Source organism: Ixodes scapularis, unplaced genomic scaffold (genome assembly GCF_016920785.2).
Source record: "Ixodes scapularis isolate PalLabHiFi unplaced genomic scaffold, ASM1692078v2 PGA_scaffold11__112_contigs__length_91849675, whole genome shotgun sequence".
Taxonomy (NCBI): domain Eukaryota; kingdom Metazoa; phylum Arthropoda; class Arachnida; order Ixodida; family Ixodidae; genus Ixodes; species Ixodes scapularis.
Genome location: NW_024609837.1, coordinates 39595434 through 39739612, shown reverse-complemented (window position 1 = coordinate 39739612; position 144179 = coordinate 39595434). Strand labels below are relative to the sequence as shown.

Here is a 144179-nt window from a genome sequence, read left to right as displayed (position 1 = left end):
ACCATGGTTTACGTCCGGAACACTCTTTTATATATGCATTATTAATCTTACGCACGATAATGGGGCACAGATATTATTCCTATTTATATTCCTGCCAGGAAAGACAAAAATAAAGCACTTTCCTTTTTTTCGTTTTTTTTATATCAATTTATTTCGCCTCGTGATTGGACATTCCCGAGAACGTTTTTCGCTGAATGGGTCCATCTCCCTTAATCCCTAACCCGGCCTTCAACACGCATTATCGAGAAAGGCTGCCGACCATACGTTCGGGCCGGGAGAAAAAAAGAAACAAAAAAGAACAAGGTAAGGAATGCTGAGGATGAAGCCATAGGGAAAAGGGAGAGAGAGAAAGAGGTTCGGGATTTCATCCCTTCGTATCCCACGAATAAGATGAATAGAGGAGGAAGGGCACCACCGGCCAACCATTTCGTTTCCTTGGACGTTCTGACGAAGTAAACGGCTTAGTTCGGTGCACGCCGTATATTTCTGCTCGGGATATATGGCCCCTCTCACCTCGGGTAGAAGCTCCGCTTTATGGTCCTTTTTATGACGGGAGATAGAGAGGAACGGTTTGGACCCTCTTCGGCACTGGGTTAGCGAGGAGTGATTCACGTGAGCGGCATAACACCGGATGCACGGAAGACCTTCGGACCGAGTGGAAAAAGATCCAGCCTAAGGCATCGTTAGTACCAGGTTTTCTCTCGATTAATCTCGAGTGTTTGTGTCTCCGTATGAAGGCGTGACGCGAGCGGGAGTCTTGGTGCGGTGGAGACTCATACCCAGTCAAGCGGGAACCTAACCACCAATGTGCGCACCGAAACTTCCCGAGATATTTTCGCCTCTTTCTTCCCAATATTCTTTACACTGTGTACCGTCTTGTACAAGTCGCTTTGAACAGACACACGGAACCAAGTCCGTGTTCTTGGGAAGAAAGGGGCGCCTTTCAGTTAATTCTGATATCAAGATAAATCTTAAAAAAAACAAACAAAAGATTTATCTCGATCCTGGCGTGTGCGAAATATACAACAGTATTGGTTGAATACATTCTCAGGGTCCGAAGACATTACAGATTAGGAGATAAAATAGACTGAAAGTAGACATTAAATTTGCAACAAATCAACACTACCACTAAGGCAAAGCAAGCTAACAAACAAAGTGATAGTGGATTTCTTAGAGTATTTCGAAAAAGAAATGGGGTCCTAAGATCTGTGCCGCCAACGTAATAAAAGCCAACGAAAAAAAAAAAGTTTTTAAAAAGCACGAGGGCACCTTTTATTTATTAACTTGAGCTTGTGCCGCAAGACCGTCACGATATGACGTCGGCGCCCCGGCAATACGGGGCGTGGCCAATTCTACGATTTTTACACACTTTTTGTCTTACAACGGTGACCGGCGACGCAAAGGTGACGAAAATATCACGGCAAATGCATCGAAATGTGGTGTGCGAAAGTTTATTCGAGGGATTATTTGGATGAGTAAACCTTTACAGTCATTTAAACCGCTAGCTCCGGACACGTTGGCCGAACAGTTTGCTGTAATAGACCTTTTGCCGAATTACCCAACATCAAACAGAATGCCGGGAACGTAGGTATACGCGCTGCGCGTGCTGGCGTCTGCAGTTGAAATTGTTCGAAAGCAAAAATCTAAAACAAAAGACACTTCGCACGCGCGCGCCAAAAAAGTTTTGTTTTGGTTATTTACTTCGAATCATTAGCATACGGAAGGCGAGCGCGTGCGTGTACCTACGTCCCCAGCATTCTTTTTGATGCTGGGGTAATTGAACGAAATGTCTATTACAGGTGGGACGCGATGGCGCCTTAGCAATTTCAAGGGACCGTATAATTCGGTTTCTTAACGTATCGCTTTGCAATTTACTAAAGTAGTGCACGAAGGAGGTTCTTTTGGTATTTGTGAAAAAAATTGAAATATGAAGTCACCCGAGTGAAAACAAATCTGAGAAGCACGTTGCTTCCTTATGGACGCAAATTCAGTTAAACCTTATTTTCCCAAAGGGAAAATGTAGCCGACGTACACTCGGGGACATGGTTAGCGCGAACACGCAATCGGCGTTTTTTCTTCTTCTGAGTACTGAAGGACTGTCGTGAAAACTACTATAGCGGTGTGAAATGCTCAGTCGTGGTACTAACCTAAGTGACCAAATTTTGGTGGCTTTCAGAACCTTTTCGAAGTAAAATACACCAAAGCCTTGCCCGCGATAACAATGTCGCGCAATGGACGTCCACAGAAAACCAACGCGTTCCCATAGACGCCCATTTGCTAAAACTTTTCTCCGCAAAACTTGCTCACCTAGTCTCGACGACCCCACTGTAGGCGCAGTCACGTGGATTACCGTTTCCGCATGGTGACAATAGTCAAATGACGGCTCACAGGTTTGACAGGAGCACCGAGAGAGCACTCGGTTTCAGCTCGTGACGATCAATACTTCGACGAGCATTCGAGTACGACTCGTGTCAAATCGTTGCAATGGTGGGAATAGCCCAAGAGCCGAACTCTAAATATACCCGTAAGTCACCACGTTCCCTCGCTATGCTTTGCCAACCCCAGCGCGCGGTTATGATGAGCATTAGCTCCGTTACATGAATACGACCGGAACGCATGGAATCGAGATTTAAATATTTTGATCGGTAGTAGATCGGTAGAGGAGGAAGTATTTGGAAGACAGGGTGCTTGCGATTGGTCCTTGTTCGATTCGATGCGCTATGATTAGACCGTGATTGCATTCATGTAAACCCGGCCATCGACGGCATATATTTTGAAGCAGTTCAGGGCCTGGAATCTGGACACTTGGCGAAAAAGACGGCGAGAAATTCGACCGCCGTGACCGGCCGGCCCAAAGGTGAAGCGAGGCGCCAGCCAATCACGAATGTCGGATTCCTCGCCGGCTTTTGCACTAAGTGTCGAGATTAGAGCCGCATGTCAACACTGGCCACAAGTTGGTTAGATTAACGCTAGTCGCATTTTCAATTTTGTTTTCTGCTGCTTTTACTAGATGAACGAAAAAGAAAAAAAATAAAAAAGAAAAAACTAACGCGTTTTTTTTAGGTTACGAGTGTCAAGGACTGCTTGTCACCCGTTTTCACTGAAAGTTCAAAGCTCGTCGCGGCGCCCCCTTAAATCAGTGCGCCACAATTTAGGTCTCCCAGATTTAGACGCCTAGGTTTGAGGATGAGCAGTTAACAGTATAAGTTGCAAATTTCAGGGGGGGGGGGGGGGGGGGGGATATGTGGCCGAGTGGGCTAAAGCGCACACCTAGCTCGACGCGCGTGGAGCGAACGCTCGCGCTGCAGAACCCAGGGATCCTGGGCTCGAGCCCCACCCCTGCCCGTTTCAATCTGGATGAGCATCGTACCGGCGTGCGGTCGTGTATCACTGCTGCGTGCTGCACGTAAAAGACCCCAGGCTAGCGGTTGTACTGCACTGGCTAAATTGCTCACCTACAGCGTGTGACTCGTCGCAACTTTAATGGCTGACCAACTACACGCTGTATAAATATCCCCACAACACCAAAATTGCAAATTCCATCGACGAGCGGGTGCATTCAGTCGCGTGTGCTCCAACCAATTCCCCCTCTCTCCAAACCTCGAGTCACTACTGCCCCCTACCATCGGGGGACCGAAAGAATAAGATGGCGAGGCGGCGTCCAGTGGTGCCAGTGGGCGTTTTCAGCCGGGCGCCGCTAGCAGGCGGACGGGTCGTCAAACAATCTGCGCCTGATTAAACACGCTCCCTCCGCCCGACTTCGGCGGCTGGTCGGCCGACGTCGTAAACAATGCGCCGCGCCCGCCCGGGTCCTCCCCCACGTCGCGCTGAGGTCGGCGATTTCGGTCTGCTGCCCGCTGGAAGGAACCCCTGCACAATGGCGCATTCTTCATCGCCCACTCTCCCCTGCTCCCTAGTCTGATGGGTAGTGAACTCACGCGCTGATCGGAGCCGTCCAGCGGCCTTTTGGCTTTTAAGTAGGTGTTCAATTAAGATTATAGTTGAGCACGTTGAAATCGGATCTTTTAAGGTTTCCAAAACACGACGCGTAAAAGCTAAAATAATATAAAATAATTAGGACGATTTCCGTGGCTGCGCTAACCGGGACTTCGAAACTGACCCGTAAACTCGATGAGGGATGTTGTGAGTCTCGCGCACCGATGCTACTACAATTAGTTTGTTTAACTCAGAATGGGCTTACATATTTAACGACATATCCCAGTTCTCTAGGAAGCGTTGTCATATACCCGTCAACCCTATTAAAAACGATCGGTTTATGATATGGTAAATGAAGATGTCAGGAGTTAAATAAATTACTATGTATTATTCGTTGTAAATAAGAACATACAGAATGTGTGACATGAGGTCGAAGAGATAAAAAAAAAAGTATCGAAAGTTAGACAAGCGCCGCCTTCATCCTGTGCTTATCATGCTTGGCACATATTAGATGAGAAATAATCGTCACGGTAAGTGCGCTAATTAATTAAAATATATTAATTAATTTCCTTAATAATTGGTCTTAAGTTTTATGTCGCAAGAGCAGTATTGACGGTAATTACGGTAAGAGGCCGTACCAGTTAAAATAATTTGTGAAAGTGCAATAGTTTTATTAAATGCAATAATTCATACATTTTTACGTATTTTAAACCCGATTTCATAATCGCGCTCAAAAGGAGAGACGCAAAACCTGCCCCCACTGTGACGCTTGGAAGAGTGACATAGTCGTTTTAATCGTCTCGTCACTCTCTTGGCAGCGCGTCCTTGGTAAGAGCGCCGACTACACGAGTGTCGGCGTGACTGGGACGACTACTTCACTTTTGTAACTTTGACTCAGCAATTGGACCGGAGGCCGACGGGGAGCGCCCCTCGACGCGCTGATTGGACACGACGCCCGGCCGAGTATCGACGCAGCGCTCGTATCCAATCGCTGTCTATGCTTTGATCTCACTCTGCTGACGTCAAATTCGTGCACCTTATTTGATTATACTAAGTGGTGTGTTCAGGGCTTGCGGCGCTTTTGTTGCGTGCAATTTTTAAATCGGGCTGTAAAATGCGAAAGGTGCGCAGTTAATATATTAAAAAGTTACTATAATTTCAAAAGATATTTTAACTGATCTGGCGCCTAATAATAATTGCCGTAAACATTTCAATTGCAATATTAAACCTGAAACCAATAATCGAAAAGTTACTTAACAAACTTTAGGGTTTTAGCCAAAGTTTCATGAGGCTTATCCCCTCTTTAAATGCCCGCAGCGCCTGGTTAATACATGGTGAAAACGGCACTCGTATAACTTTACTCTCTTAAAAGAACAACAACAACAAAAACAACAACCACAACAAAAACGGCGTGTTCTAGTTCAAATTAAGCACCCCCTAAAAGCGTAAATAAGTTCTTATATAATTTTATATGTTCTCATGTGCTTAATGGACACATTCATGTATTTTCGTTGCAAGTGAAGCATCGTGAAGCTTCCGTGCTTTTGATAGATTAGGTTAGGTTCTAGTCTGGTTAGGCTAGATACTAATAAGGTTTCAGTTAAATGTCTTAACTTAGGCACGTTATATTTGATTATCTGGGTCGGGTTCAGCTTGGTTGGGTTTGTTTAGGTTGCAGATTGATTCGGGGTGGCCAAGTTTTGGGAAGACGCGTTTAAATTAAGTTAGACTGGAAAGCGACGTTTCGTTTTGTAAGGGTGGTGATAGATATTGCAAACTTAGGTTAGATAAAGCTGCCATGAAAGTAAACTTCAAAAAAAAAAAATTGTCAAAAGAACAAACATTTTAGCTTCAAAAGCTTTTAGGTTGTTTCTATGTTTATACAGCCAAGAACTTGGACTGCCTCAATGGGCGACGAGTCTCCCAGCTGTAGATAAGAAATTTATCCAGTGCAGTACAACCGCTAGCCTAGGGTCTTTAACGTGCACCACGCAGTAGTGATACACGACCGCACGCCGGTTCGATGTTCATCCAGATCGAAACGGGCAGGGGTGAGTATTAAACCCAGGATCCCTGGGTTCTGGAGCGCGAGCTTTCGCTCCACGTTCTCCGAGCTGGTGTGCACTAGCCCACTCGGCTACCGGTCCCCCCTTTCAGCTTCAACATATAATTTGTGCCGCGACTTTTAAAAAAAATAAAAATAAAAAAGCAATGCATACATCTAAATCTGCATATTTCTGAGCTGATGAGATTTTGACAAGCTCTTACCGAACCGAACCGCACGGAAGACACGCAGATACAGAAACTATGATGCGAAAAATGAAGAGAGAAAAGTGCAGATAGCTTTTCTTCGATCTCTCCGTTCTGCGCGAACCACCCGACTTTGCTCCGTGTTTTCAACCATTTGGTTCCACGGTGCCAGCTGCACTTTCTCCTTCTCCCTTTCTCTCTTCCCTTTTCTCGAGAATGCAATCTGGAAAAATGAGACTGGAAAGCCCGGGGAGAGCTCATGCGCGTTAGAATTACGCGTACTCCGCCCCCCCCCCCCCCCCCCCCCCTCCTCCCTTCCAATCTGACCCGAGTCCCGCGTGCTATATATATATACATAGTCCGTGAAAACTCAAGAAACCAGTTTCTTGGCTTATTATGTTCACGCCGCTACAGGCGCTGACAACTTAAAAAAAGTGCAGGGTGTGGAATATCTTGACCACCTTTTATTATGGGTGCGTAACCAAAGGCGGGATGGGACGTTACGAATGGCAAAATGCAAATCACGAAGCGACGAGCGTCAACACAATAATCCATACCCTGTGGTTCTTCGGCTGTCAGTAACTCTATTCGAAACGTCACCCCCCCCCCCCCCCCTTCCCCCGAACCTCCTTTTTTTTCTTTTTTTTTTTAATGCAAGAATGAATTCCGCATTGCTTAACGCTAGTTCTCCGCCCTATTGCAGCGCTAGTGGTTCGAACAAGATGTCAAAGTTTTAGAACTAACGTTGTCTTGATCAATAGCCTTAAAAGTTTTTTTTTTTTTTTTGAATTCTTCGTTGGAAAATGGCGGTCACCCGAGCTCTCAAATAGATGGAGCTGAATGGCGCCAGTACCTATAAGAACGGACCCCATTTCCCCGTTGATATTTTCAGAAAATCCCGTATAAATTTTGAATTATCAAACGGTTAGTTCTGAAATGTTGGCATCTGGTTGGGAACGCTAGCGCTACATTTCGGCGGAGAAAGAACGTACGGCGATGCGTAGTTTATTTTTCTAACAAAAACAAAACAAAACAAACAAAATTACTGCACTCTTTTTTGATACGCTGTACTGTTTGAGCTGTACGGCGTATATCTTTTCTTTATTTGAGTCTGCAGGGACGAGGCCACACAGTAGCCATATAGCCGATAGTAATCTGAATATTCCATAAAGACACTGCAGCGACGTGGGCCCCCACCGTCTTTAGTTCACATGAAATGTGGGTCGCGTGGGGCGGCTTGACCACCGTAACACGTGACTGCTACCCAACCTTTAACATTTCTCTTCATTTGCCTATTCAGCCGCTGAAGCCACCCGCTGTGGATCGCTGTGACCCGTTTATTCCGTGTAATGCGGGAAAACGGACGTGCAGACATTTTTTAAAGCATACTAAATATTGGTCATGAGGCTGCGGTCAAACTGGTAATACATCGTACAAAAGACAGTGTGCAGACAGTGTCTGATGCTGACATTTACTGTATATGTATGAAGCAAAGATACTTCGAACCTACCTGAGGCATTTCCGCAGACAATCCTGCTATCAAGTCTGCCGAGAAACTCCGCGTCTTTTCGTACAATGTAGACGTAGTGCGACTTCGGCTTCAGACGTTCATTAAAGATGTCTCCCCATTCATCAAGAAATAAAAAAAGAGGGGGCAATGGCAGAGAGGGCTTCATGAGCGAGTAACGAATTGAAAAGGGTTCGGCGCACACATGCTGGGCTTGACTCCATTTGCATTTCGCACGAGGAGCAGCGGCGCACAACGCGGGTGTCGCTACTTATTTGCCAGCTCCCCGCCCTTCGTGCCCGTCGCTTTTGGCGCAGACAATGGCAGCTCGTCTGGGAGTCGGACTCGGCGCGTATTCATGACCTCCCTTCATTCCGAGACTGCGGTGCTGAAAGCAGAGCCGCTCTTGCGCGCTGCCCTAATGAAGGAATGAACGCGTCCGAATTAATGCGGCCGAGCGAGGTCAGCGTTTGTCTCTCAGTTCTTTGTATTTCCATCTTACTGTCTCTTTTCGTTTGTGTAAAGATCGGTACTAGGACGGTTCTTCATTGTAATTCAAATGTTTTTGCTCTTAAACTTTCCTGAGCCCGTTTTTTGATGCCGGTGTTTTAATTTAGCATTATTCTAAGGTTTGGATAATTTAGGGTCAACATTGTCTAGACGAAGGCTATAAATATTTGTTAGAATTGCTCGTTTTTAGTTAGGTTTCAAGTCAGGCTAATTTTAGGTAAAGTTTCGGTTGTTTCACTTACGTTAGGACATGCTCAGATAGGTTTTGTTGGTTTCGGTTGAGGCGAGACTCAAAGCACCCTCGTGGACAATTAGCTGAATTACCCGTTCGGAAATTTTTTAGCGTCCACAGTCCCCACGAGCTCTGTTATATCACTGTCTGTCGAATAATCCGAAGTATGGGATTACAACTTAAACATTCCATTCTTTATATAGACCCCCCGAAGAACTGGCATGTTAACTAATAGCGAGTTCGTTTCACACTCACTGGCACCGTTCGAGTTCTCTCCCAGAATGCATCGCACTCACAGAGTGTTGCACGGAAAACTGGACTCAAACGAACTCGCCAAATGCACCGAGTGCAGAAGACTGATGCTGCCGCCATCTATGTTGTAGAAAAGGTACCGACTTCAAACCGAAACTAGCGCCTTTCTGTTCCGAGTTATGCGTGGGAATGCGAGAATGCAATCGCTTCCAACGTTTATCTACAAACGTTGGCAACTGCAACCTGTAGTTTATAGTTGCGATGTCTTCAAGCAGCTCGGCTGCCATAAAGATAGTTACAGACGGCGTAAATTTCCGCAACCAGCTGTCTACAAAGCAGCTGGTTGCGATCTTTCAATCCTTATAACCGTTTACTCTGATGAAAACTGATGATGCTGTCCGAGCAGAAGCTTGATCCGTTTGAGCATGGTATTATGCGTGAACCACTGAAAGGGCACGGCTTAAAACTAGCTTGTTGGAATATCCAGCAAAACTGGGACTTTCGATTTGGATCGTCATTATAGGTGGATTAGATATTAGCCTGATGAGGGCGTCGAGAACGAGAGCTTTCTCGAACAAAATACGACGGGGCAAGTTAGCTGCGTAGGTAAATGTTAAACATGCCGATGTTGCCCAATCCTCGGGTAAAGTCACCATTTTTAGCTCTCTCTGATGCTTATCGGGCAGTCATGGGTGTCTGCTGGGGGAGTTTTATCGACAAATGTTAAATTTTTCACCCGCACACGGATGGTGATAGACATCTCGGGGGCCGCTGTTGCGTTTGTTCTGAGCATTTCTTTACACACTGGTATATTTCAGCGTTTGTACGGCAACAGAGCAATTTAAAACCTGCAAATAAATCACGGGTTGTCAATTGCTTCCTTCGTGAAATAGCAGACGCTCACAATTCAAGCTCGCGTTTGACTTCGTTGCCCGCGGGACGAGATTTCTCTCAGAAAATCGGCTTTTCTTTCCGTTCGGTTCCGCGACACATCGTAGCAGACGAACCCTCCTCGTCTGCTCCCACTCCTCGCCGGCCCCGCCGGAGCGAAGCATGACGGGATTGCATTTTGGCGCACTCCCGATTTTCTCGGTGCAGCGAGTGCATGCACGCGTGGGGTGTCAGCGGTGAAACGAACTCGGAGAGTGCCACCACTCGTGGAGCGCCGGCCGAAACGAACCCGTCCCACGCTGCGAGTGGGCCCGCGTGGGCACGAGTGCCGTGAAACGAACTCGCTATAAAACAATGAGCATGAAGGGCTGTAGCAGCTGGTATTGCCCGCGATAGTACATTGCTTACCGAATCCTCATGTAAAACGCTCGAACTGTGCGTCATACAATGAGTGCTAACGGCTCCCTGACGTTGCGTTCAATGTAAAGGCTGAAGCAGGGAAGGCCGCTCTCTAGAGGTCAAAATCGCAGCTAGACCGCGGGACAACGCAGCAAGTTTTTCTGTCGGGCGATCTAGGTTCCCTGCCCCTCCCCCCCCCCCCCCCCTCGCATGGCGGTACACAGGTGTCTGTGTCACAAAATTGTTGGCTGTTGGACGGCTCATCCATCGGAAACACGATATTGCCGCGTGTAAGGTCGAGGAGGAACGCTACTCAATACCTCTAGATAATTCGTGTTTACTCTCGAATACTCTAGGCCCGATTTTCGAGATACCGACTGGTAATAAATAAGGAGTGCAGCGTGGCGGTTTTGCCGACTCACTCTCGCACTAGCATGTTGTCACGCCGATACCTCGACGCTCTACTGCTTTCCCGATGCTCGTTCTTTCATTTGTTTCTGACACAAGTTCGTGGATAATATCTTTATTTTCAGTGTTACGTTTATGGATCCTTTTATATCCGCTACATAATGCCCACAGATTGAGCCATCCGATCACTGACAGTTTAAGCAATTACATATGTACCCTGCGTGTGAGGGGGTTACACCAACATTTTCCTCTTACGTAGGAGCCTCAAAAAATTCACGCCGAAGACACTTAAGACTGCTTACGTGTAGGAATTTGAACGCATTATAGTACCGCGGGTGAAATGTTTCTGAGTAATGTTTCTACACGCAGTGAAGTTGTTTCTCCCGGTGGTTGTATTCGGTGCGTGCGCGCCGCGTCTTCCTTTTGCACACGGCACTCCGGCGGTGACATCACACTCCCCGACTGCGCAGGCGCAGTGCCCCCGCCGACTTCACGGCTTCCGTGACAAAGCATCTGCGTTACAGTGTTTTTTTTTTGTGTTTTATTACCAAAACGCGTACGCTTTAACTTTGAGCCGCGCGTGCTTGATGACGTATTTTTATGGTCATCTTTCGGGCACAACGCCGACACCTCCTTTTCACGTAATGGGACACATAAGGCTTTCGCCCTAATAAGCACTCTTCTCCAGACTAGTCGCTGTGAATGGTGTATAAAAATTTAAAGAACAGAAAAAAATACGTATCGCTTGGTGGCGATAAGTGTTTGCCATATTAGACTTTACTGAAGAGGAGTTCCATTTTAACCTTTATTTTGTCAGTACTTTCACTGAAGCAGTACCTCAAATACCTGCACAAGTATCGCAAGAATACTTCCGCTTTGCTTTACTATATTAATATTTTTTTTTACTTTTTTTGCTGTATTCACACTATAGCTATTCGAAACTCCAACGCTCTATAGATGACGTGGCGATAGATCCAAGATGGCGGAAGAGACGGTGCGAGATTCTCCCAAATTTCCCGTGTGCCTGCTCGCTGAGGCTGACCACCGGAAAGATTTGAGCACGTTGGTTACACATACTTAATAGACACCAGCTGAACAACCCAAGCACACAAATGTAAGAAGGACGAGAGAGACGCATTCAACCGCTGGACTACCAACTGAAATTTAATGAAACACTTCATCTTCATCGACAGGCTAGGATCAATCATACCTAGCTAGCTTCACTTCTTCCTCTTTTTCCTCATTATTAAACTAAGGCATCCTCCTCGTCTGTCTGCTTGTGGGCGGTACTTCCCCTCGCAAGAACGTTCTCTCTTCTCTGGTTAAGGTCACGGAGGGTGAACTAACACACATGTCCCCTTTCTCTTGTATGTTTAAAGCTTCTAAAACCTCGCGTGCAAACCGGTTTATTAAGTACGCTGAGGCTGGTCTGTGTGCTAAAAGTAATTCATTTGACTACAAGTAAAACGTGGTAAGGGCAGGAGCGTATCACAGGTGACGGAGCTGCTGACTTGATTTAAGACAATAAGCATGATGGTTTTTAAGAGTTGAAAAGCAAAACACAAAAGTATCTATTTTAACACATTTTGTATTTTTATGTTAAAGGGGCGATGCCCTGATTTTTGACTTTGCGCAAATACCGTTCAGAACGAATCCCTGACGCCAAGGACCTATGCAACAAGCGATCATTTTTCCCCACACGCATAAAAAATCGCAGAAAAAAAATTAAAAAAAAACAGCAGCGTTCACCCTCTCAACTCGCTGACAGAACAAGCGGCCGCAAGATCTGGAGCCAATTATATGCCGCAAATGTTGATCATAGCCACGCTCTGGGGTTTTCCAAGCACTGGTCCATAGCTTTCCCTCTACTGACTAAACCTGGGAGATCGTCACGAGACGTGGCAGCCGAAAGTGAAGCTATAGAGCGGCACACAACGGATGAAAGAAAAGACTTATAACGGTCGCTCAGCTACGGCCGGACGCCGAAACACAGTTGTCCCGGGCGATGGAATGTAAGCTCGTCCTTCTCGCATTCCTCGGGTTACCGTTTTTTTTCTCGTCGGGTTTGAAAACCATGTTTTGGGACCTAGCCCTCAGCAAAATCTGTGCGCCGACTACAGGCTCCCCGAGAAATGCTCTGTGCTACCAAATCCTAGCTTGCGCTCCATTTCAACGACCTGGCACTCTATGGCTCCGTCGTCGAACTGCCAGGTTTCGTGAGTATAGAGAAGGCTATGACAGTACACGCCCTGAATTCTACACATTGTTGTGTTTAGAATATTGTCGTCATTGCACTGACTGGACACGGGTAATCGAACGGGCCACTATCCGAATGCTTGTCGAGCTATTTATTATCCCAAGCCCAAATCGAGGGCTCACGCCATGCTCGGGTCCAATCTATTAGCCGCATTCAAATATTGTCATAGGGAGATACTGCAATCCTCCAACTACGTCGATCGTCAAGTTTTGCGAAAGAGAAATTGAAAGAAAACAATCGCTTTTGCTCTCGAGATTGCACCGCAACAAAGAAGTTTTTGGTCAGTGGCGTTGTTTTCAAGTGTACTCGGGTCCCAGCAGTACCAGTCAGCTTGTGTAAAGTGAAAAACGTTCCAAGCGAATATCGTTGCACCGCTTCTTTAAAAGAGCATGATGCAAGAAAGCGCCGACCAGAGCCATGCTGTAACAGCAGCACCAAGGTTGACAGTCCCTCCCAGCATTTCCGTTGCCGTGCCCGCTCATCTGCTTCTTCGTTCGTCCGCCAGAGGGCGAGCGGAGGGCTACTCGGGTTGCGAATATCAGTCTCACTCAGTGTTGTGGTAACGCGCTACAAGCAATGGCGTTATCGGTAAAGCATTACATTTTTAAGGTAACGTGGTAACGAACTCGTTACCTTCTCAAAAAAATAAAGAATAACACACTTCCTTTACTTATTTCGAATAACCTGGGAGGTCGGTGGCCGAGTGAAGCCCCAGATAAACACTGCAAGTACCCGGTGCAATTTCTGCACATTTACCCGCGAACAGTATAATACTTGTAGAACGTACCACACATTGCTAACAAAAAACAAATTGCAAACTGTGGCCCGTGCAGAAATAGACTGCTCATACCTCTGTCTATTTTCTACTCTTTCGCGAAGCTCCACCGCCTTCCCGCACCAATACGGCTTGCTGTCGCGATAATTTTCTAGAGGCACTCCCAAATATTTTACTAAGTGGTCACCCACTGCATGTTGGCAAACAAACACGGAGTAGAACTCCACTCTCCATGACGAAACCCCAGGCACTTGGCCCAGTTAATAGAGCTGCCACTAACTTCGTAAAAACGTTTAAGCGTGTGAACGACTTGAACAATACTATCGCGGTTGGAACAAAACACTGCAATATCATCAGCATACGCTAACACTAACTTAGGTCACATGAAGCTAAAAACCACCGATGGAACTGTTTTTAAAAATACTAATGCAGAGGAATTATATGCAAATACAAAAAAGAAGTGCAGACAAAGGACACTTTTGACGGACGGATCGATTCACTTTTATGCGTTTTCCAACCGACTTGTTCACCATAAGTCTCGTCGAGCAAACGTTGTGCGCCATGCTGACACCTTCGCGGACAACAGCGCCGACGTTGACATGATCAAGAATGATTAAAAGCAGGTCGTGAGACACGCGGTCAAAAATTTTTTCACAAATCGACCTGGAGCATCGCAACGCAAATACGCATTGCGTCGTAACACTCCAGAACACTGCGCGCTTTATAAATATTGGTAAAAATAGTCCTTCCTTTTATGCCGCAAGTTTGATAGCACCCCACTATTTCTGATATGAAAGTTTGCAATCTCCTTGCTAAGTGGTTTTTTTTTTCGCCACTTTGGTTCCTTGCTAAGATCTTCATTAAAATTGTGTAGTCGACATCAGTCATACTGATCGGCCGATACGCTGTGACTTGCTGCAACGTAACCGCGTCATCTGATTTAGGGTTTAACACTGTGCGACGACTAAAAGATGGAGGCAAAATATTCAAATCATATGCTTCCTTGAATACTTTGTCTAGGACTGCGGAAATCCCTTGTTTCTGAGTCTTATAATAAGCAGCACTTAGGGCGTCTGGGCCAGGGGACTTTCCCGGGTTTAGAGCTTCTATTGCAAAGACCACTTCCTCTACGCTGATGATCGATTCTAGTAATTCTTTCCTTTCGTCATCTATGCTCTGCATGAAACCCCAAAATTCATCTTTAAAAAGCTGGGCATCTACTGAACAGGACGCAAATAATCTACTATAATATTTTAAAAAAAATATGAGTTCGATTTCTTCCTTGTCGATCGTAACTGATCTGTTCCTCTCTACCCCCGTTTTCTCGTTACGCCCAGCATATCTTTTCTCGAGGCTCAGCGCACGCTTATTTGGCGCTTCGCCTGTTGATCATCTTTAGGTTCTGGCCCTGACAATCGCCCGACAGGATGGTTCCCGGTCTAGAATCTCAAGATTATTTTTTTTACAAAAGAAATATCGTCCTGGAATGCCCCAGGCATTTAGAATCTTCTTTTAGCAGTATCCGCAAAGTATTACGTAATAACATTTCGTTGCTTCTTTCAGTGCTTTTAAAGGGTAACTGCAAAGAAAAAAAGTGTTTTTTAAACAGCCTAATTGGGACAAGCATGTCACAAAACAAATCTTCCGCGAAAAAAAAAAATTAACAATATTTACGCCACAGGACGTAATTTAGTCGGAGTCACAACCTCTCCACATTTGAAACTCCCGCTCATTCGACGCGCGAGGAATGGCTGTCATACGTCACTTCGTGACGTATAGCAGTCACTCCGTGGCGTATAATTGTCGCAAACGTGCGTGGGCCAGTATGTAAATTAGTTAAAACAACATTAAAAAGACAAAGGCTGCAGCTCATGTGCACACACACACACAAAAAAAAAAAATGTTCTTAGGTTGACAAGCGCAAGGTCCACGCCTGGTATAAAAGTGAGCAAGGGAGGCGACCACAGGGTAAAGGATAAAATCACAAGATATTTACTAACTTCAAACAGCAACATAAAGCTCTCGCCAAAACCGGAGGCGACGTACGCTCGCGAACAAGCAGAGAAACCCCGAAGAGTCGCTTAATACAAGCCGCAGACTAAAAGCGCCCGGGCGCAACAAAATTCAGGTGATAATAAAAGTCTTATCTGCCGGATCGTCGGTGGTCCAGGAATTGGATGCCCCCTACTTGGTCTTGGTCCAGTCCGTCGGACGGACGGGCGTACTTCCTCGCGCACTTACTCTGAAACACTAGCACCGCGTGGTACTACACAGGAAACCACCAAAACTCGAGGAAGAACAATGACGTTCCAACGGCGGGCTCAAATCCCCGTCGTCTTCACGACCGCTGGACGGGAGAGCAGCGTCTCCGACTTCCCTTGGAATTCCGTGTCTCTTTTCCCGCCAGTTCACTTCTATATATAAGAACTAGCAGCATTCTGAAGACACTTGCGTTGACGAATCAGAACCGAGCTTCTTGGCTCCAATCAGAACTCTCAGTTTCGCAAAATTTTCTCTTCTTCCTTTTCGTTTTTCCAGGAGAAAAACAAAAAAAAAACAAGCAAACAAACAGAAAATTATTTTTACATTCCATCCAACTTCAGCAGCGTCGCTTGGAGGTTTTTGGGGAAGTGGTCACTCGACACCCTCGGTTGGACGCGTAAAAAAAAAAAAAAACGGCCCTTCCGCTAACGAGCCAGACCCCCGACCGTTCCCCTTCGGAATCCCCGCATGACGCGACCGAACACAGGCCCAAGGCAAACAAAACAAACCTCCGGTTCAGGGTGCCACGCCTACGCAAAGTGGCTTTAACGTAAAGAAAACCAGGGCGCGGCAAGCTTCCCTTCCGTACATTCGGCATGGCCCAATAAAAGAATACACACACAGAAAGCCTCCTGTTCTCGGTATGCCGGGTACACAAGGCGGGGTGGAAATAACGAGCCAGCCCCCGGTCGGTTTTTTTCGGGGTAACCGGGGTGCCCCGACATACCACTTTCGGTTCATATATTTTCGAAACAAAAGTGATCCCTTTTTGCGCACCGTTTGTCAAGTGGGAGTTGCAAGCAAGCTGCCTGCGTTGGTTTCTTCTACGTCTTCGATGTCGGGTGGCATTCATGGATATTTAAAGGAAGTGGTTGCCTCATGTAAATTTTTGTCATCTCGTTTTTCAGTTGAGTATTTGAGTGAAGTTCCTCGGAAAAGATTCTAGAAGGCTGTGTGCGATAGAGTCTTCCCTGTTCCTCTAGAGTCTATACAGAGCCTTATACTGTGCAGGCCCAGGGTAAGATGTTTTGAAGCGCGTTAAGAGTATGGTATTGCCCGCAGGCACCAAAACTTTCTTCTTTAAATTACATTCAGGTACACTGCCGGCCAAGACGTGGCTAAACGAGAGGGGACTGTTCGTACCGCGGAGGGATCAGTGTTATTTATAAAAGCCAGAGGCGGCCGGACACGTGTTTCTTGAGTGCTGAGATGGGGTCTTCTTCTGGGACGTCCTCCAACGTACCCTGAAGAAGGACCACCGCCTAGACGCGCATGGAATCCGTTATCTGTCGGTTAAAAACGAGGAAACTTTTCCCTTTGACCTGGTTATACAGTACTGTTGGGTCTGCACAATATTTGGAAGTCCCGAATGGCAGTACGCAACGCCGACGATAATGTGCGGGAGGCGCGGGAATATTTTCATGAAAGTGTATCTTTGTTTGTTGAAGTCAAGAGAGCACAAAAGTGCGAGCCTCAGTGGCTTCCGCACATTAAGGCACTTTTGTCCATGAAAATTTTTCAGTCCCCGACGTTAGTCACCTCGGACTGGTTCGTTCAAGCGTTCAAGAACGTCACTGCGCATGCTCAGAACGGCTTGAGCAGCCCACTAAACAAAGATGGCAGTCCGCAGAGGGCGTTTATTGAAATGGTCCATCACGAGAATCTCAATATGGCCAAATTCCTGTGCTTGGCAGGTCCGGGGTCGGAGCCTCAGATAGCGAGCGGCCTGTGACTGCGGCGCCGTCCTTCGATGTGTTTCCCTCTGTGAGGGCCTCTCCTCTGCCACTTTCCCGGCGACTCTGCGGTTGCGTTAGAACAAACTGGTTCCCGTTCATCGAGGCCTCTCTGTGTGTCGAGAACCTATTAAGGTTGGCAGGGCGACGCTAGTCTCCTTGCGCTCCCCGGTGCCTTTCGTCTGACATCTAAATGGTGCTCCGGCGATCGCCGGGCACTCGGCGAAGGCAGCGCGAGGAACGAAGGGAGTTTCCGGAGGATACCTGTTTACACTCGGGGCTTTTGGCACTCCCTTGTTTCGAATAAAAATAACAAAAAGCCACGCGTTCATCTCCGCGCAGATGTAGACGATTGCAAACGAGGCATCTAACCGTCGCCATGTTCTTGCTCGTGTGAGAAAGCACGTGTAAGTGAAAGCCTGGCAAAGCTACCTTCACGCGCATGCTGCACGTGCTTGCACGCGTGGGGCACCAGTGGGGAACCCATGTTTGCAAACGTAGCAGCTGTACATGGGCGCGGCCATAAAGGGGTATCCACACGAAGGAGAACTCCGTGGACGGATGTCGTGACGTCAACAACCCGGGAAACTCCGTCCCCGGCTCCGCCGCGTGCACTTGCTGAGCTTTCTTGCTGTCAGCACAAAGCCTCCGCGCCTCCGCCACGGAGGAGAACGCGCCGCGAGGCGTCAAAAAGGGATGACGTATGTCTCACGTGATGCGCGATCCGCGGAGGAAAGTGGCGGATTTCTCCTTCGTGTGGATACCCCTTAACCGATCTTCAGTCTGTTTCCACTAATTCCGTTTACTTGCCTTCGTCATCGCAGTAGCAGGCAAGCTTATTGCCAGCTTAGGTACTTTTGTGTCCTTCTCCCCAGCATTGGCCTTTGTGGAGGCTCGTTAACACCTGCTTCAGTGACTGGATATCTCGGTAAGACAAGAGAAGGTCAACAATGACGGCTGCAATCTGAGGCGCGTGTGAAGCGTCTATAGTAGGTGGCAGTTTAAGTATCCAGTAGATGCTTCGCCTCAAGCATGAGGTCGTAGCCTTCTGTCGGACTTTGGAAGCGCGTGCGACGAAGTGCTATAGAAGGCAGGATGCTCTTGCTCGTTGCGGAGCGTCTATTGGGTTCCATCCGCAATAGTAGAGTCACTGAATATTACCAGAATACCGAAGCTCTTAAGCTTCGCTTCAGAACCAAGTCGTGGCGCAGCAGTCACGATCCCTAACATGGCGCTGTCCTGTGCAGTCGAAGCGAAGCGCGTACAGTGTAGCGTTCTCGTGTGAGCTCTTCAATCCACGTTCCTGGCCTTTTGTGACACTGGTTTGTTTTCATTAGAGTTCTTTTTTTCGTTCCGACCGGTGCGTGACTTGTCCCTCACAGTCTCGTCTCGAAACACATTGAAGTCTAGTGTTAGGCTTAGCGTTTGAGGCGTCCAAGTTTGAAACGCAGCACTATCGCAACCGGAGTGAGCAAGCGTGCCGACAGTCTTTTTTGGCTAATTACGGAGTGCTTCAAATAGCGTCCAGGCTTTTTAAATCGACCGCGAATATTGGTTTCTTAACCTATCCCGCTACAATTTTGTGCAGTGTTACCCAGAGGTAATGCATGTTTTTCTGTAAAGTTTTTTTAAGAGCGAACTTACCTGAGGAAAGAGTAGTACTTGAGAAAACAGTCTTAACTCCAATGGGATTGAAGCGAAGCCAGCGGTCTTCAAACATTGGGGCGCCCTTTTGTTCAAAAAAACTTAGGCTTCGCTGCTCTTCCTTAGGAGCTAAGACTTTTTCTTTTTTATAATTTGTCCTCAGGCGAGTTCACCCTTTGCAAATTTTATACAAAAAAATGCGACACCTGTTTGAAACCCCGTACAAAATCGTAGCGCGATAGGTTGAGAAACCGATTTTTGCGGTCGATTTAAAGACGCTAAAGTTGAGGCTTGGGCAAGTTGGTACCCATAGTTCGGAGTAAAAAACAGCGCGAAAAGACGAGGACCAGACAAAGAAGTAACACGGACGCAGCGCTGACTTACAGCTGAGTTCATGATCGTGAAATCGCAATATATACTTTCGTTGTCACACAACGTAAGTATATATTGCGATTTTGCGATCAATAACCTCAGTTGTAAGTCAGCGCTGCGTCCGTGTTACATCGTTGTCTGGTCCTCCTGTTTTAACGCCGGTTTTAAATCTGATTTAAAGAGCCCGGCCGTTATTTGAGACACCCTGTAGATTAGTGTATTTTTTTATTAAAAATGATCTAGAGAAAATTAGCGCACCTTCCATTCGGTCCAAACTCATTAATGCCCAGAGATCTCACGATTGCGTACTTGCCGTAGTCGGTGTAACGCACAAATATTTCATATACGTTTTTTGTTGTTTCAAGCCAATCCACAAAATGGCCGACTCATAACTTCTGCCACGGGCTAAACCAGCCAATCGGAACTAGATTCTGCGGGATTGGCTTCCGGTAAGCGGACTGAATTGAATTCGGTAGTCTGGGAACATTCAGTGACTCTAGGATGCAGAATAGCCGAAGCCCGCACGCCAGAACTTTGACTTCAACACAGTAAGATCTAGCCAACGTTACTAGATTATGTAGGTTGTGGAATTTTCACGGATGAGGGTACCCCCCTCACTCACTTCAGTCTGCCTTCCGTCGTTTGAAGCGCCGTCTAGATTTTCGTTTCATAACTGTCTGTTCCATAGAGTACGGTGGAACGCCCTCTAGACGCTGTGTTTCGAAACCAACTTACTCCATAAAATACACTGCAGTTACCATAGCAGCCGTGTGGCACGTCTAACAACGTGAGGCGAGTCATAGGGTGTAAGGGGGGGGGGGGGGGGGCTACTACTCGTGCAAGCAGCGTCTATGAGAAGTTTCGTAACTGAGCTAATCTAACAACGTTGGATCTAGCGCAGACACGGCAGACACGGTTTGGACACGAACGTTGCGTTGGCGTTCTGCTGTGACTCGTGTACAATCAACGCGTCGAAGGACGCACGGCATCGTGCTTGAGTCCTATCGCAGAGATGGCGCCAACCTGGCGTGATTCAGGGTCTCTGATTATTCTGGCTGGTGTCGGCGGAGCACGGCAGAGTCCGTTATAAAGTCACACCAAATCCCGTAAGTTTTTTTTGTTTTTCTCTTTCGTATTGCCACGAGGCTGGAGCCGCTCATTCAAGGAGAGAGTACGGCAACCGTGTTTATTTTGACACTCACCTTTCGATTGGACGAGAGCGAGTGGATCTGAAAGTTATTTTAATGAAAAATGCGTTATGAGGCTAGTTTGGCTTTTTAGCGCTTTGTTCGTTACGGAAAATGATTAAATAAACAAACAACTAAATTCCGCGGGGAAAATGTTTCGCTAAATTTGGCGGGAAACTATTAGCCCACGTATTGCTTGGTCGGTATCATGCTGCTTGACACTGCGACTTCGTGTGACGCGACATCCCTAAATTCGGTGCAATGGACGGAGTCACGTGACCTTTGGAGTGAGCGGAACGACGCGCGTAGCACGTGAAATTACATGACAGTTTTGTAACCGCTCAATTGTCCGAGAGGTCTGATAGTGTCCGGTCCATCGTGAAACAGAGTGTAGCCAAAGTCAAGCCAAGCACAAAACTCAACTTTTACCGAAGCAAACACAACTAAAAAAGTTTAATAACGAAAGAGAGAGAGAGAGAGATCTGCGTCAAACGAAGACCGACATTACAAAGACAAAAATAATCTACGTGGGGTTCACACAACGCGGTCAGTGCGGGCGCATGCTGAGTAGCGTAACGCTGCTTTGTTTATCTCTTCCACGAGTAAAAGCGGAGGACTTTCTCGAGGAGACCGGAGCGCTGAGATTTGCAACGCGCGCTTCGCTCTGTGAAATATGAATTCGGTCGTGTCGGATTTCGTGCCCGGAGAGCGTCGAGCTGGCGGGGCTGCCGCCGCCACAGTCGCCTCGGCTGACAAATGAGCTTCGGCACCATAAAGTGCGTCCAGAAGAAAAGGCAAGAAGGCAAAGCGAGGTAAAGGAACCTCGTACCGCGCACGCGGTCAGGCTTCTTTCTTGTCCACCTTCGAACCGGCCATGTTCCCTGAACCCGAGATATTGCTCTGTTGGCACCTGCTAGCGTTCATTCTTGGTTTTAAATTTCTCCCTGATAATTCATCGCCTTTTTTCCTGGCGTTCTCCCATTTATGAAGAAGTAAAAATTACCAAACAATAAAATAACCAAACTCCGCTGCACATTCGGAGGTTTAGAAAAGTATTTTGATGACTTAAATAAGTCAAATAAGGTAAGGAAGGAAGAGACAACCGGAAGGAAAGGGCGCTGACTCACAACTGAGATTTTAATGAAGAGGTAGTAAAAAAAAGAAAGATGTCAAGTGCGGTAACATTAATAAAGTAAAGAAGCAAGATGACGTATAGTTAAAAAAATTAATCTCTCTCTGAAAGTCATTTTAAAGGAATGACAATTTGCATTATTAACCAATTCCCAAGTCAATATATATATGTTACTTTTCTATTTTCTTCATTACGTTTTCTCAATGCAGTAAACATCGCCTCGTGAGGTATTGAGTAAAAGAAATCTTCTACATCGAGGGATAGGCCATACCTAACGGATGAGATGTGGTTTCCCAAATAATCCATCACCGTCTCAGAATTGGGGACCAGAAAAGGTCATTCAGTCGTAGGGTTTTCAACTGCCGTTGTAGGAACCTCTACATGGATCCTTGCCACGAGCCTTCTTTCTTAACGACCACACTGAAAGTACACACTTCTTTCTGTGTTTTCCCGTTGAGGAATATGCCTATTTGGTTTTTATCGGCTGATGTCATCTGTTTTTGTAATTGCACTAACTCAAACTTGTGGCACAGTTATAGAGCTCTGGCCTTCACTGTCATAGGCTTGTAACCTTCTAGTTTAAACTTTTTCGCGATGGCAACCCTTGCCTTATTTATGTAAATATCTTGGTGGGCCGCAATAAATCCGCCTTCCTTATCAGAAACAATTAAGTACAAATGTCTGCTAGAAACACCCTACAATATTGTGTAACTTGGTTTTACTGCATGGTGCTGGTGCCGGTACTACTTTCATCAGCACATCCATGGATTCATCAAAGCACCCTGGTCGGTAAGACTCAAGTTTTTGCTCTATATAATGAATGGTGAACGCCATCTGTCCACCGTGAATTTCAGTGTCGTGCAAAATGTTGGGCCTTTTTCCAAGACCTTTCTAATTTCTAAAGGTGCAGTTGCATTGCCTAGAATGGTAGCAGTACGCCTGTCGCACATTTACCTTCATTTTAAAGACTATTGAGATGAGGAACGTATGGCCACCAGATGTACTGACATCCCACTTGCTCTAAACAGGTATTCTTGATACCGTGAACCGCAGGCGCTGTTGGATCTTCCACCCTCGACTCTTTCCTTCCTGTTCTCTTTCACCCTTACCTTATTTGCGCTGTTTAAGTCAACATGTCTAACCAACTTGTCCAGCAACTCATTTTGAAAAAGTAGCCGGCGTTTTCGCTGGTCCAAACACTAAATGACAAAAATTAAAAACCATGCAGTGCCACTTCACGCTTAAATATAAGACAGACGTTAGCGTTAATACCCAGGAAACAAACAAAACAATAATAAAACGAGAAAAGTAAAGAGCTGAAGCTTCGCGGAGAATCGGTGTGCAAAGGGTAAGCGTATAAAATGCCAGAAAATGTACATACGAGTTTATCGTATAGCTGACACAGACACGCTGCAGAAATTAAATCAGAAAAGAAAGCTAAAAAAAAAAGGTTTTCGTCTGGACAGGTTAATTAATAACGTTTTCAATTAAATGAAGTCGAACCTCGGACGTCGCAGATGTGTTCCTTGCGTTTTTCCTGTAGTCACAAATTCGTTTTGAATGTTTTTTTGTAATTAACGGATCCGTTTTGAGGGTTTGTTAGAAAGGTTATTACACTTTGTTAATCATGACATATTTCGAGGGATATTGGAACATTTTGAGGCACAGCTCTGTCCATAAACTTTCTTTAAAAAAAATCAAAATTAGTTTTGATTTTTTTGTTTGCACGGCTGCTTATGTGGAACAGCCTTTAACTTGAAGAAGTAGTACCACAGCATTAAAGGGAGCATGAAACATTTTGTATACATTCGCTAAATACTCCTTAGAATCACGCCCTAATGAACTTGTCCTTGTTTTTTTTTCCTTTCTAATCAATGGCAGTCGCAAAAAGAAAAAAAAAACGAGAAATATTGCCACGTGGACAACGCCTATCCTATGCCGCCAACATTAAACAGTTCCCACGCGCTGGGGTTGGCAAAGTAGAAAATGCGTGCTGAGCTCCAGGCATTGAGTTCGGCTATTCTCATTACCGCAGTGGTTGGACACGAGCCACTACCAAATTGTCCGCCGAGGCATGAATTGTTATGAGCCGAAGTCAAGTATATATTCATAACGAGCGTGTTGGCAAAGTATACTCGATAACAAAAAATAAAGCATAAAGTGGTCGAAACTCAGACGAGTACATTCTTTGAACTCACAACAAAGTTTAATCCATGGAGTGCGATTGCCCCTTCCCCTGCGCCCCGTTCCCCTGTGCTCACGCAGTTCTCATGCCAAATTCAGGAGTCGCTCTCGACTGTCGTCGGACGGGTGGTTTTGATCCCACAATTACGTCAGGAAACTTTGCGAAGGCAAGATTAAAAGCGACAGTTCCCTTTTATCCTCGCAATTTCCCCGCGGCAAAGAAGCTTCTGAATCTCCGGCGGTCTGTGCGAGTATACTTGGGCCAGACCAGTACCTGTACGCCACTGAAAAGTTATGAACATTCCAACCCGATATCGTTTCATGGCCCCTTTAAACAAAAGTGCTACACGTTTGTAGTTGCACTACGGAGGTTACAAATACACTTTTAGTAAAACCACATTTGCGAAGCGATTATTCGAATTGTTTTACGATTGTGACTTTGCAACGGGAGAAAATCCAGTCCCGTGAGGACAAAGAATTTGTCCCTAGCACTTCGCGCATTGCCTCTGTGGCTATGTATTTCCTTTGCGACCACTATCATCTTCAACAAGCGCTCCAACAACTGAGCCGGTCACGTGTTCTACGGCTCCGCGTGCACACTCGCGGAAATGAAACAGACGACATGCCGATCCGTCTTAATGACCGCCCGGTAATCGTGTTACGTCGGCGACGAGGTCCCGGATAATCCGGCAGGACGCAATCGTGCTCGACGCGAAGGAAGGCAGAGTTCTTGGATAGCTCGGGTGTCACATTGGATTTGGTTCGGTTGGGAAGCCCGCCACCATAGCGATACCTAGCTATCGGGCCCGGACGACGGACGGCTCGGAAAATATCCGGAGAATCGGGTGACTTCCGGTTCCGGTTTCCGAAAGGAGTCCCGCTATTGGTACGGTGCCTCGAACGCGTACCCAATGGTGTGTTTTCCCGCGTCCGAGGAACAGTGATGCCTCGATTCTCTAATGATGACATCGTACAAGTGTCATGTTGTCGCTGGACGCAGCTCTGGCGGTGTCCCAGTAGTAGTGCTGAATGTAGCTGTCCCGCTGCAGTTTGCTCTCCAGCTTCGCCGCCCGCGGAAGCTTTGGCAACCGGGAGTTGAAACGCCAAGCACCGTACTTTTACGTAAAAGATCCAGTCGTAGCCCCCTAGAAGCTAAGTTGAAAACCAGTCTTGTGTAAATTAACTTCAAAAAGTCATTCAATCGTTACTGTTAGTTACCTTCATAAAACCAACAAAAAAAAAATCGAAGTACCTTTACAGTTGATGCGGCAAAGGGTAACTCGTTACAGTTACAGCTACTTAAAAAAAACAAAAAAAAACGGCGTTCATATTTGTTATTTTTATATAGCAAAAAACAAATAGTAGAAAACGCCCTACTTCAGTTTTCGGTTGCTGGGCAAGTAAAATACGCGTATCACTTTTTGCCGGAACCAGGGTTGTAAAAGTTTCTTCAAAAATATACGTACGATGCGGTTACAGTTAGTCATACAAAAATATACCTGGGTACGCACATACGTACTCGCTTAAAATGTACCTAGGTACAAGTAAAGTTATTCTAAAGATTTTTTCATTATTTATTTTCCCCAAATTTGTCAGAATATATTGGAAGTAAAGCTTTTTATGCTAAGGATACACACAAAACAAGTTCGATAAATATGCTTCATTGGTGTCAACGCGATATCGAGTGGGATACCAACTTGTTTTTGAGTGGGGGGGGGGGGGGGGGGCGAGCACGGACCCCCTCCCCTCCCCTCCCTCCTTTCCTCCCCCTCACGCCAGCCAGAACCGGGGCCGCGGTGCCCTTGGTATACCTTGGGCGCCGCCGTCCAGTGTTTACGCTGCCCATTGGTGGCTGTTTCAGGGGGGGGGGGGGGGGGGGGGACACATACCTTGCCCCCTCCTCCCCCCCCTGAGAACGGGGGGGGGGGGGGGGTAGAGAAACACCCCCCTTGCCCCTCCCCCCCCCCCCCCCCCCCCCCCCCCCCCCCAGTTGGTACGCCCATGGCGAAGTCCAAATCGGAGTTGAATCCTCACGTGCCTTATCCCCAAGCTCCGATTGGTTCACCGAGGCCACAGCTTCCACTCTTTACCATGTCATGCCGGAACCGCCGGAACTCGCTTCTTGACGTTCTTGCCCTCAGTGCCAGTGCTGACGTCGACGGGCCCAGAAGACGTCGGTCGCTTGAAGAAACGCATGAGTCGAGTGCCTATGCACCTAACCTTCGTGACGACAAACAAAAAACCTTCATGCTTCTTCGTTTTTTTTTTTTTTTTTTTTGTTTTTTTGTTTCTTTTTTTTTTGTTAGTCGGAAGGAAAAAAGTTTTTTTTTTTCGCACTTTTTCAGTTTTGATGACTGAAAAAGATTAGTCCGATTTATATAACGTAAACTGTATTATATACGCGATGTTACATTGCTTTACGATTGTAGTTATAATTTATTTTTAATTGTATGTTATATCGTAATTATGGCAGAAGAGAGCAAGCACCAGGACAAGACGCAGGCAACAGAAACTGCGCATATCTTTCAAGTTATCTCCTACGTTGTTGATAAATACAAGCTTTACTGTCAGCTTTAGAGTGTGGACAGTGCGTCCATCGCGGTTCTCGGTCCAGGAACAAGTGCCCGAGCTCTCACTAGCACGCGATTGTCACGAGGCTCGCGGCGTCGGCTGCTTAGTCCACCTGCCGGTGGCGCCGGTACATAACAGTTGTATTGTTGTCACGGGAGATTCAAACACGCAGTGAAGTCGATTTTGGTTTAAGATAAACGAAGCAGGTCTCTATTTTCGCTTCCGAAGCGATTCGATAAATTTGTGTCTTTAGAACAGTATCGCTAATCCACCGTTCGGTCAAATGAACACCGCCATTCGCTAAAGTGTCGTTCGATGAGACATCATGGGCGCGGCTTCGCTCGCTAAAACGTCGTTCGATGAAATCAGTGCCTCCCAGTGCGTACTTAACTCAACGTTAATCACGGCACATTATAATGTGTTAATACTTCAAGATTTATAGTTTCTGACATTTTGACGAAGTAAATGAAAAAGTACCTGTAGAAAGTAACTTCACTTAGTGATAAGTAAGTGGAAAATGTTCTTAACATACGGATACAGATACCGAGAAATGAAAGTACCTAGGTGTGTACCTCAGGTACAACAAAAGAACCTAGATACCGATTTACAGTTATTTGTACCTAGGTACGTTACAACCCTGGTCGTAACCAAGCGGCAGTTTCTTATCAAACTTTTCTGAACGTTTTTCTCGCTTCATCGCGAACACATGCCTGCCGTTGTTCCCGAACAAGCGTCACTCGCGAGAAACTACCGACCCACAGGTCGGCGCAAGGCGAAGGTGACACCCAGACTGTTTGAACACATCTTTTCGGAAGCGCAAGTAATGAATATACTACTCGTTTACTTACATTTTAATCATCGAGAAACTGTGAAAATAAAGACACAAGTAATGACGTTACTTTTATCGCTACTTCGGAAAGGTGAAATAATTATACATCCTGGAGAGGTGGTCGCCTCTTCTTCGGCGGTCGCTCTGCTAAAGTGGAAAAAGGTGGGAGGAGCTTCTGCTTTACACTTAACCTCTCACCGAACTATAAAGGCGAGTTGCATTTCGAAAAATTAGCGCCTTGCAATTAGTTACAAAAAAGTATCGAATTATACTAACGCGTAACTTGTAACCCGTTAATACTCAAAAATGTTGAGAACTCCAAACACGGGTACAACATAAATTTTTAAATGCGACAGCATTTATTTCAGCTCCAATTCGAGGTTTATTGGTTTTCCTCAATTTTGATAGAACCGGCTCAGTGGATACCTTTCGGGATTTATCAAGGGAAAATGGTGAAAAAAAAAAAAAAAGGAACAGCGACAAACATCGAGTTTTGTCCTCCGACAAAAATAATCGGCCCTTGGTGAAAACCTACCACAGAATTGCGTGTTTACGTACATTCTCTTTCGCCAGCCGCCGTTGACGCTCAACGTACTCCGAGAAGTTCTTTTGAATCGGCACCACAACTAACTGACAATGATAATTGGAGGGTGACCGTAATGCAATACGCGGCTTAGTAGTACGCCTAGAAATGTATTTAAACCACAGCTCACGCCATATAAAAAATTGTGATTTTTTTATCGCTCCCTGATAATACACATAATACACGCGTGAAAGGATGAAGTTAATATCCCAAGTCATCAGCCATCATCGAATAGCGTGTGCTTACAAGACACGCTCACGTTGTCCGGAGCACGCAACATCTATTTCAAATTCAAACTCAAAGCTGGAGAGCGAAGGAAGAAAAAAAGACACCAGAGTGTTGTTCCTCCTCTCCCACAGCAGCAGCCAAAACAACAAAAAATACAAAGTATCCAGCTCAGTATCTCAGCTCTTTCTATCTGGAGGCCCTCAATATATATTTAAAAAAAATACACAATCAGTTTACAGCACAAGTATATAAAAATAAATAAGAAAAACATGAACAAAAACAAAATGCACATTTTCCACACTGTCACATAGAATGTTTATATTAAGATCACTGCAACAATTTAAAAGACGGGGAACGGTATATCTTAACATTCGCTAACCAAATCATGTTCTGGAGTGCGGCAATAATTAAGAATCTATAGAGAGAGTGTTGTAAACCATTCCCTAATCAAAAGCTTGGAAATCAATAGGAGCATATATCATTGAAACTGAAAGATATTTTATATGTAAGAGCTAATTTCAACGACAATAATTAGGAATTGGTACGATAGTGAGTTTATTATATAGTGGTCTAGTTTGACTATCATAGACTGTCATGACTATCATGACATATATTATGACGTTTTTGGGGGGATATAAATTTGTTTGATGTTTGTCGTGGTTGTATTACCCCACAATAACTAACTTGCACGTAAAAAAGTGAGTTGTAAATGAGTTTCACAACCGAACTGTGTCATATGCATCTTCATTTGTGCATAACACCGACTGCACTCGAAATTTTCGTATGCGCATGTTGAACCACTTCATCCCGCCATTTGCTGGTTAAAGATTACCTCTAGAACTTTTACGTTATCGACTATAATCATTGCACACGCACCAAGAGAAAGCATATTGGCAAAAAAGCAAAGTTTATTTCGCGATATAAATAAGATGGCCTTAGTTTCATCCACATTTATCTGCGATGAATTTGGAATCGCCCATGCATCGAGCTTAGCGAGAAAAGTATTTGCGTCGTTCATAATTTAATTCGTTTCAACTACCGAAAAGAATATACTCGCATCATCTGCATCGATAATATAGCTTATACATACTATCCTCAATATTTACAATATCATTGTTATATGAGTTAAAAAGAATTGGCCCACATATACTACACTCTTAGAAAAAAGGGTATGGATAGTCCTCCCTTAGGGGAGGAACGGTCTTGTAACCTATGTTCCCTTAGAAAAGGAGAAACTTTCGTCCCTGAAGCAGGGGAGCAAAGTTCCTCCGTCGCTTGCATCTCAATATGGCGGCCCCGAATCCAGCAAATCGAGCCCAATAAGGCTTAACGAGGACGCTACGTCTCTTGAACGAGACGAGAGCAGCAGCAAATAAAAGCGTCACACGAGCTTTCCGAAAACTATGTTTATTTCCGAAGCCAGATTCCTCCCACAGGTACAGAAACTTGTGTTTCGAAAGCAGTTACTTAGTCTTCTCGTCGCCAGCACTGCGATGTTAAACAGAGACAACCGATACCCAGTTACTTCGCGCACTTTGCGTCTTACCTTTGGTGTTCCTCGAGTCAGAATTCCTTCGTCAACCGCACATCACAGAGAAGGGCAAACTCAATCCGCAAACCAAAAGCCGCTCTCGAAAGAAGAAACTCGAAACCGCTGTTTATCGCGTAGCGTGAAAGGTTAGATCGCTAGCCACCAGATGACGGGGTCAAGCAGAGTAATTGCAAGTAGCTAGGCTAGGTGGCGCTAGGTACCGCCCAATTCATGTTCTGCAAAAAATAATTTGCTCTTCTGAGGCCACTACTGCGCTTCAGAGCCGCTCTCCTGCGCTTGGGGATCCTCTACTATACACACATTATGCTTATTACAAGCATCAGGTGAACATACATTGAGCACATACACGGCACACACAAATATCAATATAACGGAACACCACACTAATCCGAACACTACATCCGTGTTCTGCGTTTCCGTCTTTTATACCGGTCGTTTTGAACGTACGGAACTTTTCGGTGATAAAAACGTTTATTCCTCCTCCTCCCTCCCTAAGCAGTAAAAAATATTCCCAGCATGTTGATTTTTTTCCAGCAATGTCATACCTCTGAGAGTATTTTAAATGGCTCAGGGGATGAATCTCTTATTAAAAAGTAAACGCTCGATCATGCCATAATTATTTGAAAGCCAATGAATCAAGCCGCTCCAATGCGGTTCGAAGCCATGAGCTTATTTCCCCACACGTCGTAGCCTGTATTTCTATTGTTTTTTCTATTTGTGCTGTTCGCGCAAAGCTGCAATTGCCGTCTTAAATTAATCTCTGTAGAGCGGACATTCACTCAGTTGGAAATGATGCTTAACATGCTGAGAAATCGCCTTTCGATCAACTTGAATGCAGCCAAAGCCGCGACTTGCGGCAGGTGTTAGGTGTACGGAGCTACGCCGTGGCGAGCCCGAAAACTTCTAGCGCTCATCCCAGCGCACCACTTGGAGGGCAGTTTCTCCAGGAACCGTAGTATATTTAAACAGCAAAATAAAGGGTAGCTCTTTTCTTTCGATTTTACCTACTATTCTCTTTTAATGCCGAAATTCCATACTGTAAATATACTTACTTTCCGTCACGATTTCGTACTGTTCAGTCCTTGCCCCAGAGCGCAATCGCTCTCGGGGACGAGACAATTCCGACAGTCATATTGGCCACTGTACGATAGCGATAGGAGCTTTTACTGTTCAGACCAGCGTTCCAACATTACTATCCGCACGTTGATCGATTGCACGTAATCCCTCAAGAGTTATTAAACTTTTTAATGTAAAGCGGAATGTCAACCTGTGACACCCCGCCCCCTCATCACGGCCCGACCAACGGCATCAATGCCCGACAGTTTACGATCTCATCTTGTTGTTACACCACTGATACGCGAACACACGGTCACATCGGCGATAATTCCTGTCTTCTGTTCACAACCCACAACACTGCCATCACGATGTTGCAGCTATGTTGCTGACACGCACAAATACAGAACCACGTTGAACGCCGGTTGCACTCGGCATCGGAAAACAGAACCGAACTCAGCACAGAAGGCACCCAGGCAGCCGGCAGCAAAACCTGCCTGTCTTGGACGCAGCTCCTGCGGTTTCCATAACGTCGAATCATCGACACAGTTCCGCATGGTTTCGTCGGTTCGCCGCGCGCGCGAGTCCCGCAATCCGGAGACGGCCATCCCCCAGTGTACGTGGCGCTGCTGGCACTGCTCCGGAATTTCGCTGTTTCTAGCGGCTTCGTTTGCTCGTTTGATAAAATTAGTGATAAAAACGTCAATGCAACCGAAATGTTCTGCACGTTTAGAGTAGAAGACGGAATTACAGGCGGCCTTTGCTGCCGCGGAAGCTCAATCAACTCAACAGCTATTTATTAAACAACGTGCGCGACCTGCTCGAAAAACGAAACCGAAAGAAGATGAATCGGGAGGGCGAAAGCTTTCTCCCGTCTGCCTGGAGAAGGAGAAAAACTTTTCGTTCCACCACTTTTCTCGTGTCCGCTTGGGGGCGCGTCAGTAGAAGGGAGGAAGACGCGCCGTTGCTACTTTTTTCCTCCATTTTTTCTTAGAGTGTACCTTATGGCACACCAGCTGTTATCGGCCTGAGATTGTGTAGTTTTGTGTTTATTTCTACCCACTCATGATGATCATATAAATAACTTTTGGTCTAATTTAAAGCAACACTACGAACACCATAAATATACAGTTTTTTTAATAATGTGTCATGATTTATGCGGTCAAACACTTTTTCGAAATCTATAAAATGTCCAAGGGTTATCAGTTTCAGTTCGATATTGCATAAAATTATTTCCTTTTGTTTTTAGAGTGAAAGTTCCGTTGAGCGACCTTTCGCTCAACGGAACTTGCACTGTTACAGGTAATCACTTAGAAGTATTCACTGTAATAGTTGTGCTAGCAACCTGGAACGATGGCAATGACCCCCCCCCCCCCCCCCCCGTAGCTTTCTTTTAGCTTACAATGCGCGAGCTGCCGTCCAATAGCGTCAATTAATCCGGTAGTTTCTCCGTGTCGTACTTATAGGAGTGTCCGTTCCTGCACACTGGCCTTAATGAATCCTTGCTTGTTGCATGGTATTCCGAGTAAAAGGCGAGAAACGTAATGGATTCTGCGGCAGCTTCAACCATGAAGGGGCTGATGAACCGAAGCCGCTTGAGTTCTCGAGCAACGCTGCTGAAAGCTGCAGGTGTTTTACAAAACGGCTGGAAATGTTCATGACTGCAGCGGAATCACTGCGTAGAAGAAAGTATGAATAGGAGATTGCTTTGCTGCTGCATGCCGCCGTCGAAGTCTATGACAACTTCTGCCTTTAAGTAGAGAAATCCTAGGCGTCCGTGCTAGGAAAGTTTTGAAGTTGTTGCTTTTCCTAAAAGAATGAACCGTGTAGGCATTATGTATTGAGAATTCTAGAACAAGCAACAGCAATTTTATGAATGCCCGTTGTTGAAGGTCATGACCTGCGAATTCGGTAGCTTGACTGACCTCGGTTATTAGAGATGAAATAGTGTACAGAATTGTGAACAAGAAACCACAAAAACGGTTGTTGCAAAAGCAGGATTTATCGCTTTCAAAAACTGTAAAAATGTGCAAGGTGGACCAACTTAGCAGCGAAAGATAACAAAAGGTTAAAACAAGACCGAAGAACTTGTTCGCAGTTTCGACCAAACAACTAAAATACTTCAGGCCAGACACGACCGAAGAGAGACCGCTGTCGAAAGTGCAATGTCATTAGAAAAAAAAGAGCAAGCTATCTTTGGGCGAAAAAAAATGCCGAAGGTGCCGACTTCCAAGTCATTCTTTGGCGCGGTGTCCAAAGCTTAGAGTGAACGCGATAAGCGACTCAACCGATGAACACGACACGGACTACGGGAGTTGCTATGAACTAATTCTCGAAGTGCGCAGTGTTCCGTTGCAAATCAAGGGCTGCGACTGTTATCGGTGAAGGTTGTTGATAGGGACGTCGTTTCAAAGATCGATAGCGGAAACAGAAAGCTTGTTGCCGCTATCATTGTTGCAACACGAATGCAGGGCACTTTTGCCTAGTTAAACTGTTGGTGTAATTGTGTACGCTCGGAAAAGGAATATTTTGAAGTTGTCTGCAAAGAATATATACGAAAACGCTTATGAAGTTCTTCCTTGTAAAGTATTGTGCTCTCACCCTTGGTCTTTAAGCTACAGTGAACTGTTTGGCCTCGGGAATTGCGTTTCTCCGATTTCTGGTGACAACTTGAGTCCAGTGACATCCGATTATCCCAGTGTGTCCCGGGTCTTGGGTTGTGTGGAGCAGGCGTACCGTATGGTGCTCAGAGACGGAACCGGTCCAGCAATGCAAGCAGCCCGCCGAGTTTCTTAAACGTTATGACAGCCACTGGTAAAGAAACTGCATCGATTTACCGCTGCCACGATCACCCAGAAGGTGGACGGTCCATTGGACTAGGTGAGTTCTCTGGTTATTTCGCGGTTAAAAAAGACGGACTGCTATGGGCATGCCACGACCCCTCATCATAAATGAGTAAATGAAGTTGGGGCATTGCCAACTTCCGAAACAAGGAGGCGTGAAGGTAGAGCTAGCGAAGGCTCAGTACTTTTCAACCATTGATGCACATTGCGAGTTTCATCGAGTACTCTTTAATGGTGAGACCATGAAGATATGTACCTTTTTCACGCGATTCGTAAGGTATCAGTATCTCCGGTTACCTGGCTTCTGCGCCGGAAGTGTTTAAAAAGACAGTCTCAGGTGCTTGACGGTTAGCACGGCTTTATGGTGTAGTACAGTGGTTCTCAAATGGATGTCCGCGAAGGCACTTTAGAGGTCCGCGAAGCCTTGAATCGTCACTAAAGCCAGACAATAAAAGTTCTATCTTTTTTTTCAGGTCGAGAACAAATGTTTCAATTTTAAACGAGTTTTCTTGCGCGTATGTCAAAAAGAGAAACCTACTCCACACTAGCCAGTCGTTTTATGCATTCATTAAATCATTTTTATATTTCACCTGTACCTTTTCCCTCCCTTCACTACGAACGGGGTCTTTGATAATCTCCGCCAATGCACAAGGGGTCCGCGAAACGTCGATGATTATAAACCCCTGGTGTAGTACATCGACAACATCCTAATGTGGGAAGAACTCAGACCGAAGACACTAAAATATGCCTATGGGATTGCATTGGCTCAGGCAGAAAAAGTTCATGTCCGACCTGAACAAATTCGATTTGTGGCGCAAGACATTTATTTGGCGACATGGGATGATTTAAGGTGGTATTGATCGAAACCCAGTCAAGATTCAGAACCTAATAGGTATTCCTCTGTAGCGTTCTCTTTCTTGCTTCTTCACAGTTGCTATAGAAGTTATGGTCCCGGCAGATTTGGGAAAGAAAGTTGCCTTCAAGGTGGGAGGGGGGCATTTCGAAAAATAGTGTGCCATCCCTTACATTGATTTCCCTATGTCTAGGGTATGACGAACAACGTTTTAATAAAGACTGTTGAAATTGTCTTTAGAGCTCAGTTGAGGTACCGGGCAATGGTTCTGGGGTTTCGATCCAGCGAGGAGCTCTCCGCTCTTCTGGTAAAAACGAGGTGAAAGTTTGCTTAGCGTAGGTACAATATCGGCAACATAAATAAGGGGCGTCGTTGGGCTTTATTTTGATCCTAGGTGTATGTCTGTTATGCGCGCGGAGACATAATGTGCGTTCAATCCGAGTTATGCTAAAACTCTGAACCTTCGCGTTCTAACCGTGAATAACGTCAGAGAGACGTGATTCGATGAAATACTGCCGACGACACGCTAAATCGACTCACACAGTCTGAAGTACGCCGATTAATGCGTCCACAGGACGACTTTTAATGATAGTGGCACATATTGATGTTTTTTCCCACAGTCTAGACATCATTAAGCCGCGGCACACTGCTCATACATTATAAGAAATACAGTTTGCAGACGCGGTCTGATACATGTCATTTACATGCATGATGTTGCTGTTTCATTAGTTATGTAATTTAGCTGGTGAACTAAATTATCTTAATTAACTTTTTAATTTTTGTTTTTAGGAATTACGTTGAAATTGCGGTATTGACGGCAGTAACTTAGTGGCCATCCAGATTTAATGTATTCGCACAATAAAATAATAATATGATGGTTTGCGTGTGATATTAATTCATAATTTTTTTGCGGTCTTTCACCCGATTTAAAAGCTGCACCCAGAAAGAGCGCTCCGAGCGGTGCTCGCAATGACGTTTGGAAGGGTAATGTATCGTATTTTCCGCACTATGCCTGTTTAAAAGTTGAATTTGAACCAGATGCGGATCATCTACAGGTGCAGACTACACAATGATCCTAGTTCTACATTATTCATTGTGACAAGATGTAAAAGATTTTTTGAATAACGGAGTGTATTAATGTTGATTTACGTACGATATACAAGCTGGTTTGTGGGTAATACAACCGGCAGTTGGTCAATGTGTGCTGTGCATGATAATTTGTACGCTCGAACTAGGCACAAGGTGCGGACTATGCATGGCGTGCGGACTATGCACCGGGTACGGACTATAGTCCGGAAAATACGGTAAGTATTTCACTCATGTCTTCACTGTCTTGGCAGCGTGTTCGCGGTGTGTGCGCCGTCGAAGTAAGCGCAATCTCTGTTAATACAAGCCTAAGAGCCCGCGGGCAAATGATCTCCTTCGCATTGTGAGGACTATGCCAAAGACGGCAACTTCTCTTTACACGAGGACGCGTGCGAAACTTACCATGATGCTCTTGGTGACGAAGACCACCATCTATTCGTCCACTTCCTTTCTTAGGTCACAGTATACGAGAATCTCATTATGCATGTACCCAGGTAGCGCAGTTCTTCAAACCAAAATGTGGTTTTTGTCTGAAAATTTAAGAATTAAAAAAAAAAAAATACAGCAGGGTCAAGGCAGGGCCCAATTTTCCCTTCTCTGGCCAGAGTCCAGCTACCTCGGCACTAATTTGCCAAACACGTGCCAAACTAAGGCATCATCAGCTTGTAGGTTGGCTGTCATCTGGTGTCAGTGTGGCCAAATCGCTGAAGATGGGCCAGAGTTGGGCTTCAATTCTCGTTGATCGGTTTTCACGTGGCAACTTTGAAGCCTGAATTGCCACACAAATGCCATATTTAGACTTCACTGCGGTTTCTTAGAAATATACGAGGCGTCTTTGGCCCAGTTTGTACTGCAGCCCTAACTAACACCTTGGAGCAAAATCGTACTTCGTCCGTGTTCTATACTCCTAGGATTCCCGAGTTTGTGCATCAAGTTAGATGTTTCTTTGGCGTGCTAGCTGTGCATGTATACTTTGGTAGCAAGGTTTCTATTCTCTGATACGTGAACACCTCGCAAGTAACAATAAGCAGTCGTAGAACAAACATGCACACAAACTGTTTCAGTCTCTTTTTTTTCCAGAGAAACGATCAGGTGGTCACTTGACTATGAAATGAAACTTCCATTTAATACGCAGTTATACACCGGTGGGCAGGTGCCGTTGGCAGTCCACAGCTCACAGCTTCTCGGTGGAGATGGCCGTCGTATACATATATATATATATATATATATATATATATATATATATATATATATATATATATATATATATATATATATATATATATATATATATATATATATATATATATATATATTACATTTGCTTTTGATTTGGGCGCGCAGTCTCCGCAACCGAATCCCCTAAACACTTTTGGCATTTGTTTTCGTGTTATTACAAGAAATACGTTACTTAAAGAGAAATGTTTCTGTAATTGGTTTATATTTTTTGGCAATAGCATTCCACTCACCCACTTTAAATGTTCTTTCTTTCGGGGCACTCTTTTATGCATAAGGAGATCTTTTTCTAATCTCGCAATTCAACAAAAATAAAGTACAGTATTGTTAACACCGCAGCTTGGGCCAGTTGGTTTTACTTCACAGCGCATAAACGCCTGAAAAAAGCTGGCACTCACTCAATTACAGACACAAAATATTTACACAGCGGTGAAAACAAAAATAAGTACAGTAGCCACGTTTACTGATAGCGGCAAAAGGTGATAAAAATAACCATAATCGCACTTCAAGAAACTTTGAATGATTTTTTTTTAATTGCACTAAACAGTAAAAGGGCAGAGTTACTTTAATATTGTTCCGTCACTAACATTTTTGTCGCGAAATTGCAGTTTCTAGTACAAAATGTAGGGGTGCATACGAGCCGGTGATGGTTATTAGTATATAATAATGCTAACCATATTTTTGTCATTGTGTGACTATGTTTCTAAGATTTTTGTCTTTGGGCAGTCACGAATATTTAAAAAAAAATATTTGACGAAACAGCCTGTTTTAAAAAAGGGCGGTATAGCATTCACTAAAAAGGCCGAAATTGTATTTAAATCCTATTTAAATACCTTGATATCAGTCACACACTGGAAAGAAAACAACTTTGAAATAAATAAATAAAACGACCATGATATACATCGTCAAGTAAAGCCGTTCATGGCAATGCTACTTTACAGAAGATATTGAAACACTATACCACACCATATGCGTGCTGACAATAAACCAACAAACGTGAGGAGAGTCATTTGTATCATTCACTCGAAATGACTTTTCTTCAATAAAAAAAAAGAGCGTCAGGAAGTGCGGCATGAACAGATGGAACTGCCGTAGTAACTTGACATGCCGTTAAAAATTTTTGTTATAATGACCCAATAAAAGTAAAATGCCTGTTAACAACACAATACTCGTACAGTCCACCGACAGCTTCGGAAACCTAGGGTGTGGGCGAAATTTGAGAATCTTATCCCTCTCCCACTAATATTATCTTGAACATTAGCGAATATTAACGCAAAAGCACAAATCACAAAGAAAGATGTCTGTACATTATAAACCACAACGTATATTTTTTAAAGGTATCAATGACTATAGTTTATCCGACACCACGGTATGTGTTGGCTGTACTTTGTGTATGACGTAAGGTACGTCGCAACAATGACGCGCCGTAAAGGCGCCGATGGCCGAAGAACGCCTGGTCCTAGGCGGTTCCAGTCACCACATTATGTCAAGGCAGACACAAAATCGAACATCCCCAGATAACAACAATCCCAAAAGCAACAACCGGTCGACGAATAATTATGTTAATTAATCGCCTTGGTCGTTATTGAGGTGTTAATACAATGACAACCAATGTCGTACACGTTCCTAAAAAAAACAGGGACCAAATGTTGTGTTTTGTTCCTTCTCCATCTTGAAACGAGTTCCCTTGGCAAGATCCAGTGGTTTGAAAGGAACGCATTCCTATTATAATTCTAAGATCAAAACCTTTCGTTAAATTAACTTTACGTTTGCGTACTTTAATGAAATATTAATCTGGATGACCCGTGGATAAAATAAAGCGAGCGAGTGAAAATATCCACATCGAATTTCGTGGCGAATCTTCACAGTCAAATTTGTTCCAATTTTTTTTTCTTTTTTTATTGCTTCCATTATTTTCTGAACCTTCCCCATTATTTTAAAGTCAGACTGTGAATACAGGTGCCTGAAGTCAAGGTTTGAATATATGGTACTTAGCGTCCTATTCTGTCCATGTATCGATGGTGGTCCCAAAAAGGCAACAAATGACGTCACAAAAACCAGAGTGTCAAGCTGTCAGGTGTCGCGATCCTGGCGGTCGGTCGTAGAAGTACTGGCGAAAAACAGGAGCGAACGTGAGTGTCGCTGTCGTCAAAGCGTCACGACTCCTTGTTGCCGAAGCTTCCGCGGACTGACAAGCTGAAGAACAACCCGCAGAAGAAGGGGCGTTCGCCACAACCACCACCGCTGATGTGACGCCACCAGGATCGCGGACGGCGATAGCATGCCACACCTGTGAGGTCATCAGGCGTAAATCGAGGAACCACTTTTTTGGGGCACGATAAACACACCAGTCGGAGACGCCTTCCATGCACCGTAGCTAAAATAGGTGAAAATAATTTCAAGAAAACCCTAAATGCCTACTAAATGTGGCTAAAATTGCATTTAATAGACAAAAAAAAAAGGAACGCTATTCTTTTTGCTGTTTCCTCGAAAAATGTAACAGATTCCGATTCCAGTTCCGCCAATGCAAGATAGATCGCAGGCGTTTTTTTCTTGTTTTTTTTTTCTGTTCTTACTAGATGGAACGCGTTCAAGGATCACGGTTCCTTGGAACACCATTCCGTACAACATTGGTGGCAACTTAAGGAACAGAGGGAATGGCGAATTTCCGACTTATTTTTAATCGCTCAGCAGCCAATGAGAATGCGGCATTAGCCGATATTAGTGCCGAAGGACCGATTGCGATGAAAGAGGCGTGAACGAGATGAAAGAGGCGTGAACGTCACTGCACCTCTTAAGCCGACAGTGACCATGGTGTCAAGACGCAAGTCTTCAGGCTCAAGTAGCCAAGCCGCGCTTATGCCCGTAGTTTTCCGAATGATCATTCGGAGCCAAATTGTTTGAACGGTAGTCGAATAAATAAGGCTGATATTAATGAAGATGAATAAAAAAAAAAAAAAACCTGACCTAGCTTTAAAAAGTGTGTTTTGACCTCCAGAAAAGATTTTTGAGACCCTCAATTCGTGACATGTAACTCAAAATGATACCTTTTTCATTTTGCGGGCAGCCAATCGGCTAATAGAAAAAAACAGCGACGGACTAACAAACTATGCAGTTCCATTTGTACTTAGGAAGACACCGAAGTACGTTTCGGCATTTTAAAATCGTTTATTTTATAATTTTAATTCACTTAGTTTCGTGAGTTCCTGTTACTGACGGCGAAGATGGGAAACAACACGCTGCCCGCTGGTGGTGCCATCTCGCGAAGCACTTCCTCCCAGTCGCACACTGACCAGCTGTAACGACCTAACGCGAAAACACCCTAGAGTTAACAACGAAGTGCTGGGGGGACGACTGACGCCCCCTGGTGCAAAAACGCTCGGTGTTGGATCGAGTGATGTCACCAGGAAATATGGTTGTGACGCGAGACCGGCAAACAACACTGTGACGCGGACGATATCGGCTAGGCTTTAGAGTCATTCACGCTTCCTGTTGGATACGTCATCGGTGTTAAAAACCTTTTCATCATAAAACAACTAACGCTGGGAACACTTTTTTATACGTTGCCAGGGAATGTGCGTGGTTTAAAAGATGACCCCTTTCAAGTGATGTCACGTAAGACGTCAGGCAAGGCGAGAATCGGGGTTGGTTGTAAGCCCGTAGCCACTCGGCGTTCGCCCCTCTGTTCGATATGCAGCTCTTACTTTCAGACAGCCTTTCTTGCAAGAAATTCAGTGCTGATACTCTCTGCATTATAAAGCCTCTTATTTACTTTGTTAAAAATGTGCAGCGTTAGAGGAGATGGGCACGAGCTCAAGATACATCATTCACTTAAACGACCAGCAGTGAGTGTGGGCCCTATGCGACATCACCGACCAGCCATGCGATCTTGCTCCTCGGTCTCACCATGCACCCAACTTCACTTAACCAAATCCTGCAAACAGCTTATTCTAGCCCCACCTGACGTCATCGCACTAACGATGGCACCCACTCTGCAACTGGGTCCGAGCCCAATACCAAGCCTTCTTCAACGCATTGATCGGACACGAGGTTCAGCCGAACGTTGACGCGGTACTCGTGTCGAATCTGTGCACCCGATCTCCCTGTGATGACGTCAAAATGCTACTGCATGTACTTTCATTACTGTTGGTAGTAATGAACCCCCCCTCCCCAAAGTGTGCGTATGTAGTCAGTGCGTTACCAACTAAGAACTCGAAGACTTTGCTTTTTTCTGTCAATCACGCTCTATATTTGACTGCCATGGTCGCATCATCTGATCCAGCACTGAAACGTTGCGTCACAGGGAGCGCCGGAAAGAGACGCTTCCGATTGGTCCACTTCGTAGCGCCATCTCAGAGCGCGTGTTTCTCGTAATACTACAACGGAGGAGGGGGAGGGGGTGCTAGGTTTGGGAATTGTTCATCACGCAGTCTTTTGTTGCAGTCAGTTGCTCACTAGCACGTATCACCACACAATTTACCACACTGGTGAGAAAAATAAAGAAAAAGAAAAACGTGTGCAGCCATCAACTTTGAATTCCAGTCACCGTTGAAAACGGTGCAGTCTTTGCCTTGGCTTGGCCTTGAGGAGTGGTGCAAAATTGAAGGATGAAACGCAAGAGTACAGGTGGCCGGCTATTTCCACGTTTCACGTAGGTCCGGATAAAGTGACGCATTCTCTCCACGATCACCTGGCACTGCACGAAGACATCGGTGGTTCTTGGCGAAGGATTTACTCCCTTCCCAGCTTGTAGGAGATACTTCAGTGTTCTCACACTGCACCACTGTTTCCAAACGATGTTCGCAATGTAGCACTCGTTGCTGACACTTGAAAAATAAATATGAGCGCAACTATATATAATGAAGCATTTTCTGAAAAAACGACATGTGGGTGGTCGTCCTTTGCATTAAAATAAAGGATCGCACCTGTCTTTAGGGCGAAAATTCTCGATGGTTCAATTTTGTATTAATTATGACGAGTGAAACGATAATACCGTATAAACAATGCTCCAATTCGAACAACTTTCATCAAGAAGTATTTCCCGAGTACACGCGTTAAATTGGCCTGACGCTCTTTTCATTTTGTAAAAAAGAGCATATGAAAAACAATGTAAAGCTGTCGTGTCCTCAGGGTTTATCCTTGTCTGATCAGTTTTTCAGAAAAAAGTCGATGACACTCCCGCAACTTGAAAACCGCTGACGTCTCCCAAGACTGTTCGTCATCTTCACAACGTCATTTTGACCAGATGCACTCGTTGGTTCGTATGGAACTGCCTTGCTACTAGAATCGAAATCCTGCGGCCTTCGTCATGGTGACGCTCAAGTCTTACTGTAGCGGCAATGGCCAAGCCACTGGGCAGTAGTGTCTGTTACTGCGTATTCTTGGTTTGGTACTCTCTTCTAGTCTTCAGTGAGGAAAGTGGCTCATGGCATAGTGGCGTTGCGTTGTCTGATAACAATATCTGATGGTGTCTTTAACGTGGCACGTCTTGTTAGAAAATCAACGTAAAAAGATCCACAGATATACCCTGGCAGTTCACAGAAAGCTCATGCAATAAAGGAAACCTTGAAAATATAGGGATTTGAATTGTTTGAAATGCTCTTGATGCGAAGATGAACCTTGCAGTTGATTTAGGTATCACTCAATAGGCCTTTTTAGCTGAGCTCTAATCTTAGTTCTTATTTTGTAACATGAAAACTGTGCACGCGGAATCAATAGATGATGATAAAAACTGAAGAAAGAGCAAATCCTTGTGATCATATTACTATGGGATGGAGCAGGCTGAAATTTCTGGTTTCGAAGAGTTGATACATAAAATAATAAAGGCTGACAACGTTCGCAAGTATGTAACTAGTGGTCTTCATTGCCAGCTAAGGTACACCCCTCATACCTCGTTACGTTTCTGTGCTCCACTTAGCGCTTACGACCCACAACTTATCTGTCAGTACTCCGCACCAATGTGCTCGTCAATCAGTGAACGACGCACTTATTTATCGTTACCTCTACTGGCTATACCGCAAACGTCGTCTCCAAAATGCAGTAGGAGAAAAAAGAACGAGCGGCAGTTTTCCGATGAACAGTTTACCGCTCCGACCGGTAAGCTGACGCTTCGACGATGTCCTGCACATTGTTTTGACCCTCAAGACACGTCTATTAGGGTTAACATATGCGATGTCACTTGCACTGCGACGAGTGGGTACGCAGGGAGGACGGGGGTCTTGGCGTGGTTGTCCGTATTTGTGGGCACGCATTCGGAGTCCGAAAGCAACGCACTATCTCTGCTCCACGGCATGGGTAAAGAGTCGGTGTAACAACACCACTCCCGTGACGAGAAGCAGCGACGATAGCGACCTCTCAGCGAGGTTTCCCTGGCGACCGTGCTGCATGGCTGCGGGCTTTTCACCTGCAGAAAGTAGAGCAACAAAAAAGTGTGAGGGACAATTACGTTATCATTTATATCTATAAACTGAAAGCTCATGGCTCACTACTGTTCTCTGTAATGCGCTAACTTATTGTACGTAGGGAAGCTGTTTACTTCCAGCAGCCTCGAGAACTGCGCATGGGCAGGAAGTTGCTCTCTCGGTGGGAAGAGCATGTGCCCATCCTTCGTCTGCCAGCCAGCACCGCCGCGTACTCTTGACGTCAGAAAAATAAGTTGTCCTATATTTGTTTTTAATTTAACTGAATTCCAAGCTGGTCAAGGCAGAAGTACACAAGGGTAGCCCAATTTAAAAATATTTTACACAAAATATAAAAACGAAACACTTCCAGTTGTTAAACTCAATCATATTTTCTTGCCAGCCTACAGATGGTTGCAAAGCACTGATCTGATTAGCAGAGTCATAATCATGGTGCCGTCTTGACGACAGAGACAAGAGGCCTGTGAGAAGATGAGTGGCATAATCAAGAGGTCGTAAAACAAGCCATTAGAAGGTGACAATATGAACTTTCAGCGAACCTCACTCTTGTTCCTCGTGCCGCACAACCGGAGCCTTTAAAGCACGCTTTTAAGCGCGCGCCCGGATAATACAGTGACCGCAGGGCCCGCCCCTAAAAGCATGCTTCAAAAGCTCCGGTAGTTCTGTACACAGAACACGGTAACCTTCTACTGAAATTTCCTAATGAAGCGTTCAGCAATGGTGAATAATGAAAGGCAATCGGGCAAGCCTGTTTCCTACTTTAAGCTGACTGCTCTGCACAGGGAGCGCCAACACACGGGAAAAAGGGAAATGACGGGATCAGTATTGGAAGAAATGGTAAATACTGATTGAGTGAATAGAGAAAAACAAAATATTCGTTCATATTAGTCTAGAAACGACACCGACTTAATATCGCTAAATAATTGTATACGGGTTCTTCTGAACCTCAATGTGCAGCGCTCGCCATGCAATCAACACCTTTTCACAGAAGGAAGGTGTGCCGTCTAAAATTCAAAATTGACTAAAGCCTCGAATATATATCCACGACATTAACCCTTTTTATATGTATGAATTGTATGCCCCACATTATACAAAAATAAAATGACCGTGATATGAGGAGGAAGAAAGTTGGTGGAACTTTTATTGGGGTTGAATGCGCATTCAGCACGCTGGTGATTCAATTGACCTTTCCGAAAAATCTCAGGAGATCTTGCGGCGATAGAATTGTGGGGCTATTGCAATGCACGCTCGTGCCAACTCGAACGCTTCATATATCTTGGAAGCGTCACGGTTCATTCTCGCCTATTATTAGGAATTTAGAACGCACAAAAAATAAAGCGAATCCTAAAGGTGGTCATCACATCCTCTGTTTCATAATCCTTATGCTTTGTCTACGTTCTCAAATCACAGAATGCTGAACCGACATATCTTCGTCTTGGATACCTGGATAGTCTTACGTGCCGTACATTAGAGGGTAATAACGCGCCAAGCAGACGGCCGGGACGCCCCGTATTTCCATGAAGGTTTATTATGGTGCCTGGAACGCATATCCGACTGCTGGGTTTCGCATCTTGGGCAGCCCCTTCATCGGTGTGCGTGCACGACGTTTGAAATACGTCAAAGAGGCTGTCCTATAATGCTACAAGCTGTTAGGAACTTGGTAGTTCGTCTTTAGAAGCGCGTAAGATAAAAACAAGCGGACTCTGCCGTCACTGCTTTCATGGCATCCAAGCCTGACATTGAAAGAGTTTTCATCGACTGGCCACCTGGCTACAAAAAGCGCTACAGCAGAAAAAGCATCTGCCTTGTGCAGCAGTGCTGCTTTTCCACCGCCAAGATCGCGACGAGCAGAAGGGTTACACATTTGTGACGTTACTTTGACGGCACGAAGGGGCTAAAATGAATACGTTGTGAACAAACATGTAGCACACCCGTTCCAGATGCCATGCTTTGAGCACCCTCGACCGCTGCGCTTTAATACCATTGTTACACGGGCACACTTAACTGCCGTTACGCTAAGCCACAGTTAGCCCACAATAGTTGCGGACAACATCTTGAAACTATGCAGTCGAAGCAGTGGGCGAACGTGCGTTTGAGCAACTTGAGCACCCATCAAAGCAGTGCACGTACGCTCTTCACTTCTTCCCAAATAGGTGTCCGTGACTATAGTGCGGTAATTGTGATGCCCCGGAACAGCAGTTAAACCTGAGTTAACCGTGGTTAAGGGTCCTCGTGTAACAGAGGTATTGTTCCCTCGCTCCAGTGACGTGCCCCGTATACTGTACCGTTGAGCACGTGCACGGTGATGTTTGCCGGGTCCGCGTACGACGGGATGCACGAGTAGTTGCCCGAGTCGCCCGTGGCGGCGTCCGGCACCTGGAGCCTGGACACAGTGGTCGAGGGCCCCCTCTCCGTGGTAACGCGGATGCCAGCCCTCCTCGCCGAGTCGTAGTTGATCATCCGGTCGTCGTGGTACCAGAACACGTAGACCGGGGGCGCCCGGGTGTCCGTCACCACGCACGTCAGGTTGATGGTGTTGCCACTCTGGATGTATAGATTGGAGCCCTCCGGGATACGCGCCTTGGCCACTGGTAAGATTGCAAGGGTAAAGAACCAATTAGCAACCATACCCGACTGCAGCACCACATACTTGACAAGGGATAAGACATTGCACTCCGCCGAATTGCTTTACACAGCGTGCTTACAGAGCGCTGTCTAATGCAAACCAGAGAGAGAGGGGGGGAGGGGAGGCGTCACGGGTTCAAGAGAACGCATGTGCTTAATACTGTCCAGGCCGAAGGAGGGGATTGCTGTCGGAGCACCGAGACACCGGTTTTGCCGAGACAACCAAGACGTCTGTCTCGGCTGGCGCTCGAAATGTCCACGAGAATGGATGGCAGCTGCTATTCCTCCCAAATAAAAGGGGAAAACCTCGATGCTGGGGCGCAAACAGCCGTTCAAACTACGCGAAACCTACACGCATCTAAGCCATTATATCTCCACGAAGTGAAATGAGTTCCACTAGTAACGTATTCGGCAGAACTGTGATTTCCCTTTTTCTTTCATACCTCATTAACACGCTCAACATAAAAAAAAAAAAAAACTTTATTTCAGGGAGCCGGGTGCGGTGGACGGCTTATGCTGCCACAAGTAACTTGCTGAATTAATTATGATAGCTTCGCGTTTGGGTCGTTTAAAGGTTTAAAATCTGTAAGATCTTCAAGATCTCACGAGAGGTACGCTGTTCATACCCGACCACGACGATAATACACAGCAGCCACCGGCATAAATGAACACACCCTAGAGTGGTCAAAGCCCGTGCACTAGAAGGTTGACGTCATCGCAGTGATGTCAAGGGCAGACACAGATTCGACACCAGAGCTTCCTCAGCGTTTGGCAGGGTCTCTTCTCTAATAAATGCATCGAAGGACTCTTGGCGGGAGGAAATGACTGAGTTTACATCATCCTATTGTGATGATGTTACGTTGAGGAGCACGAGGCTGTTACAAGGCTTTTGGTTAGTCTGGTGGTGTTGCATGAATCCGAATATCTAAAAAAATGGGTTTAAAAAGGCTTCCTTCGATAGTGATTCTCCGGACGAGGACGGCAGGGAGGTAATTCATTTATTCAGCCCGAGTTTCGCGTACAGCCACAAACAAACTAAATAGGTACAATGAGCGAGCGTTTGTTTTCTGAGGAGCGTCATTTTGGCGCTTTTCCTTAGTACTAAGTGCTGAGGTAAAGACTCGTCCATGTGAAAGAGATAGGGAGGAGCCCTTCGACGCAAAAAACTGCTGTTACCATCCGCGTCTCCTCAGCGTGGTCTGATTGAAAGGGGAGAACGCCCGCTCGCTGGGAGTTATTTAGTTTCTGCGTGAGTGTACCTTTGAACGCTCTTCGGCGTCTTGTAAGCCTGGAAGGTGCACGTGCAGTCAAAGCACGGCAGAAAGCAGCGATCGCGTGCTTGAGGCCGGAAAGCCGGAAGAGACACCCTTCCTTTCTCATTCTGCTAGTGACTATAGTCAACTAGAGCACGGACAACGGCTCAGACAGCTCTTCATTTATTTATTTACTTAATCTTACTTTCAGTGATCCACCAACAGCTTAACGCCTCCTTAGCGGTGCACTTATCAATGAGTTAATGAGTAGTAAAATGTTAAACAGGATAAAAGCGAAACGTTAGGAAAATACAATAGCCTCAACACACTTTCGAAATTCACGCTTTTTATCAAAAATATCAAGGTTAGCATTCGCACAAATCTGTTCTAAACTGTTCTAAGTCAGTTGTAGGTGTGTCATGGGTGCAGCATGGTAAAAGTCGGTAGGGTAAAACAAAGTATACAGCGGTAATCCAGATAGAATGTGATGCCGGGGCGGTAAGGTTCAACGTAGCTAACTAAACTAGGTCGACGGCGGCAGAGATAACAGAATCGGATGAAGCGCGTGCAAGAAATTCTGCCGTACGCTACACTGGCCCAAAAGAGAATATCGACGCGAGCGCCACTAATCTTCCAAGTCAGAGCAGATAGGGCCGAGCTCTAATGACTGCTTAAATACCTGCCGCATCGGAGAAGAGATAAGACTGGAGCTCGCCCTATATGAGGCCCTTTCTTTCTTCTTTCGGGCGAAAAGGTAAACGAAAAGAAGGCAAAAAAATCTACGCGGCACGGCTTACATTCAATCCGCTTTTGCGAAGAAGAAAAAAAACGAACAAAAAGAGAGGAGGGAGCGTCATTAGAACTGCATAAAAGATCCGGCGTTATCGACAAAATGGTGTGCCTTCTCACTATGGACGCCATAAATTTGACACTGCCCAAAGTTCCGCCGTTCTAACACCCGCAATGAGCTCTGAGAAAGAGAGCGATGGGAGGGCAGCATACAACAGAAAAAAAAAATACTCCAATAGGAAAACAAAAACGTCTCCAGGGGGAGAAAGGTAAGGTGCGTGCATAAATCTCTTCCCTGTATAACTTTTTGGTGTATTTAGGCGTTGCGTTTCAAACTTGTCTGTTTTTACGTTGCTAGGGGGCTCGCTGATGCGACACGCCCTAAATCAGTCTTAACGAGTCCTCTGCTTTTTGTTTTGTTTTTAATTTGCTATTGCGCCCAGTATAACGGCAGAGAAAGCGGATAGAAGGTCGGTGTCGAAGAGTGTGCGGCACCTCGCGTCTCCTATCTTGGGATCGGGTTCGTGCCGCGGTTAACCTCCCAACGTGATTGGGTGAAGTGGGGTTTTTGGAACGATTTCGGCTTCGATTGTTCTACCGCAACGCAATGAGAAGTACTCGCGCGAAGTAAGTCTACTTCAAAATGGAACTTTCTTGGCGGTGATAAAGTTATGTTGTACGTTGGGAGACGTTAAGTATATTATAAACGTACTAGAATGGAAAGCTGGGCGAGTTGGTATGAATCCATATTGAAAAACAGCGCGAATAACACACGCCTCGTCCTGTGTGTTCTCTCCTTCTTGCCCGTGTATTATTCGCGCTGTTTTTCAGAATGGATATTATAAACGTGCTGCGGAAATGCGTTGCAGGGTACTTGTGGTCACGGCAAAGGACACCTGGTTTTTGTTTGCACCTTCATGCGGCTAGAGTTTCGATGCTTGTTGAAAAAAGTTGTGGCTACGTCTTGTTTAAATAAAGTGGGAGGGGAGGGGGGGGCGCTTGATTTTTACTCATCTTCACATTCTGTATTGCTGCATAAAAATCCAAATTTAAATATCGGTGCGTGATTGATTGGTTGCTTAACAATGTCTCTATTAGGCTTTACTAAGGTGCGTGACTGCACTGAGCTGCAATAAGTTGAAAGTTTATTTTTTTAATCTTGTTCAGATTGAAATCTTTTTAAGCGCAAATTTTTTAAAATTGATTCCCTCCATTTTAAGACCATAAGGCGTGATCTAAAAGTGAAGTGTTTGACCGACAATGATAGTGATATGCAGCGTAGTTTTGACAGCGCTGCACTCTGAGTTTAAAACGGAGGACAGTGACAAACAGCAACCACTGCTTGGAAGAAGCTCCGTCCAGTTGTTGGTAGCAATATAAGCGCTTGAAGCTCATCAACTCTCTAAAAAGAACGTGCTTTGGAACAAACGCTACTGCAATATATTGGTCGGATCGTCGGGACCCCTGGTTCTATTTTGTTGGGCGATAGATATGATATAATATAAATACGAAAAAGTGTGTCCATAAACGTACCCTCCTTGTTTTTAACATGAAGCGTTTTTTTGGCTAGCTTCTCCGGATTTCGTGAAAGCAAATTTTATGAAACCTCGGCAAGTGACGTTACATTACTTCAGTTTCTCCTCTAGATTTAACGGGAAAATCGACATCACGTGACCTCAACGCCTATTCAGTTTCCCCGCCACATTTACCGGGGAAAATAATGTCACGTGACTTTATGTCACGGGACCAATACACAAATTCAGTTTTCCCACTACATTTAGCGAGGAAATTGACGTCACGTGACCTGACATCACCTGATGCAAGAACGCCTCACGCATACAGCACAATTGCCTATCAATATTTCACACAATTTTATTCTTTCTATTTTAACTATGGATATTGCTGCTTTTTGCGCTAGTGCCACTTAAAGATAAGTTTCGTTCACAACGACGTCTTGAGCACTCACACCTTAGAAGCCGAAGCTTTTTTTTTTTTTTTCATTTTGTCGTCTTCAGTGAATCTGGGAGCTACTTCAGGTGGCGAGCACGACGGAACTCGGCGACAGTACGCGGCAAACTCAACAGACGCGCTTCTCTTGCCGGTCGCCGGGACGCTGGCAATGCGCTAATTGCTTCGGCGCGAGCGCGCCTTGAACGCGCTTGCGACTACGCGCTGGGATTAATTTCCGATGAGATTAAAGAAAGGTACACGCCCCCATCATCAAGGCGGTATGCGGCGAGCATGTAGTTCCAAAACGCGATCTTTCGCTCGTGGGAGCGAGAGTTCGACAAAGCTGCGCCCTTGCTGTTTGCTCTCCGAAGGCTGGAATACACAAGACATTGGCCGTAGATTTCTTGTCTGGTAATTCTTAGTCGACAAAAACCACGTACCCTTCGAGGTACTTCCTCTCCATTTTAGAACGCCAAGTTCTTGGTCATAAAAACCGGTGGATTTCCGAAAGGCGTGAAAAAAGGTAAAACAACAATTTCTGGGACCGGCACACGAGCCACGACGCCGGTTTTCGGCGCCCGAACGACGAAAACTGACGCCACTGTTCCCTGTACTCGAGGAGCAGACTGTGATTTCTCTCGCTCTGATTGGAGGGTAGAGTGGGCGGAGACAAAAGCAGCTCGCCCTTGGGTCTGCTAGGTCTGACAACTTTCATTCCAATGAGAGCTCGTCGCAGTGACGTCACTCTACCAGCTGCGTAAGAAGCGGACGAACATGGTTGCCGTATTGCTTTGCCTGGCCGGTAGCCAAGGTCATCGCGACTCAAGGGGGGCAGGGACTCACCGACGACGGCGAGCGAGATGTTGAGGCTCATCTTTGGCTCGGTGGAGACCTGGCACTCGTAGACGCCGGCGTCCCACTTCTGGGTGTAGCGCACCTCCAGGGTCCAGTCCTCGGAGCCCTCCAGGTGGATCGAGTGGAACCGCTGGTCCGACGTGTACGTGTACGTGCCCACCGTCAGGATGTGCAGGTCACGCTGACGCACCCACGACACCTGCACACAGAGGGACGAAGGGAATGGAAAGTCAGGTTATGTCGAACACTACTCAGACGTAGGACAGCGAGAGCAGACAGAAGCGATCCGAGAGGATATCAACACCATTTGTCATCGATATGAACCTGCTGTGCGGTTTTTAAAAGGTTTGTTGGCGGGTTGTGAGGAGGCCCATATCAAATTCTTCGAAGAGGAAGAGGTTCAATTCGTGATCATCGGGGGATAAAGATGAGCGAGACGAATGTGTTAGTACGTCCTAATTTACTGTTTTCGCAATTGTACACCGAGAAGAAAGGGGGAACAGCAAATAACGGAGCTCGAAACAGGCCTTGACTCAGGAATGCCACCTGCGTTGGGAAACAGAGCACGCTCCAAGCGGCAGTCACATCAGACAGAATACACTGTGCTTGCTGCTGACGACAGCATTATCTGGAGACGCGCTTCAAGCACATTCGAAGCTTGTTTGCATCACACATAATGTACGCTTCAATGAGGGAGTCATGTTCTTGATGGACAGTAAAGCGTAACTCTCGGACAACTCTAGCTGAGTTTAGTCATTTAATACACACTGCTGAAGAAATAGCTTTATGCATCAACTAGACCAACTGTTTATATACAAAGCTGTCACTCAAACTGTTTTCGCTACAAGGGAAAAAATAACAATATTGGTCGTCAGAGCACAGCTAAATCTTGCAGCTGCAGAAATTTAGAGATCGCTGTCAGGATGGTGGCTCAGAAAACTATAAAACCAGCGAAATATATTCTCCACCGACTGGGAGAAGTCTGAGTTGCCGGAAATGCGTCGAGCGATGTTCATTGTCTGCGAGGACTGTACGACTGACATCTCTTTCCGAAATTGAAAGCCGAAATCCTTTTCGTCATTATCTTCTCCTCGGAAATAACTTCATTTTAATCCAACAACGTTTCGCTTTTTTTTTATATATCATAATTTTTGTATTGACCTAAGAAAGCCTTGAAGTATTAAGGAGAGATAAAGCGAGTTGAAATATGTATATGTTGTCCGGTAAAATTTTTATCTATATACTTACCCATATAGTAAAAATTTCCTATGCGATCGATGTGCAGAGTGTTTACCACGTTATATGCCAAGTATACAAGAATAAATTGTGTAACTAAAAGTAAGTAACAACCAGGCTTTGATTCTTATTATGAATAATTTAAGTTTGGAATAAACAGACCGTGCTAAAGCCTTTGAAAGCATACAAGAGTCCCATGCGATTTTTGTATGCTTTCACAAACATCAGCCCATCTGTGTGTGTGTGTTTGTGTGTGCGCGCGCACACAAACACATGCACACACGCACGAACATACAGGTACACACGCGCACGCGCGCACCAACACGACAACACATACACACGAATCCACATGCATGCACACGCAAGCACACAAAAAACATAACTGGCGATGTACTACAATGCGAGGTGTCTTCTCGGGTCTACGTACAACCTTCGCTCAATCGCTTTCGGTATTATTTTTAAAGGGCAACTCCGCTTAATTTCAAAAATTTTGAGATAGTGGCCGATTTTGCTTTTTGAAGCACTCAAAAACAATCCCCAATCCTTTGTTTCGCGAAAAATAAAATATTTTTCGTGTAATTTTACTCTAGCCATGATCACAAACCGAAACCGAAACGGTGGCAAAGCCGGACAACATTGTATATTCGGCATCACTAAGCATGTACACCCACGTGATATACAAGGGGAAGAAGGAGCTCCCCTCTTATCAGGACCCTCCTTTGTGCCTCCTGGATTAGCACAGGCGTCGCTATTCTCCTCCCAGGAGATTATAGAAGATTAACCTGTCACTCAAAATTCTTACAAAAGCAGCTTCCCTCTCCTCCTTTTACTTGGTGTTCAAAAGTATGCGATGTAACACAAGCCGCGCTCAACGAGGCGATCGGCTTATCAGTAGTATCAATAGTCGAGCGCCGGGCCGGCCGAGCGCGTCACTCACGTCTTTCACGGCGCTGGCGCCACCCGTGCTCTCCCCAAAAAAAAAAAAAAAAAAATTGAAAAAAAAAAAAAAAAAAAAAAAAAAAGAAGCTGTACATGTTTGATGACGTCGCGGACGTGCCGGGAGAAGGAATTTGGAGGAAGCGGAAATGCAGCCGGGCAGTGTTGCCTGGCCCGCACGTCTCAACCAAAACCAGCGGATTCGTGCTTGTAAAACTTTGACAGCGATTTTAATGAACTTCTAGGCGGAATTCCGTCGTAATATTTGCCATGGGGGTTTTGTAGATGATAACAAAGAGAACTGTATAGTTTTGCACTACTGGAAAAGAAGCGGAGTTGCCCTTTAAGCAGTTTTGATACCCTGTACTCCGCTTCGGCCTCTCGAGTTGTTCCGCGCTGTTCGATTTCATATTTCTTTTTTAGTTCACTGCAATTTTCAAATTGCACGCATATTTTTTTTGTCTCCTCAAAATCGAAGAAAGCTCACCCAGGCACCATTTCATTAATAATAATAATAAATATTTTAAAAAAAATGAAGGAGGCGGAAAAAGGAAGAGTGGAGGGGGGAGGGGGGGGGGGGAAGTTGTTATTGGGAACTTTGATTTGGGTGATTGGACGCGCTCGCTGTTTGCCTTCTACGAAACAATCGTTGTTGTTTTCGGGGTACAATTATAATGTCTGAACAAATCGAATGAGACGATGCGAAGTAGGACAGCAGGAATAAGCGAGATAAGAAAGAAGAAAACAATCGCCGCAACAGCGAGCTTGGAAGCGCGATGCTCTCGACCGAGAAAGAAGGGTGCATCGTGTTTCTCTTCCCACAAAAAACAAAACAAATACAATAAAACTTTTCTTCATTTTAAAGCCAAACATACACAAACAATTATGTACTACCGAACGTTTATCCTCTAACCAGATGTAGTGCTAGCGGGCCAAACCAGACTTCACGGTGATTTTCAGTATTTTAATGGGAAAATGGGATCCTTTATTGACTGCTTTCGGCAGCTGGCGTAATCGACAGCTCCACTGGCTGCTCTTTTCCCATCGGAAATTTCAGAAAAACACTTGTATAACTCTCGTAAAAAGTAACGGTTAGTTTTAAAAACTTGGCATCTGGTTTTGACCGGTAGTGCTACATTTGGGAGGAGAATGAGGACTCGGTTATGCGTAATTTGTTTTTTTCGACAGAACCCTCGTCGCCCCCCCCCCCCTCACCCTCCCCCAAAAAAACTATTTTTAACATTTTGCAGAAAACACGCAAGCATTTGAAAATCGGAAAGGAAAAACAGGCACAGAGGTGGCGAAAAAAAAAAAAAGAGAGCAAGGAGATAAAAAAGAAAAACGATGAAAAAAGATAACAGAAAAAAAAAAGGTATGCAGTCAAGAAAAAAAGCCGCTTACAACTCCCTGTAACACCGAATTAGAGCGCAGCTCTTGAGGAGGAGGAGGGAAGGGCACTGGGGGGGGTTAAACTAACCAGTGGGGGTTCACGTGACCTTGGGGGTCACGTGACCCCCAGTGCCAATGATGTCATCACTGACGTCACTGATGACGTCATCACTGACGATGACGATGCGGGTACCGATGACGTCATTAGTGACGTCACTGATGACTTCACCAGTGATGATGACGATGACGATGCGAATGTCGGTGACGTCATCAGTGACGTCGCTGATGACGTCATCAGTGATGATGACGTCATCAGCGAGTGATGAGTGATGATGACGATGCGGATGCCGGTGACGACATCAGTGACGTCACTGATGATGTCATCAGTGATGATGACGATGACGATGCGGATGTCGGTAACGTCATCAGTGATGATGACGATGACGATGCGGATGCCGGTGACGTCATCAATGATGATGACGATGTGGATGCCGGTGACGTCATCAGTGATGATGACGATGACGATGTGGATGCCGGTGACGTCATCAGTGATGATGACGATGACGATGCGGATGCCGGTGACGTCATCAGTGATGATGACGATGTGGATGCCGGTGACGTCATCAGTGATGATGACGATGACGATGTGGATGCCGGTGACGTCATCAGTGATGATGACGATGATGATGTGGATGCCGGTGACGTCATCAGTGATGATGACGATGACGATGTGGATGCCGGTGACGTCATCAGTGATGATGACGATGACGATGCGGATACCGGTGACGTCATCAGTGATGATGACGATGACGATGTGGATGCCGGTGACGTCATCAGTGATGATGACGATGACGATGTGGATGCCGGTGACGTCATCAGTGATGATGACGATGACGATGTGGATGCCGGTGACGTCATCAGTGATGATGGCGATGACGATGTGGATGCCGGTGACGTCATCAGTGAGGATGACGTCATCGGGGGGTCACGCGACATCGGCAGGGTCACGTGACCTCGGGGGGTCACGTGACCTCGAGGAGGGGGTCACGTGACCTCAGGGGAGTCACGTGACTTCGGGGGTCACGTGACCTCGGGGGGTCACGTGCCCCCCACGAGGTCACGTGACCCCGGTGGGGGGCTCGCGCGGTGCATTATGGGACATTTCCCATGATGCACCGGGGTCACGTGCCCCCCACGAGGTCACGTGACCCCGGTGGGGGGCTCGCGCGGTGCATTATGGGACATTTCCCATGATGCACCGCGCGGTTACGCCGACGCCGACGGCGACGCCGCTCAAGCCGGAAACGGGCCCCTAAGAGCTGCGCTCTAAAAGACGGGCCGGTATAGACCTTTTCCCCGGGGGCGTCGCTTCCAGTACGGGGGAATACGTCGTTCAGTCTATTTATGATTTAATTACTTCTGTCACCCATTCCCCTTTTAGACGGCAGCTATTAGGCGCCAGTTTCCGTGTTTCACGGCGTCGGCGTCGGCGTAACCGCGCTAAATTTAGCGGGAAAATTGACGTTATGTGACAAAAACACCAATTTACTTCCCCGCTAAATTAAGTGAGGAAATTCAGTTTCTCCGCTAGATTTAGCTGGAAAATTGACGTCACGTGACCTCGACACAAATTCAATTCTCCGCTAAAATTAGTGGGGAGTTGAATTTCTGTTGAGGTCACGTGAGGTCAATTTTCCGCTAAATCTAGTGGAGAAACTGAATTTATTTCTAGGTGAGGATACTCAAAGTGAAGTGACGTCATTTTCCCCGCTAACTTTAGTTGGAAAACTGAATTGGAGGAGGAGGCAAGAGGAGGGAATTGAGAAGAATGAGCGGAGGAGGGAAGGAGAGGGGGAGGAGGTGAGGGTATGGAGAAGAAACAGGGCCACACCCTCCCCTCCTCCTCCTCAAGTGCTGCTCTCTAATTTCGCGTTACAAAGATTCGCAAACGTCTGACATTTTTTGCTCTTGTATGTATTTCTTAACCTATTCAAGCTTGTGAGGCCTTACCGTTTTTTGTTATTTTTTTTTTTTTGTCCTCCATGCCGGATATGTAAACGACGCGGTTGCAGATCCGATGGTAAAGGGAAAAAAAGGTCGGCTCTGACGTCACGCCGCTGCGAGGGCGCTGCTGCTGGCACGCACGGCGCATGCGCAATCCCCCAAATCTCACAAATTCGTCGTTCTGAGCACGTGCAATGTCCACGCCTGTTGTGGACGAATGCCGCTCTGTTTATAAAGAGAGCGTTGGACTATGCGGAGCGCAAGTTCGTCTGCTTCTTGCACAGCGGTTGCGATATTGTCAGAACGCCCAGTTCTTATTGGATGATTGAAATAAAAAATAGTGGGTAGATTTTAAGGCATCTAGCACTGAGTTGTACCCACTATCCTTTCAATCAAAGCCAATCAGAGCTCGTCGTTGTTCTGACGTCACCGCAATCAATGCGCAAGATGTAGACGACTTGCTCTCCGCATAGTATGAGAGCGAAATCTATAGAGAGAGAGCAAAAGAAAGAGGGGAAATAGGGAATAGGGAAAGGGATGGACCTAAAACGCAGCAAAGAGAAGATGAAGAAAACGAAAAAGAAGTGAAAGACAGTTATAAGGGGAAAGAGAAGAATCAAGACGGCGAAAGTATGGCTGAAATAGCTAGTGAGAGAGGTATGGAAACAAGAGCGACATTAAATTCGAGATTTCCGAAAACTACGTATGCAAGAAGAAAAAAAATTCAAGAGAGGGAAAAATATGCACAGAGGACAGTTGGAGAAACTGGATGAGAAAGACAGAAATGGGTGCCAAGTTGTAATTGGGAGCGCGTCCAATATTCCCCGCAGAGCGCCTCCACTGGCTGCTTGAAGGCGGGACAATTATTGGAACGGTCGACAAAGCTCCGGAACGCATCGAGCGACCATTTTTGGGCCGGAACGAACGTCAAACGCGTTTTTGATGGGCGCGAGTCGCGGAAGCGGAATGCTAGTGGGCGGAAATGCGACATTTCGGCGCGCCTCGGACGAATATCAATTGAAAAAGAACAAATTAGAGTGCGACAAAATTCGTGCTGACCTTTTTTGCGCGTTGTTGTTGTTGTTTTGCTTCGCATAGTCGTTGGAAGACTTTTGCCAGGTGTCGTGTGTATTTGTGTTTTCTGTGCGTTTGGGGAAATAGAGTCATCGTGAAGGTACTGTTGACTTCTTGTGTCATCATCCATTTTAGTTAAAAACCCGTCGAAAATTCAAATTAATCAATCAGTCATAAATACGACTTTTTGTCGAATCAGGAATCAATTTGGCAAGAGCAACATATATATATATATATATATATATATATATATATATATATATATATATATATAATGACGAAGGCTCTCTCCGAAATAAGAGAAAGATAAAGAGAGACAGAGCGACAGGATGGTGAAAATAAGTAGGAATAATTATATTTATGTGATCACTATCTCCTGTGGCTCTTTCCTCGCTTAGAGGGGCCAGAGAACGATATTAGGTAGAAATGTTTGTGATTTTACACAAGCATACTTGCGGTGGTGGGAGCCAAGTATAGCTCGCATGCAGCATGAATGCCAAATTTGACGTTTGTGTATGATTAGCGTAAGGTCAGTTTGTCTTTGAGGCGCGGCAACACGGGTTCACGCTGTAGATGAGAAATTTAGCCAGTGAAGTACAACTGCTAACCTGGGATCTTTAACGTGCATCCCGCTGTAGTGATATTCTACCTCACGCCGGTACAATGATCATCAAAATCGGAACAGGCAGGGGTGAGGATTGGACCGCACGGAACGCCACTGAACAAAAAGCTTATTTTTCGCCGTGTAATTTCAAGGATAAAAACTAACGTTTTTCTTTGAGTCCCTTCTTTTGAAAAGTTCATAACGAATTTGTAGGGATTGCATCGTTGGCATTGTCAACAATTCAAATCCCATTATTTTGCCATCAGGCTTTGCGATCCCCGAGGTGATGAAACGTCTCATATACGGTGGACACAAGCGTCTTGTGAGCATTCGATTTGGTCTTGTGACAAACAATGACCTTGAAGCTAGTAACGTTGCCTTGTAGAGTCCAAGCGCTAAGGCGGCCTCATGTCTGGCGCCACAAATCACGCAGATGTGACGCAAACACCGCATGCCACGCGCGGCACTCAAACGACAGGGACACGAGCTCGAACCGAACAGATTGAGACTAGGGATAACCAGCGTGGCAGCAGGACGGTCATTTCGTTCAAGCCTTTTCGTTTAATTTTTTTTAATTGTGATGACAAAGTTTGTTTTGTTTTTAAAACAGCAAGCGTCTTAATCTCGACCACAAATTGGTGACCCGGGACACACATCACCTCTGAAGACCATCCTCTCCCTCTGCTTCACCAATCTATTCAACAACCGGTTCCGTTCGCCATGGCGAATTCTGAAGAACCCGCCGCTGCGCAACTGTCAGCTACCCACCTCCGCCTGCCTCGATACTGGCCAGCAGACCCACAATTCTGGTTCGCCAAGGTGGAACGTTTGTTTGCTACTTCGAGGATTACAACACAAGAAAGGTTCCATCATGTCATCGCAGTGCTACCGCCGTATATCGCAGCGGAAATCAAGGACCTGATTCCAACCCCACCTGCAAGCATTCCATACGACATCCTCAAGGTGGTGCTGATACAAAGGACCACGTCGTCGTGCCAGCGCCGTCTCCAGCAGCTCCTCACTTCAGAGGAGTTGGGCGACCGCAAGCCTTCCCAACTGTTGCGGCGCTTACAACAACTTCTGGGAGAGAAAGCGCCTACTTTCGACGTAACGTTGCTTTGGGAACTCTTCTTACAACGGCTCGCCACAAACGTCCCCATGGCCCTTTCGTCTGCGGCTAGAATCAACCTCGACGAACTGGCAAAGCTCGCGGACTCCGTCAGGTAGGTCGCTGTGCCCCCACCTGGACTTCAACTGCTGGCATGACGACTCCCGCAACGAACGTCAGCGGCGTTACGGAGGAATTTCCCCTTGAGATTAGACGCCTCTCGGCTTAGATCGGTGTTCTCAGTGCCTGACTTCCAACAAACCAACGTCGCAGATCAACTTCTCGACAACGTTGACATCGCCCTTCCAAGGTACGTGCTGGTACCATTGCACTTTTGGCGCTGAAGCTAAGACGTTCGTTCCCCCATGCACGGCCTCGGAAAACGTCAAGACCCAACACTAAAGGCGGCGAGTGATGCCCGATCCGAAACCAGCCATCTCTTTTTCATATTGGACAAGAATTCTCGTCCTCGGCTGCTTGTCGCTACCGGCGCCAAGTTGAGCATTCTTCTAGTGACGTTCATTTCCATCAAGCCAGAGCGCTCCAACGTAACCTTGAGACCGGCGAACAAGTCCACCATCGCAACCTACGGTGAATGGGTGCTCACAGTAAACATTGGCTTCAGTCGACCTTCAAGGTGGATGTTCCTGGTAGCCGATGTAACGTACCCAATTTTAGGGGCTTATTTCTTTGACATTTAAACCTTCTGGGGGATATGCAGCGGTTACGCCTTGTGAATCTAAGACTCGCTGGTAGTCTGAGGCATAGCATCAACCTCACTGCTACCGCAGCGTTGTACTCCGACCTCAACAATATTCAAAATTATTCTCGAGCGGTTCTCCACGCTTACACGTTTAGCCAACTTTCTACAATCAGTGAAACACGACGTCACACATCACATCGTGACGTCTGGCCCTCCCACTCATGCTCGCCCTCGCCGACCGCTGGAAGATCGGCTAATTATTGCGAAGGGTGAGGTCGAGCATATGCTTGAGCTAGGTCTTATGAGGTCTTCGTCGAGTCCATGGGCATCACCCCTCCATATGGTGCAAAATAAATACCCAGGTGATTAGCGGCCCTGCGGTGGCTACCGCGCACTCAACAACTGCATCATTCCAGACCGCTATCCTCTATCACACATTACGAAGTTAATTGCATCGCTGGAAGGGATGACCATGTTTTCGAAAGTTGATCTGGTCAGAGCACACCACCAAATGCCCGTGGAGACCTCCAGCATACTGAAGACAGCCATAGTTACACCTTTTGGTCTGTTGGAGGATGTCAGGATGTCATTTGGGCTTCGTAACGCTGCCCAGACATTTCAGAGGTTCGTCGACAGCGTCACCCGTGGGCTGACGTTTTACTTTGCCTACATCGACGAGATCCTGGGGTCTAGCACTGACGCCGAGCAACACCCGCGAGCATCTGGATATCTTTCCCCTGCACCTGGCGCAGTACGGGCTTATCATCAATATGGTCAAATGAGAGTTTGGCGTTTCTGAGCCGAAGTTTCTTGACCACCACGTAAACTCCAAGGGAATCCGCCCACTTCCGTCAAACGTGAATGCGGTCAAGAACTTCTTTACGCTAACATCGGGCAGGAAGCTTCGCGCGTTCCTTGTTTGGACTTGTGAATTTCCATCGACCACTGCGCAACCTTTTAGAGCGCAGCTCTTAGGGGCCCGTTTCCAGCCTGAGCGGCGTCGGCGTCGGCGTCGGCGTAACCGGGGGGGGGGGGGGGTCACGTGACCCCCCCCCCCGAGGTCACGTGACCTCCCCTTCGAGATCCCGTGACCCCCCGAGGTCACGTGACCACCCCCCCCCCCCCGAGGTCACGTGACCCCCCAGGTCACGTGAACCCCCTCCCCCGAGGTCACGTGACCCCCCCGGCGTCACGTGACTACCCGCAGGTGACGTGACCCCCCTCAGTACCCTTCCCTACTCCTCTTCAAGAGCTGCGCTCCAATTCGGCGTTACAGGGATTTGTAAACGGCTTTCATTTTTTTACGGCCACTGACTGATCTCCTGAATCGAAACCAGACCAAATTTTTGACTTCACTAAGGTCCCCAGTGGCTGCGGAGGAGTTCCTCACGATAAAGTAATCGCTCGCAGAAGCTTCTCTGTTAGCACATCTGCTTGATGCTTAACCTTTCTGCGTGATGATGAATACCTCAGATGTCGCTCTCGGTCGAGTTCTATAACAGCTTGTTGGTAGACATGGGCAGCCCCTAGAATACTTTTCAAAGAAACTGGCACCAGCGGAGACCCGCTACAGTGCATTATGTTCAAAACTCCTTGGCATCTACTTCATCATCAAATATTTTAGGCACTGCCTAGAGGTTCAGGTATTCCATTTCCTCACCGGCCACAAGCCGACCACTTTCGCACTTCTTCAAGCCACACAAAGCCGTCTCTTCCCTTGGGAGAGTCGGCACCATTCGTTCATCACTGAGTTCACCAGTTGTTATGTCTGAACAGCCATAGTTGGCTTACTGATGTTTAATATATACAAGAAAAAGGAACAAGACTGGCCCTATGGCCGTTAGAGTCGAGAGCCAGGGATCAAATGCCTCAGTTTGGGGAAGCCACGCTCAGAAAGCGCGCGCCCTTCTTCGTTCTGCTTCTGATGATAGCTGTTCACAGAAGAACTGCGAACACACCACCAGTGATATTTGCCTCATCAAAGGCACTGACAACTCTGCTGCGGATACTTTGCCTCGGATCCCTGGCTGCAACACCATTCCTAACGCTGTGTATTTAACAGTTCTAGTCTCACCTCAGCAAGGCGACCAATAGATCCAGAGACTGAGATACGCATCAAGCAACTTTTATCTGTGTGACGTTTCGCACAGTCAGGTTGCGATGCAACAGTCATCTGTGACATGTCCACTGGATCACTCCGACCGGTGGTACCTCCTATTTTATGGCGACCGATGCCACCAAGCGAACTGCGCAGGCGCGCGCATTCCGGAAGTATTACCGCCGCCATGCTACTTGTAGTCATCGCTCTCCGGCTTCCCGGCTGAAAAGGGCTCATGTGGGCGTACATCATTGTTTGGGAAGCCCCGGTGTTAGCTTGGATTCTCCTGCATATCAGTACTTTATAAGATTGTGTTGTTTGTGAAGCCTTAGTTTGTCATCAAGCGCAAAAAAACAGTTTCGGTCGTCTTATCGCTTTAGAATCGCTTTGTCGTCTGCTTCGTTGTCGTCCGCTTCTTCGCCTTCGTGAGCGCCCGTGAACCCACTGCGTTCACGGGGTGGTCTTACTGCAACAGCGGCAAAAACGACCAGGCCACTACTCCCTCGAGCACTCCGGGTGCTCCTACCTCTCAATAAACTTGGAAGCAAGTGAATATCTACCTCAACGTCAAAGAGCAGAAAATTCGAGGGACCATCGGCTAGGTGTAGCACCGCGGAACAGCGTCAAATGTGTCGGTGAAATACTGAGCTATGTAGTGCGCAGGCATGGGCATAACTTTTATTCGACAATGAAGAAATACGAGCTCAATAGACATTCTTGGAAAGCGATAGTTTTCTAAACTCGTTCTATTCTGGTTGAGAGCCTTTGCGACAGGGTACACATGAACTGCGGGGGGAAGCCTGCACACAAAGAAACCATCTACGAAAAGAACCTGCCTGACGAGCCATAACAACTCGCATTTAAATGAAACGTAACCATGAGAGATGCCTGAGAACTTCGGGTAGAGATGAGCTCTTGTGTACAGCTTCTATTCAATTTTATTTGGTTTGCTCAAGCTCCGAACGGTAAGAGCTGACCGACGGAGAATGCTTTTTTCCGCTGTGTCGATTGGTCTTAATACAGAATGGATCAGTAGCGCCAGCAAAATCAGGTTGTGGCATAATCGCCCACTAAAAAAAATTAAGTCTGATTTTGAAAATGTCGTTTTATTTCAAGTTATATATATATATATATATATATACATACATACATACCGAGAATCGCTGCTCTTTCTTCGGCGATTGTACTGATCTCTTGAAGCACAGTTGTGCTCAAAACATGTATCAATAACAGTTGTAACCACCAAAATGCATCAAGCAAACATTGTATTAAAAACGGTCGCCGCAGGGCAGTGTGGAAGTTCCGATTGAGATAGACCAACGGATATACCGCTACGGAGCGAGTGCTCTGAAAGATTCCAACGTACGGAACACTTTGGTACGCGCTACTACATCTCATGTCCTGTGTAAGCTTATACTTTTTAGTTATCGTGCAATGGGGTAAATATAAATTATAAATCAAATAACGAAACAAATCTAAAAACACTTTTTCCTGCCGCTCTTCTGCCGTTTTCTTTACGTGTTTTAGACACTCTTTACGTGCACTGCTTTCTTCCGGGAAGATATAAAATCTATGCCTTTTTGCCTGGCATAGAGCACCTTGACACAGAACGGGTGAAGACACCCAATAAAAACCGTGAGTAAACGGCCGACTAAAAGTTTCGTGCTAACCTGAAAATTCCCAAACGCCGGACGTACAACGCGCCTTGACGCGGCCAGAAACTGGGGAGAACTACAGGTACCAGAATGCACCGCGGCAGCGGTGGCGTCGTGCAACTCCTTGTGAGATCGGTCTATTTTCAACTCGCTGCTCCGCCTTTCGGATCCCGGCATCCGAGCGACCCAATACCTCATCGTTCAACTCTTTGTTTGCCAAAGGATGAACTGAGATGTGCGCGAGTGGGCTCGTACGTGCCTGCATTGCCAGCGATCTAAGGTTCAACGACATACCTTTGCACTTTTCGCTACAATGTACACCGCCACTGCTCGTTTTGGAAATATCCACGTGGATATTGTCAGACATTTAGCGTCATCTAATGGAGCCACATAGATAGTCACGGTCATAGACTGATTTACTCGTTGGCCGGAGGCCTTCCCCAACGCAGACATATGCGCGACGACCTTTGCGAAGACCTTCATCGACGGCTGGATATCGCGCTTCGGTGTCCCATTGTCCATTTCAACCGGACGAAGTGCACAATTTGAGTCAAAGTTGTTTCAAGAACTGATGGTACTCGTCGGATCATCTTGTATTTGTGTCACAGCATACCATCCCGCTGCCAACGGCCTTGTGGAATGGTTCCATCGAACGTTGAATGCCGCACTAAAAGATCACAGCAACTTTACAACTGGAGCACGCTACTTCCCATCGTGCTACTAGGCCTGCGAACCACTCTTAAGCCAGACTTGAAATGCACTGCCTCAGACCTAGTCTATGGGCAGAGGCTTCGCCTCCGACCTGAAATCTTCGCGACATCGCATGCTCGCTTCGCGTCACATTGTCTCAGCTACGTCCCTCAGCTTTGAGAAGTTTTGAGGAATCTTCGGCCCATACCAACAAGGGCATCACTACCGACACCCAACGTACGTGTGCGACGAGCTAACCTCGGCCATACATGTCTTCGTACATCGAGGCCCGGTCAAGAAACCGCTAGACTAACCCTACGACGTCCCGTTGAAGGTGCTGGAAAAACGATATAAGTTCTTTCTGCTGGATTTGAACCGAAGTCGGGACACAATTTCCACTTCGAAATATTAGCAGTACCCAGACTTCAGCCCTTATGTTGGCCACCTCTAGCCCCACTACCAGCACCGCACAGCCTCTGCCAACCACCAAGCACCAGAACCATCGCTCCGTCTCTTGGGCCCATCTCCCTAGAGGCTTCTATAGGGGGGAGCCTTTCTAGCGTCCAAGCACTAGGCGGCCTCATGTCTTGCGCGACATGTCACGCAAATGTGACGCATCTTTGCGTGCCACGTGAGGCGCTCAAGTGACAGAAACACCTGTTCGACCCAAACGCTCAAGACCAGCTATGACCAGCTTGGCAACAGGAGGGTCATTTTGGACAAGATCCTTCGTTTCGTTTTTTGTTTTTCTTTTTATTTTGTAGTGATAAGTATTGTTTTGTTTTTAAAAGATGAAACGTTTTCCTATCGACCACACCTCGACATGCATTCGGGTAGTGGATCGCGTCAAGTAAATGCGATAGCGGGAATAGCTGAACATTAACAAAGTTTAAAACTCAGCGCATGGCCTGTGCTTTGTGAACTCCAGGGTGTTGTAATGGTAAACATTAGGGCCTCATTATCGGCTCCGCATCACGCATTCGCTTGTTATCAACGCGAGCTAAAGGAACAGTGCAAAAGGGCGAATAAAATCAAATGCCGCTTCGAAGGGCGTGCTTATCAATCTCAAACATTGGCCAAACACGAGAGTTCAGTGACGACATTGGTCTAGAGCAGGGAAGGCCAGAGTGGCATAGGGTTGGAGCAGTGGACAAACCTAAAGACATTTAAAGAGCCGGAAGAAACAAAAGGCGGTCTCTTGCTTTTTTTAGCAGGAAACAGTATGGAGGGAACAGTCCTTTCCGAAGTGGTCTAGTATAAAGGTCGACTACAACAAATAACACCAGACAGCAAAACGCTTCTTCAACTGCAGAGCAAAAATGAATGCATGGTTCGCCAGTCCGCTACTGCCCCTGGCGCTCATTATGCGTACGGTTCGAAATTCTTTCAATAGAAGAAACAAGGTAACTGAACACATATACTCTACCTGTCAAAAACCAGTCCAGTTGTGTGTAAGAAGTGTGGTATAACGCTGGCCAAGTCTGCGAGCTTTATTTTTATTTTTTAATTCTATAACTTTTTTGTTTGTTTTGAGGGAACAGAAGAGGAAGTAAGGCAGGCTTACCAGGGAGCATCGAGCTACACTTGGACCCGCGAAGAGCCGCATGCGACTCGCGAGCCGCAGTTTGGCCACTCCTGGTCTAGAGCGTCCGACAATGACGACATAGTATCATAGTATTCTAGGGGTAGGACTGGCTGAATAGGTGCACGTGAATTCTGTTTTCTTCAAGCGTGTGGCTCTGCTTGGAAAAGCCTTAAATCGGTGGGGCGTCCACATTTTCGTGACTGGATGTTCATTCCAACAATTAGGAAGATTGCGCATGGTTGTTGCACGCTCTTGTCATTTCGGTTTTCTTTTGGTTCAGGCCAAGGACGTTATCATAAAAAAGATATATGCTAAAAATTAGAAACTACTTGCAGCTATAATGTTCAAAATGCAATACATGAGTTCTTTATTTTATATTATATTTTTTACTATAGTCCGACTCACTGGTTCGAGCGAACGCGATGCAAATTAAAATATGGCCAGAATCGCTTTGTTTGCGTTTACCTTTTTAACAAGCGGCGTTAACTTATTAAGAGAGTAAACTCGCCTCCTTTTTCGAATTTTATTTTAAGACTGCCAATATAGGTTTAAAAAACTAACGCGCATTTCGTAGGTTATGAACGTCAAGGAATATTTCTGAGCGGTATTTATTGAAAGTTCACAAATTGTTGCACCGTCCCTTTAAAAGCTTAAGGGCACCTTCCTTCACGATAATTTTCATACCTCGCTCAGGGACAGTCGAACGCTTCAATTGTATATATTTTTAGCACACCAACTCTATTTCAGAAAGGTTATAGTCCCCCTTGATAGTTTTGCGACACAAAAAAGTCGAAAGAGAATTCATGGCTGAGCAGATAAACGCTCCAAAAGCCGCATGCGCGAACGCGTATACACAAGAGGTGCACTTGTAACCATAACGCTTTGAATCGATATGGAGCGAATCAGGAACTGCAGAGATAGCCAACTCTAATTGAATATTATTTCCCTCCGAAATCTTACCGGTAATTTACGGCTAACCCGCGGTGCCCATAGACATTTTCCATTAAATCACGTTGTTTTCGAAAGACCCCACCAACGAGTCGGATGACTTATGCCGCACTTTCCAACAACCTATAGCGTTGGCCGATAGAACGTAGCGAAGCGATCAGCGGTGTCTAGCGTACCTACTACATCTTCCATTACGAAATTGGGGCTTCCAGTCGAAATTATCCGACCACTGCAACCTATCCTCCACATATACTGCGTCGGAATTTTCGGGGACGGGCGGGCTTTAAACACTGAGCACGTGGTCTGAGCACGAAGTTTGCATCCCGAGGTCGGGGTCGATTATCGAACCTTGATGTTGAAACTCCGGTATCCACTCTCTTTTCCAGGATAAGCGGAGGGTTGTAGCGCTTCAAACTTCAGGGCGGCAGCGTCAGTTTGTAATTGTTGGGCGAGTCGGCTGACTTCGAAAATGTGGCGCTCTTCAGCCGGTTAATATTTTGCCATGTGCGCAACGTGTGCCACGCCACGTGTAGAAATGGCACAGATATTATATGTTACTTTTAGAAGCGGATGTCGCGTGTAGACGCACTGCATGAAGTACGCCCTACACTGAGCTATGGGTTCAAGCCACTCTTAATTAGTACAATTTTTTGTTTGTCAATAGCGGTATGGATATACCGCTGAAGATATAACAAAACAGGTCACTGGTTTATAATTTAGACTAAGCGATGTTACTAATATACTTTGGATATTGCCATTTGACACGAGAGAAAGCATTTCTCACGCATTATTGATGAATTTATTACTTTATTGTTTGCTTTAGTTACGTAGCACACGACCTGCGCAAATGTTTTCAAAACAGAGTAGGCTGTTTTATCAGGGCTAAAAATAAATTTTAAAAATAGAAGAATATCAAGACAGGCTTCATTCGAAAACCTTAGCTGATCTCAGTGTACGAAGAACAAGCCATCATTAGCATATTAATTATCTGAATTACAGTAATCAACATTTTAAATATTTGCCTTCTCTGGAATTCTTTAATTAGAGATTTGATTTCTATCATTCAAATATCATAAAACAATATTTCAATCCAGAAAAATAAATATTTTTTGCGCTATTCAGCAGCGAAGTTAGGCTGTTGGAGTCCAACGCACCAAATGCTGAAATTCAAGAGAAAATGCACTTCGTGATTTTTGTTTTTCTGTTGTATTGGTTTCAGACCGCTAGGCGCCTATAAACCAACTAAAACTAACTGACATAACTTTAAAAAAAAGGTTTCCTCCGGCGAAATTGTTTGCTTTTTCAACAAATTGGAGCGCGCTTGAAGGTCACAGATATAAAAGGAAAGCGACAAAGTAACGAAGACAGGACACCATATCGTTTATATTTATTTGATCTGCCTCCTGTTTATTTTTTTACGTGTAAAAAAGTGCGACTAATTAATACTATTGTTTAAGCTATCATTCCAAAGATAGCAATCTTCTAACCACGTCCATTAAAAAAATTACGTAAATTGATAAAGAACAAGACACCAACAATGAGGAGAGAATAACGAAGGCTCTGTGGACAGAAGCTAAACGGAGAAGATGACTTTGTCACAAGTCGAATGGGACGCGGGAAGAAACGCCCGCTCATTGGTTGGGGCGTGTTCGATGTCAACGCGCTCCGTTTGCCTCGACCGTCGACTCGCTCGCTCGGTGGCGGAGACGGACGACGTCGAGGGAAAAGCCGCAAGATGCCGGGGATGGGGGGCAACTTTGTCTGTTGGTCTGTCGGAGAGATCCGCCCGCTCTCGCGTCGGCGTAACGGACAAAACACGATTAAAAAAAAAGTATAAGAATGCAATTCCGCGCAATGTTGTTTCGAGATAACCGTGCGAGAGAGCGAAGGAGAGATTTGTCTTTGTCCCTAAAATACGGAGACACTGCGCTGCAGAGTGTGCGCTAACGTAACATTGGCGCTCTCGCAAATTTTTCTCACACAAGGGATCTGCGACGGACCATTCCAGTAATCACTTTCTGCGCGTTGTCATCTTTCTTATACTGAGCAGTTAAAGGACTTTTGGGCATGCGCAGTATGTTGCTATCTTCAGCGTCACTTCAGACGCTACGCAGGCTGCCACAGCCTAGCGACACGCCGTTGTTTGTCCGGGTGATAAGCGTAGGAAAGTGTATTGGAAGCGTGCGACAAGACGTTGGCGCAACGGTACGGCTGCTAGCAGAAGCATTTCTTATAGGCCATGGCCGTACTGGAATACACATCCTGTGCAGCAGCCAACCTCTCTAATCAATGTCATCGTATACTTGAGCTCAGCGATATTCAAAACGTTCAGGACCACAGTCGGCGCCAACTTATTTTTTTCGTTCTTACTCAAGATGTAAAAATTAAGAACACAGATCTCCTTCATACGCTGGCAAAAAAAGTTCCGCGATCATTTCAGTTCTAGTACGTGGTCTACTCAATCTGGCAGAGACCGAAAATAAATGTGATAATTAGAGGAACAAAAGAAACGCTTATCACGTAGGCTTGATCAATTATTGGAACCGGTGAATGTCGTCTCGTAGTGATTTTCGGATCGTCGAGCACACATACCGGTTTGTAGAGTCATCCTCCAGCGGAGATAAACGAAAAACATGGCGGTACGCTGCCACCGTTACCGCTCACAACTGCGAGACACGCAATTGAACCCGAGATCCGACCAACTCCTGCGGGTCGTATGGCAGTAACACGAACAGAGCAACGCTGGACGTGGGTATATTTCCAAGTCAAAGTGGCAAACCTTTACTGCGGAGCAAGATCGAGAAACACTGCCACAAAAAAGGCGCATACGCGGTCAATTAAGACGCTGCTGGCGTATTAGAACAGTTCGGAGCGGACAGCGCTTCACGGCTTCCCCACGCTACGTAACGCAGACGCTGTCACCGGTGGCGATGCCAACCAGCTGCCAAGGCGGAGCGGCGCGCCCTCTATGCAGTGCGCAAGTTCGTCTGTTTCTTGCGCAGGGGTTCAGTGACGTCAGAACGCGCCAAGCTCTGATTGGAAGGATAGTGGGCATACCTCAAGGCAGCTAGCGTTGAGGTCTACCCACTGGGAGTTCAGACGTCATAGAAAGGCGGGGCGTGTTTTATTATGTTGACGCTTCCTGCTTCGTGATTGGTTGTTCCGCGTCTACGTCGGCCAATGCCGCGATCTCATTGGCTGAGGAGCGTTAATAAAATGCAGGAAACTTGCCACGCTCTCCGTTTCTTCATTACGCAAGGATAAATTGACTTCCATTCTAAGCGGAGAGCAGCTCGCGCCGTTTAGGTGACTGGCTGCCGCTGAAAATTAAATCTGCCTGGCAGTTTGTCTTGGGACGTTTCCAAAACTAACGGGGTGCTTTTCCAACTGAGCTGACCAGGAACTGGCATTCCGTAGAGCAGACGGATGTTAACAGTTGCCGCCAATCTTGATCATATAACAACCCCAAGGATGAGATTAGTCGTCAATGATTCGATATACCGAGTTTGAGGGAAAGTCCCCAAAACTCAGTATATCAAAGAGTTTCTGATGTTATCAGCGACTACGGCTGCATTCGCACTATATTTTCGCATTTCAGTCAACTCCGAGTCGCTTCACTTAGTTCGCCCTTTTTTGGCGTCCCGAGTTCGTACGTGGAAAAAAAAATGACGTGGTTTGCATCTGTGTATTTTCACGAATTGCGTCAAAATAGAGGTATAGGCACATTCGACTCTGGCTACCTATCAAAACCCTAGATCACTACAAGAGCCGGTTGACTAAGGGCCTCGGGGAAAACAAAAAGATGCGCGCTTGTTCCTCTTGGTCCCGTAACGACGCATTCTGCCATTTAGAATGTTGCGTTCACTGTTCAAACCCGCTCCCTTGGCTACGCTACCACTTTGCCATATTTCACGTGCTTCCGTACCCACCCAAGATGTTTTCCCTAGGCTATAGAAGGCAAACAGGCGAAATAAAGGGAATAATTTCGAGTACACCTAAGCACTTCCTTTCTGTTGTGAATGCGAAATAATGAATGTCGTTCTTCCGCTTTAGTTCGGCTGCGGTGCACTGGCGTGGACGACCATGTTTCGCTGCCGCCGAGGCTGCGACCGCTTTCTGGGCGGCACCAGTTTGTTCGACAGCAGCGCCCTCTCTATACATCCGGGAAATTCAGCGGGTTCGGCGGGTAAAACGAGAGAGAGGGCACGCGCCCGACTCCGCTAGCCGACGACAAACCGGGAGGTTGCCATTCTCCATCTTTGGGCTGTACCGGCGGGATGTACCGAACATTGAACTCCCGCTCGTGACTGCCGTTGTGAAGTGGTTCGGGTGCTTTAAATAGTTATGGCTGCTCCAAAATCAGCCTAAAGCTCTCTGTTGTTCTATTTTGGTAAATGATCAACTAGCATATATTTTTTTCCGTTGCTTAAATAGCATTTGAGCCAGCCGGTACTACTACCCTCAAGTACTGCGTGTATTGCGGCAGGAGAGCTGGTTTTTATTTATTATTTCAGACTTCCACTCATGGTCGCTAAAGGCCTACACCAGTACAATCTTTGTACAGTAAAAAAAGGTACAGCAACCGAATTTATTTTTCGCTGGAAAGACCGGCCAATCTGACACACTTTTCTCTATACTTTTTATTTTTTTTTTTTGTTTTCATGCAGGTAACAGCGCAACTGGACCCTTTTAGTCTTTCTATCTAGCTTAGTTTTACACGATAACTGGCATATCAAAATCTGTGCACCTGCGTTTCAAATTTCCAAAATGACGCGATTTTAAACAGAGTTTGCACGCCAGCTGGACGCCAGCCGGATGCCCACTTGGCGGAGCAGACGAAATGAGGGCGAGAGGGGGAGGGCGTTTTTTTTTCTCTGTATTACCCTCTCTGAATAAGGGTGGTGATGTGGGCTTGGTGGTTCATACTGACAAAAAGGCAAACAGCACAGTAAACGGGGACTAAAGGAAGCGCAAACAGGACAAGCGCCTTTTATGCTTCACCGCTTGCTCGGTGAATCATGAAAATAAATATGTCTTTGCAAGGTGGGAGTTGCGTACACGATCCCAGTAACGTGTGTAAAGCCTACGTCGGTCAGACGGGCAGATGTGTTAATCATAGACTGCGGGAGCATGACTTGTCATTGCAATCGGTGGTGGGAGCTGTAGGGGGGCATCTGCCATTGCATTGTCACGGATGTGGGGGCAAACCTATCTTCAGCAAGACTGGTATTATTGACAAAGGAAGGGACAGAGTGAACAGAGAAATTTTAGAGGCGCATGCAATTATCTAAGCAGGCGCCAACTGCGTAAGCCAAACGTCACTGGGCTTAAGTAGTAAAGAGATTGTTTTTTTTTGGACACGTGGTGAATGTATCATGTGACGTGGGCGGGGTTGCTGTTTTCTTTTATTTTGTTTTCGTGTGATTAAAGTTCATTTGAGGTTGAGCGCCCTGTTTGCACTTCCTTTACTCCCCGTTTACTGTGCGCTGTTTGCCTTTTCGTCAGTAACCTCTCTGCTATGACCCTATGGAACGGTCTATAGATGCCTCAGGCGCCGCCATGTTCTTCGGCGCCAAGGGGGGCGCGGAACCACCCCCCCCCCCATCCCCCCCCCCTCCCCCGTCCCTTCCCTTTCGACAACGCCCGCCACGAGAGCGGCGACCGAGGGCGCTTGCGCTTCGGAAGCGGCCTCCAATGGCTATCTAGAAGCCGTTTCGCTAAGCGAATAAGAAAATAAGCAATTCTTTCGCGTTTTTTTTTTTTTTTTTGCGGTGTTAGACGTTGTTGGTTTTACTTCATTAGATAGTTAATGCTTTCGCATTAATACATAAATAAATTTAAAAAAAAACTTCTATAGATGTTTCTTTAGATGTTGTGGCCGATAAAATGACATACGCAGACTATATTAAATCCAAAACACTTTATTCACACATACACACAAAAAAGAGAAAAGTACAAAAAGAACGCTACAGAGTAGGAGCCACATATAAAAGAAACTGCGTCCTCCCTATATCACGTGCCCGCTCCATTAAAGAGGACCGGAAATGGGAACGTTGCCGGAAGATGCGTGGGTGTTTTTCGGGGTTCCGGGAATCGCACGGCCAGATCACCGGCCGGACTCATTTTTTGGTGCCGCCAGGAACGCGAACAAAAACCGGGCTTCTCATCACATCCCTGACTAAGCGACCGTGAATGGCAGTGAATGGCAGTCTGCCGCTGGACGTTCGCCCCTGCTTCCACGTGAACCGGGGACGGCGTATGTATGGTCCGTTGGACACCGACACAGGGGGTCCCCGATTATTAATGTAGAAGGAGAGCGCTCTTCCAGGGAATCGGGATGTTCGAAATGGCCCACCACTACGGGGCTCGGAACGCGTCTCCTACTTGTGTGTGTTTAGAGAGTCCAAAGAAGTGGCCCCTGGGTTTCCGCCTGGTGACGTCATAAAGTGTCAAGGCCGGCCTCAACCCTGCCGGTGTCACAACGGCGGTGGCGGATGTGGCAGACGCCTGTTTTGCCGCAGGTCGCTGCCCAGCTTCACAGTTCTCGGAAGGTTCGGCAGTCGGTAGTTGTCACGCTGCAACGACAGCGACGCTCGCGTTTGCTCGTGCTTTGTGCCGGAACGTCTGCGACCAACCACCAGGGTCGCGATATCCGACAGCGTGACACTCCGGCTTCTGTGACGTCATTTGTTGCCACTTGGGGACCACTTTAAATGTATCGGCGTGCCAGGTACCGGAGTAGCACTGAGGCACGTGCGCTTGTGACCTCATCCTCGTCCTGTAAAGCCGGGGTCTCACTGCTTATACATCGTGCAAAAGACAGTCTGCATACAGATTCGAATGCGGGTCACCGCGAGATCCGTGCTTCGAATGCCGCCCGAAAAGGAGTGCAAAGAGAAAAGCTAAGACGCTTTGCAGCAGCTGTGCATGGGCGCCGCCATAACCGACCTTTAGTTTTTGTTTCCGCTTATTCCGTTTACTTCCCTTTGTCATTAACATAGTAGGCCAGGTCATTGTCATTTTAGGTTCTACTGTGTCCTTCTCTCGAGCGTTAGCCTTTCTGGAGACCCGTCAACGCCTGTCTTTGGCGGCTCGGTATCCAGGTAAAACAAGAGAAGGTCAGCAATGGCGGATGTAGTCTGGCGCGTGTGTAAAGCGTCTATAAGAGCGAGCTCCAAGTTTTCAGTGCCCATGCCAATCACGCGCGCTCGTGCAGTGTGAGCATTGTTCAGGGGTACATGCTTTTGAAATAGCTTCAGCTTCGCTACGCAGTAAAGTGAAACGTACTATCGTGGACACTGTTAGCTATGACACGGCAGCGGCGGCCGCCCCGTACCCCCAGCGCCCCATAGCAGGCGCCGTCCGAAACTCCGCGCATGCGCCGTGTGGCGTACTCGCTCTTCCCGCCTGCGAGAGCACACCCTCGCTTTGTCGTCTGCTAGGCACAGAGCAGACGACGCCAGAGCGCTCGCCAATTTTCGCTGAACATGGTTCAGCGAACCACCGCGTATGAGGTGCCCACGGTTGATTCCCTGACTCCGCTGGCTAAGGATAATCATCGTATACTAAATGTAACATCACGGTAGATTAAATTTTTTTATGAGACAAACTTGCAGTTATCATCCGTTTCACTTTAGGTAATAATAAAGTGCTGCGGACGCTACGAGACGATATGACCCACCAAGCAGCGACAAAAGCACTTTTTGCACTTGATTGGGTCCCCCGGGGATGCACTCCGTGACGTTGCACCTTTGCCGCTATTTGATTGGCTCTGTCGTTTTGAAGCGTACGCTGCGGTCGGACTTAAGGTGAAATGGAGTATAACAGTCTATTTCTGTATCACACCTGCTGGGGTCATACTGGTTTGCGAACGCATATCGGTAAAAATGCTGTTTCTGACAAAGCAAAAAAAAAAAAAAAAAAATCTTAAACAGGGGTTATGCCCTAATGACTCTGCAATCTGCCCCAATACAAATCGCCGGTTGAAAATGAGTTTGAGACCAGTTCGCTATAGCGAGGGTACCAGACGAGCAGCACTGTAGCATCGCCTGCTCTGCGCCTAGCAGACGGTAAAGCGAGGGTGTGCTCGCAAAAGGGAAGAGCGAGTCCGCCGCACGGCGCATACGCGGAGTTTCGGACGGCGCCTGCTATGGGGCGCTGGGGGTACGGGACGGCCGCCGCTGCCGTGTTATAGCTAACAGTGTCCACGATAGTACGTGCTCACGGAGGCTACGAAAGAAAACAATGCAAATAATAAAGCCGAAAGGAATGCTTGATGGCAGGCTTCAGCCGCGAGCTGCGTAATTCTTATTTTATTTTTTTGATGCGTTATGTTATCGCGCACCCACAGATGATGACAGATATTTGTAGTCGAAACTCTCACGTGCACAATCGGACGTTACAGCGCCGCTTACATAGTCGAGTCGCGTGGATGGTGTAGCCAGCGTGACATGGTCGCGCCTTGCGGCCGGGCTCCCGCCCCCAGCCCGAGAGCAAAAAGTACAGGGTGTCACAAAAAAAAATTTACACGGCCTTCTTTAACGCAAAAATAAACTAGGCATCGCCGAACGCTCATTCTCCGCCCAAAGGTAGAGCTAAAGGTCACAACCAGATGCCAAAGTTTCAGCCCGATCCCATAACCTATTCAAAAGTTATAAGTGATTTTCTGAAAATTTCAATGGGAAAATGGAGCCCATTTTCGCCCGTTTTCGGTTTCTGGTGCCATAGAGGCCTATGTGTTTGAAAACTCCGTCGGCCACCATTTTCCCATTGAAATTTTCAGAAAATCACTTATAACTTTTGATTAAGTTATCGGATCGGGCTGAAACTTTGGCATCTGGGCCCGTTTGCTCGAAGAGCTAACCGCGGCTAAAGTTAGCCGCAGTACCTAGGAGAGGGATTGTTTTAAATCACGTGACTGGCTCGGTAGGGATGCGGGGAAACATGGCGGTGCCCCCGTGAGTGAGCGCCGCTCGCTTTGGAAATATGTCGTTGTAGCTGTAATATCGGGCGCGTTAGTCGACAGTGAATGGTGCAGGAGGCGTTCGCTTTGCTTTACCTCACTTAAACATCAAAGCATGGGCAATGACATGGCCGCATTTTTTCGATAGTCTTTCGATTCTGGCCGTTCCTAAGCCTAAATAAACGCGATAATTGTCGGCATGGCAACGTCTTTGGAAAGCGGATTGTTGATAGCACACAAAAGCAGACAGCGTCCCAACAGACCTTTCTTCTAAATTATCCAAGCACCGAGGTGCATGCTATGACTGTAGTTGCACGCGTCGCACGTGCTGGCGTCTGCAGTAGTAACCGTTCTAAAGCAAAAATTATAAAACAAATTTTGCCTTGCACGCGCGTTCGTTAAAGCCTTATTATGATTTTTTACTTCGAATCTTTTATAAGAGGAAGGCCAGCGCGCGTGGACGGTAGAATTAAACTTCCAGCGTTCTCCTCGCGATGCTTGGATAATTTAGAAGAAAGTCTGTTGGGACGCTGTCTGCTTTTGTGTGCTATCAATATTCGGCCGATTGAGTCAAGGCAATCTGCTTTCTAAAGACGTTGCCATGCCGACAATTATCGCGTTCATTTAGGCTTAGGAATGCCCAGAATCGAAACACTATCTAAAAAATGCGCCGATGTCACTGCCCATGCTTTTCGGTTTAATTGGTGTAAGGCAAAGCGAAAGCCTCCTGCACCATTGGTTGCTGACTAACGCGCCCGATATTGCAGCTACAACGACATATTATTTCCAAAGCGAGCGGCGTTCACTCGCTGGAGCGCCGCCATGTTTCCCCGCATCCCTACCGAACCAGTCACGTGATTTCAAAATCCCTCTCTTAGGTACTGCGGCTAACCTTAGCCGCGGTTAGCGCTTCGAGCAAACGGGCCCAGGTTGTGACCTCTAGCTCTACCTTTGGGCGGAGAATGAGCGTTCGGTGATGCCTAGTTTATTTATGCGGTAAAAAAGACCGTGTCAATTTTTGTTTGTGACACCCTGTATATTCAATATTGAGGCTATTGAGGAGACTCGTGTGTGCAGCCTTTCTTTTGAATGATGTATGAGCAGTATGGGAGGTGGGGGGGGGGGGGGGGGGGGGTGGGGGGGGACCCCGGCTTTAGAAACTGGGAGTCTCGCGACAAATGCAAAAGTTCAGAAACGAGTTTCTTTTAACTGTTTCGTGGCGCCGTGTTCTGAAAAGACGACATCCTCTAAAAAGACCGATCTCACCAGCCAGTTTAGTTACGTCGACTCTTCCGGCAATCATCGTGGGAGCTGCAGTCTTTCGACACGCGCGACGACCCCGCTGAAAGTCGCACAAGCCGTCTCGTGCACTCCAGCCTGCTTCCTGACGACTACAGTTATGGTGGTGTGACGCATGCCTGGAACACTTAGTGAGATCGATTTATTTGTCTGAAAGTATACGAACTGAGGAGATACGCCTAAAGTATCGGCACTCCGATCCCGATATTGTTATGGGCACCGCCATCTTGGTGCTCGCGTGCAGAGCAGACGCAACTACCGATCGTCTTGATTCAAAAGTTCGATTTCCTCAGCATTGGATTCGATCCTAGAAAGCTCATGCAATGTTGCTTTGCTTTGTTGCGAACGCTTTAAACATTTAGGAAGTACAGAAAAGCAGTTCATGTGTTTTTAGATACAGCTTCAAATGACTGACAACAATCATTTTAAGTCACGAGATGTGTAAGTGGCCTTGCTCTGAAGCGTAGTTTATTTAATGGCACAAAAAACTCCATTCCCCTGTTTTCTTCGAGGGACGGGCATTTTGGAGCTTAACGCATAGAATGGGTGAAATTGGAGGCAATCACGATTCAGGAATGTGCTCTCCTGGGCGCTAGATTCGGTGTCACGAAGCTGAAGGAATATCGTTTTGCTCTGTAGCGAAGTGTTTTAACATTTCCGGAGAACTGAAAATGTTTCCCGGGATTTCAGACAACGCTTTAGATACATGGAAACAAGTCAACTTCAAAGCTTTATTTTTCCGTGGGTACACTGGAAAAATATCCGAGACCAAAACCCCGCTGAAGGCAGCTTGACAGGGGAGTGGGAGCCCGTTAGAGCGAGAAAGAGGACATTTTGTTAAAACAAACAAGATTGAATGCCGTAACTCAGAAACGTACATTCCTCATCCAATGGCTCTGAAGAGCTATCGTCTTCCTTCGCGAATACTCTAGACACAAACAAAGATACACACAAAAGCTGGCAAAAACAAAATTCGCAGCAATTTTTTTTTTTTTGACACTCGAGTACGCCGAAAACGTAAAATATTTTCATTAAAGACGTCACATTCATGCGGAGCAAGGACGCGCATGTTCTCGGCCCTGCGGGCATTGTAAATACAGCGAGAGGACTGTGTAAACGGGACACGGCAGTGCAGACTCGATAAGACGACACGACGCAGCTGGACCGAGATACGAAATCAACTTGGCGTCAATCCGGTATTTTTGAGCTAGAAGGCACGTTTTCTCGCAGCACCCGTGGGCCCTCCACGCACGCAGAAACATGCGGTGAGAGACCGCACATACGCCTTTTCACGGACAGCGCCACCGCACCACCATGACGTCAGAACCGCAACCTCTCGCCCGTGCGCGTACCGCTTAAGCCGTAGTCGCTCTGCATAGTACCTCGTACAAAAAGACACAGAGTTTCTCCGCAGACACGATGAAAGTAATATCTGCGGACACGCTTCAAGCAGGTTCAAATTAAGCGGGTTTGCTACATTCATAAGTATGCTTGAAACAGGCCTGCAGACTGTCTTTGGTACGATGTAACCGCAGTGTTACCACGGCTGTTATTACACGTTTTGTACCGTTACTACCCGCTACACCGGCGCATTGTGCAGACTGACACGGGCAAGCCATAGGATTAAATCGGTTGGTGCACACGCATCGAGTCTGAAGAATCGGACGTCGTGGACACACATCTACAGACTCAGGCTCGCAGTCGTTCGAATAGACAGCGGCGTTCAGCTACAGCCGAGCTCGGCCGGAGCGCGGAAGCAATCAGCAGGGGGTTGCTCCCGCGCCATCACGGCCGTAGTTTTGTAGCTCCCTTCGTCCATCCTTTGGGAGACAGGGTTTTTTGCAAGCTGCTCGCATCAGGTCCCTCGCTAGGACGCGTTAACACGCCGCCGCCTTTCGTACTTATGCCGTTAAACACGATTATATTCGCTCGTTAATCCAAAGAACACGTTGACATTTTCTATCCCCCACACCTACCTCTCGCTTTTTAACATAGAGTGCACGAGTTTGATTGAGAAAGTATTCACCCTCCTGTTGTCTTAATACTTCTGTTGGCACACACCCTAATCTCAAAATTTGGCGGGAAAATTTCCGCTTAATTTAGCGCGAAATTTAGCAAAACTTTCCGGCTAAATGGGAGAAGAGCAGGAGAAAAAGAGGGGAGGGTACAGAAGGGGAGCAGGCCGGTACCCTCCCATCCGTACCCTCTCCTCCTCCTCCTCAAAAGCTGCGCTCTAATTCGGCATCACAGAGAATTGTAAAGGACTTTTATATTTTTCCTGCTTTGTGTATATTAAAGCGTCTAAGAATGTGTGTGCATCAAATTTTGTTTTACCACTGCCGTTGCCTCGGAAATCGGGGAAAGGGGTTCGTGTTTTAGAGCGCAGCTCTTAGGTGCCCGTTTCCAGCTTGAGCGGCGTCGGCGTCGCCGTCGGCGTAACCAAGGTCACCCCAAGGTCACGCGACCCCCAGGACACGTGACCCCCCAAGGTCACGTGACCCCTCCCAAAGGTCACTCCAAGATCACGTGACCTCCCAGGTCACGTGACTCCCCCGGTCACGTGATTTCTCAGGTCACGTGACCCCCAAGGTCTCGTGACCCCCAAGGTCTCGTGATCCTCCCAAGGTCACGTGACCCCCAAGGTCTCGTGACCCCCCGAGGTCACGTGACCCCCCGAGATCACGTGGCCCCCAGGTCACGTGGCCCCCCTCCGCGAGGTCACGTGACCCCCCGAGGTCACGTGACCTCCCCCCCCCCCCGAGGTCAGGTGACCCCCCGGAGCATATTAAAGAATGAGGGGAGGAGGAGGAGAAGGAGGAGGAGGAGGAGGGGTCTACCCTCCCCTCAGTACCCTTCCCTCCTCCTCGTCAAGAGCTGCGCTCCAATTCGGCATTACAGGGAGTTGTAGACGGCTTTCACTTTCTTTCATTGCCTCCCATGCCTTCCTCTGTTTTATATACCTGCACGAAAGTGCTCACGTACTAGCTGGAAGTACAAACTGGAAGGAGTCACGTTCTTAACGCAAGTTGCGCGTCGTCATGCGTGTTCGTAACCATCACTTGTAAAAAAAAAGTTTAAAGTGTTAGTGAGCATTAGGTTAGAATGCCATAGCTTTTGTTTGTTCCACTTTCATATTAATATTTAAAGAGCAGAATATGTGTATATATATTAATGCCCGTCTTAACCTTGCATTTAAAGAGCCGCTGTTTTTTGTGTTTTTTTTTGGCTTGACTGAATAACCCGTTCCCGTATAACCCATCGAGGAGGTTGATTGTACTTTGAAAGGAATAAAGGAACATGTTTATAAATATGGGATGTATACCACATCCGGCAAACGGAAAGAAAAAAAAAAACGTTTGTATTCAATATAGAGTACTACTCAGTTTGTTAAACGAAAGAATGACCACTCTCACCAACTCGCAACTGCGACATGACAAACTGCGAGTCCTTAACAAGCCTGACAGCAAACAGCGGTGTGAGAATATTAAGAATCGTTCGCTGCCGGCAGCCATATTGATCACGCCGCCATGTCAAACCCCACGCTCTCCGCCCACAAGACGTCCCCAATCTGAGCGTCGTGATTGCCGCGAACACGAGCAAGACAGAACACCCGCGCAGGAAGCAAACCTCGCAAAACAAGCCGGTGCTGCCCAAGACGCTGAGATTAATGCGCCCCGGTACGCGGAAGGGGTACCGCCGAGGAAAGCGAAAGGGCCGCGATGAATGTTTAGGGACCCGAGAGAAGGATAAGGACGCCTTGGCCAGGACGATGGAAAGCTCCGACGTGTCCCCAGCGGCTAAGAAAACCACGGCACGGACGCCGTCGAGAGATAAATGGCCGAATAAGTATTTCGCAACAGCAGGAGGACAAGAAAAAAGAGGGTCACGTGGTTTGTATAAATGCACAACGGGAAAAGTGTCTACAACCGGGTGCGCTGCTGCGGAACTGGTCCTAAGACGTCGCAAGAGGCTTAAAAACCGGTCTGGTCTCTCTCGGTCGTACTCGGTTGCAAGAGTGTGAACGGATTTTTAAGCAAAGCAGCGACTGAGTTAGATAAAAAAAAACACAAAAAAAACACGGGAGCACAGTGGCGACAGTTTTTATTCCAGCCGGGTAGCGACCATTGGACTTTGTATCGCATTACTAATCGATGCGGGGGCCTCGCACTGCGCATGCGCATAACGACTACGCGTGCACCCCAAACTGCTCGGAGGAGACCCAAAGCTCTGAGGCCCCCTACGCGGGGAGCAACTTGGTCCGCTTCTTGCGCAGGGAGTTTCGGTGACGTCACAACACCGAGCTCTGATTGGTTCCCGTTAGAAGAATAGTGGGTAGACCTCCAAGCTAGCTACCTCGAGGTCTGCCCACTATCATTACAACCTCCTGCGCAAGAAGCGGACGAACTTGCGCTCCGCGTTCTGAAAAACTCTTTAGTACCTCAAATTTAATTAATTAATTAATTAATTTATTTATTTGATGTACTATCGGTCTCACACAGGACCAAGATAGGAGTGGATTTGCAGAACACAGAAACCCGCGCTCAAAACGCACTGATGAATAACACGTATAAAACACCGAAATGAAATGACAACTCTAGGTACTCCTGGTAGAAATGTCTGAAACAAGGGAACGAAACTCTTTTCGAGTTCCAGCGGTCACGACATGTGCTGGGAGCTGGTTCCATTCTCGCGATGTTTTCAGAGAACAGAGCCTGTACCTAAGACAGTCCTTGGAAAACTTCCGCTCTTCCACACACCGAGTATGCTTGTTGCGAGTTACACGCGACATGCCTTCCTTGATATACTGTTGTTTATTTACAAGAACCAGGTTATGTATTATGTTATAAATGAGACTAAGCCGCTTCTGCGTCTTCCGCAATGAAACCGTTCGGGGAAGGTGAGCTCTACTTCTTTCGAATGTATTCTTATCTGGTTCGCGAAATGTTGAAGCGTAACTTTTGTTTTCAGTTGACGATTTCGATACTTAAATATTGCGCTTTTTTCAGTTTCTTTTTTCTTTTGGGGGGGGGGGGGGGGGGAAGTAAATTTTGTAGCATACGTGTTTTATTCAAGTTCGTAAAAAAATAAAAATAATTTATTTGAAAAGTTTATTAAAAATTTGCGATCAATGTTTTTTTTGTTTTCTTTTCGGCTTTCCACCTTCTTTGAAAGAAGGAAAGACGTCTATGCGCTATTCCGTATTTTGCGCATATGAAAGAAAAAAAAAATCCTACCTGCGTTGTAAACTGACACCCACCCCCAGATATGAAAAAAAAAAGTATTAACTCCCGTCTCACGTCTCCATTTCATTTCAATAGGGACGAGTGCTTCGCTGGATGGTACGACGTCTTAATAACTCGAGAGACGCTGTTATGGCCGTAGTATGTGCCTGAAGTAATAGTTTTTCTTGCTTTATATAAAAACGTTTCACGGGCTCGAAGTATCGCCCTTCGATAAGAATGAATGATCTCCGTAACAATGCACATGCCTAATATTCGTAACTGCACAGGTCAGATTTTAATTCTAGAATGACGTCGCACGATGCGATTTAAAATGAAGACTTAGGAACCGACTGTACAAACACGCAGGTAGAAAATTTGGTTGTAAAGCAACTTTACGGTGCCTGGAGCGCGTCTTCGACTGGCGTGTTTAGCATCCTATCCCGCCCATACATCAAAAGTGGTCCCCAAGTGGCAACAAATTACCTCACAAAAGCTGGAGTGTCACGCTGTTGCCTGTCGCGATTCTGGAGGTTGGCCGTAGAAATGCTGGCAAAAAGCACGCGCGAACGCGAGTGTCGCTGTAGTCATGGCGTCCCAGGCGTCCCAACTTCCGGCTGCTTTAACTTCCGTGGACTGTCACAGTGGAGAGCGACCTACAGCAAAACAGGCGTCTGCCAAATACACCGCGACTGTTGAGACGCCACCAGGATCGCGATCAGCGACAGCATGACACTTCTATGACGTCACCAGGCGGAAATCGACGGACCACTTTTTTGGAGGCGGTGAACACACCAGTCGGAGACGCGTTCCAGGTACCGTAAAGCAACATAACCGACGCCACTAATACTCCATGAAAAGCAATCATCTGAGGTTTGATGCCTCGCAGGTTGTGATCTAATATCCAAAGTAATATATTTTGTTTGTTTGTCTTGTTTCTCGGACGCCATTTATTGTTTGTTCGAGAAACCTGCGTACAAGATTTAGGAGTCGTTTTTCTGCGCGCAATTTAAGCAAAACCAGAATTAATTTATGTCGCACTTCTTTCACACTAGATTTAAAAAAAATAATAACTGAACATGTTTTACTAAATTCTTACTCAGAGAAAAGCGTCAATATTGATTGCACTATGAAGCGCGAGTACGAGCTACCGAAGCTGAGAAACTTCAGTACGCAAACGTGGACGCAGCGAAAACTCTCTGCTTTCCAAGATATCTATAATTTAAATAATAGATCAGGTAAGGTTTCCGGTGAGAACATAAACGCGGCCCAAAGCGGTCACGGCGTAAAAAAAGTCCGACGCTTTTAAACTGCAACACAAAACGCAGTACGGAGAATTTCACAGAAACGTAATACCGAATTGAATATCACATGGCAAATTCAGAAAAAAAAAAAACGTTTCGCCATACAAAAACAATGCAACGAGAACCAACCTTCTGGATCCTGAAATATTCGACCCTTCCAGGAAAAAACAATTGTAGCGTATTCTGTTCCAACATCTGATAGACGGCAACGGACACTACGAGCCATTCCAGCCAATTCAGCACAGCAAATGTATCATGTGATCTCTCGCGCCCGCGCGTCGCCGACTCCTCTTGTGGAGGTCACGTGACCGAAACACTGCATTGGATTGGTTTCGATGGCTCGCAGTGTCGTCTGTAGTCCATCTTAAGGTGAAACAAATAAGATATGCAGCCCGTACAGAAAACAAACAAATGGCGGAATGCTCCGTCGTTGTCAAGGAGAATTCATGACTGCGGTCTGCGCGGCACAGGGCCACCTTCCAGGAGCTGTGCGTTCGGGCGGAACCGAAAAAGGTCGATGCGGGAAGGCCGACGTATTGGCTACGTTCCGCTGTGTCGTTATACCCTCTCTGGCGCTACGATAACCTTGTTATAAATGAAGCTGCTGCGCCCCGGCGGTCGCCCCTAAGGCTCCCGCGTAGCGGGGCAGAAAAACAGAAGTAAAGCCCCGTTCGCTACTGGAGCAACCTCCCTCTATGTTTTTGTTTAACACATCTTTTTTTTTTTTCGGTTTGAGGTTTTTCTCGCTCTTCCGTACGTGTCTCGTGGATGTGGGAACCGTCGAAAGGTGTGACTTGCCATTTGACAGAGCAACATGACTCATTATTTTAGTGACTTGACTCTGGGGCACAGTATACTGTGGTTGTCTTCTTCTTGATTCTCATGGCACACATCCTTGTCTAGACAATGAGCCTACACCCTAAGAAATGCCTGCACGTCTAATTACCCGAAAAACACTCAGCGAGCCAATCTCTGCGATCTATGAAATCAGCTCAGAGAATAATGAGGTGGAACATCCGTTTAGACCTAAAATGAAGTCTCCACTGTGGCATTGCGCAGTTCAAAGCGTCATGCTCGCATTGCGTAATGCCACAGCGGAGATTTAATTTTGAGGTCTGAATAGATGTTCCGCCTTATAATTTTGTGAGCTGATATCCTAACTCGCAGAGATTGCCTCTTCGAGTGTTTTGGAGATAAGTAGACGCGAAGGCATTTTTAAGAGAATATATTCGTTTAACAAAAAACATCAGGTGAACTAGCTTCTACTCTTCAAGTTCACAACGCAGGACCATAAAGGTTACTGTTCGATCGAGTATTTTCTAACTTAAATTTTTGTGACTCTACCAAGACATGTTTTTTTTTTTTTTTTTTTTGTGCTCGGAGCGTGAAGTTGAACACAATGCCGCACTAAGCCTGAAGCCGGGTCACACTGCTTATACATCATACAAAAAGGGAGTCTGCAAACAGATTCGAACGCAAATGAACACGGGATCCGTTGCTTCAAATGCCGCATGGCAACGGGCTTAGGGAGAAACTTCACATGCGGCATTCAAACCACGGATGTTTGCAGACTGATGGCTGATGTTTACAGACCGTCGTTTTTATGACGTAAAAGCAGTGTAAAAGCAAAGGATGACATCATTTATTCTATCTAGGCGGTGCCGTAAAACGAAACAATTTTTTTATTTGAAAGCATTATATGCCCCGTTACGCCAAAAACCCGGCGTCGTCGACGGCGTGACAGAGTAATGGTACCAAAAATGGCCGGCGGCACAAATGGTAAAAACAGGTCAAAAATCCTCTGATTGACGTCAAATTTCTCAAGAAGGTTTCTGTAAACAAAGTAAATTAATGGCTTTGAAAAGAGAGTTGGGTACATTTCAGTCTGGGTGGGAATTGAACCCGGGCTTCCGGGGTGCGAGACCAGCACGCATCCTCGAAGCAACGGAGGCTCCACTGTCCTGGCCGACTATAGGTGTGCCTAGTGCATGCGTCACCGACCATAAGGCAACGGTCTTTTCAGTCAACCCCATCCCACCAGCGCCGACACCACCGCAACCGTTACGACGCAAAGATTACACGGCAAATGCTTTCGCATACCGACACGTAAGCAGTCTTAAAGAGATACTTCAACAAAATTTGAAATATACCCGTCGTGTTTCGAAATAGGTTGAATGTGATCTATAATATCCGTAAATGACAATCGCACGTTTGTATTTTGAGCCTGACGGCTGTATTTTTCGTTATAAACGGCCCACTCTGGCAAGCGCTCGGAGAGGAACCAGCGGAGAGCACGTCACATCCGGCGCCATCGTGACGTAGTTTGTCTCGGCATGAGCAAAGCTGCGGCGAGACTGGCGTCGTCAGGATGCCCTAGCCGTTCCAGCCACCGAAGTGGTTGAAGCACGCCAGCGATCTTACCACTGCGACTAACCGCAAAGCTGCTTTTGTGGGAATTCGGAGGAATGGATTAATCTTCTATAATCTTGTAGAGGGAGGATAGCGATATCTGGGACACACAAAAGAGGGTGCCGTTGAGTGGGGAATTCCTCTCTCCCCTCGTCTCTTGTGCTGGCCGTAGATCTGTAGGGATGACGTCAGGTTCGAAGCATGCATAGTTTTAAGTGAGGCAGTTATCGTCACTGCCTGTCACACGGGCATTAAAAACGAGGCTCTAGCGATATCCGCTTGGTGCTCTTTGCTAATCGTTTATTTTTTTTTAAATAATTTTTTGTCTTTTTTTTACAAGATATTGGTGTGTCCGATGTGATACGGCTTCTTTGAACACGTAACGACCAAAAAATAAGCGCCGAAATTTCGTTGTACTGTCAATTTAAATGTCTCTCCCGAACTTTTTATTTTTTGAAAAACCAGGAATGCGGCGCTTTGCTCTCATATTTTTTCACAAATACAGACGGATGAACCAGCCTCCAATTTAATTTTTTTTTTGTTTTATTTCTTTTGTAGTTACGAGAGAAAAAAAAAGACAGCAAGGAGTGATGTTGATATCCAACAAGGGGCCAGTCGTTATTGTCTTGGAGATATAGAGAAATTACTCTTTACTATAAAGTGGAAATAAAATCGGTGTCGCTTTTATTATTAAGAAAGAAGATCTAGGACCGGGAAACATGGAGAGGGTTCGCTCGGTTGGGTTCTTTGTTTGGTGAATCTCTTCACGGACGGTCAGCCAGATCCGTCTGCTGCATGAGAAAGTTTAGGAGCTGCTTGGATAGCTCCTTCCGCTGTTTCTTCTTGTGCAAATAAGTTTTTCAACCCCTCCTCCCACAACCTTCAAAAGGAGATTAGCAATGTGTGCAAATAAAGAAAATGCGGCTCTCCTGCCCTCCAACAATTTTACACAATCTCTGACACGTACGTGTTGAATAACAAAGGCGTTACTACCGATAAAGACACCACCACGAACGTTAAGCATCAAGCCGTAACCAAAGGACTACAACAAAATTACCTGTACTATTTTAGGTTCTTGCTGTTCAGCCGCAGAAGTCTGCGAAGCATCCAGTGTTTTTTATTGATACTTCTCCAGTGTGCTGTACTGTCTTGCGTCGAGCACGGAATCCGTACCCTGAGTCACTCCTGTCCCTTTCTTTTCACTTTCCTACATGATTGTCCAACAAAGTAATGCATTAGCTGTTCAGCGTCAGTTGGCATTTTTCTTTTGCAGCAAATAAACCCTCTACTACAATCTATAGACTGCGAACACAGATGATCAAAGAAGGATTCATTAAAGACGTCACAGAAGTATTCTAGACACTGCGAATGACCCAGCTAGAGCGACAGAAGTGACATTCATAAGACGGCAAGACCCAGCTGGATTGAGAGACGAAACCAACTTGGCAGATGGCCAACTTTGCGATAGCTGCTCCTGTTCCGGACACGCTCTTCCGAACGCTTTTCTCACTTCGAAGAATGAGGCGATTACGGACAGAAACTTAGTGAACCCTCTATAGGTGTAATGGGGCTGGTTGAAAAGTAGAACTCGTTTTCTTTCTTTCCGACAACTTTTTTAAACTAACATAATGCGTACAAGCGCCCAGAATAAAAGAATTTCGTTGGATAAATATTAGGCTTAAATGTGCGTCGGCTCATAGCGAATTTGTTTTCTTCTCTATTTATTTCTTTTGATTCAAGTAACGTCACGTGGTCAAACTTGCGCATTTTACCACCGGAGCAGCTGCCGTCACGTTCTCACGGAGTTTCAGCATTCTACGATGCGTAGTTTATTTACGCAGGCCGATAAATTAGCTTTCATTTTCTCGATCTAACCGGGTACTATACTAGTTTCAAAGAGAAGCGATCAAGTATCATTCTGTTGTTTCCCGCTGGTCTGTAGTGTCAAAAACTGCAAACTATATGCGCGTAGTCCGCCCGGGCACACGCCGCGGGCTGGAATACTTCCTAGGCATGCACTCCTCTCCCCAAAACGGCCGTCACGTTTCTAGACGCCGAGTTAACGTCGGTATCCCCAAACAAAGACGCCGAGACGATCGGTGTTCCGGGATCAAGACAAAAAAGCAAGTTCCGACCCGGGAGTCGCGGGAAGCGTGTGGCCGTGCCGGCGGAAGCAGTTTCGTTCGGCAACCGGGGAATCGTTTAGGCGACGCCCGGAGGCGCCACCGAGACAGCGTTTCCGAGGCAACGGACCGCTATACAGCGCACGGTTCGGGATCCTAGGACGCCGGGCGGATCGCGGCAGCGGCTCTAATTAACCCGCTGTGTCCGGAAACGCGACCTCCCTCCCTCTCGTCACCCTATAGCCCCGCGCTCGCTTGCTCTTTGATGTCCGGGTAGAGTTTGCGTCACTGAGCTCAACCAAAAAAGAAAAAAAAAAAAGGAATAAACGAACAAGGTTTGTGTCCTATCGATTGAGTGGCATCGGCGCGGTGTTTAAGGCATGCAAGTGATGCCTCGTGCATTCCCTGAAGCCTTGGTCACGTTGGCAATACGTCGAACAGAAAACAGTCTGTAAACACTAAACAGTGTATGAGTCGCGTCCCCCAATGGTCAACCCGATTTCCCGAAGGCCATCCTGCTGACGTCCCACAACGCCTGGTCATAGTTAGGGGGAGAATAATTGGCTTAAAAGGGCGGCAGGAAACATATGTATTTAGTTTTAGACTTAGGCTAGGTGGCGCGAGCTACCATCCGTTACAAAGGGAATAGCCGTTAACATCCATCCATCCATCCTCTCTTGTACGACGGTCCTGTAACATTGATAATTCAAAACCTCTCTGCAGGTGTGCCCTCACATAACACTCTCATCTTGCCTGCGGCATACACCGTCTTTCTTGTTTGATGTATGAACAATAACGCTGAGAGGCTTAACACTTCAGTCATATTGCTGGAGATGCTTCCAACGGCTATCTTTTTTTTTTAAACACGCTTACACTGTTCGTGTGGTGTGCCTGCGTTGTTGTTCCAATTCATTACGAAATGATGAAGTGTTGACAAATTTAAGTTTGTCGCAAATGTTTTCGACGTAAAAAGGCAATTCGTGTTCAAAGTACTTTTCCTCTTTTGTTGGCGACGCGGTAGACACTTTTTTTTAAACCTTATCAAGTAACACTGACGGCCGCCATTTTTTTTTTTTTTGGTACACGAAGCGCCCAATTGGGTTCAAGTTTTCGTTGAATGCACTCTTTCTGGATAAGAACTCAGCCAAGTTCACGCGAACGCTGGCACAGCCCTCCAGTCCAATAGATGCTTAAAGTGTGCGCATGAACAACGCCGCATTCGGACAATTAACGGAGCAGCCACTAGATGGCGCGGACGTTTGAAAATGATTTATTGTCTGCCTGATTCCCTCACCACACCAAGAGCGGTAAAGAATAGAAAAAGGCGCAACCTTATCCGAGCATCGAACACTGAGAAGGTTTTTGGAGCAAAGGAAACGTACGTCGACCCGATTGAGGTAAATATGAGCCTCTTACGCGCTCACTCTAAAAAAATTCGAAGCACAGATTTTATATACACGATGCACAACCAGTTAGAGGTTAGGAAACTCTCGTCTTTCTACCAATCATCTCAAGATACAGTTGGCGTTCCTTGGTGGCTATTTCGACGCAAATACAGAATACCAAAATCTTGACTAACAACTAAAGTCGGTAAATGCAGACACAGCTGCTTCAGTCGCACTGAAACAAAAAAAAATATTTCAATGAACACAAAAACATTATAAAAACCGGCATGATTTTATACACGGTAATAGATACGCAAAAACGCACACTCGTAGAGTCTTCGGCGCTCTGGTGTAGTAGACGCGGGCTATGTACTACTGCGCCGTCTGCGGAGAAAGCCCCACCGCCGAGGATTCGGAAAGCAGCAGAGTCTTCCTAAATCCAGGTCTGCTTGCCCTGGGGAAATGCAGCAGCGGGGTCAGGGAGGAGTTCTAGCCCCAGTATTCCCAAGACGCGGAGGAAGGGAAAGGGCCCGCCACTCAAAGATACGTTCCAAAGCATCGTAATAAAGTTATAGAAGTACGCTCTCCAGCGAAGAGCTGCGGAGTGCGCTAGGCGAACGTCTCTCGTTGCAGCAAGCACTCGGGAGTATAGGAAAAGAAGACTCCTTGCAGAGGTGCGCTCCCTCTTCGCTCTTTAGTGCCGCTGCTGCGAAGATGGAGGCGTGGCGGTTTATACACCAGGTCATCTTTCGATGGACCGAAGAAGATACCGCGAGCCATCGAAGCCAATTCAATGCCGCGTGAGCAGTGTTGTGTACGTTCCTCGGAAACAGAAACTAAAACTCGTTCCTCGTTCCTTCCGCAATCTTGAAACTTTCTCCCGTTACAAATTCCGGTGGTTTTGAAAAGGACGCGTTCCCACTACGTTTAAAAAGACTGGAAAGCGTCGTTACACTAATGTTCTGCTTTCGTATTTTTATATCATGCTCCCCTAAATAATTTGTGTATAAAATAAAGCGACCGAGCAAGAATTTCCGCATCGAAATTTGTTTCAAGTCGTCACGATCGCATTTCTTCTAGTTCTTTGTTTTCGACTATTTATCGAACACATTCCCATCCTTCGAACTCTGAGGTTGAAATAGTCGATAATAAAAAGCCTAAATGACCACTAAATTTCGGTACAATTGCATATATATATATATATATATATATATATATATATATATATATATATATATATATATATATATATATATATATATATATATGCAGGGTGTTTCAGAGAACTCAGGCCAAATCACTCCCGCGAATACCACTTATTGCAACGAAAAAAGGCTTGTGTCGTTTTGGTCCTGGGCCAGGGGCCCATTTAGGAAAATGATTAAAGTCCGGGATAATTAAGATGTTAATTATTTTTGCGTAATTAACTTTTTTTATATTGTGTTTAAGGGCATGGTTTCAATTAGAAAATTGCCCAGTATCATCACACACACTATATCAACGAATTGCAGAACGATAGAAGGCAAGCGAAGCATTTTACGGCTTTCTGAAAAACCGCACAAATTCGCCGGGTTTTTGAGTTTCGGTTTGCTATCGGAGCGCACCTCGGCCCGGGCGGCACCGCGCCCCGTGGAGAGATAGTGCAACCAACCTCTGCTGCGTCGTCATCGCGCGACGCAGCAGAGGCTGGTTGTACTATCTCTCCACGGGGAGCGGTGCCGCCCGGGCCGAGGTGCGCTCCGATAGCAAACCGAAACTTATAAGTCCGGCGAATTTGTGCGGTTTATCGGAAAGCCGTAATATGATGCGCGTGCCTTCTATCGTTCTGCAATTTGTTGATTTACTGTTTTTCGACGATGCTGAGCAATTTTCTAATTGAAACCATACTCTTAAACACAATAGTAACCAATTTAATTAGGCGAAAATAATTAAGAACTTAATTATCCCGGACTTAATTATCCTGAACTTAATTATCCTGGCTCCGCCGCTTTTGCCTTTCGGCGGGTTCCTGAAAGCTTTGATTCTTTGATTCATCGGATTAAGTAGGGTTCATTCATCTGCATATGTTCGTTTATATCCTATCGTTTCTCCGTTCCTCCTAGGAGGAACGCCTTTCCTGAACGTCCTTCCTTGGAACGCCGTTCCTTCGGAACGCTGTCTCGGACAACGCTGATTGGCTGGGATGGCTTAACTAAGCTTTGAACACGCGCCAGAGAGCAGCCGCCATTGCTGACCTTGTTTCGACTTAGCGAGAGGCCGAGCCACTGAAACGGGCGTTTAGAAGCCTCCAAAAAGGCCATTGCTGGGGAGAAGAACACAACAGACTTTAATATGTCAATAAACCGTCCTGCCGTAGTAATCATGCAGTGAAGTAAGCGGAATAAAAGGTAACAAAAACTTGAGGTCGGTTATAGCGGCGCCAATGCACAACTCCTGGAAAGCTTCTATTGGCGACGGGCGTGACCAAAAGCGTCCACTGTGATTGGCCTTCCACGATTGGTCAAAGGATCGATATGAGGCCTTGAGTGCGAATATTTTTGCTCTCATGGTCGGACATAAAGAGCAAAGCAAGAATCTCAACTGTGCCGGTGTTGATTTAGGAACGTGATGACTGGGTTCCACCGCGCTTTTCACGCATCATGGAACGTGCCACCCGCTACTACTAATCGTGGTCGTGACGTCAGGGACAGGAACCGTAAGAGGGCACTACGAAAACATCTCGTCCAGAGCCGTTTATACTGTAAGAGTTTGGAGAGTGGGCGGTGCTTGTCGTCCTTTACAACCAGCGGATTTTGCAATAACGCAAAATGGCGTTAATTGTTTCTCTTGGGAAAAGACAAGCTTCGAAAGACTAGGACAAAGTAATGAAACGACGACACAACGACGGCACTTTGTCCTAGTTTTTCGGCACTTGTCTTTTCCCATTATGAACCAACTGGCCCAACTCACCTTTTTCTTGTTTCTCTTCGTTATTCCCAAGAAATCACAGAGAATTCCAATGTGTCAGAACCCGAAAATGGTGGACGGAAGTAGCCCTCTCCCGGTTGTCCGACTACGCAGTTGTGGTTGCCAGAACGGCTCTGACATCGTCGCCAATAGAACTTTCCGGAAAATACCAGGAGACATCGCGGAGAGGGGATTGTGGGGCTGCTCAGATGTAACTGCCCGTGCACGATTTATGTTGTTTTTTGTTTCTTTTTCACGATTCAGTGTCACGATTTATTTGCTGTTATCGTTAGAAAAATCCGAACGCTGAAAAATAAAGCGAACAAAAAAGAAGGCAATGACATACCCTTTTTTGCGTTCCTCCTCCCTTCTCTGCGTTCTGAAATCCCAAAGTGTTGAACCAACGTAAACATCGTCTTCGACTCCTGCATAATTTCCCGTGCCATATGTCGCAACGTCACAATGCGTCCAGCGGACGATGGGGGCGTCACATTTTTTTCCGAAAGGTCGATTGTGTCTGCTGCGGTCTATTGTAAGGTAAAACGAAGTATGGACCTTTGCATCGCTTATCAGCCGGACGAAAACTGCTGAGTCACTGAGCTGTGGACGCACGCGCAGCGTATGGTAACATATCAACAGCGCGTGCTCAGAAGGCGTTTCAGAGCCCAGCAGACAAAGATGGCAGCGCGCAGAATGTGATTTCTGCAAAGATCCATAGAACCGGCAGCAGCAGTAAAAGCGAAACCTCAGTCTCTGTGTATGGGGGAAGCGAAGTGACGTTGAGCATGCTGCGTGACCGGGACAGGGTACTTTCCTTAGTGCAAGCTGTGCCGGGATTTTATTTCTAAATTGTATCAGAGATGACGTACTATCGGGTATGAATGAGATGCGAAGAGTGACGGAACTTCCAGAGCACTACACGCACACCCTCGCCGCTTCCTACTCGTCACCCCGCGATGATTGCACGAGTTTCCCGAAGCTTCCAGGAGCCGCAGCTTGTGTCGATGGCCATGCGCTCCGGTGTTCACATTTCGTTCGAATCTGATATACGTACACCGTGATACGTGGAAGACTTTAAAACGTTCAATAAATAAAAAAGAAAGAAGAAAAATTTGGCACTAAACTAAAAAGGACGCGCGATCTAAAAACCCATGCTAAGCGAGGAGCTCGTTGCCCAATGGCTGGGATGTTTTGTACACCACAGAGTGCCTTTTAAAACGTTCCACTTCTAAACGAGACACACTCGTAGTCTCCGGCCTTTGCTGACACGAACCGAATGCGCTGTTGCGAAGACTCGACCCGCATTTCGGTATAACAATGTTTGATCTCTGGTGCCTATTTTTCAATACACGTATTTTTCGTACGGTTTATCGGAACGGTCCGTTTTTCCCATTCAACATCCTGCGGCAGCATTTATTTTGAACGGACAGCGTACTGACTTTAGCACTTTCGGAAAATACCTCCCATAATTAATATTTGAGATTTTAACCAGCAAATACCGTAATGCAAGCCAGTTGAAATATCCGCTCCCACTAGCGGCGATGATACGTTTCGGTGATTATCGTCTTATGGTCTCTATCTGTAACGTCACGACCACGATTATCGATTGCTAGGGAAAATTCCGATAGTGTGTGTGTATAAAAGGCACGGTGAAAGCTTGTAGTCGTCGCCTCGTTAAGCAAACACCGTCACAGCTGACGATTCGACATGATTATTATTTATACAATTAAAAGTAGAATTCACTCTACTCCAGACACTCTCAAAGTGAGCGTTTGGCCATTGGAAGATGACCGACCAGAGGGACACATTTTGTCGTGCACGTCGCCAGTTTACAAACTGACCCGCCGGTAGATTTCGGTTCAATCCTCCGTCTGAGTGTGTGTCCGACGCAAGTAGAGAATAACAGTAACCGAGAGAATAAGAAGCACCAGACCTTTGCCACAACGAAAAGAAGTTTAATGATGGCCAGAAAAGAAAAAAAACAGTAAAACAATAAAAAAAAAAATAAGGCAGAAGATATACCCCAGTAACTCTGACCACAAGCCTTAGAGACCGTCTTGTGTCTCGCCGCCAAGATCCGATCGGCGGCCAGCGCATTTTGAAAGGGAGGTCCAAGGAAGATGAAAAAAAAAAATAAATAAATAAATAAAAAGCGGCCATCGAAACATTTTGTTTTTTAACCGAACCCATAATCCGTGCGGCAATGTGTCTGCGACGTGGCTCAAAAGACTGCTGTTGCCAGAACGTCGACCCCGCGGTTCTGGCCGAGACGGCGGACGACTGATAGAATTGGGCAAAGGAGAGGAAATTTGTTGATGGCCCGGCGGTCGTCGTGACGACGACGACGACGATGCGAGCCAAAGGGTCCTTCCCTAACCCCCTTCCTACACCCGAAAAGAATAAATAAAAAAGGGTTTCGTCCCAATAAACGTTTCAGCGTCCGATCTGCGTCCACCGTAAACATTGGAGCAAATCTCGCTTTCGGAGAAAAAGAAGGGACTCAGTAAGGAAAGATGGGAAAGATGATTGGCGTGGGGGGTAGGGGAACCGCGAAGAAAGGCTGAGCGATCCATATCCATGGCAACGATAAAAGAAAAAGGAAAAAAAAAGGAAGCGAGGGAAAGTACCGGAAGCGCCGAGACTCCCGCCAGTCTGGGACCACGAGGGTCGCACAAAGACCATGCTCCATCTGCGACCTCCTGCTGAGGGTTCCCGTGGCTTCGTCATCGTCGCGCCAAGTCTTCGGGAGAGGGTGATTAAAAGAGCGCTCGCTTTGAAGCGTCCCCTTTAGGGCTTTACAGGTTCATAACTTTTAAGTTTACATGCTGGAGCCACGAGTTACGTGAGGTGGAAGAGGCATATACTGTAAAGTATGCTCAAGGACAACTTACTTTTTTGGCAATGAAGAGGAAGCTATAGAAGAAAGAAAGGCAGGCAGAGGTAACGGTTCTGTACTTTCGCGCCAGGTAGTTTTGGACTTGCTTAGTTTCGGTTTTAGTTTGGGCTTTGGCGCGACAGTCACGCAGTTGCCATAGAGTTCATCTTTTCGTATAAAGATTGGGGTTGAGGATGCTGAATCGCGATCGCCGAGCATACAGGCATATCCGCGTATCTCTCCCAACGTTTCACTCATTTAAAAACACGAGCCAACGCTTTGTCGGAACCACTCGGACCGACACACAAGGTAAGTCACACTGTAGTCGTCATACTCGATTTTTATTTGTCTTGAGACCGACGCTGATGATTAGCGTCGATTTACGAAACGTCGCAAATTTTATCAGCGCTGCAGTGTTTTCAGGTCATCGATACGTAGAATCTTTTCGTGTGGAAAAATCATACCGTGGGCTCTACATACCGATATAAACAGGTACACGCCACTGCGCGAAGCTGAATTTTATTTGGCTTGCGTTCATTTACTGCTGGCCCTAGGAGGGGTCGGTTGAGAACCAGAGTTCGGAACACGCATAGCGAAAATTCGTGCTGCTGAACCCACCCCGCTCGCGTACGCCGTTGGGCTCGCTAACCAACTGGTATGTGGAAACAATAGAAATTCTCGGTTTCCTTTGTCTCACTTTTGCGTATACGTGGCCCACCACTTGATTGGTTGGTTTTGACAACTCTTGGTTGCAACTGACATCGTGAAAATCCTACGGGCCGGACAAAGGAGCGAGCTTTTAGAAGGAACAGATGATACACCACACCGATGATGCACAAAGGGGCACAAGTTAAAGACGCCATCTTTGTGTTGCAGGAAACTAGAAAATCTCCGAACAACTTCAACCAAGAGAACCCGAAACAGCTAGATAAAAAAGGCTATAAGTTTGGCACATCCTGGCTAATATCATAGAAACATTTCGAAATCAAATCTAAAAAAGAACAATTTTATATTTTTTTTTAATTGGTGTAGTTACACCAAGCAAATTATTTTGGTCGAACTATATGAATCAGCTTGCTTCGGCTCTCTAGCTTTGGCTTTATCGCTACAGAAAGTTTTCCCTTAGTATGAACTGAAGATCTACTTTAGAGAACTAAAGCCGCAAGTGAGCTGCTTCATGAGTCCCTCTGGGTGTCTGGTTTTCTTACCTATAAGTACTTTATAAGTCTAGGCTCAAGACCACCGATACTATAAAAGAGTAGAAGTTCTGTCGGTGACTGTAGCTTCGTGTTTTTTTCTTACTTAACCACGCGGTGTTAAGGTGGCTTATACTCTCAGTACATTAATTCTACTAAAGGACGCACATGACAGCTTTTACAGTGTCCGAAAAACTGGAACACCGAGCGCGAACTGTTTTCTTTCAGCAAACTTTCGAAAGGACTGTTTCTGGGTTCCCATTTCAGGATGTAAATAAGGATGACTCGTTCCAAACATGGTTTGGAACGAAATGGTGCAACATACGTGTAATAAACTCTCAAAAGCTGTGGGTGCAATATACAGATATCGCCACACGATTGCCAGCTCTTCTATGATACTCGTTTGCAACTCCGTTTTACACTCATTATAACTATTGCTTTTTATTATGGGTAAACACTACATTTAGAAATATAAAACAAAAACATATTCTCCGAAAAAGGGGTGATCAATATAATATGCCCTACTACCTATAACACGCATACGAAACTATTCTTCGAAAAATTTACTATTGCGAAAGTTAACAGTTACTATAATTAGAAACTTTCCCTTTCATAAAGAAAATCGCTATTTCATAACCACTTATTTATTTCAATCTCCCTTCTTCAATTCAGAAAAAAAATACAATACCCGTTGTACAGATATGCGGAAAGTACCGCATTTCAAGACTAATTGTGGCATTCTAATGATGAGATCTACAGTACCGTGTTTCCTAAATTGGTGCAGTGAATTCAAAATGAACATCTAGAGGTGAACTCGGAAAGAGGTGTGTTCGGTTTTTGTAAAAGGTTTTCCTCGTTATGTTTCCGCATGCTAAAAGCACAAAAGTGATTGTGGGATTTAGCTTATTTTCTCTTTGCTATTTTGGATACGAATATTTTTTTGCTGGTAAATATTTTAATGATGTTACATAAAGTGTGCGTGTCTGTGTGTATGTCTTCTGCTGCCGTAAGCGGAAAGGGGGGGGGGGGGGGCAGGGGCGATGTCAAGCAACACTGAACTATATTTTTCTCCGCCTCCCGTCTCCAGGCAAAGAGAAATAAAGAATTTGGATTTGGATTTCAGGATGAAATACACGCACGCAAATTAGCACGGACGAGAAGAACCACACTCCCTTTGATCTTCCGACGAGCGAGTCGGTCGCGACAGCCAAGTGCTCACCTTGTTCTGGGTTGGCCCCTAATTATAAGCTGGTTTGAACATGTCAAACGCACCCACAGTCTAACCTTGTTTACGTTCTCCAATCATTATGCCGGTATGGATTTAGGCAAGCCCCATCTATAATTTAATTTGTGCTATCCAAAATATTGAGTTCTCTTTTAATGTTACCCTTCCCTACGTGATGATATATATATATATATATATATATATATATATATATATATATATATATATATATATATATACTTTTTTATAGCCGAGCTATTAAGGGCTAGTTTCACCAGCATCGTGTCTGTCAGCAAGCAAATAATGACGCAAAACTCTGGACAGCTACCGCCATCTATAAGCGACTGCGGCAACCAGACAACCGGCTTGCAGTTTGTCTGGTTGCTGCAGTCGCTCATAGATGGCGCAACCTTTCCAGCCTTTCCACTATGGCTTGCCGACTTCCGGCCGGCCATTACTTCATTTCCGCCATAGTACAGCTTCGCTGGTCTTCCTTCACCGGAGTGGAAAGGCTGAAAATTTTCCTTTAATTCTTAAAACTGATGAAGTCTTCACGAAGTCTCTTGCCCCTCTTCCCCCCTTTCCTGTTTTTCTTTTGTTAGGTTTTCAACTCGTCTGTCTTCTCGGTGTAACTATCTGTTCCACGTAAGCAGGCAACATTCCGTTCCCGTGATTATAATATCACCGACAAAATGAAAACGGAAGGAAGGATTTTCCCTGTCCTGCCATCAGGGCGAGCGTCGTCCTGCCCTCGATGATTCTTCCGCGTCTCGGAAGACTCAAACCTGCACGCGGGCAACAAGTTCCGCACATTGGCCAAACTCTAAGAGTATAAGCGGCTCTGTAGGGAGGTAAAAAGAAGCGTCTCTTGCGAGCTTCTCACAGCGAATAGACCGTCTTTTTTTTTTTGTGTAGGCAGCGCCAGTTTGAATACCGGTGGGTTTGGAGCACGTCAGGTTCAGCGGCCGCGCTGGATTGGGGCAGGAGCTGACCTTTTCCATCTGTCATTTTTGCGAAAGGGGCAGTGTCCGATGAAATACATGTCCATGACCGCCATCCGGGTCTTTCTCCGATTTGACCCGAACCATCGGAAGGAAACAAAAAACCTGACGGCCCTTTCTCACTTTTTTCCTGATATCTTTCAGTAAAACAATATATTATTGTGAACTGACGGTAAACGTCCGGCAGGTTTGTAATTGCACGTGCCTGCCACACGGGCAGAAGAACATTACAGCCGCTAGGGATCGTTTCGAATTTTATGTAAATTTTCTACAACTTTACCTTGCAAGAGTTCGTCAAAGCGTTGGAATCATAACCAACTCGTGGAAGAGTCCTTTTTGCAAATTTACCCATCCACCAAGGATAATGTTCGGGACTTAGGTAGGTACACGCGATGCAGGCGCTCGTCTTAGTGGTATAAAATCTTCGAAGTAAATTACCAAGTCGAGGTAAATTACCAAGTTAAAGAACGCTCGGCTTAAAGTTCCATTTATTTTGGACGTCTGCTTCAGAACAGTTTCTCGCGCAGAAGCCAGCGTGTGCAGCGCGTGTTACCGCACTCCCAGTATGCTCTGTGGCATTTAGGTTATTAGGAAAACATCAATAGATCTTTTGCCGAATTAGCCAAGCATCAAAGAGAATACCGAGAACGTAGGTACACGCGCTGCACGTGCTGGCGCCTGCAGCTTCAAAAATAAAAGCAAGAATAAAAAAAACAGTAAACTGCACTTGGCACGCGCGTCCCACAAAAGCTTTATTTTGGTTATTATTTCGAATCTTTTGTCTAAGGAAAGTGATCGCGTGCAGCGCGTGTACCTACGTTCCCAGCATTCTTTGATGCTTGGGTAATTTAGCGAATGGTTTATTCAAATACTAGTAAAGCTCCTAAAAGTGTACCGTTCGTAAAATTTCCCATGCATCAGGGAGCTAACTATGGGCAGAGCTACACGCGCTGCAGGTGATGCCGTCTGGAGCAGTAACTGTTCTAAAGCACAAGCTTGAAACAGATGACACTTTACACGTGTGTTTACCAAGGCGTTCTATTGGTTATTCACTTCGAATCGCTTATACTGCTCAGGCTACTGCTCGCAGCGCTTGTACTTACGTTCGCAGCATTAACCTCGGTGCTGGGTGCTTTGGCAAAAGGCCTATTCCTACACTCGCTGCAGTCACTGGCAGGATGAGAACGACGGGGAGCCTCTTTGGGATTCCCAACTTCCAGCAGGGGCTGGTTGCCGTCCTCCGTGCAATGACTGCACGGGCACACTCAAAGCTCAGATGCCAAAGGGTGACCAAAGTATCGTCACTGATATGGCAAGAACGGCATAAAGTCTCTTAAGTACGCCGGGCCTCCGGGACGTAGTCCTTGCCTGTTGCCGTGCTTTCGTTTCGCATGCGCGCTAGGAGCTCGCGAGCCACCCAATCATTATCGAAGCTGGGAAGCTCGCACCGGAAGCGAGGCAGCCGAAACGCCTCCCTGCCGTTCTAACCCTGTCAGTGATAATAACCACTTTTTTGGATTGTTAATCGCGAGAAAGGAAGATTAAAAAAAATAGCCCAATTTCGAATACCAACCTTTTTGTTTCGTTTGGCCGTGTCCGGCTGACGACCGCACGGTGCTGAACGCAACACGCAAAGACCAGAGAGACGCTCCGTGATTCGATCGCGTCTCGTTTGGTCAATGCCCGGAACTTGGCAGCTTCCCAAAGCGAATCCGTCAACAAACCGTTTTCTATTTGAATTTTCCTTCTCCGAGTGAAGGGATACGTCATCGATTGGCGGCCAGCCGGCGGTACCACGACACCGGAGGGCAGAGCTGAATGAGCGACGGACCGAAGAAAATTATCGGGCATCCTTCGTTTGCGCTCACGCCGCTTCTTGTCGCGAGTTATGCGGAGAACACAGCGCTGAGCTCTGTTGGGAATGGCTACTTGGGTAGACGCAGAGGCTGGCTTCCTTCCTCTCTACCCCCTGTCTCCCTGCAATCAGAGTGAAGAAGGGCATCGTCTGTTACTCGCGCAGTGACTCGTGCTCCAACGCCAGACGCGGCGTTCGAACAATGGCTAGAGACGAAGTCAGCTAGCCTTCGCATATTCTCACTACTTTTCCAATCGGAACTCGGATCTGTCCCTCTCTTTCAGTTTCTACACGTATAGGGAAACTACTCAGAACTTGAATACCTGTATGTCGAGTTGAAAACTTGTTTCAGTAAAAAAATTATGAAATAAATAATATATATATATATATATATATAAGTGGAAAGGAGGTCTTTAATATACACTGGAGAGGGTTATGTAAGTAATTATTCTTTTATGTAGTCCCCTTCTTGTTTCTGCTAGGAGGAATGCGTACGTTTTGGTTGTAAAGAACGACGCCGATGACGTTCAGAAAGACCGGTATCGACACTGTCTACTCTCCCGCGGAGGGAACGATCCCAAGGGGCCCGAGGCGTGAGGCGTGCGCGCCATGTAAGTACATAGCCAAGTCGTCGTCGCACGTGCGAAGAACGTCACTGATTGCGTTAGCCGGGGGGATTGCCGGCCAAGCAATGCCGCGCCGGACAGCGACCGCACAAATTCAATTGGTGGCGCCGGCAGAGCTCCTCTCGTACGGAGAGCGCTTCGTCGGCCCGGCCATTTTCCCCGAGGCCAGCGAGTCTCCCCGTCGGTCTCGTTGCGTTACTATAGCCCGTTCACCACTAAGCCGACAGAGAGGTGGAAGCTGCGTGCTCGTTAAACCGCTCAAGACAGCCTGCAGAATACACTGTCCTTGTGTGACGGTCAGACACTACTGGCTGCAGACATGTTCGAAGCATGCACGAAGCCTTCGACCATGCTTGAGGTATGTCCGCAGACAATTTTGTCATCATGTCTGCAGCGAACGCCGTGTCTTTTGTACGGTGCACGGGCAGTGCGAGTGCGGCTCTGGACACTGTGAACCGCCATTCTCGCAACACGGGATGAGTTGCAGCGCTGCGTGTATCTGTTTGTGTCTGTAATTTTGTACTCACTCACTCACTCAAAAGCAGGCCCTCACTCAAAAAATTAAGTGGATGCCTGCCTTTGTGAGGCTTTTAGACGATGTGAAGTATTAAGATGTGTTGAGGCTCTCCGCGTACGATCCGCGCATACTCGCCAACACCGCCTTTTCTCGGCGTCGCCTATTAACGCGATAGCGTTAAGAAGCTCATGTCGCAAAAAATTCGGCATCGGCGTCGGTAGGACCGGTAAATCCTGATTGGTCGATAGGGTCATGACGTCACAACCAGATAGCGGAAAAATTTCCCGCCAAATTTATAGGGACGATAGGCTCACGCGTGCGACGTCACGCCTCATGACATAGCACGGAAATTTCAAACAACGCGCAACGCTCACGTGTGACGTCAGGTAAAACGTGACGTCACACGTGTGACGTCACACGTGACACGTGACGCTACCGACTGGGCCATGTACCAATGCTTGCACGGCTCGGGAACGAGCGCAGGTTTCATGAGAAGGTTTTGCGAACGGGTTCCCACAACGCTATCGCGCTCCACTCTTAAAGGCGAAGCTTAAGCGCCATAAAAATGTCTTTGTGCTACGTTGTCGAGGTTAGCGTGGCTTCCGAAGTGCTGTAGCCAAGCACTGCCCCGACGAGAGCGTGCGTGACTTTGTCTTGCGTCTCTTTCGCATCCGCTCGTGCAACTAAAACTTTGACAGAGTTACAGCACTGTGGAGGCTACGCTGGACTTGACAATGTAGCACGAAATAGTCGACGCCGAGTATAGAATCTTTGAGGACTGTGCACCAGCGATTTGACGTCATCAGAGCGTCATCAAAGCGCAGAAACAAGATTGGCCCCGAGAGCTGCGCCTCCGTTCGCGGCTGGCGCAGCTCTCTATGTTTCCCAATGAATAAGCGAACTAGGATTAATCAAACAATCTCGCCTCTTTTATTGTGGCTCCCCCATGGCTGAACTGAACTTCAAAGCGTAGCGCAAGTTTTCTTAAAAAAAGAAAAATCAAGACGCTCTACACAAGACGTCCTGTATGTAAACCCTACGTTTTAATACAAAACTACTATACGTGTGCACACATTGTTTATAAACAAAGACTTCTGCACAAAGAAGCGCTGGCAGTGCTCAGAAAACCGTTTTGCATTAAAGGGGCGATGGAACGATTTTTGTATTTTGCGCAAATACCGCTTAGAACGGATCCCTGACGTTAATGACCTGTGAAATACCCGTTGGTTTTTCACCACACGCAATCGAAGTCGCAGAAAAAAATAAAGAAAGACGAGCAGAGTTCACCCCCTCAACTCGCAGCCACAACAAGCGGCCTCGTGATCTGGAGCCGATTATATGCCGCCAATGTTGATCATAGCCATGCGCCGTGGTTGGCAAGGCACAGGACACGCGCTGAGTTCCAGACATTGTTATGGTTCGGCTGTTGTCGTCATTGCAGCGATTGGATACAGGACACTACCCGAATGCTTCTCGAGCTGTCGATTATCACGAGCCCAAATCCAGTGTCCACGCCATGCTCGGGTCCAATCTATGAGCCGCATTCAAATATCGTCACTGGGCGGTACTGCTACCGCCCAGCTACGTCATCAGGTTTTGCGAAGGAGAGATTGAATGAAAACACTCGGTTTTGTTCTCGAAATTGCAGCAGAACAAACGAGTTTCTTGGTCAGTGGTGTTGCGTGCGAGTATCCTTGAGTCCCACTAATGCCAGTAAGCTCGTATAGAGCGAAAAACATTTCAATTGAATATCGTTGCATCGCCCGTTTAAGCAAAACATCTACTCATGCTGATAACGTGAATAAGCCTTTATGCAGTGAATTGGGCGGCGGCTTACACCACATGGTCATGATTTTTATGTTCTTTTCCAGATAAAGCCCCATTGTCGTCAAATCAAGCAAACAAAAAAAAAAAAGAAACACGAATGCATGTCCGGTTGATTGGCGGAAAACACGCCGGCAACTCAAAATGCTATATCAGATGAAATGATGAGCATATTAGTAGATACCAGCAAAAACAAAAAAAAAAGAAACAGGTAAGACAGAGGCTCCCACAAACGCATATTTCTGTCACATCTTGCAAGCACATCAAGTACGGACATGTGCTTCAGACAAAATCTCATGCATGTATAGTATAGTAGCCCCCTTCAAAGCTACGGTGTTCAGCGGTCAGTGTCCATACTTCCAAACTTCTCTGCAACACAAGACTTTGTTGATCGACGCACTTTTTGTGCGACACTTTCCCGTGATCCTCGGAAGTGTTCTCTCAAACTTCTACCTCGTCTCAACTCCTCAGACCGATCGATTTCAAATCCTTCCGACTCATCCAAAACCTATCCAGGTTTTGGATGAGTCGATGGATGAGGCTTCGCTTCACCGGCTTTGAGGAGTCTGCGTTTTCGAACTTTTTGCGAGGTCTAGAATCCCTGGGAAAATCTAGGTCAACCCAAGTCAAGACGTTCCCAGCTTGGCTTCACTTAACTTCTGGAGCCAGGACAAGCAGGGCGTCTAGGACGGACTGATCTCCCGTCCCACAGGCAGGTATATCTAGATACGTTCGACGGACCTATCATCAATCCTGTTCAAACCCAGCAAACTCGGCTTGTCTCTGCTCACGCCCCATGGAATGGGGTTTTGTAAATCTATATAAAGTGAAATCGGTTATAGTATATCACGTTGTCCCAAAGACATTGGGACGTTTTTTACAGTACACGAAGTGAGGCTGTCCGCAAAAACTGAACCACCATTTTCTGCTCAAAATGCGCACCAACGCGGGGCTTTGACTTCATGCCGCTGTGGTGGCGCTGCTGTCAGCTCGGCGCATGCGCAAACGTTTAACTTCACGCAAAACGGACGTCGATCAATTTTTGTTAGGATATATTCTAGAATACATTGTAACGTTTCAAGAAATCCACAACCATATATTATGAAACTGTGGCATCTTATACCAACTGCTACACACGTGCGAGAAAAAGAAAAAGAGAAAACAAAAATGAAGCCGTGCATTGCCCCAAAGATCTAAAAACATCTCTGAATCTCTGATTCATAACATATTTAAAAAGACTTCCCTTGCTCGATATAAGCTTCAGCCACCTGTTTTTTTTTTTTTTTAATCTTTTTATTTACAGGGTGAAACAAGGAGACGGCAGGCTCTTTAAATCGACCGGAAAATTCGGTTTCTTAACCTATTGCTTTACGACTTTGTGCAGCGTTGCCCACAGATGGTGCATTTTTTGTAAAATTTGCAAAGAGCGAACTTACTTGAGGAAAAAGTAAAGAAAGAAAAAGGCTTAGCTCCTATGGAAACACAGCGAAGCTACCGGTCTTCAAACATCACGGCGCCGTTTCGCACGGGACACAAGAGATGGCGCAACGAACGCCGCCAACGAACGAGCATACGGCGCCGAGAGCCGGCGTATTTAACAGACAATCTTTTCGACTCAAGCGACGCGCGTTCCGCAGGCGGCGACAGTCGCAGAAACAAAAACAGGCGCGGTAACAACGAGGAACTGCAGTTCCTTGTCTGCTAAATACGGCGGCTCTCGGCGTCGTCTGCTCGTTCGTTGGTGGCAGTTGGCGTCGCGACCGCTTGCGCCATCTCTTGTCTCCCGCGCGAAACGGCGCCGTGTTGTTTGAAGACCGGTGGCTTCGCTGTGTTTCCATAGGAGCTAAGCCTTTTTCTTTCTTTACATTTTCCTCAGGTAAGTTCGCTCTTTGCAAATTTTACAAAAAAAAAAAAAAAAAAAAATGCACCATCTGTGGGCAACGTTGCACAAAGTCGTAGCGCGATAGGTTAAGAAACCGAATTTTCCGGTCGATTTAAAGAGCCTGCCGTCTCCTTGTTTCACCCTGTAGATTAAACCTTACGATGTCAGGACGACCCTCGAGATAACTAATCATTAACGAAGGGGAGCTGAGAGGGTCAGGGCTTAGTGTTGCGTCTCTTACTTTCTGCCCCTGTGTTGAGGTGCGTACTGCCAGAAGGAACTATATACCAACTCTCCCATCTATCACTGCTGATAGGGTCAGATACCCGAGACTGTCTGAACAAACTAAAAGGAGATGTAAACATGAGTCTGAGACTTTGATGTTTAGCACGTCTCTGAGACTTTAAGGAGTTCGCTCAGATATCTCTCTTCGAGCAAGAAATCAGTGTCTGTTAAAGCTCCTTCCACTGAGCTTACAGACAAACCGTTGGGTACTCTGGCTGCACTGCGAAAAGCCTGGTTAGGTTGTGGTGCCACGCAATGAAATTAGCTATTAGGCCTACATTCTATCCAGACCAGGTCAAGCCAGGTCAAGACGTGCCTAGACATCTCTTCCTAACCTTCGATCTAATCAGTGCACCCGCAAATTTTATGCGTATCCACAGCCAATCCAGACAAAGTCAGGCCAAGACAGGACCAGACAGGACATTCACATAATCTGTTTCACCCTAAATCAGAGCGCAGTCAATGGTACAAGCCGATAGGACCAATCAAACCGTATCAAAAGGCAAAGCTACCGCTTTTGTAATATTTCTACACGCTCAGAAATAGGGGGTCGCTTGTCCCATAGAATACATCCCTTGTCCCCGGTGTTGTAATTAACGCGTTACAAGTAACGACGTTACTGGTAACGCATTAGTTTTTTTACTAACGTGCTCGTTTGAATCCTAAGTGAAAAGCGAGTAAAGAAATGTCGTTATTTTTTTTACGGTATCTTCTGTCAAATTACGTTACCCGTTGCTTTTGATTAAAATTGGCCGCATGATTGTTTGAAAACGAAATGATTTTACTATGTACACTACACAAAGTGGCAAAGAAACCCCAACAAAGTTATGTATAAACGGCGTCATTTCATACTCCTTCGGAAGACACTTTTAGCGTTCCCACAACCGAACCTAAAAGGCGCAAGATTATCGCTGCGCGGAGCCCCTAACTGTCCTTTGTGCAGTTTCTGTATAGAAGCTGCTAAGATCACCGTCGCCGTCCCCTGATGGAGCAGCCGTCTCGCTGGAAAGAGACATCCGTTCAGAAGGCAAACGTCTGCCGCCGGTCGAAGGATTTTTTCTCAGCGTCCCAAGCTACTCCAGCTGATCACATCCTTCTCTTCAAAACAAATAAATTATCCTTCTGTCAACGACAGAAAGAATAAACTCTAAGCTTGGAAGCGTTGACGTTCCCACGCTTTGAATGAAAAGAAGTGGTAAGGCTATCACACCGTTGAACGGCAACCGTCACCAGAAAAACGTCACCATATTTTGGAATCCCTGCCGCTGAGGTAGAAAGGTGCGGTCTCTCGCTGGAGAACGAGTCCCATTCAATAGGCAGCCTCCCACCAAATTCTCTGGGCATCCTTTCTTGCATAGCGCCTCAAAGATTAAACGAAAAACTGCGTCACCGCCACGGACGGCACGTGTTTGTATCTCAGTTAAAACATAAATAATGTGGTCTTCCTCAAGAAAGCATGCCCCCGACTCCCTGGCATTTAAAGACCGAATTGTTTATTGCTGGACACTGCTCATGCCTTTTCCTTCTCGCATTTCTGGTTGTGTGTGAAGGCCATTCTTCTAAAGAGGCACGTTCGTAGCGGTGATAGTGATGGTTTTCGTCTGCTTCACCCTTACTTTGCTGCTGGCGGGGTGAAAAAAAGGTTTCAAGCCGTGAAAGGGAAACTTAGTGTAAAAAACGAATACGCTGGCCAGCTTTTTTAGACATATATACACGTAAAGATACTACGAGTATGCATGCGATTATAACTAAAGTATGGCCAGCGCTATGCATCGTTTATAATCACCCATAATTACTTTTGCTTATAATTTTTTGTTAGAATGACCGATTGGTGTCCTATTATTGTTGCTTGTGTAGCCTAAACCGGACCGTAACTAAAACCGGCGTGGCTATGAGGTGTGTTGTTTGTGAGCAGTCTGTATACTGAACGGTTGTCTCTGTCATGCAACGTCTACATTTAACCAACAAGCCATTTGGGAACGCTTGGTATGAAAGCCATTTTTACTGTCATTTCCCACTCACTTTTCGTGCAAGATGGCAGCGGCCACCGAAACTCCATTACCAGAGTCCGGGCTAAGTACGATGTTTGAACTGAGGGGAAACGAAGTCAGACAATTTGGTGTTTAAGTGTCTACTCTGTACGCCGAAACTCAAGCTGCTGAGCACACTCGGGTTTACGAACTCTGATTAAAGAAAAACAAAAACAACAAAAAACACACACATCAAGGTAAGGTATTTTTTAATGTCACTTAAATTTTTTCATTAAAATGTCGCGGTTAAGTTTTGTTAGCCAAAAGGACGCACATTTCTTTCGATATCGTTTTTTTAGCGGCATAGTTTTCCAGGCACATATCACAATGCTCACTAACGTAAGCTTGCAAAAACCCTTCAAAAACGGCTGAATTTGTTTTCTTGTACATTTCAAAAGGAGAATAAATCAATCATGGCAGTTATATATAAGCACGCCTATTAAATATTTAAGTTTGCGATATATTTAGGCCGTTTTTTCTGTACTAAATGTGGTGCAGTTTATTTAGTTATAATAGTTCGTTGTACCACACCACTGAAAACAAGAAAATAAGAGCGCTGCTTCTCATCAGCCATACTTTTTTTCTCAGCCAGTCCCTCCAATTGCAGGAGGTATCAGGGTTCTAGGTGATTTCAAAGAAACGAAACACCGAGACTACAACCCACTTTCCCAACGCGCTCTCGTTGAAGCCGATGAAGATCGACCGTATGCATAAAATTCCCGTCTCTCAAGAACGGTTCGACAATCATGTGGAGACGCTTGTGGATGAGACGCTACAGTCATATCCTAACAGTCATATCCTTAAAGTCATATACTAACAGTGAAACAAAGTAACAACAAACAAACTTAAGAGTAACGTCCGTTAGTCATGGAAAGTAACGAAACCCGTATTTCGTTACATTTGCCACATGGTAACGCAGCTCTGTAACGCGTTAACTTTTTGCAAGCTAAAGAGTAACTTTATTTTGTTGCTTTTTTTCGGTAACAGGCAAAACACTGCTTGACCCATATAGTACGCCACGAAACTTCTGTTCGACTCACAGCGCAATGTCGTCTAACCGACGGTACCAACTTTCACGAGCAGTATTATACACCAACTCAACTGTCCTACGTCACGCCGCGGTGGTGGCGCGCCGGACGCACTTCCGGTCTGGGGCGGTGGGCAGAAGTCCCCGTGCCAGACATGCATTCCTGTGTTCCTTTGGAAGAAACGAGACAAAAAACCTGCCTTCTCGTCAAAATGCTGCGATGGGGGCTTTACAAAGAGAGTCTGGGAAGATTTGAAGATCAGTTTTCATGTGTTTTTGCACCCTCCGTTCGTCCGAGAACGTCGATAGCAGCCGTGAAAAGGGCAAACCTGACGCTGTCGAACTACGATTGCGTGTGCGGGCCACAATTTGTAGTCGCCAGATGTATTTGCTTTGTTCCAACATGACCGAGAGAAAATCCCCAAGTTGTCCGGACCACCCACGGATTCAGTGCGTCTTCAAATTCACACGGCCGCCTGATCGTTCGAACTTTCGTCTGCTCTTTCAAAGTTGTCTGCTTTTTGTCGTCTGCTCGTTCAAACAAAAGCGGCCCGTAGACCAAACTTTGACCCGGTGATTGCGATAAGAACTAAGTGCAGGCCTCAAAACACTTTTGAAGGTTGGTTGGGGTAAGTCGGCTAAGTGTAAACAGATACAAGAAGTTGTTGATCATTGTTACCAGTGGCCATCACCGACTTGTAATGCCCGATTCTACTTGAGGTTTTCAGTATCGATGTCCACCATCTCAGCTACGGTCCACGCTTTTGCAGTCCGAGCGACGTCGCGACTGAAAATAGCGAGCAGAATCTCGACGTGGGAGTTAGGCTTTAGCGCCCATTCTGCGGCGTCCACGTGAAATGAATCGCCGCAAGTCACATTTATCACGCAAAGTTTTGCCTCGATAGTTTTGCTAAAGCCGCTCAAGTAGTCAGACATTGTTAGGAGGACGTAGAATCAACAATTCCAACGCGAAAAAGAGCACGGGGACTCCCGCCGACGCCGACAACAACGCAATTCAATGGTTTGTTTATGGGCGACGGCGGGCTTCTTGCCCACCATCCACGGCGCATGCGCGGCGCCGGTGACGTCCGCTAGGGGCGCTCCGGTTTGTTTGTAAACATGAGTTGGTGTATAGCAGAGTGGTACAACATAATCAAATAGGTAATGTACGTGTTACTCCCTACACAAATAAATAAATATTTATCAGAGTTCTTTTTCTTTGGCCCTACTGCAAAACCTCAGTGTTTTATGTTCGTTGTTGTAGTCTTTTTACGTACTTTACCTGTTTAATAACTTACATCACGCTGTTATCAAGCCCCTCGGAAAAGGTGAGGCCGTCAGTTTAGTGGCAGTGCACTGTACGTCGAACATAAGTTTTGAGGTGCATAATATGGAACAAATGGATTTAACACTACACATTTTTTTTTTAGAGTGTGTACGTGTATTATCAGCGGCTAAAAGCAATCATGCGCAGAGAATGTGCTGTGAGCTTGCACTGTTAAGGCCCGTTCACACGATGCATTTTTCTCGCGCATCTAGTGTCGCGAAACGTAGTTTCGCGAAATGGTTGCGCCGTCTGAACAAGTCCGAAAAGGACGCGCGCATCTAAAAAAAGTGTCGCGCACACCTCGCTTCTGGAACGAGCTTTTGCTGAAACTTTGCCGAGTCCTGTCAATCACTCTGAGGGCGCCGCCAATGGCCGCTCAGAATAGCCCTCACGTGGCCTTCGAGGAAGGAGCGAGCTGTTTGAGAAGACCACCTCACTGCCGGTGTTGTAGCCGAGCCAAATCCGAAAAAAAAACCGAAACCACGAACGATGGATACTGCCGGCGCTTCCGCAAGCACCACTGAAGGAAAAGTTAGTAGCATATCGAAAAAAAAATCTAGCGATGAACGAAGACGTAATTGGTGATGATGATTATTCGCGTCTATTTTTAGTCATAATTAAGAAATAAAACCTTGAGGCAAGGAAACAAAAAGGGACGTACGCAGTACCGTCTCAAAACCAGCACAGCGTGCAGCTCTCATTTACTTCCACAACAGTCTTCTTCTTAGTCAACCTCCATCCAAATTATACATATTCAACAGTAAATAAAGTAAATGGCAGTAAATGACGATTCAACAACTAGTAAATGACAATTTAAGAGTAAATTAAGTAAATGAAAGTAAATGACAGCTGTATGCTGTGCTGGTTTTAAGACGGTGGTGTGTATGTCCCTTTTGTTTCCTTGTCTTAATGTTTTATTTCTTAATTATGATTGTTCACCAGCTCGCCTGCGTTTTGACTTTTTGAATGTGGCGGGAGATGGAGAACACGACGCTGAATGGCTAATGGTGATGATGACGTTGTTGGCTTTCAACTGAAGCGCCACTTTATGGTCAACACCCAAACTATTTTCGCGAGTCTAAACGTCATCGTTGTTGCACCTGAAGCGGTACGTGAGAACGAGCACATTTCGCGAAACTTGAGTGACGCGAAACTGTTGCGCGCCTAAAAGATGCATCATGTGAACAGACCTTTAGTATGTCCGTTCATATTTGTGTTCTAGCCCTAGACTTCGCTCTGAGTTACCATGAAACGAAGTATAGATATCCTCTTTAAAGGGACACTGACACCCACAGCTCCGATATGTTTATAAATGTTTTGCCAGGCAATTTTTTTATGATGTAAAGAAACTACCCAATCAGTATTTTGCTAGAAAGGCGCGTCTATATTAAATAAGAAGAAAAACTAAACTGCTCGAAATCGAAACCGAAACATGAGCATAGAGAGACGCCGGAAGTCACGTAGCTACTAAACCCGATCGCTTTTTTTTTTTTTTTGTTTTGCCGCTTTTTTGGTTTACGAAACACGATGACGACGACGAAAATTGCGTGCACCGTTTGTCGTGCGATTGTTTCGCACTTATATCCTTCCCGCTCGATGTTCTCCGCTTGAAGATCGATGGGCCGGTACCAGGAGCGACAGTTCCGAAGTAGCGGCTTTATGTCCGTCGCAACGTTGGTCCGTCGTGCACCGCCATCGCGTCGTTCAGCGCGCGGTACGTCGCCATATTGAGAATGACATGTACATGTGCTTCCTGTGATCTAGCTGTGCAACATTTCTTTTTTCGATCAACATATCTGCGGCTTCTTGGAGGCCACAAAGACCGGGGTTCATATTTTTTTCTATATTTATTATTGGATGTGCTGCTTAGATGACCCATGACTTTGAATATATTTGGTACACATTGTTTGAACGCCATGTGACCATGGGAAAGGGGAGCGCGACTGTAACCGGTCATTTCTCAACTGGCCGTTTTTTGTTAAAAACAGAAGAAAAAAAACGAATTTCGAGCCGCAAATTGTGTTTGGAATACTCCGTTTCACCTTACAATGGACCACAGGGAACGCTACGAGACATTGGAGTCAGTCAACAGCCAAATGAGTGCCACCTGACCTTCGAGAGAGGCGCAGTTATACGTGACACGCGTAGTCAAGTGGCGCGTTCGTATTGCTGAGCCGGGTGGTATAGCTTGTACCGTCTGCTGCGGCCCATCGTAAGATGAAACGAAGTATAGTTGGGCTCACATAGTTCATGTTCAAATAAAATCCTCGGCGAGCATCAATACCCTGTGAGATAAGTTATCGGCGTCTGTCATAGGCCCAGAGCCAATCCAGACTCAGACAGGCCAACTCTACGCGTCTCAAGGTTTTCCTTTTTAAGCAAGATAGCCGCGTCTTTTAGACCTACAGCCAATCTAGGTAAGCCAGCCGAAGTCAGCCCGAGTCAAGTCGTAGCCGGATATCCCTTTAGGCGCGCCCACTGGCCCGTCCCGTCTCAGATAGCGAGCACGGCTGAGCTCGGTGAGGCAATCCTGATTTATGGATGTACTGCTCCACTGCCCAATAAATAGGTGGCTGGTCAGCGCCGGCCGCGGATCGATGCGGCACGACGCGAGCTTTGCCGACCGACGACCAGAGAGTCTAGATTTAAGAGAGGGAGCAACTCAAACCACGAGAGCGTTTGCAATTTAATGGCGGACGTCTCCTGGGCATATTTGTCCTAAGTGCGCATGCGCTGCGTTCTCGCGTGGAAAGGAGGAAGGCGGAAGGAGAGGGTGACACTCTTGTAGACATTCGACGCGTCCGTCACCGCCTTGCCGCTCGTGTTGCAGACGTTGCCTTTAAACCACGTCACCCCGACCAAGCAGTTGCAAACACGAATTGTGAATTCGCGGGGTGCTTTCAGTTCTCCAGGGAGCGCTCTTGAGGGAGGGAAGCCTTCGGAATGAGCCACGCGGTCACGTCGCCGTGCTCTCTTGCCAGCACCCGACCTGGTGCGCTCTCGAAAGAGCGCTCTAGAGCGCCCTGAAAGCTCTAAGCGAATCCACCATAAGAAATCTACGCACACTGCCGAGGACCCTAGGACCGCCATCTTGAGTCTTTGTTGGTGCGGTTGCGCTGCGTCTGGTGATTATGGATCGTGCATTGGCTGCTGTTCTCCCTGGGGTGACCGGGAAACCGGTGATACATGTTTTCGCCGATGGCCATTCGACGAAGCTGGAGGCGGCATCGTGCCACTCCATAATCGTACATCACCTTTTCTATTTTGAGATCCTGACTTAAATCTCATTTCTATCGGTTTCGATCTAATCAGTCGAAGGTGTCCATGAGCGATGCTTAAAAAAACTAGATTTGTCATTTAAGGAGCGATGCAACGATTTTTGTGCTTTGCGCAAATATCGCTTAAAAGGAATCCCTCGCGCTAATGACACATGAAATACGCGTTCATTTTTCACCGCACGCAATGAAACTGGGAAAAAAAACTGAAAGAAAAATGAGCGGCGTTTACTCGCTCAACTCGCAGCCAGAACAAGAGGCCACGTGATCTGGAGGCGATTATACGCCGCTAATGTTGATCATACCACGCGCTGGATTTGGCACACCACGGGACCCGCGCTGAGTTCTAGACATAATGGTTCGGCTATTGTCGTCATTGGGGGATCGGTGGCCGAGTGGTCTAGCGCACACCAGCTCGGAGCACGTGGAGCGAAAGCTCGCGCTGCAGAACCCAGGGATCCTGGGTTCGAGCCCCACCCCTGCCCGTTTCGATCTGGATGAGCATCGTACCGGCGTGCGGTCGTGTATCACTACTGCGTGATGCACGTTAAAGACCTCAGGCTAGCGGCTGTACCGCACTGGCTAAATTTCTCATCTACAGCTGTGAGGCAGACCAAGTTCTAGGCTGTATAAACACACACACAACCCAATTATTGTCGTCATTACAGCCATTGAGCACGGGTCACTACCCGAATGCTTGTCAGCCCAAATCGTGCGCTCACGGAATGCTCGGGTCCAATCTAGGAGCTGCATTCAAATATTGTCACTGGGGGGTAGTTAACCACCCCAGGTACGTCATCAAGTTTTGCCAAGAGCTAGACAGAAAACACGCTTTTTCGTGCTTAAAATTACAGCGTAACAAAAGAGCTTCTTGGTCAGTGTAGTTACGTGCGAGTGTACTTGGGTCCCACTAGTGCCAGGGAGCTCGTATGAAAAACATTCCAAGCGAATGTCGCTGCACGACCTCTTTAATAGAAAGCAGCCTGAGTTGATGTTCAATGTGCCTGCAATCCGCAGCTATCTGTTCTAGATCAAAGGTACTTTTTTGCTTGCCTGGGAAGGAAAAAGAAAGGCCACATTGATGAAAGTTTAAGTATGCGAGCGGAATTACAATCGCAACTATGAAAACCACAGACAAATATAAGCGAGCGATAAGGTTACGAACGGACACATTACAAGCCCGGTAGAAAGAGAAGGAACTGTGAATGGTCAATGACAAAATAACGCCGGGCATAGCTCATTATGTTCACACTTCTTGTTCGGTGATTAGCAACTCGGCGCCCTTGTGATCTATAACATAGCCTCGATAACTGGGGAGTGATAATAAGATGATTGAGACTCGCCGCACTTTTCGTTTCCTAAGTGGCCGTTGACCATAGGCGACTTTATAATTACAAGCAACTCGGCGCGTTCTTTCGATCCAGTTGATTTTCTCGGCGCTCAATTTTATTTTCATTCTCTTTTTCTGTATTCCTGTTGAGAACGCGGCCGTAGCCTGGTGGCGGGATCATTAACGATTCCTGGAAGCCCAAAATGGTCACTTCAATTAGACACGAATCAAGCGCAGCGGAAGCGTGCACGTACTCCTGGTTCCCTCTCCACTTCCTCGTTTCGTTCTCGTCTCTCTTTCCCCTTCTTCCCTTCGATCCCGCCGGCCCTATTTTTGCCTTACGCGACGCATCGCTCATTTTGGTGCATGTCGCTGTCACGCGCTATTCCGCGGTGTCCGACCGGAAATTAAGTGGTCTCTTAATTATGCCCGTGAGTTCGCGTAACGAGGCACCGCTTTTTTGGGGGAGGTGGAAATTAGGGGAAGCGCTTTATGATGGCAGTTGTTGTCGCCACCGACAGAAGGGGAACAGCGGGGCGGGTCTTTCAAACGCCCTGCTTCCTTGCACGCGCCGTGCCTTCCGCTATATATCCTTCTGATTGCGCGTGCGCGCTCGAGGTGCACGACACTCCGAAGCGTTGGCGAAGGCAGGCAGCTCGCGCTGGGTGCGGAAAAGCCTTCGCTACCCTGTCGTTCTCACCGTTCCAGTGACTCTTGGCGACGTGCGCGATCGAATGTGTCGCTGTGGTCGGCCTTCCACGATTGGCCGAATGCTGACTGTGACGTCAGCAGAGGATTAAGGGGAATGGAAGAACTTCAATTTGGACGGTGTTGGTAGTGTTACTTTAAGAGCGCAATGATTTCAAGCTTGCACCATGCTCCTTACAAACACCATCGAACTTCTTAGTTCGCAAGGTAATGACGTCACGGAAGGTAACCATATGTGGGCACCACCAAAGCATCTCGCCGCCAATAGAAGAGTCACGTGGAAACGATCGTAGCCTCTCCTCTAAAGTCGCAATCATGCTATCTGCTAGAACATCACACAAGAGACAGTCAACAGACAGTGTGGGGGTGCGTCTTACTTGTATGACGATGTTGTCACATTATACTATACAACAACACTGTCTGTATGCATATTCGAAGCATGCATATATATGTCGCAAACGCGCTTCGTACATGCTTCAGGCGTGTCCGCGGATATTTCTGTCATCGTGTCTGCGGAGAAACTCCGCGTCTCTTCTACGATGAATGAGCGGTGTGACTGCGGATTAATGAGCACGAAATTTGGAATATCTGCAGTTCGCTTGCGGAGCGTGTACCGAACGCTATTCAGGATCGTAGCCTACAACGACAGCTACGGCTCCTATGAAATGGCTCGTGTGAACGAAAGCGAGCGCAGAAAAACTGGACAAAGATCGCGCCGCTTTCCAGTCCTTCTTGGCGACTTTCCTTTTAGAGCGCAGCCCTTAGGCGTTCGTTTCCGGCTTCAGCCTTGACGTCGCCGCCGTCGTCACGTCATGTGTGACGTTTCACGTGACCCTCCCATCCTCCTCCTCCTCAAGAGTTTCGCTCTATTTCGGCATTACAGAGAATCGGAAACGTGATTCATTTCTTTATTGACGTTCTGTGAATGCTATGAATCTATTTGATTCGTTTTCGGTCTTTTTTGTTTCTACAGGGCCCGCGCAATCAGAAATCTATCATATCCGAAACAATAAAGCGCCCTGCTCTGATCTTAGGCGCGCGCATTTTCCAGTCGCCGTTAATTTGCATTCCTGCAGCGTTCTCGCTGCGTTCACAACATCCGCACTAAAACTTTCGAAAGTCGTCGACATTAACTCTTCGAATCGGTGTATCGCGTTGCTCGACGATTCTGCATCGAACGATCTGTAAGATTCGGCGACGCTCTGCTGAGCCAATGCGGGTGGAAATCGGGGGTGAGGAGGAGACAAGAGCGCCGGGACGTCAGAACGCGCAGCTCTGGTTCAAATGAATATTGGCATAGCCTCCTATGTACTCCCAAAGCCTAGCAATTCGACGACGGAGCCAGAGAGTGCCCGGTCGTACATTTGAAGCCCGAGGATCTGGTAGCACAGACCATCAAAAAGCAATTTCTCGGGGAACCTGAACTTCAGCGCACAGCTTTTGCAGGGGCGAGGACCGGAAACACACGTGTTCGCTCGGGAGAAGTGCGTTTCGGCGTCTCGCCGCAGCGGGGGGCCCGTCACGTGGCTCTCCTATCATCCGTTGTCTGCCACTCTGCGTTTTACATTTCGGCGGCCGGTTCTCGTGGCGATCTGCAGTATTTGTCAGTATATAGGAGGCTATGCTAGTGCGCAGACACAAAGCTATAGCTGCTTTTGTCTTTACTCAATCTTCGAACGCGTCTGAACGCCGGTTCGCGTTTAAACGCGTTCAAACAGCGAGGAGATACAATAGCAGTTAGCTTTACACCTACCCAGTTTTTGTAATTTTTACTTACTGTTAAAAAAAACCTGCGGGACACTAAAGGCCAAGCGGAAGAAATCCTTGATTCAAACAAACAGTACAATTTTGTCATTTAGACACCTTAACAGTTATGTGTCTTAAGTTTTATTTCGAATAGCCATTTAAAATTTCGACGTAGACGCGTCCGTTGCGTCGCCTCGACGATAGGAAAGCGCAAGAGCAAAGAGAAAAAAAAAACTAGCGGAAGTGACGTCATCAGCGGGGTCAGATGACCCGCGCTCGCCACTAAGCTGGCTCCGGGATGCCGTCAACGATCTCATGGAGCACTGTACAGATGACAGGTGACGGAGAGGATCACCGCTTGCCCTGCGGCAATCGCAGCACGTGTATTTTTGAAATAAAGGAGGTACGTTTACTTTTGCCGAAGATTAGGGCGATAACTGAATTTACGGGACATAAAGCAATGAAGTCCGCTCTTAACTGAGATTTTGTTAAAAGTGCTTCAGCTGGTTTTTAACCGCCAGGGGAAATGTCGAGTTTATGTGGGTGCAATATATCTTCTATAATGCACTCACATTCGGAGTGCATCTTATTGCGTGCGTTAAACGCCGATACTATTCGTTTAGTCTTCGCGACTGTGACCGGAGCAAACCACGTGAATATTCGCGCGGCAGATTATCTTCGGTGGGGACAGAGCTCCGTCTTCCCGGCGTCTACGAAAGGACTTAGACTCCCGAAAAGTGGTTCTCAAGCGACGGGCGATCCTCGATTCCGAACAGCGAGCGTCCGCTGCCGCCGCCGCCGCTTCCTTGCCTCGAAAGTATCGGCGGTGGCGGCTTCCCGCTGGAGCGGCAAGGAAAAGTGGTTAAGCGCACGTCTGCGAGGCCGTCGAAGTTTTACTTTGCAACTAGGGATGGGGGGGGGGGGGGGGGGGGGGGGTGCTGTGGAAGCAGGCAGGCGTAAAACCTGGCACCCTCTGTGTGCTGGTCGATGTTCTCTGTTCGGGACTCGTGCAGAAGGAGTGTATGAAGAAGGGGTTCGCCTTGCCGACACCCACAGACCAAGACGCCTCAAGCACACATCGAGTCAGGACGTCCAGTGTTCCCGAGAGATACCCGCGGAACGCCAGCACTTCTGAGGGCCACCTAGGCTCTATAAAAATAACCTCAACATTCATAACAATAATTTAAAAAAAAGAAAACACCGACGCGAAGCGTCGGTGTCTTGCCCACTATTGACGGTGTGCATGCCCGAACGCTCAGTAAAGTCGGCTCGAATTCCAGAATCGTCGCTCCGGTCAGGAGTCGGTGAGAACGCAGTTTTTAATTACTAGCGGTGAAAATCGTGGAACGGCTTAGGATTTTCTTAAAATTTTCGTAGGATCTGGGAAGAGACTTGAACCGAATAACAACAAGGAGAGATCGGTGGACACAATTGGCACAAACTCAACCGTCAATGAAAGATATATTTTCTGTAGTCATGTCTCGATGTGTCACTGATGTTCAATCAATCGTAAATTTATTCACGAAGGGGTCTCAAATTTAGTAAAATGAGTAAGACAGGGTGCGCATTCCGCGGGCAAACTATAAAAATATTTTAAAAATTCAGTTTCAAATACGAATTTAGTTTTGAATGCAGGAGTTTAAATACTACGGAACTACTTACTCGCACATACCCGCTTCATACCTCAAGGCGGTCTCTCTCTTATTAAGAAGCAGAAACGCACTTGTGCAGCGTACTGACACCTGAAGCCATCCCAGTTACTCTACGTATGTACGTTTCAGCCTCTGAATGAGCTCTCAAAAGACCATCTGCTAAATTTCTATTACTCGACAATAAGAAAAAAAAAACGGTGCTTTTTAGACGTCACCTTTTCGTCAGTGTTGCCATTTCCAAAGCGTGTGTTGCAGCATCTATGGCAACCTGCAAGACCGCTCGCTACCCAGTTTTCTGCATTCAGTGCCCAGCCTGCTCTAAGCAAAATGCGCGGAGCAGAAAACGGAATAAAGAACGAGTCAACAAAGGCGTCCTCTAAATAGCTGGTGGCGTATCTGGCGCTCGCAGATTCAAATTTGGGGGCATCGGAGCGGAGCGACGCGCAATTTAGGCACACGCTGTTTGTCCCCCCGTATTGTCGCGCGAGGATGTCAAGCGGGAATGGGTATAGCGAGCAACCCTGCGCGTGCATTTTACTATTTGTTGCGCTTTTTTCGATTTATACTTTGCTAAATAAACGAGGACGCCTGTTATGCCTCGTTGGCTTTCAACGCGGGGCGGGAAGATTGCAGCGCGGCATCTTAAAGAGCGAGGGAGGGGACGCGTTCTTCCTGGGGTTTCCCTAAATTTTCCCTAAATGGAACGCCATGTACAAACAAAAAAATGCCTGAAATCGTTTTTGGGTGAGGATGTCACGACGCCTGGCCTGATTCCGCAGATTGAGTGCACGTTGAAATGAGCCTTGACTATAAAAATCTTAAATGGTGTGAGGGCTTTGAGGGTTATTTTGTTAAGACAATTATTATGATGTGGATAGGGGTACAGATAACCAATACTGAGAGAGCACAAAACCTTTTTTATTGTGCTTTTTGCGTTGCTTAAACTGGATATTTCAATTTCACGAGAAAAAAAATTCGCAGATTGTGCTACAGGTAAATGAATTTAGCTACACAACCGAGATTTTTATTATGATACACGAGCAGGGAACACCGAAAGCCCGGGACGCAGACTGTAAGATTGTTTTCTTCATTTGCGACCAGGCGTCGCAAATGAAGTAAACTATATTACGATATTAAATTTGGACGGGTTTAGAGGAGATTTACATCTAGAAAGCAAGGAACGAACTGCCCCAATTTGCACCCGTGCTGTGGTAAAGGGCCTGATACACTCGCAAGATTTTTTTTTTTGCAATTGGCACTTCGTACATATGTCTAAGGTTAATTAAATTACTATTCTCGCACCAAAGTAACATTACTTGCCCGTTTTAGTATTGTTTAACCGCGACTTTTAGTAACAATAACCCAGACTATAGGAATCGAATCTTTAAATGCTTTAATAGAGCTAACACGTTATAGGCGGGCGTGGCCTTACGTTCTTTGCTCTAAGTTGATTGGATTTGTTTCTTCAATATGGCGCTAAAATTTGTTTTATCAATATGGCGTTAAAATATCTGGTTGGTACTGGTGCAAAATAATGATATATCTAGCTTAATTCTAACTTGATGTAAAGATTCCTGCCTTCACTTCACCTACGCACAGCACGGCTTCCGCAAGCAACTTTCATGTGAGACCCAGCTGCTGTTTCTTACTAACGACCTTTTTCAAAATCTCGACTCTGTCTTTCTTACTAATGCTGTCTTCCTTGATTTCGCCAAGGCTTTTGACAGGGTCCCTCACAATCGCCTTCTATTCAAACTCTCTTCCTTAAAATTAGATCCTCTCGTTCTAAAATGGACTGAATCTTTTCTTAGCTACCGTTCTCAATTTGTTTTCGCTAACGACTCGCCTTCCTCCTTAGCTCCAGTCTCCTCTGGCGTGCCGCAAAGCTCTGTACTTGGCCCTTTACTCTTTCTAATCTATATTAATGACCCCCACTTCAACTTTCTTCTTCAATTCTCCTTTTCGCAGATGATTGCGTTATCTATAGACTAATAAAATTTCCCGACGACCACCTCATCCTCCAAAACGACATTAACGAAATTGCCGACTGGTGCCGTGCTTGGCAAATGTCCCTAAATATTACTAAATGCATGCATGTATGTTTCACGCGCTCGTCCTCCCCCCACGTAACAACATTAACACTAAACGACACCGTCCTCCAGGCCACTACCGAATATAAATATCTTGGTGTTTATTCAACTAATAGTTTATCCTGGAATAATCATGTTAATAAGATCATACCCTCAGCTGATCGCTCTCTTCGTTATATTCGGCGTAATTTCAAGACGGCTCCTTCTAACTTTAAAAGACTTCTCTATATTACTCTTGTTCGCCCTAAACTAGAATACGCCTCATCCATCTGGCATCCCCATCTTTCATTTCTCACCAATGCAATAGAAGCAGTCGAAAACCGTGCAGCTTGTTTCATTCTTTCCGATTACTCTCGTTTTTCCAATGTAACTGAAATGAAATCTCAATTAACCCCCCTTACCTTTCTCTTCGCCGCAAAATTTCCAGGCTTTCCCTCCTGCATAAAGTGTATTACTCTCCCTCTTTAAGTCAGTCTCTCCTTAGCCCACCCAACTATGCTTCTTCAAGACTGGACCACACATGCAAGATTTCCCGACCCAAGACCAAATCTACAGCCCACCAGCATTCATTTCTACCCGAAACTATTGTGGACTGGAATCGCCTTCCCGATAACATCGTCACCATCTCAGATAACACCAAGTTTCGCCTCGCACTTAACCACCACTCCCCTCTGTAATGTACCCTCGGGGCCCTGAGGGTATTTGTAAATAAATAAATAAATAAATAAATAAATAAATAAATAAATAAAAGAACGGGGTTACCAAGCCCCGCGGCAAGCATCCACGTAGCGGCCTATTTGAGGCCCCGACACAATGAATGAGAGGTGGGCTCCCCACTTCGTACTGTATGGACAGCTACAACACTGAAGACAACCGTTTCTGCTGCGTCGCAGCTTAGCTTCTCTTTGGACCGCACGCGAGGCTCCGGACAATGGGTGGACAGCGCGTTGAGCGCGCGTTTTCTTTACGCGAACTGCCCACACCACTAAGGGGCAGACTTTTGCTTGTGACTTGAAAAATGTAATGAATTACAATTACAAATTACCGAGCCTCAAATGTAAAGGATTACCATCGGAAAATACTTTCGCTGAAAAGTAACGGATTTTTTTACTCGTTAGGTTACAAATTACAGTCACGTTACTTTTTCCTTGCACTTATCCAGAAAGCAATACAAACAATTTTGATATTTGTCAGAAATGTTCTGCAAAACTAATTTTCATTTCTTGTACGCCCGTATTATGATAGTCCTTGTAGAAATAAAATGTTGTATTTAAGAGAAAGAGTGTAGGTGTACTTCGTTCACCTGTAAGTTGACTAGGCACGAAAGCTGCAACCACACCCACCACCACGCTAGCTTGCGGCCTTCGGGAATGATCCCTGGAATTGTGCAGACAAAGCTAGCGGTGCGCATGCTCAGTAGCAGCGTCTACCTCCGCTACCAGATTCGGAGCTAAAGAGGCGATCTACGAAAGCTCCCATTTGACTCGGTTGTTTCACCTGTTTTTCGCAAAAAAAAAAAAAAATATCTTGGTCCTTGAGGAACAATATATAGCCAATGCATAATGCAGGTGCCCCAGCTTACCTTGGTGTGTTTCCGTAGATTAGAGTTTGTTGTTCTTGCTGATGAGAATGCGTGTTTTTTTGGCAAGCAAAGTATGCACTAAAACTCTAGGTTTCCATTCTTCTTAAGGCCCTGAATTATGAACATCTCATTAAGAGATGGCCACGGAGACGACGGACACTATATGATCGAAAACTCGACAAGTCAGGAAAAAAGTGGCGGTTACGAGTTATCGATCGTCCATTGGTTCTCACTTTCATTCCAATATACGTGGAGTCCAGGGGAGGGGAGGACAAAGCGAGCGAGAAAAGCGGTGGCCATCGGTCACACAAAACAATAGATCACACCCCTTTGCGCGTTCTCTCTCTCTCTCTCTCTCTCTCTTCGTCAGCACTCTCTAGAGAGCCCAACACTCCCCCCCTCCCCCCCCCCCCCCTCCTTCTATGTTGACAGTTGACTGTAAAGTGAGGAGTGGACTCGACCACCATGCCTAGGCAAGTAGCCAAAAGAAGTAACCCTTAGCCTCGCGCCGAGCGCTTTCACCCATGCTTCAAGAGCGTGCTAGAATAAAGTAGCGCACATCAAAGAAAAAGAGAATTCAATCCCTTGCGCGAGGCTACACAGCGGCTACATCGTCTGTTACGCGAGTTGTGAACCCGCGAATCGAGGGGCTACGGACCCGGGTTTGATGTCTGTGCAGGTGGCGGGACACGGCGAAGAAGTTAGAAAGGATGAAACGGTGTACAAGACAAAAACAAATAAACAAGAAGAGCTTTCTCTTGCCCGGGAGAAGAAGAAAAACCCGATGGGAAGGCGACAAAGAGCCTACTCGGCGTTGTCTGACTTAATGTTTGTCTTTAGTATACTTGTACAAACCTTGCCCGTTTTTCTAGTGGTTTAGGTCTCCGGTCATACAAAAAATTGTGTTTTCTTTTCGGCTATTCTCCCCTTCCTGATGTTTCCTATTTTGTTGAACTTGCTTTCTTTATGCTGCTGAATGTTCTGCTCGTATTGCTCCAATTGCTGCATGATGCTAATATATTTTGTTAAAAAGTAACGAGTAATCAAAGTAATCAGGTACCAATATTTTGTAACAAAATTACATTACACGTTACTTCTGAAAAAAGTAACGTCGATATTACAAAATTACTTGAAAAAGTAAGATTATTTCCCAACTCTGCTAAGAGGGCGGGGAGATTTGGTGCCGTAGCCGCGCCTTTTTAGTGAAAATGAGCGGAGTGCAGTGTATTACTGCTATAACCGTTGACAGAGTGAGAACGACGGGGCGTGTCTTTCGCACTCTCGATCTCCAGCACGCACTACCTGCCTTCCGCCTTGCTTCGGCTGCCCACCCGCCCTCGAAGTGCAAAAGACGCTGAAGAGTTGTCGAAGGTAGAACGCGTCCAGGCTGGAGGCAGGACAACTGAAGCTCTTTCTTACCGTTCTCGCATTGTTAGTGTCTATATTAAAGTGTTTAGTTCCAGCGTCCAAAGAGGCCTCTTCTTTCCCGTTCTTCGGCAGGCGCCAGACGGTATAATACACGACGACATCAGAGCTCCGACGTGGACTCACCGTTCTGTCTCCGAGCTGCGAAATCCTGCAGTGCAGGAAGGCGGACTTGCCCAGCTGGGCCGTCACGTTCCGGTCGGTGCTGTTGTCGAAGTGGGGCCTGAAGTGGGGGTCGTCCCAGTAGGCGCTCGGCCGAGACGGGGGCTCGCCGCCCACGCCGTTCGAAGACGACGAGGACAGGACTCCGCGTCCCGCTGCCGGCCCTCCGCTAACGACGGGGGGCGCAGATCCCGGTCCCGGCACGAGGCCCGAGCTCGGGCCCGAGCCCAGACCCGAGCCGGGCCTGTCCCTGAAGCTCCGCTCCGTGCGGGCCGCTTCCCAGGAGGTGGCCTCCACCGGCAGAGAACGCAAGTCCGAGCCTGGAACGGAGAAAAAAAAATCGTTCGTTAAAACCGTGCGAGGACTTTATTGCGAATTGGTACTTAAGGCGCCCGTAACATAGAGTGTCTCGGTACGCGGAGCATTTTCGTCGCGGAGCTTCTGTTTTTTTGCTTACTCAAGAGCGCCCGAAAGAGCGCTTACAGTCAAGAGCTCTTGGCAATGAAGAGTTCAAAGGTTGGTTCACACCTTTAGTTAACGCAACCCCATTTTCTTGCGTTACATTATGAAAGCATACGTGTGCTTACACCACAAGTCACCGGGACATCTGTGATTCATGTTAAGCGTGGCTACCAGTTGATGGAGATAGCCTGGCAGGCAACATTCGAGACACGTATATTTCGGTGACGTACGCGTAAAGGTTGGCTTTACGTTTTCTTACGTTACGCATGAATCGCCGAAATATTCGTGTCTCGAATGTCGCGTGCCAGACTCTCCTTGAACTGGTAGCCACACTTAGTATGAAGCACATATGTCCCTGTGACGTGTACGTAAGCTTTCGTAACGTTACGTAATGTAAGAAAACGGGACTTTCTGAACCAGCTTTAACCTAATAAAATGTACAAGAACTGTGCTTTGTGAACTAGTGTTAACCAGCCTTTATAATAGAGGAACCCAAAGCTCCACCTAACAGCTTTCAGCGTCGCGCTGCGGATGCACAGTTGGACTGTCCTAGCTAATTGGTGAACCCTCCTTATCGAATGGGCACGACCCCTCGATTATGGTCGCAGGAAACGGAGTTCTTGCCGGGAGAAACGTCCAAGGCGGCCGCAGTGAATGGTATTGAGCTTGGTGGTGCAGACCACCGGCCACACTTAAAGGAGCCATGAAACGATATCGGGTTGGAATGTTCATGACTTCGCAGAGGCGCACAGGTTTTAGTCTGGCACAAGTGTACTCGCACAGACTACTACTGTTTCAGAAGATTCTTTGTTGCGGTGAAATCGCGAGGATAAAGGCGGACTATTTAGTCTTTCCTTCGCAAAGCTTGATGACGTAACTTTGGGATCAAAACCACCCGCCTGGCCACAGTCGAGCACGGGTCGTGAATTGGACGCGTTTTATTTATAAAGACTACTTACACACCTCCAGTGTGACTGTCCTGAAATCGAGAGCAGGCTTGCAATCACTGAGTAGCAGGCGTAAACAGGCGAGGCTTTTATTTTTACACAAAATCTACTACTTTAACCAGGAACTCAAGAAACTACTTTTGCTCCATCCTAGGATTGATTATCCCTTCAAGTATTTCTCCTAGGATTGATTATTCCTTCAAGATAAGATTATCACCTAGTCGCGCCGAACAATTTTTGGAATCGCCTTTGCAATTAGTCATTAAAGACTGGAACAGTCTACCTGAATCCATTGCGGGTCTGGCGAACGTCGCTCTTTTCAGAGACGCCTGTGAAACTTTGTTCAGTTACTATTTTTTTTTAATAGGAGTACTGTGCGTGCACATTACCTGCATGTTTTACCTTTATTCGTGTATGCCCTTGCGTTACCTCTGACTGTCGTCGTCTTGGTTAGTTGAAGCATACTTTTTTTTTCTTTTAAGTACTTGCTGATGTTTTTTCTTTCTCACATTCGCGTGTATTTTGTATTAGAATGTAGTCACCATGTACCCTCCCCCCAGATGTAATGGCTTCGGGCTGTCGTATAAATAAAAGTATGACTGAACTCCGTTGTGTCTCAGACAGCACTCGCTGACTCTTTATTTTCCTGGCCCTAACGATACAGTCGCAGCGCAGCAGCAGCGCTCGGAACCAGCACGCCACCGCTCCCACTCCCGGACGTTCGCTGAACCACTTAAACCCAATAATGATTCAGTAACACTACATCTTCCCCCCTTTAAAGTTCTATGGCCCTAATGTACAACTGAACTAGTCAGCTCGACGTTCAGTCATCAAATCCCAGTCTTTTGGGAGGTCTCACGATTCGACCCGACCGCGTATGCTGCAGTCCGACGGGAGATCTCGCTGTGTTCTGGTTGGCACTGCACGTTTCACCAGAGGTCTCCCGGGGCGAGTCCTGCGGCTGCGGCAGGGGAATCACCTGGCTGCGGTTTCTTCTCAGGGTTCCAGAACTTGTTTCGACGTACAAGGATCTGGGCGTTTGAGCATGGCCCACAACCGTGCCCGACGTGCGAAGCTCTGGAAGCCAAACCGGATCGTCCTCTTTGAGGGGTGCCAGTGGTCTTGCTCTGTGGCGCCTGTCATAATTCCGCTTCTGCCTTTGTCTCTGTTTCTGATCCTTCCTTTTCCATGCTGACTGGTTGAAGGTTCGGGGCTTCAGTTGATCAGGATACATGGGAAGTCTGCTGCGGAGCCTTCTTCCCATGAGTAGTTGGGCGGGACTGAGCCCTGTAGGGCCTGGCGTGTTGCGGTAGTTAAGCAGCGCCAGATAAGCATCTGCACTCTTCTTCACAAAGCTCTTGATTGTCTTCACCATTCGTTCGATTTCCCCATTGGCTTGGGGGTATCTCGGACTTGTTGTGATATGTTGAAACCCGTAATGCTGGGCGAAGTTCTTGAACTCTGTCGCGGAAAATTGCGGACCATTGTCCGTAACTAGGACCTCCGGTATCCCATGTCGGGCGAATATACTCTTCATTCGCTCTATAACAGCCTTTGCTGAAGTGGAGGACTGAAGAATGGCGACTTCAGGATACCTGGAACGGTAATCAACCAGCAGGAGATAGTTCACACCATCGAGCTGGAACAGGTCAGCGGCGACTTTCTGCCAGGGCAATTCTGGCGTTTGAGACGACAACATCGGTTCTCGAGCTTGATTCTTGTACATCGCACATTCTGCACACTTGTCTACGATGTCTATTATGGCCCTGCTGATTCCCGGCCACCAAACGGACTCCCTTGCCCGTGCTCGACATCGTACAATCCCTTGATGTCCCTCGTGGATCCGCGTTAGCATCTCTGCTCGAAGACACTTGGGAATGATAAGCCGGGGTCCTTTCAACAGTAGGCCTTGGCACACCGTTATGTCGCCTTGCTCTCCAAAGAACGGCTTCAGGTTCCATGAAAGTTTGCTTTTCGATGGCCAGCCGTCCTCACAGTACTTGAACAAACTTGCACAGTCTTGGTCCTCCCTCTGGAGCTTCCGGATCCTCTGAAGAAGGTCTTCCGACGCCGGCAGTGTGCTGATTGCCCCCAAAACAAATGACGAAACCTCGGCAGGGTTCAACATGCCCTCAGATGACTCATCTTCGCAGGGCGCTCTCGAGAGCATGTCAGCTGTTGCCATGTTCTTTCCTGGGATGTATTCGATCTTGTACGAATATCGCATCAGGCGCATTCGAAACCGTTGCACCCGTGGGGACAGCATATCCAGGTTATGCTGGCCCAGCAGTGGGACCAGGGGCTTATGGTCTGTCTGAAAAACGAACTCCAGTCCTCGGAGATACTCTTCAAATCTCTCAGCCGCCCATGTCAGTGCGAGGGCTTCTTTTTCGATCTGCGCATAGCGCTGTTCTGTTGGAGTAAGAGAACGAGAAGCGAACGCAACTGCACGGAGTTCACCATCTCGTTGTTCTTGAAGGAGCACCGCTCCCAGGCCATGGGATGAGGAGTCGGCTGAGACGATGGTACGAGCAGAACTGCCATACTTTGCAAGGCATCTCTCTGATGTGATCATTTGCTTGACTTTGTCAAGGGCTCGTTGTTGCTCCAATCCCCAAGTCCACTCATTGTTCTTCCGAAGTAGTTCGCGAAGTGGTGCTGTCACTTGCAACAGGGTGGGCAAAAAGCGTGCAACATGGTTCACCATACCCAACACCCGTCGGAGTCCAGATACATCTGTAGGGGCAGGTAGAAGCTGGATTGCCTTGACCTTCTTTGGATCTGCACGGATGCCATCCTTGTCGAGGATCACTCCTAAAAACGACACCTCAGTGACGCCAAATTGACACTTGCCGGGGTTGAGCGTCACACCGGACCGGGCGAGTTGCTGCAGGGCTGCTCTCAGTCGGTTGTCGTGTTCTTCTCGCGTGGCTCCGTAAACCAAAACATCGTCCATTAAATTCTGGATACCTTGAAGTCCGTCCAGAATCTCTGTCATCTTTCTCTGAAAAACTTCAGGTGCCGAGGTTATACCAAAGGGCAGTCTCTTATAGCAATATCTCCCAAATGGCGTTATAAACGTGGTCAGCTCTTGTGACTCGGGGGACAAGACAATCTGGTGAAATCCAGAGTTTGCGTCTAGTTTGGAGAAAAACTTTGCTTCGCCGATGTTCGCCAGAACTTCCTCCACGGTGGGCATGATGTGTCGCTCTCGACGCACAGAGACATTCAGTTTTGTAAGGTCGACGCAGATTCTGATATCGCCCGATGGCTTCTGAACGGGTACGATAGGAGCGCACCAGTCGGTCGGGCCGTGAACTTTTCTGATGATTCCAGTGGCTTCGAGTCTCTGCAGCTCCTTTTCGACTCCTGGTCTCATCGGAAATGGAATCCGTCTTGGCGTGCTGACTGCAAATGGTTCCGCGTCAGGTTTGAGCTGAATTCTGTGTTCCCCTTAGATCGTTCCAAGCCCTTGGAACACTTCCGGACACATACTTTCGTACTTGGACCTGTTGTGGGAAACGTCGTTGAGAAAGCGAACCATCCCGAGGGACTCGATTGCTGGCATTCCCAGCAGTGGCATTTGGAGATCTCGAACAACGTAGATAGTCTCTTCTGAAACCTTGCCCTGCCACTTGACCACAGCCTTAAACTTCCCCAGTACGTCCAGGCTTTTCTTGTTCGGTCCCTTCAAATCCTCGGCTTGCAGAAGTCTTGGCGGCTTGCCAGCGAAGTCTTCTCCGACGACGGTGACGTCAGCGCCTGAGTCAATCTTTGCTCGGAGCGGGTGTCCGTTCACAGTCACCACAGCCAAACGCGCGTTCGGTCCGCTTCGGCATACGCTTCCGAGGAATGAACCGCTCTCAGACGCATGCACTTCTGCAACGTGCGTCTTACTCAGGTTTGATAGCGCTCTTCGGCATTTCCTGGCGAAGTGTCCAACTTTCTTGCATTTCATACACGCTTTGTTTCTTGCCGGGCAGTCTCGTTTCTGGTGGGGACCGTACCCACAATTCTCGCATGCTTGCGTCGGCGGCCCGGCCTCGATCTTCGGTGCGCGTACATCTCTCTTGCGCGGCGGCTTGGAAACGGAGTCTGCATTCAAGGCCGCGTCCTCGCTGCGTCGCGAAGGCTCAGTTTTCGCCAGGTCCTTTTGCTGTTTTCTCACGGTCTCTCTGAGTCGGGCTTTTGCCAAAGCTGTGTCCAGCGTTAACTCGGCATCCATTTGAAGCGTTTCTGACAGCTTCGCGTCTCGGAGGCCCACAATAAACCGGTCGCGGATGAGTCTTTCTTTCAACTCGCCGAACTCGCACCGTGCCGCCAAAGTGTGCAATTCGGTAACAAACTGGTCCACTGTCTCCTCCGCTTCCTGTACACGTCGGTTGAAACAGGCGCTTTCGTAGACGACGTTCTTTGAATGCACAAAATGGGCGTTGTACTTCCCCTTTACGAGCTCATAGTTCTTGAACTCAGCGTCGGTGAGGTTAAAGGTCTTCAAAATTTTTCTTGCTTTTCGTCCCATGCAATATAGTAGGGATCTGACCTGTGCCTCCTGGGTTCATTCGCTGAGTCCGGATGCAAACATGTAGTCTTCGAACTCGTCCAGCCACGCCGGCCACTCGGCCACGTTGTCGAAGTTGAAGGGGGGCGGTTGTTGGACGCTGCTCATGATTTTCGGTTGCGTGGAAGCGGAAGGCTTTTGACCGCTGGAGTCTGACTGGTCCTCGTCAGACATGCTTTCCGGCAACGGCGGTGGGAGTTGTCACTTCTGACACCATGTCGTATAAATAAAAGTATGACTGAACTCCGTTGTGTCTCAGACAGCACTCGCTGACTCTTTATTTTCCTAGCCCTAACGATACAGTCGCAGCGCAGCAGCAGCGCTCGGAACCAGCACGCCACCGCTCCCACTCCCGGACGTTCGCTGAACCACTTAAACCCAATAATGATTCAGTAACACTACACGGGCGATCTGAGAACATTAAATGAAATGAAATACAATGAAAGAACTACAAGAGCACTCGACATCGGTTCGTAACAATCAACGCCTCGGACGGCACGGCACTCCTGTAGTGGCTCGAGTAACCACTAAGAGTAGCCAAACTCTAACAATGCCTGGAGATCAACACACTAATTTTTTTATTTTGCCAACTGCAGCGTATGGCTATGATTATCGTTCGCAGCATAGGATAGGCACCAGGCGACGTGGCCGCTTGTTCTGGCTCCAAGTTGAGGGGATGAACGATGCTCATATTTCTCGAATTTCTTAGGTGACTGCCATTTTCTTGAAAGACATATTACGACAAGTTGATTCAGTTGCTAGCGTTAGCGAGTAAATCTAAGTGGTATTTAGCGAAAGTAGAAACATCGTTTCATGACCCCTTTAAAGGAATGCTGAACCAAACATTTTAGTGTCCATAATAAGTGGCGCACGATGTTTACATCAACGAATTGCCGCCGGTGTGCGCGAGCAAACGCAACGGAATTGACGTCATAGTCCTCTATTCACGCTTAAAGGTGCCCTGAGGACGTTTCTGGGATCGCCTAAATATGGCGAAAACTGACTCTGCGGCCTCTAAGCATCCTAGATATTCATAAATCATAACGATGCGCGGCCGACTTCCCTATTAAAGAAGCAATCAAAGATAGAAATTATCTCCGGATATGGGAGGAACATTGTGCCGGCAGCCGGGACGACATGTGACAAATTAAAACGCGAAATTCCTTTAAGATTACAAACTCCATTATTATTACAAAATGCGTATGCTTTTGTAGATTGTTGAAGCAAGCAAGAGTTGTCAAGTAATGTAAATTTTGGCGGTGGGGGAACACGATACTGCAATAATCGCCTCAAAAACAGCAAACTATGTTTGTTTTTTGTTTTGTTTTCGCGCGGGAGTGATGTGTCCGGTTGCCATCTTTCGAGCGCTCGAGCGCGCGCTCGCTGAGTTAAATCGTAATCCGGGTTGTATGGACAACGAGCAGCCTGCATTCGATATATCACTCCGTGGTTCAACCGGTCGAAGGCCCGAGGACCCTTCGCTTGCCATTGGCTCACAGTGGTCCTCATTTCGGGAACAGGCTCCTCCCATCGCCGGCGATGACCTCGGTGTGTCGCGATTTTTTATTGGTTTTTAATAGAAAAATAAGCCATGTATTGTCATGATTTAGGGATTCCTTAGACGCTTAGAGCCAGCAGAGTGAGTTATCACCATATTTAGGCGATCTCAAAAATCTCAGGGCACAATTAAGATGTCAGTCGAATGTATGGGCTCTCGGTGCATTCAACATAATATGGGTTGTTGGCATTGGGTAGAACAAACAGTGGCGTGAGCCTAAAAAGAACAATATTACGCTATCCTAAGTTAACTAATCGATTAAGCGAAGTAATAAAGCAAATTTCGTCTCGAAGGGCTTTACTCAAATGAACGAACTTTTGTTCACCACTTTGCCGTTATGTGCTGCCAGGCAGGCGTCAAAGAGCAAGTTATTTTTAACGATTCCCTCGAACCTTTTGACTTGTTCGAAATCGAAAGACATTTATGTTAAAGCGAAGAATAGAACCTATAGACGTTTCTCGTTTCCTTTCGCTCTCAGTCACTTCGGTTCCGCATCTGGTATGCGGGACGCAAAAATATTAAAACATTTCACCCTGGAATATGCGAGAAACATATGGGGGAGTACAAACAGAAACGTATGACAATCACGAATTTTTCGCGAACGAAAGCGGTGTGACGAGATCAAAACAACGTTTTAACGCACTCTGGAAGAGACGACATTCGAAAAGTCTGCACCTTTGTGAAAGAAAAAAAAAAAAAAAGGTGTATAGGGATTGATGTCTTGTTAAAACATTTCATAGGCTTGTCCGTGCTGGTAGGTGTGTGTCTTTAAACGGCTATCATTATTACTTGCGCTCTCAGAACATACCGAACATCGCAACAACACTTTTTTTAAGAGTGCGCGCCATCTAGTTGCAGCTGCGCCAATTCTCCAACTCCGCCATTGTTTCGGCACGCACTCTGAGCATGCATTGGGCACGATAGAAAGTATTCACTGGCGGCCATAGCTGTGTGCACGACTGCTGAGCGCGTGGTGGCGAGCTTCCACAGTTCTTTTGTAACGTGCATTTCGCACCCTCAAGATCGCCGGTCTTAGCAGCCGATTAATATGGGCTCGTTCAGAGCATGCGCTATACACATCACCCAGAAATATGGCGCCAAGTGAATACTCCCTATAGGATGGCGTCGGTGTTTGACTTGCACTAGGCACAACGCGAATCGAAAACGAGTGCTGCGCGTCAGTGTTCGGAGAAGACTCGGATCCAATCAGAGGCTTCATGCCCCCATGGATCTTGGATGGATGTAAATGGCTATACCCTTTGTAACGGGCGGTAGCTTGCGCCACCTAGCCCAAGTCTAAAAAAGACAAACATATAATAATAATAATAATAATAATAATAATAATAATAATAATGTATTTTATTTCCCATTCTGGTTGGCAAAAAAGGGTAGGACGTTAGGACAAAAAGCTGCGGTTGCAGTTTGACGAGGTCCTGGCGCCCTAACACACTTTGGCGGGAAAGCAGCATGGGAAACACAACGAAAACAAACACAAAAATGGGCACTGAAACACAATCACGAGAATTCACAAAAAAATATTTTTAAAGTAGAAACAAGTTTCACCACAGATACAAAGACTCCAGGCACTAAAGGTAAAAATTATGCTGTTTGTAATATGATTTTTGCCAACATCCGATTTGATGTCCCATAGATGCTGATACCATTGGCTTCAAGTTTATTAAGTAAGGATGGTAATGCGTATTTTAATGATGCAAAGCCGTAATTCGTACAGGGTATTGAAACGCTCCAAAATTCGCCGTGACGTGTGACATATTTATGGTCTAGTTTTGCTAAGCCAGACAGTGCGAAAAGGAAAGAAATATTATGTTTTAATGCCATATTATACATCACCAGCAGGCGAAATTGGTACAATTGGTCAATAGGAATGACGTTATGTTTAAGAAAAAGATCCCGGGAAGAGTGCAAGAAGGGTCCATTTGCGATAATTCGAAGAACCCTCTTTTGGGTGAGCAGTAGTTTTGTTATATTTTGTGTCGTTGTTTGGCCCCACACTAAATGGCAATACACGTAGTGAGTGTAAATCAAAGAATAATATAAAAGTAATTTAACACCTGTTGGAAAGACATCGCGATTCTTACAAAGGAGACCAATAGATTTACGAACTTTTTGATGTATATAATCAACGTGCTCATTCCATGACAACGATTCAGTGAAATAAAGGCCCAATATTTTTACCGACTTTACCACTTGAAGTGTTGAAGACCCTAAAGTTATTTGAAGCAAATTAGGTACATGTCTATTTCGTGGTAGAAATATCACACATTTAGTTTTTTCCGCGTTTATTTTTAGCCCGTTTACTTTCGTCCACAAATCGATGTTTGAAAGGACTCTTATTGCCGTGCTCTCTATTTCATCCGCTGTGTGGCCCTTAATAAAAATAGTTGAGTCGTCAGCATAAGAAACAAGGTTTGCCTGTGGTACACTATTTTCAATATCATTAATAATAATAATAAATAAGATTGGCCCGAGCACACTACCCTGAGCTATTCCGGTTTCAATCTTTTCAGTGGTTGAAATATAGTTGTTAATGGTAACGAATTGTGTACGGTACTTCAGGTAAGATCTAAATAAATTCAGGGCAGTTCCACGAATACCATAGCGCTCTCAATTTTCCAGGAATTCCTCCCGCCCTCCTAACGATTCTTCTCCCTCTGATTATCACCCGGCAGTGTAGGATATCACCAGGATGACCCCAGAAAAGCGACCTCCAATGTTGCGTGATGAACTTGTGAAAAGGGTTTATTGCGAACCAGTTACGGCGTAGTGTGTCGAACCCTGAGAACTAACCCCAATTCAGAAGCCCACGCTGCGGAAAAAAGTTTTTAATTTCGTGTATGTGTGTGTGTGTGTTGCGTGTTTGAGTACAATATATATTTGCTTCATCTCATATAGATTGCGGAGTTTTAATTTTACTTCCGTTATGGAATTTCTCTTTTTTTACGACCATCGCCTGTTTAAATATACACCTGTTTTGAGGGGAAACAAAAACGTACCTGGCAAAACTCGTTATAATTCTGCTTCCCTACACGAAAAAAAAATTATTCGATCCTATTACACAGTCGTATATGAATGATCGCTTCCGAAACAACCTTCAGTCAAAATGCGTTAAATTATACATACAACCGACGAAAGTTATAAATAAGAAAAACAGACAACAAAAAGCTTTCACGAATAAAAAAAAAAATAGATTACATGCTAAGAAAGCAGAAAGAAAAATACACGTTTCCTTAGCCTATTCATGGTTCTAGGCAACTGTGTGATTACTAAATCAAAACCGGAAGATTTAAAATTCTACCGGCCCACAAGTTTTCTTAGGCTCTCTCCTGTTCGTTTCTGAAACTACGAAAGAAGTTGAAATTATATCTCCGCCAACTGAACAGAAAGAAAGCTGTAACGTACGAACAAAAAATTGTTTGAGAAGAATCCAATTACAGAGTTTCTCTTCCGTTCTCCAAGTTTGACAGGTGGTAGCGCGAAAGCGTACACCTCATGGGACGCAATCTTGGTCATTTCATCCTGTTTACATGGTGGCTCACAATAAAGCTTTGGCAGCTCAACCTTGGTCACTGACGATCGACAGTCTTCATCCACGCCTTTTCTGCGTCTTTCTTTGCCCGGTTTTTTTCTTACTGATATGTTCCTTGAGTTTAAGTGAATTTGCCACAAGTGTGAGGCAAGTCGAAACTTTGTGCTCATTTTTTTTTTCAACTTGTACAATTTAGAAAACAAACCAAAGTGAAGTGAGTAAGCCACATTTACCATCCTTTTGTAACATAAATAATCCAAAAAAGTTTATCGTTGTTTTTACTATCATAGGAATTGTTGTTATAAGTGAATGATAAATGATCTTATCTATCTCCAGATGTCTGAAGGCAGTATACTTCGTTTCACCCTAAGTCCAGACAAAGCCGACGCCACGAGCGCATGGGACAAATCAGAGAGCTTCAAAAGCGCACCATCATGGTGTTCGTCATGTTTGTGTGCGTTTTCCATATCATCGCTGACCCAATCATAAACACAAAAGGCCTAGTGATTTGCGCTTTTGACGATGCCTGAAAACAGACCTAGTGGACTGGTCCTTTTGGGGGACGCCCAAGTTCCTGAGCACGTGGCCCGAATTCTGGAAAGACGGCCAAAGTATAGTGTTGAGCCTAGCTTGAAGGCGCATGAATTGTTGGCTGATGTACGACGAGTGTCGGGAAGGGCAGCGTTTGAGGATAAGGACCACTGTGTTTCGGAGGGGGTTGACTGCCTACAAAAATGTGCTACGAAACGGCCTTCTGCATCTGGGGTGGGTTCTCTACAAAGTGGTGTTACCTATTTTCAAAACAACGATCTCAGTTTGCTACAGGCTGATAAGGAGGGAGGATTTGTTGTGCTACACCGGAACCTACTGAACACTAAGGCTGACGATGCGACTAAGAAGAACTTCGAGATTACCAATCTTAAACCAAAAAGGGTCAAATGTGCGGCACCCAAGTTGTGCAAAGAATTACAACTGTCCAAGCTGGAAAATGAAATTGGAAAGACCACGAAAGGTAATCTTGATGTATTCTTTTCTGTTAAGACACATAAAGTGAATGCACCCCTGCGGACTATCGTTACCGAGAAGGGTGTGTGGCAGAGACAGGTCAGGCGATTCCTTCAAGAGTACTTAAGTCGCATACAGACCTGTGATACGTTTTTGGTGCGCAATTCGCAGAGTGTCATAGATTAGCTCAGTAGTGGTGCAGTCACAGACGAGGGAGGGGGGGGGGGGAGCTTTTCCATAGATGCTGAGCATCTTTTCTATTTCATACCTCATTGCGCTTTGTCTCGGTACGTGAATGTATTGAAAGAAATGGCGAGATTGGCTTCCAGAACGCTAGCGGTGTGTGTACTGATGGGTTTTTAGAGCTTCTCAAGTTTTATCTGGAGTCAAATTTTATCCTATACGCCTCGCAAGTGAGCTCATTTTCGTCTTCTGCGCATGAGAAAGGAAGTAGCGGTGACGTCAGAACGCCGAGCCCTGATTGGCTGATCGCGACCCCCTATCTGAGTGTCGTCTGCTCCTTTGCAACGTCGTCTGCTCGCAACGTCGGCTGCGTCTGTCTTACCTTTCCCGCGACTTTCGGAAGTCGAGCGAGCTCGACTTCGCCTTTCAGAGAGGGCAGACGAAATAAGTCGAGCGGTACGTTGTTTTTTGTCCAACAACTAGCAGACGCGCTTCAAGGAGGGATGTCAAAGGACTCACTGGCGAGGTGTCCCGAGGCGCCGAGGTTTGTTTGCTAAGAACCGAGAGTGAGGGTGGTTAGGGTCCACAAGTTCCCTCCCAAATACTTTTCCCTCCTTTCGTGTGCGGCGAGACTCCTCAATCTTTAACGGCGTCGGCGGATTGGCGCAGTTAACGTCGTCTGCTTTACGTCTGCTAGTCAAGGCGATGGCTGCTTTACCTTTCCTGCGTCTGTCGGAGAGTCACCGCTTTTTTACCGGCGAGAGTCACCGTTGCCTCGGAGTACAAGGAGATCACAAGGGGAAGAGATTGACTTCTTAATCTAAAATTGCCGTCAGCGATCAAAGTATAAGACGGGAAGGGTTCACAGGGGTCGCGCGAGCATATTCCATTGCGTACGCCAGCCGGTCGTGGGCAGACGGTCGCCGAGTTGGAGTGCCTGCTAGGCTTATCTGCCGTGCTCGCTTGGTCGTTGTCGGTGGAATCGTGGCCGTTGGAGCTTTTCCCGGGTGTTTGTGGATCCAGCGGTATTGTTCGTCGTGGTCTGTTTCAAGTACTTTTTACTTGCTGTGCTGTGTGTACTTTCTTGCTGCTTGAAGTCGCGACGCGTGAGAAGCGCACGTAGATAAATAAAGGTTCGTGGGTCGTAGCGACCGCGACGCTGTCGGCCATGCTGATTTGATCGTAAGAAGTGCGTGAGACAGCTTCGGAGCTGTCGTAGGATTTCGTCGTAACCTGCGCAAGTTTTGTATTACGCACATTTTTGGCGTAAGATCGTTCTGTGAACCTGGCCTCTGCACTTTCGAAAGTCGCAGGAAAGGTAAGACAGATGCAGACAACGTTGCGAGCAGACGACGTTTCAAAGAAGCAGACGACGCTCAGATAGGGGGTCGCGATCAGCCAATCAGGGCTCGGCGTTCTGACGTCACCGCTACCCCCTGCGCAAGGAGAAGACGAGCTTGCCCTCCGCATTTAACGGTAAGCTTTACTTTCAGAAAAAAAGGAATTTGTATCGGTTCGTCTGTGGCGCCTGTGCTTTGTGATATTTTTTTAGCCAAGTGCGATAGGACCATTTCTGAAAAACTGTATGACAAGCGCGTTTGTAAAGTGTTTCGTTACGTGGATGACTTTTTGGTTTTGTTTATTAGGTTGAGGGCGTATGTGAGGCAGATGTCGTGAGGCCTGTTTTAGAAGTTTTCACACATCATTTGGAGGGGCTCACTTTCACTCACGAACTTCAGGATGGGGCTTACCTACAATTTTGGGTTTTGAGATTAGAATTCATTGCTAAACACGTTTGCTGGTCTTATCACCCACGCTGAAAGAAGGGTCTTCTTCCATATGATTCATCGCACCCTAAGCTGGTCAAGAGAAGCATTGCCTTGTCTTGCCTACAAGCTGCACTCGAGAAGTCATGTCATCATGTGGTTAACGATAGCTTTCCCGGCAGGTTGAGAGACTGAGAGTGGTAGGTTTCCTAACTTCGGTTTTATTGAGCGTCGCGGAGGGTTTGTTAAAGAAACTCAAGGGGGAACCCCGTCCCCGGACAAAAACGCCAAATAAGAGACCGCTCGTAATACCGCATCTCCATAAAATTTCACACAACTTGAAAAAAGTTGCCTTGAGGTACGATGTGCCATTGGTGTTTTTCGCTCCGTGTAAGCTGGCGCAACTATGCGCGAGAGTTGGCGATAAGAAGGACAAAGGCCCCGCTTGCTCGGTGAAGCATGAGAATCAATATGTTGTTTGCAAGATGAGAGTTGTGTACACGATTCCACTAACGTGTGGAAAATCCTACGTCGGTCAGACTTGCAGATGTGTTAATCACAAACTGCGGGAGCATGACTTGTCGTTGCGATCAGTGGTGGGAGCTGTAGGGGGGCATCTGCCATGGCATTGTCATGGATGTGGGTGCACACATATCTTCAGTAAGACTGGTATCATTGGCAATGGGAGGGACAGAGTGAATAGAGAAATTTTAGAGGCGCACACAACTATCAAAGCAGGCCCCAACTGCGTAAGCCAAACGTCACTGGGCCTGAGTAGTAAACAGTTTTTTTTTTTTTTTTGGACACGTGGTGAATGTATCATGTGATGTAGGCCGGGTCGCTGTTTTCTTTGTTTTGTTTTCATGTGATTAAATTTCAGTTGAGAGTCAGCGCAATTGTCCTGTTTGCACTTCTTCCGTTTACTGTGCGCTGTTTTCCTTTTTGCCAGCATGAACCAACTAACCCACATCGCCACCCTTATTTACTTCTACTGGTGTTGTAGCTGTCCTTTTCATGTTTTTTTTTCTTTTTTCTTGATGTTCCTGTACCACCACGGGCATATGCGTCTCGCAGGAACTTCTTTTCAGTTTCCTGTAGGTCAATAGAGGGTGAACTGATGCAGTTGTCTTCTTTTCCTTCTATGGCTAAGGCCTCAAGCATTTCTCGAGAAAAATTCTCGTCACCCTTCGAATCCGAACATTCAAAAATTTTTAAACAAGGGGTGGCCACTGCAGCTCCTTCAGCCAGCCTCAGAAAAACTTTGAGACCCTAATGTCCAAGTTTTATGAGGCCGGATATCTGAAGCCCTTCCTGGCCTCCATTGGTGAAAATATTTGCCGCAATATAAAAAAAAACAAAAAAACTTGTCTGCATTGACCTCGATACGCCAAAGAAGATCTCACGCTCTAGTGTGAATGAGCCAAAGAAGATCTCACGTTTCCAATGTGAATTAGTGCCACTAAATAAGCTACGCTTCAGAGTAACGACACTTGACCATATTGTGTCTTAAAATCATGGTTGCCAGTTATCTGAAGCTTTATCTGAAATCACAGGAAATGCTTTTCCGCCCTCCACAAATGTTTAAACCTTCCGCGACAGAGCAATGCAATAATACATGACCTTCCTATCACCGAATCTAATGCTGAGGAAGTCGCACTTTTGAATTATGAGGATCGGCCGTAGCGTCTGTTCTGCATACGAGCCAAAATGGCGGCGCCCACAACAATGTCGGGGAACGGAGTGCCGATACTCTAAGCGCAGCTTATATAGTGGCTCTAGTGTGAATGAGCGGTAACCACTCATTCACACTGGAAGCGGATCAGCGTTCGCAAAGCGGTTGCGAACGCAGTACAATTGCACGCGCACTCGATGACATCAAGTGCGCGTGCAATTGTACTGGATTTTTATATAGACGATTGCAAGCTGGGCGACTGGCCACCGCCATTTCTCTGCTCGAGCAGGCACGCCCGTGCGATTACGAGCTTGCGAAAGCTACGTTCACCCGCGCGTTGCACGCGCTTGCACGCATGGGGCACCACTGGTGGCGCCATGCTTGCAATTGTCTATAACCGCGTTCGCAACCGCTTTGCGAACGCGGATCCGCTTCCAGTGTGAGCGAGCGGTTACGGTGGTCCTATATTGCCACAGTTAACAAACACCTCGATTGTTCGCGCATGACAGCGCGCCTCGGTCTTTTTCGGTTCTGCACGGGGCTCGCGCCTGGCGCTCTCTCGTGCCCCGCGCAATCTCGAAGAGCTGCCAGCAGATCGACCGGACCGGCCCTTCGCATTTCCTTTTGATCCTGCTTTGCAGTACGCTCATCAAACCCTTCTTGGGTCCTACCACTGCCAACGTCTCCTTCGCCTACGTGACATCTGGAGGAGGTGCGGGGTACGACGTATGCCCCGTACTCCTCTTAGCAGCCGAGATAACAGTCCTCGCCGACCAAGCCCCATTGACGTCACCCCCGTGCACTGTAGAAGCCGTCGCCTACAAGGTCTGTCCCCGGAGTGCGAATTTCTTTCTGTGAAGAGGACAAGAAAAAAAGAAAAATGAAAGCCGCTTACAACTCCCTGTAACGCCGAATTAGAGCGCAGCTCTTGAGGAGGAGGAGGCAAGGGCACTGGGGGGGAGGCTTAAACTAACCAGGGGGGGGTCACGTGACCTTGGGGGTCACGTGACCCCCAATGCCGATGTCATCACTGACGTCACTGATGACGTCATCAGTGACGATGACGATGCGGGTACCGATGACGTCATTAGTGACGTCACTGATGACTTCACCAGTGATGATGACGATGACGATGCGAATGTCGGTGACGTCATCAGTGACGTCGCTGATGACGTCATCAGTGATGATGACGATGACGATGCGGATGCCGGTGACGACATCAGTGATGTCACTGATGACGTCATCAGTGATGATGACGATGACAATGCGGATGTCGGTAACGTCATCAGTGATGATGACGATGACGATGCGGATGCCGGTGACGTCATCAGTGATGATGACAATGAAGATGTGGATGCCGGTGACGTCATCAGTGATGATGACGATGACGATGTGGATGCCGGTGACGTCATCAGTGATGATGACGATGACGATGTGGATGCCGGTGACGTCATCAGTGATGATGACGATGACGATGCGGATGCCGGTGACGTCATCAGTGATGATGACGATGACGATGCGGATGCCGGTGACGTCGTCAGTGATGATGACGATGACGATGTGAATGCCGGTGACGTCATCAGTGATGACGATGACGATGTGGATGCCGGTGACGTCATCAGTGATGATGACGATGACGATGCGGATGCCGGTGACGTCATCAGTGATGATGACGATGACGATGTGGATGCCGGTGACGTCATCAGTGATGATGACGATGACGATGTGGATGCCGGTGACGTCATCAGTGACGATGACGTCATCGGGGGGTCACGCGACATCGGCGGGGGTCACGTGACCTCGAGGAGGGGCTCACGTGACCTCGGGGGGTCACGTGACCCCCATGAGGTCACGTGACCCCGGTGGGGGGCTCGCGCGGTGCATTATGGGACATTTCCCATGATGCACCGCGCGGTTACGCCGACGGCGACGGCGACGGCGACGGCGACGCCGCTCAAGCCGGAAACGGGCCCCTAAGAGCTGCGCTCTAAAACAACAATGGCCAACAACCGGGAAGAACGCCCACAACCATCGCCGGTCATCTTCCAACGACCACGGGACCCCCCTTTTTTTCACGGGTTTCCGCAAGAAGATGCCGACGACTGGCTGGAACAGTTCGAGCGGGTGGCTGCCTTTAACAGGTGGAGTGCTGAACAAAAACTCAACCATGTGTTTTTCGCGCTAGAAGACTGGGCAAGGACGTGGTTTGAGAACCAGGAACGCCTACTGATAACGTGGGACTCGTTCACGGCTCGCTTTCTACAATCATTTTCCACGGTCCTACGAAAAAAGCGAGCCGAGCTGCTGCTCCAAACACGTCTTCAGCACCCCAACGAGACAGTGGTGGTCTTTGTTGAAGAAATGAAACGTTTGTTCCGGCGCGCCGACCCCGACATGACCGAAGACAAAAAGCTCCGGATCCTTATAAGGGGAGTGAAAGAACAGCTCTTCGCCGGAGTAGTACGCAACCCTCCAAAGACTATTGCGGAGTTTTTCGCCGAAGCCTCAACCATTGAGCGGACCCTAATTGACATGCGAACGAGGCAGTACGACCGACAGGTGCCAGCGATTTCCGCCAACTACGGCGAAACCCGTGGAGTTGACGCCCAGACGTTGCGGGACACCGTTCGAATCGTCGTGCGCGAAGAGCTGCGGAAGCTATTTCCAACGACGCAGCAACCTCAAGTCTCATCATTGCCCGAGGTCATACGAGAAGAACTGCAGCAGGCGTTGAGCTCAATGGATATTTCACCAGAAGCCCGACGACCCCAGGCTATGACGTATGCTGCCGCTGCTCGTAGACCTGCCCACCTCCCGAACCCTCAATGGGAACCATTATCAGATCACCGTCCGCCTCCCCCCAACACTTTTCCTGCCACCCCACGACGCCCTGGCACGCCGAAGAGCGAAATCTGGCGCACGCCTGATCACCGCCCTCTCTGCTTTCACTGTGGAAAAGCCGGTCACGTATACCGCTTCTGCCCATACCGCCGACTTGGACTTCGAGGTTTTTCTGGTGACGCTCCACGACCCCGGGTTGGAGAGCGACCACAAGAAATCCAACACTATTTAGCTGAGCTGGGCGAGGACCCCGGCGCTTCTCACGGTCTCCATCGCCTAGTCGATCTGTCTCGCCACAACGCCGTCCCTCTTCAGAAGGCGCGAGACGCAGGTCGCCCAGCCCCGGTAGGGGAAACTGAGGGCAGCAACCCCCGGAGGTGGGGTTGCTGTACAGCACGGTCGCGAACATCCTCCCAACCAGCACCGACGCAGCCGCGATTCGACGTCACGACGTCCCGACGACGCCCTGCCGGCCACTACCGACCTGAACGTATCTCTCGACGGACGCGACATAACCGCTCTTGTCGGCACGGGTGCTGACACACTCCGTTATCAGCGGACAGTTTGCAAGAGCTCTAAAGAAAGTGACGACCCCCTGGGACGGCCCTCTGATTCGTACAGCGGGCGGTCATCTTGTGACTCCCACCGGACGATGTACAGCGAGGGTTACAATCCGCCATTTTACTTATCCTGCGACATTCGTCGTCTTGCACCAGTGCTCGCGGGACGTTATCCTGGGTATGGATTTTCTTCTTGAGCACAGCGCTGTCATCGATCTCAAATCAAAGTCGGTCACATTTTCTACAGAGCACGCCATCCCGCCCAACGTCCAGCCGACGTCACTTACACTACTCGACGAACATGTTACGTTACCACCCCACTCAAGTGTCCTTGTCTCTGTAACAGCTGCCGTATCCAGAGATTACGAGGGAGTCGTTGAAAGCAACAGATCTCTGCTGCTTTAACGAGGAATCTCGGTTGCGAGAGGAGCCGCTCGCCTTGAACAAAGACAAGCGATTATCCTGCTAACAAACTTCACTTCGGAATACCAACATCTCAGCCGGGGCACCTCACTCGCTTCCCTAGAGGACACCGCAGAGGTCAGTAATGCTCTGACCCTCTCCGATACAAGCTCGACGATTTCCGTGACGGAAGAGGCTGCTCCCGCATTCGATGTAAACCCTGTGTTGTCTCGGGAAAAACAGGACCGACTACAGCACCTACTTGAACGCTACCGCGACTCTTTCTCGTCCTCTTCGAAAATCCGGCAAACCCCGATTGCGAGACATCGAATCATAACTAACGAGGACGCGCGCCCCCTCCGACAATCTCCTTATCGAGTTTCATTCAAGGAGCGCGAGGCAATTCAACATCAAGTTAAACAGATGCTCTCTGACGACATTATTCAACCCTCTAAAAGCCCTTGGGCATCGCCTGTCGTGCTTGTGAAGAAAAAAGATGGCACCCTCAGGTTCTGCGTTGATTATCGCCGGCTAAACAAAATCACCAAGAAGGACGTGTATCCTTTGCCCCGAATCGACGACACTCTAGACCGATTAAGCCACGCGGAATACTTCTCTTCGATGGACCTCAAGACGGGATATTGTCAGATCGAGGTCGACGAGAGGGATCGGGAGAAAGCAGCCTTCATAACCCCCAACGGG

The 144179-nt window shown here is 46.8% G+C and overlaps 2 protein-coding genes across 2 annotated transcripts; one reads left to right on the top strand and one right to left on the bottom strand.

The window, feature by feature from the left end:
- Window positions 1–42932: 42932 nt before the first annotated feature.
- Window positions 42933–131922, bottom strand: LOC8041302. The gene is made up of 5 exons (XM_042288976.1): window positions 131817–131922; window positions 123938–124293; window positions 50645–50855; window positions 45470–45772; window positions 42933–43168 (listed from the first exon to the last, which is right to left on the bottom strand). Exons 1-5 carry the CDS (start codon window positions 131920–131922, stop codon window positions 43038–43040), a joined length of 1107 nt encoding a protein of 368 aa, XP_042144910.1. The 3' UTR covers window positions 42933–43037.
- An 8254-nt stretch (window positions 131923–140176) lies between these two features.
- LOC120849220 lies at window positions 140177–142743 on the top strand (the record flags this gene model as incomplete). The annotated part of the gene is made up of 4 exons (XM_042288975.1): window positions 140177–140182; window positions 140316–140512; window positions 141672–142401; window positions 142582–142743. Coding segments are annotated over exons 1-4 (1095 nt in total), but the record flags the coding sequence as incomplete, so codon positions are not given.
- Window positions 142744–144179: the final 1436 nt, after the last annotated feature.

What these genes read in the sequence shown, in the direction of transcription:
- LOC8041302 (XM_042288976.1), bottom strand. Translation starts at nt 131,922, where the DNA reads ATGTCTTTCGATTTCGAACAAGTCAAAAGGTTCGAGGGAATCGTTAAA. An exon ending in CGCAGCTCGGAGACAGAACG is followed by an intron (nt 50,856 to 123,937) that starts GTGAGTCCACGT and finishes CTCTGTGTGCAG; the next exon opens with GTGTCGTGGGTGCGTCAGCG. An exon ending in CATCTCGCTCGCCGTCGTCG is followed by an intron (nt 45,773 to 50,644) that starts GTGAGTCCCTGC and finishes CAATCTTACCAG; the next exon opens with TGGCCAAGGCGCGTATCCCG.